Source organism: Pristiophorus japonicus, chromosome 14 (assembly GCF_044704955.1).
Source record: "Pristiophorus japonicus isolate sPriJap1 chromosome 14, sPriJap1.hap1, whole genome shotgun sequence".
In the NCBI taxonomy this organism is placed as follows: domain Eukaryota; kingdom Metazoa; phylum Chordata; class Chondrichthyes; family Pristiophoridae; genus Pristiophorus; species Pristiophorus japonicus.
Genome location: NC_091990.1, coordinates 144,599,403 through 144,743,581, shown reverse-complemented (window position 1 = coordinate 144,743,581; position 144,179 = coordinate 144,599,403).

Below are 144,179 nucleotides of genomic sequence, written 5' to 3'. Positions count from 1 at the left end.
CTATTTCCCTTCTCGTTCTGACTTGCCTATAAATTATTCAAGGTCTACGAAAAAACGAAAAAACGAAAAAACGAAAGAAAGAAAGAAAGAAAGAAAGAAAGAAAGAAAGAAAGAAAGAAAGAAAGAAAGAAAGAAAGAAAGAAAGAAAGAAAGAAAGAAAGAAAGAAAGAAAGAAAGAAAGAAAGAAAGAAAGAAAGAAAGAAAGAAAGAACATTTTCTCAATTACGGCTGAGTTCCATTCATCAATCAGCCTTCAATCCTTAACACGGGCTCCATCAGGCTCTTAAAGGGGTGGTCATTGCATGACTCATTCACTGACCTGTGAAGTCCAGGAAGGAGGTGAAATGGCTGCTGCAAATCTTCCTTCAAGGGAAAGGGCCACCAGATTCAGTGATGTGGCTTTGGAGGCATTGGTGGGGACGCTAGAAACCAGAGGCCTCCCTCTCTCCTGCCTCAGGAAGGCGGTCACTCACAGGTGTTCCGTGCCATGTGGCAAGAGGTGGCCCTGGTGATGTCGGAAAGCACTGAGGTGCAGAGAAGTCTGACTCAGTTCTGCAAGAAATTCAACGACCTATGTCGGGTGATCAAAGTGAGTACAAGCTTCCACACCTCCTCCATACCAGCCCCTCAACCTCTGTCTGCACACAAGGTGCAAAGCAGCACTTCCACACCACTCAACCACCAAGCATCTGCAGACGCTCACACTCATATCCTCATCTCACGCTTTGCCAACATTTACAACTATTCAGCCACGACGGGCATATCTTCCACATACATAACTGGACTCTTACTCACACCAGTTCCTTTCTTTTGCAGGCCAAGATGGCACATAACAGACGGGAGCAGCAAAGGACTGGAGGAGGGGGACCTGACCTGCGACCCCTCTCTGACACTGAGGAGCGAATGCTGCGGCTCATGGGCCTGCAGGTGGTGGATGAGGAAAAAGAGGAAGAGGAAGAGGAGCCGAGCACTGCGTCATTGAATCTCTCACCCACAGGCACCAGCTGAGAGACTGGCACTACCCATTCTTTAGAGGTTATCTTAGTAGAGGACGCTGCACTGGGTGATGCACCGGGGCTTAGCGGGCTGCAGCAAAGCCAAGGGGAAAGTGAACCTCAGGACCCATCTCCCCGGAGGGCGTGTTCGTGCGAGAGTTCTGCACCACAGGACTCAGGTGAGGATCTTGATGGGGAGGCATTCACACTGACATTATAGGTGCAATGGCAAGGGTCGGCAGTGGTACAGAGTGTGTAGGAGTCCATTTCCAACATTGTAGAGGGTTGTCCGCACACCATGGCGCCCATCATTGCAAGTCTGCAGATGATGGTGGACTCCTGGAGACACCGTGTGGATCCAGACCTCATGACGCATGTCATGGCCGATGTTGCAGCTTCTATTGCAACACAGGTGGAGGCAACACAACATCTCAGTGCTATAATGCAGATAATGGTTGGTGGCATGGAAGCTCAAACTGCTCTCATGTACTTTCAGCTTGATATTACACGTGCTCTGACTGCTGGGTCCATCACAGTCGACCAGGGTCTCACTGTGTCGCAGCAGGCCACCAAACTGTTCTCCAGCAGACTGGTGGAGATGCTGAGGTGCTGCCCTGGGGCAGTGGCAGTGGGCCAGTGGAGCAGGAACCTGCTGTCCTCTCTCAGGATGACAGCGTTCCTGATCCCACCACTGCCACTCCGCCATTGCACTTGTCACTGGCCATCACCCAGCCAGAGAGATAAGACGGTCGTGCGCCTCCCTTGCCGCAGCATGAGGGCCTCGCGGCCTCCGTCGCTCATGTTGCAGCTCCTGCTCCTCTTCCCCCACCTCCTGCCCTTCTTCGTCCTCCTCCTCCTCATCCTCAGGTGGTGCGGCTATACCTGGTGGCAATGGCTGCGCCCACATGATGGTCAGGTTGTGCAGCATGCAGCAAATGATGACAAATAGGGATACCCGCTCAGGCGAGTACTGGAGGGCTTCTCCTGATCGGTCAAAGCAGCGAAACCGTTGCTTCAGCACTCCGATGGTCTGCTCAATGATATTCCTGGTGGCTGCATGGCTCTCATTGTATGAGTGTTGGGCAGGAGTGGTGGGGTTGCGGAGGGGAGTCATGAGACAGCTGGATAGCGGATAGCCCTTGTCTCCGAGCAGCCAGCCGCGAGCTTCATTTGGTGGCTGCAACAGAGCTGACACACTGGTCTGGTGCAGGATGAAGGTATCGTGGCTGCTGCCAGGATAGTGGACATTGATGGTGAGTAATCTGCATGTGTGTGGTCGCACACCAACTGCACATTCAGTGAGTGGTCGCCTTTGCAGATACGGAAGATCTGAGGATTGTGATATGGTTGCCCTCAAAGTGTCGTGGGTGCAGTCAATGGCACCTTGCACCATAGGGAGCCTGCTATCCTGACTAAGCCACATGCATGCTCGTGCTGCTTCTCTCTGCTCACGGGGAAGGAAATGTAGTCCCTCCTCTTTCTGTACAGAGCATCTGTGACTTTGCGGATGGAGCAAATGGCTGGCAAACTGGGAGATGGTGGAGATGTCTCCTGTTGCTCCCTGGAAAGAGCCATTGCCGTAGAAATTGAGAATGAAGGTGACCTTCCTGCCACTGAGAGAGCCGTCCTCACCCTGGTCTGAGTCTTGGGGTCTGGTTGCAGGAGATGGCAGAGCTCTGTGAACACGTCCTTGCTGAAACGCAGCCTTCACACACACTGCTCCTCAGTGAAATTGATGTAGGAGAGCTGCTGCCAGAATATCCTGTGAGAGTAAGGCCTCCTGTTGCCAGCCCTGTGGCGCCTTCTTCCTCTAGCGACATTTTGTTGTGGTTGTCCCTGTCCGGCTGCCTGTCTTTGTTTGTGCCTTCGTCTGTACTTTGCTCCCTGTGCCTCTCCCTGTGCCTCTCTACCTGTCCCTCTCCCTGGGCCTCTCCCCAGGTCTCTTCCTGGGCCTCTCCCTGGGCCTCTCCCTGGGCCTCTCCCTGGGCCTCTCACCCTGTCCCTCTCCCTGGGCCTCTCCCTGGGCTGCTCACCGGGCCTCTCCCTCTGCCTCTCCCCGGGCCTTTCCCTGTGCCTCTCCCTGTCCCTCTCACTGTCCCTCTCACTGTCCCTCTCCCTGGACCTCTCCCTGCGCCTCTCCCTGGGCCTCTCCCTCTGCTTCTCCCCGGGCCTTTCCCTGTGCCTCTCCCTGTCCCTCTCACTGTCCTTCTCCTTGGGCCTCTCCCTGCGCCTCTCCCTGGGCCTCTCCCTGCGCCTCTCCCCAGGCTTCTCCCTGTCCCTGGGCCTCTCCCTGGGCCTCTCCCCGGGCCTCTCCCTGCGCCTCTCCCCGGGCCTCTCCCTCTGCCTCTCCCTGCGCCTCTCCCTGTCCCTCTCCCCGGGCCTCTCCCTGTCCCTCTCCCTGTGCCTCTCCCTGTCCCTCTCCCTGGGCCTCTCCCTGGGCCTCTTACTGTCCCTCTCCCTGTGCCTCTCCTTGGGCCTCTCCATGTTCTGCTCCTTCTCTTTTTCTTTCCCTTTCTCTCTCCCTCTCTCTATGCCTTTCTGTCTGTAATTGTCACCGATTTTGTCTTTGCCTAAGCATCCTCTGACAGTGACATCGGAGCAGGAGGTCGAGTGCCAGCACAGCCCCCATGAAGCGAGAGAAATGTTGTAACTTTAAATCTGCCCTGAGTTATACAGGGAAATAGTTCGGAGGCAGAAGTCTCCTATCGGTGCACAAGTCACTCTGCCTATCTGTTGGAAAGCAGATAAAAGTAATGGCCGACAGAAAATAATTTTCAAGATGATGCCTTTAAATAGTGCTGCTCCAGGTAGTTCCCGACTGCATCTCGACAGCTGAAGCTGTTATTGGCATCGGCAGGCGGTCAGTGAGGTTATGCGGGCAACTTAACTTCCGGGGCGGTAACAGGGCGACGTGCACGCCGATGAGGTCACCATCACTGCACTCAGCCGAGTGGGGCACCCGCCAATGGAGGTGCTAACGGCCATCGTTAAAGGGGGCAATTTCGCCCCCTGTTTCTCTCTCCACTGGTGGAAAAACTCCTGCTCCACCTGGCCCACAAGCAGCGCAACAAAGACACTTAGCTCATGGATCTGGACCTTCCCATCTCTTTTTACCTGCCGGGAAACCCCAGGCCCAGAAATCCTAGTCCTCCATATGTTAAAAATAAAAATGTTTTTAAAATGCTGAGTGCTTCCAGTATTTTCTGTTTTTATTTCACATTTCCAGCATCTGCGGTTTTTTGCTTTTAAATAAGTAAGTCAAGTTATAAAATCCTGCTTACTTGAATCCCATTATACTCAATCTATTGTCAAACATCCTTTAGTCTGATTTGAGATATGACATGTACAATGGTTATCTCTATAAGCATTTTTATATAATTGGTGAAGGAAATAAGCTGCTGTCATTTTTATTTATATCATATTTATGCTCAGAAATTAAATTGAAATATAGTTAAGGTAAAAACGACCATCATTGTAAAACTCCAATAAACTCACAGAGCTAGTTCTTTTATGTAGCATTAGAATGTCAGCAACAATAACTGAGTATAAATTATTGTTACAGAATGGAAACAAACAGAATGCATTTTTTTGTTTCAGAATGATTTCACAACATGTCAATCAGCCACGGATTGAAACCCTCATTCATGCCTTTGTTACCTCTAGACTTGACTACTCCAACTCACTCCTGGCCAGCCTCCCACATTCTATACTACGTAAACTTGAGATCATCCAAAACTCAGCAGCCCGTGTACTAACTCACACCAAGTCATGGTCACCCATCACCCCTGTGCTTTCTGACTTACATTGGCTCCTGGTTAAACAACACCTCGATTTCAAAATTCTCATCCTTGGTTACAAATCATTCCATGGACTTGCCTCTCCCTATCTTTGTAATTTTTTTCAGCCTCACAACCGCACAAGGGTGTCTGCTCTCCTCAAATTCTGGCCACTTGAGCATCCCTCATTGTAACTGCTCAACCATCGGTGGCCGTGCCTTCAGCTGCCTGGGTCCTATGCTCTGGGACTCCCTCCCTAAACCTCTCCGCCTCTCTACCTCTCTTTCCTCCTTTAATACACTCCTTAAAGCCTACCTCTTTAAACAAGCTTTTGGTCATCTGCCTTAATTTCTTCTTTTGTGGCTTGGTGTCAAATTTATGTTTTGTCTTGTAACACTGTTGTGAAGTGCCTTGGGATGTTTTACTCCATTAAAGGTGCTATATAAATAAAAGTTGTTATTATAATAAGGGGGATAGAACAGGTCCAGGGTATTATAGACCAGTCAGCTTAACATCAGTGGTCGGAAAAATAACGGAATCCCTACTAAAGGAGAGAATAGAAGAACATCTAGAAATTTAAAATATAATAATGAATAGTCAGCATGGATTTCAAAAGGGAAAGTCTTGCTTGGCCAATCTTATTTAATTTTTTGAAGAGAGAATAGACAATGATAATGCAGCAGATGTAATTTATCTAGAGTTTTAAAAGGCCTTCGATAAGGTACTTCATAATAGACTGATGAATAATGTCAGAGAATGCGGAGTCAGGAGACAAGTAGCAGAATGGATCGTTAGCTGGTTTCAAGACAGAAAGCAGAAAGTGGGACTAAAGGATAGTTATTCACAGTGGTAAAAGGTGGGTAATGGTGTTCCACAAGGATCAGTGCTGGGATCACTGCTGTTCACAATTTACATTAATGATTTAAGGGCCAAAATTGATGAAGGCCAAGGGCTGCCCAAGTACCGCCCAAAGGACTGCCGATAGCCGGCGAGATATCTGATGGTACTTTGGGCAGTAGTTTCGGCAAAAAGGTCCTTGAAAAGAGGAACTGACACCATCAATCTGGGCGGCAGTGGGTGGGAGCTCCCAATCTCGGCGGCAAAGTCTCTTGCCGTCCAAATGCCACTGTGGATGGGGTTGGGCCCATGGAGGGTTGAAGAGCTGAAAAGAAAAATCAATGCAAAAAAAAAAACACCTTCAGGGGACCTCATGCGGGTAAGACGCTGTAAGAAATTAAAAAAAAAAATGTTCACTAACCTTTTTTTGCAGGTTTTCATACTTACCGTCGGGGGTGGACCAGCCTTAACCCAGCCGACTCCCGCCCGCACCAATCTGGCATCTCGGCGGGCGGGAGGTCACTTGCGCCACTTGGCCATCCACTGGGTCAACGGGTGGTTCCTGGCAATTCTCCCCTCCTGCCCGCTCCAGCCCAAGTGCAAACTGGCACAGGGCAGAACCCGAAGAGGAATGTCGGAGGATCTCAGCAGCAGTTGGTGGTAAGGCCTTCAATTTCAGCCCCTTAGACTTTGGAATTAAAGACACAATTTCTAAATTAGCGGATGACGCGAAATTGCGCGGGGGTGTTAGTCAATATTGAGGAGGACAGCAACAAATTACAGGAGGACATGAATAAACTTGCAGAATGGTGAAATAATTGGTAAATGATGTTCAATACAGATAAATGTGAGGTAGTACATTTTGGTAATAAGAATAAGGAGGTCACTTATTACTTGGGGGGGAGTTGCAAGTCTAGGTGGGGTAGAGGAATCATAGAATAGAATCATAGAAAAATTACAACACAGGAAGAGCACATTTGGCACATCATGTCTGTGCTGGTCGAAAAAGATCTACCCAGCCTAATCCCACCTTCCAGCACTAGGTCCGTAGCCCTGTAGGTCACTGCTCTTTAAGTGCACGTCCAAGTACTTTTTAAATGTGATGAGGGTTTCTGCCTCTACCAAACTTTAAGGCAGTGAGTTCCAGACCCCCACCACCCTCTGGGTGAAAATTTGTTTCCTCATCTCCCCGCTAATCCTTCTACCATCTACTTTAAAGCTATGTCCCCTGCTTATTGACCACTCTGCTAAGAGAAATAGGTCCTTCCTATCCATTCTCTCTCGACCCCTCATAATCTTATACACCTCAGTTAAATCTTTCTTCAGTCTCCCCTGTACCAAAGAAAACAACCCCAACCGATTCAGTCTTTCCTCCTAGCTAAAATATTCCAGTCCTGGCATCACCCTCAGAAATCTCCTCTGTACCCTCTCTAGTGCAATCACATCTTTCCTGTAATGTGGTGACCAGAACTGTACACAGTACTTAAGCTGTGGCCTAACTAGTGTTGTATATAGTTCAAGCATAACTTCCCCGCTTTTATATTCTATGCCTTGGCTAATAAAGGAAAGCATTCCATATGCCTTTTTAACTACCTTATCGACCTGACCTGTCCTGCTACCTTTAGGATCTGTGGACATACACTCCAAGGTTCCCCTGTTCCTCCACACCTCTCAGTATCTTCCCATTTATTGTGTACTCCCTTGCCTTGTTGCACCTCTCCAAATGCATTACCTCACACTTGTCTGGATTGAATTCAATTTTCTACTTTACTGCCAAACTGACCAGTCCATCGATACTGTAAAGTCCTGTCCCCTCAGTACAGATTCACACGAGGCATGTAGTGAAGTCAAGGTCTTACGCTGGACCTGCACCTTTATTTCACAGCTCTGGAATGCTGCACTTGCCTGAGACCTGTCCTTATATACCTGTCCCTTGCAAGTGCACCCCTGGTGGTAAGGTATGCTGGTGGTTACAGGTCATATCATATTACAGTCATGTATAGCATGTTAGGATACAGTTATATAATAATAATGTAAGATACATGACATCATCCTCCCCCAAGGTCTTATTGTCTTTATAGGTTCAGTCTCTCAGGTGGTCTACGCTCTCGCGTGGAGTATCTGAGTTGTGATTCAGTTGTTTGCCTTGGTGTCTGTTTTTCTTTGGGTGTGGTTGCTGGTATCTCGCCTGGGCTGTCTGTTTCGATTGGTGTGATTGTTGTTGGCTCATCTGCGCTGTCTGTTGGGATTGCCCTTTCCTCAGGTTGTTCCCTCTGTCTGTCCACCAGGTGTGGTGCGAGTTCCACATTGAAGTCTGCCTCTGGTTCCGCAGTGTTATTGGTAAATCTGCTTTTGACTTGGTCTACATGCCTCTGGCAGGTTTTGCCATTGTCCATTTGTACTACCAGTAGGCTGTTTCCTTCCTTACCTGTTACTGTTCCTGCAAGCCATTTGGGACCCCTGCCACAGTTTAGTACAAACACTTTGTCCCCTATCTCATTCCATCTCCCCCTCGAATTTCTGTCATGGTACTCAGTCAGCTCACGGCGCTTTGCCGCAACGATTTTGTGCATGTCTGGGAGGATTAATGAGAGCCTTGCTTTTAAAGTCCTTTTCATCAACAGTTGCGCGGGGGGATCCCAGTCAATGAATGCGGACGAGATCTGTATGCTAGCAGCAGTCGCGACAGGCGACCCTGCAGCGTGGGACCTTGGATTTTAAGCATGCCTTGATTAATTATTTGCACTGCTCTCTCTGCCTGGCCGTTGGAGGCCGGCTTGAACGGTGCCGTCTTGACCGTGATTTATGCTGTGGTCAATTATAAAGTCTTGGAATTCTGCGCTGGTGAAGAACGGACCATTGTCACTGACCAATATGTCAGGGATTCCGTGCATTGCAAACATGGTTGCGAGGCTCTCCACAGTGGTGGAGGTTGTGCTCGAGTTTAAAATGGTGCATTCGATCCACTTTGAAAATGCATCTACAACTACGAGGAACATTTTGCCCATGAATGGGCCCGCATACTCTGTGTGCACCCGCGACCACGGTTTGGTAGGCCAGGGCCAGTGGCTCAGTGGAGCCTCCCTGGGGGCATTGCTGAGTTGGGCACAAATGGTGCACCTTTGGATGCAGAGCTCCAAGTCCGCGTCAATACCAGGCCACCAGACGTGGGATATGGCTATGGCAATCATGAGAATGATCCCCGGGTGCTCGCGGTGGAGCTCCCGGACAAATGCCTCGCTGCCTCGCAGAGGCATGACTACTCGGCTGCCCCACATCAGACAGTCTGCTTGTAGTGATAGCTCATGCATGCGCCTGTGAAAGGGTTTCAATTCCTCGGGGCAGGCATCGTGAGCCTCTGCCCAGTCAGCGGTTGGGACACATCTTTTTACTAAGGATAACGTGGGGTCGCTGGCCGTCCAGGCTCTGATTTGGCGAGCCGTCATGGGTGAACCTGTGGATTCAAATGCATTGATTGCCATGACTATCTCACAGTCCTGTTCATCAGACCTTTCCGTGGTCGCCAGGGGTAACCTGCTGAGCGCGTCGGCACAGTTGTCTGTGCCTGGTCTGTGCCTTATGGTATAGTCGTAGGACACCAGCATGAGTGCCCACCATTGAATTCGCACCGAGGCGTTGGCGTTTATTGCCTTGCTCTCGGATAGGAGGGACGTGAGGGGCTTGTGGTCGGTTTCTAACGCGAACTTGGCCCCGAAAAGGTATTGTTGCATCTTTTTGACACCATACACGCACGCAAGCGCCTCCTTCTCTACCATTCCGTACCCGCGCTCCGCCCGCGAAAGTGACCTGGAGGCATAAGCTATGGGTTATAATTTGCCCGCACTATTGATATGTTGCAAAACGCACCCAACCCCATACGCTGGCGCATCGCATGTGAGAACTAGCTTTTTACCTGGGTCAAAGAAAGTCAAAACACTGTTGGAACACAGAAGGTTGTGTGCCTTATTGAAGGCGCGTTCCTGGGCGTCCCCCCAAAACCAATTGCACCCCTTCCTGAGTAGCATGTGGAGAGGCTCCAGCAGCGTGCTTAAGTTCTGCATAAAGTTCCGAAAGTAATTGAGTAGCCCAAGAAAGGCGTGCAGTTCTGAGATTCCGGGGCCTGGGTGCCAGGCGAATTGCTTCTGTTTTGGACTCTGTTGGGCGGATTCCATCAGCGGCAATCCTTCTGCCCAAAAATTCAACCTCGGGTGCGAGAATCAGGCACTTGGATTTCTTGACTCGTAGGCCTCCCCGATCCAACTGCTTTAGTACTTCCTCCAAATTACGGAGATGGGAGTCGGTGTCCCTGCCCGTGCTAAGTATGTCGTCTTGAAATACAACCGTCCCCGGGATGGACTTGAGCAGACTCTCCATGTTGCGCTGGAATATGGCAGCTGCCGATCTGATGCCAAATAGGCATCGATTGTACATGAAAAGGCCTCGATGTGTGTTGATGGTGGTGAGTAGCTTGGATTCCTTGGTCAATTCTTGCGTCATATACGCAGATGTGAGGTCTAATTTTGAGAAAAGTTTACCTCCAGCCAATGTGGCAAAAAAGTCCTCCGCTCTGGGCAGAGGGTACTGGTCCTGTAGGGAGATTCTGTTTCTGGTAGATTTGTAGTCCCCACAGATTCGTACGGATCCATCAGGCTTCATGACTGGGATGATGGGACTTGCCCAGTCGCTAAATTCCACAGGTGATATCATGCCTTCCCACAGAAGCCTGTCTAGTTCGTGTTCAATCTTTTCCCTCATCACATAGGGTACAGCTCTGGCCTTGTGATGGACCGGTCTAGAATCCTGCGTGATGTAGATTTTGACTTTGGCCCCTTTGAAAGTGCCCACACCTGGCTGAAAGAGATGTTCAAATCGCTTTATAACTGTTGAGCAGGAGGTCCGTTCCTCTAATGACATGGCATGGACATCATCCCATTTCCAGTTTAGTTTTGCCAGCCAGCTTCTCCCCAGCAGTGCTGGGGGGTCTCCAGGGAAATCCACAGGGGAAGTCGGTTCACTGTCCCTTTGTGTGTGACAGAGAGCATGGCGCTGCCGAGGACTGGTATGATTTCTTTGGTATAGGTCCTTAGTTTGGTGTCGACCCTTGTGAGTTTTGGTCTGTCTCTTTTATGCGGCTACAGTTGTTCAAATTGTTGAGCGCCCATGAGAGATTGAATCGCTCCATATCCAGCTCCATGTTGACAGATATCCCGTTGAGTAGGACCCTCATCATTATAGGAGGCATCCTGTTGTCGGAGCAGCGGCCATTGATCGTGTTGACCCGCTGTACATCGGTGTCCCGGGTACTGTCCCCACCATCTTCTGGTCCGCTTTCCGACCCATCCGATTCATATACCAGCCGAGCTGCCGTTTTTTTGAACATGCTGGTCAAATGCCCTGTATATTCACAATTTCTGCAAACAGCCTGCTGAAATTGACATCCCCTTGACGAGTGCCCACCCCCACACCCCCAGCACAGACCTGTTCCATTGTTCAAAGTTTTCCCAAAGAATGAGCTGCGTCTGGCTGTTCCCTCTTGAGCTTCTCTCAGTTTGTAGTTGATTGCTCGCATTGTGGGTTGATGAGGTGTGAACGGCCGTTCCTGTGTCCCTTGATGGCTTCTGCCTGCTGTTGAGAGCCTGTTCTCCTGGTTTTGTCTGTGTGTGGGGGTAGCAGCTTGTTTAGTGCTGTGAACTTCTTGTTCCGATATTTCTTTAGTTGTCATACCTGCATTGTAAATCAACCTCGTTTCTTCTTCCCCTGCCAAGAATGTCTGTGCAACCAGTGCTACTGCCTCTAAGGTCAGGTTCTTGGTCTCTATGAGCTTTCGGAATATGCCTGCGTGGCCTATTCCTTCAATGAAAAAGTCTCTCAGCATTTCTCTCCTCAGTTCATCGGAGAACTCACATATACTAGCCAACCTCCGAAGTTCCGCCACGAAGTCGGGTATGCTCTGGCCCACACAGCGTCTGTAGTTGTAGAACCTGCGTCTGGCCATGTGTAGGCTGCTCGATGGCTTCAGGTGGTCTCTTACCAGTGTGCTCAATTCTTCAAACGACTTGCTTGCTGGTTTCTCGGGTGCCAACAGATCCTTCATTAAAGCCTATGTTTTCGAGCCACAGCTGATGGGCTCTTCTCTTGTCTGCTTTATCGTAGCCTAACCAGTCTTTGGTTACAAAGCTTTGCTGGAGCCTTTCTATAAAGTCCTCCCAATTGTCTCCTGCATTGTACTTTTCATCTGATCCGTTGTTCGCCATTCTGTGGATTCTGTAATCCCGTAACTCGTCGCCACTGTAAAGTCCTGTCCCCTCAGTACAGATTCACACGAGGCATGTAGTGAAGTCAAGGTCACTCTGGACCTGCACCTTTATTTCACAGCTCTGAATGCTGCACTTGCCTGGGACCTGTCCTTATATACCTGTCTCTTGCAAGTGCACCCCTGGTGGTAAGGTATGCTGGTGGTTACAGGTCATATCTTATTACAGTCATGTATAGCATGTTAGGATACAGTTATATATAATAATGTAAGATACATGACAGATACCTTCCTGCAGTCCAAAGTTTTCCTCCTCACTGTCAACTTCATGTCCAATTTTTGTATCATCTGCAAACTTCTTTATCATGCCCCCTACATTTAATTCTAAATCATTAATATATACTACAAAAAGCAAGGGACCGAGCACTGAGCCCTGTGGAACTCCACTGGTAACTGTCTTCCTGTCGCAAAAACACCTATCAACAATTACCCTTTGCTTCCTGCCACTGAGCCAATTTTGGATCGAATTTGCCACTCTCCCTTGGATCTCATGGGCTTTTACTATTTTGATCAGCCTGCCATGTGGGACTTTGTCAAAAGCCTTGCTAAAATCCATATACACTACATCAAATGCACTGCTCTCATTGACCCTCCTTGTTACCTCCTAAATATATTCAATCAAGTTAGACAGACATGACCTTCCCTTAACAAATCTGTACTGACGGTCCTTGATTAATCTGTGTCTTTTTAAATGAAGATTTATACTGTCCCTCAGCATTGATTCCAATAATGAAGAGTCATCGACCTGAAACGTTAACTCTGATTCTCTCCACAGATGCTGACTGACCCGCTGGGATTTCCAGCATTTTCTGTTTTTACTAAAAGTTGCACCATAGGTTAGCAAGGCCATAAAAAAAGCAAATCAAGCACTAGTGTTTATTTCAAGAGTCTTAGCATTGAAAAGTAGGGAAGTTATGCTCAACCTGTGTCGAACCTTGGTTAGACCACACTTGGAGTACTGCGTGCATTTCTGGTCGCCATATTATAAAAAGGATATAGAGGCACTGGAGAGGGTGCAGAGAAAATTTACAAGGATGAAACCAGAAATGCGAGGGTATACATATCAGGAAAGGGTGAACAGACTGGGTCTTTTTTTGCTTGAAAAAAGAAGGCTGCGGGGTGACCTAATAAGTTCTTTAAAATTATGAAAGGTTTTGATAGAGTAGATACAGAGAGAATGTTTCCACTTGTGGGGCAGAGCATAACTAGAGGCCATCAATATAAGCTAGTCACCAAGAAATCCAATAGGCAATTCAGAAGAAACTTCTTTACCCAGAGAGTAGTGAGAATGTGGAACTCGTTACCACAGGGAGTGGTTGAAGCGAATAGTTTCGGTGCATTTAATGGCAGGCTGGACAAATATATGAGCGAGAAGGGAATAGAGGGTTATACTGATAGATTTAGATGAGCATAGTCGGGAGGAGGCTCGAGTGGAGCATAAATGCCGGCATGGACTGATTGGGCCGAATACTACTGTACCGTATATCCTATGTAATCCTATGAAAGTGAAATAATCGTGATAATTGCTGAAATTGTCTGTCAATCAATTGCCTTAACTCATAATTCCGGGAAGTAAATTCTACTTTATTATTGTTACGTTAACATTTTCCCCCTTATTTAAACATTTTTTCTATCACTCTGTGCAATGCACCAACCTGGACAAGGTGTCAGGCAGGTGACCAATTTCTGAGGCCCTGGATTTGGGCCTTAGAATATGGATGACAGGGTTAACTCATCCTCTAAGTTTCCCTCCTGCATTGTAGAAAAGGTACACCTCTTGGCATAATTTTTCTTCTTAAGAACAGGAACTCATCATGCAGGTAATTGAAGATTCCAGTCCCTGTCCTTCAATTTCCCAATGCACTATGTTGGGTTTTATTCATGAGAAACCTTGGAAAAGGGATGAATCAGAATTTAAAAATATTAAATTTGCTTTTATATAGTGTCTTTCTTTACCTCAGGATATGAGGTACTTTTGAAGTGCAGTCAGTGTTATAATGTACGCAGACACGGTGACCAATTCACACTCAGCAAGTGCCACAAACAAGAATGAGATAAATGACCAGATACTCTGTTTTAGTAATGTTGGTTGGGGGATAAATATTGGCCACAACACGAGGGAGAACTATTCTGCGATTCTTCAAATAGTGCCATGGGATCTTTTATACCCACCTGAGAGGGCAAAGGGAGACTCACTTTAATGTCTCATCTGAGAAACAGCATCTTCAACATGCCGTTTGTATGCCCAAAGTCACTGAATAATGTACTGAAGTGTCAGTCTGGATTCTGTGCTCATGTCTTTGGTGTGGGACTTGAACCCACAACTTCCTGACTTAGAATGGAATATGCTACCAGTGAGCCAAAGCTGACACCTAAACTTACAAGCCTTGGTAATTATCACTCAATATTACAGCAGAGGGAATCAGAATGAGACTAAACAAAAAGTATTTTATGAAATACTGTTGAATATAGAACAATTTCTGCTTGTCTGAACTGTCCTCTGCAATAAATCTTCAGACTTTTGATTAAATGACTCAGCATTGGCAATGCATTTACTCACGAATAACTTATTACTGTGCTGTCTCTGTTCAATCCAAAGATACTTCAGAACTATTCAGCATTTTGCTTTGCACCCTTTGCCACACATAGCCAAGTTTGCTGATGATACAACGATGGGCGGAAAAGCAATGTATGAGGAGGACACAAAAAATCTGCAAAAGGACATAGACAGGCTAAGTGAGTGGGCAAAAATTTGGCAGATGGAGTATAATGTTGGAAAGTGTGAGGTCATGCACTTTGGCAGAAAAAAATCAAAGAGCAAGTTATTATTTAAATGGAGAAAGATTGCAATGTACCGCAGGACAGCGGGACCTGGGGGTAATTGTGCATGAAACACAAAAGGATAGTATGCAGGTACAGCAAGTGATCAGGAAGGCCAATGGTATCTTGGCCTTTATTGCAAAGGGGATGGAGTATAAAAGCAGGGAAGTCTTACAGCTATATAAGGTATTGGTGAGGCCACACCTGGAATACTGCGTGCAGTTTTGGTTTCCATATTTACGAAAGGATATACTTGCTTTGGAGGCAGTTCAGAGAAGGTTCACTAGGTTGATTCCAGGATGAAGGGGTTGACTTATGAGGAAAGGTTGAGTAGGTTGGGCCTCTACTCATTGGAATTCAGAAGAATGAGAGGTGATCTTATCGAAACATATAAGATTATGAGGGGGCTTGACAAGGTGGATGCAGAGAGGATGTTTCCACTGATGGGGGAGACTAGAACTAGAGAGCACGATCTTAGAATAAGGGGCCACCCATTTAAAACGGAGATGAGGAGAAATTTCTTCTCTCAGAGGGTTGTAAATCTGTGGAATTCGTTGCCTCAGAGAGCTGTGGAAACTGGGACATTGAATAAATTTAAGACAGAAATAGACAGTTTCTTAAACGATAAGGGGATAATGGATTATGGGAAAGTGGAGCTGAGTCCATGATCAGATCAGCCATAATCTTACTGAATGGCGGAGCAGGCTCGAGGGGCCATTTGGCCTACTCCTGTTCCTATGTCTTATGTTCTTATGTCATCTGCAACTTAACTTCAGTAGGAAAAACTGAAGCATGCTGGTAGCACTTTAGCAGAAATAGCAGAGGTAATCAATTTCTGAAGGCAATCTTTGAAGTTTCAGTTATGATAGATGAGTACTGCCTTTATTATGTTTTATTATGCTTGACCTGCTATTTTACACAGCACACACAATTAGCAGATTGGGTTGGCTTTTCTGAAATGTTGTACACACAGGAGATATTAATTCTAAAAAAGTACAATCTCTTTGCTGTAGGTGATGAGTATTTGGATTACATTTGTAAGCTAAATTGAAATTGAAATTTTTTTTTCATTTGTGCCTTTAGTTTAAGTACCAATCATAGTTTGGACTGAATCCATTCGTCTAGAAATTGGTTCTAGACCAATGTTTTTTACTACAAACAGCCTCATTTTTACAGACCAATTCAGACAATGGTAATGGTAACGTGAGTTGAAGGAGGGGTGTGGGAAATTGAACATAGAACAGTAATTGTAGTAAAGCTAGAGAAGATGAGGTCAAAGAGGTTTAAGGTTTTGAGGCTTTTGAAGTTGTAGTAGCAAGACTTGCATTTATATAGCACCATTCGCAATCTCAGGGCGTCCCAAAGTGCTTCACAACCAATGAAGTACTTTTTAAAGTGTAATCACTGTCGTAATGTGGAAAATGCAACACAGCAAGCTGCCACACACAGCACCTTGTTCTGTCAGAGAGACAAGTGCAAGGCTTCATGACAACACCCTCGCTCCAAGCACTGGCATCTGCTCGACTACATCATCGTCCGAGCGAGGGACCGCAAGGGCTTGCATCACCCGCGCCATGACAGGAGCTGACGACTGCTGGGCAGACCTCCGCTTAATCCGTTCTGTCATCAACATCAATGTAGCCCCAAAGCAGCGACGGCAACAGAAACAATGCCGCAGGAAAGATCCAGCTAAGAAAGCCCTATTCAGCCAGCGTCTCACTGCAAACCTGGCGACTCCCAGTGACCCAGAGATGCAGAGTGTCCACAGCACCTGGTCTGCCCTCAAAGGCCTCAATAATTAGCACCTGTGAAGAGACGCTCAGTCTCTCGACCAGGAAACACCAGGACTGGTTTGACGAGAATGACATGGAAATCCAGGAGCTAATAAGTCGCAAGCACCAGGCATTTCTGAACTTGAAACAGCAACACAACTCGAGAGTAAGAAAGCAGCTCTACAGACTGCTGAAGACCGAGGTTCAACAGAAAACTCACAACCTAAAGGACCGATGGTGGGTGGAGAAAGCGCAGGAGATCCAGCAGATAGCCGACAACCACGACATGCGTGGATTCTTCAGCAGAGTCAAGACCAGCTATGGCCCAAGCACCCAAGGCCCTACCCCACTGCGGGCCAAGAACGGAGAGGTACTCCTCAAGACAGAGAGGCTGTAAGTGCCCGCTGGAAGGAGTATTTAGAAGCTATCCTTAACCGAGACTCTCTTCGATATGAGTGTCCTTGACTCTATCCCGCAGTATGCTACCCGCCACCATCTCAGTACAACACCAGCCTGGCATGAGGTAGAAAAGGCCATCCGACAGCTGAAGAACAAGGCATCAGGAGCAGATGGAATCCCCACCAAAGCACTAAAACATGGCGGAGAAGCATTATTGGCGTGAATACACAACCTCATTTCTCTTATCTGGAAGGAGGAGAGCATGCCAGGCGGTCTCAGAGTCGCTGTAATCGTGACCATCTTCAAAAAAGGTGACAAGTCCGACTGCGGTACTACAGAAGAGTTTCCCTGCTGTTGGCCACTGGGAAAGTCATCGTAAGAATCCTCTCAATTGTCTTCTCCCAGTGGCTGAAGAGCTCCTCCCAGAGTCGCAATGTGGATTCCACCCACTAAGGGGCGCAACGGACATGATCTTCACCACGTGGCAATTACAAGAGAAATGCAGGGAACAGCACCATCCCTTGTACATAGCCTTCTTTGACCTCACAAAGGCCTTCGACACTGTCAACCGTGAGGGATTATGGAGCGTCCTCCTCCGTTTCAGTTGCCTCAAAAGTTGTCACCATCCTCCGCCTAATTTACGATTACATGCAAGCCATGATCCTGACCAACCGATCCGCCACAGACCCAATTCATGTTCGGACCGAGGTCAAGCATCACACCAATGCTCTTCTCGATCTTCTTTACTACAATGCTCCATCTCATCCTCAGCAAGCTCCCCGCTGGAGTGGAGCTAAATTACAGAACAAACGGGAATCTGTTCAACCTCCATCGCCTCCAGGCCAGATCCAAGGGCGTCCCATCCTCTGTCATTAAATTACAGTACGCAGACGACTAGTTTGAAGACTAGGACCTCAAACCCGGTACCAAGTTCATGGTCTACAGAGCAATAGTGATACCCGCACTCTATGTTTCCGAGACATGGACTATGTATAGCAGGCACCTCAAAACACTGGAGAAGTACCTTGGAGTCAAGAATGACTTACTTCCACAGGCAAGATCCTGCAAATCCATTGGCAGGACAGGTGTACCAACATCAGTGTTCTCGCTCAAACCAACATCCCCAGCATCGAAGCATTGACCACACTCGATGAGCCCCAATGGGTGGGCCACATCATCCACATACCTGACACGGGACTCCCAAAACAAGCGGATTACTCGGAGCTTCGACACGGCAAGTGAGCCCCGGTGGGCAGAGAAAACATTTCAAGGACACCCTCAAAGCCTCCTTGAAAAAGTGCAACATCCCCACCGACACTTGGGAATCCCTGACCCAAGACCGCTCAAAGTGGAGGAAAAGCATCCTGGAAGGCGGCGAATACCTGGAGTCTCATTGCCGAGAGCAAGCTGAAACCAAGCATCGGCAGCAGAAGAAGCGCGCAGCAACCCAAACACCCCACCCACTCGTTCCTTCAACCACCGTTTGTCCCACCTGTGACAGAGACTGCAGGACCCGCATTGGACTCTTCAGTCACCTGAGAACTCATTTTTAGTGTGGACGCAAGTCAACCTTGACTCCAAGGGACTGCCTAAGAAGAAGGAGAAGAAGAGCAGATAATGACCAGAGAATCTGTTTTAGTGATGTTGATTGAGGGATAAATATTGGCCAGGACACTGTGGATAACTCCCCTGCTCTTTTTTGAAATAGTGCCATAAGATCTTTTACGTCTGCCTGAGAGAGCAGATGGGTCCTCGGTTTAACGACTCATCCGAAAAGTGGCACCTCCGACACTGCAACACTCCCTCAGCACTGCACTGGAGTGGCAGCCTAGATTTTTGTTCTGAAGTCTCTGGAGTAAAACTGTATCCATAACCTTCCGACTCAGAGGCAAGAGTGGTACCAACTGAGCCAACATCTCGAATTACAGAGAGTTACAGAGGGATGACTAAAAGATGAATAAATAGATTTATGTCAGAATTTTTTATAACTCAGCAAAAACCCTATACATATACCAATCATCTTCTTCTGATGCTTGACAACATGCGCAAAAAAGGTTATCATTTCAGAAAATGAGGAACTGAATTGTAATGTTCTTTAGGGCCACAACCCCTCCGCCCAAACTCTTCATTCTGCTAACTCTGGCCTCTTCGCATCCTTCACCCCACCATTGGGGTCTGTGCCTTCAGCAGCCGAGGCCTCATTCTCTACAATCCCCTTCTGAAACCCCGCTGCCTCTCTACCTCCCTCTTCACCTGTAAGCCACGTCCTGGGTTCCTGAAATTGACATGCTATGCAGTTTCTTCCCACTGTCTCCTGATTTGATGCCTGGAGGGCTTCCCGCCCTTGAAGGGAAGATGGTGTCTCTCTTGCTGTCCACTGGCTGCACCAGGGACCCCAAGGCAGCATCAGAGAAGCTTGGTTCTCTCTCGCTAGTTGCTTCAGCCATAACTTCAAACAGAACCGTTTCTGTAGCCCTGAAGAGCTGCAGGTTGCTTTTAAGTGGCATCAGAAAAGCCTACAGCCAGTGCAGGATGATACTGATCAGGTAGCACCAATATCACATTCTGGCTCGTCAATAGTAACAGTCACGTGCAGTGTGAACCTAATTCTGGGCATGATCAGGTTTCTAGGTCCTTCTCTCTCTCTTTACCTTCACTTATTAATTCACATGCACTAGCTGCCCTGATCCTTCTAGGTTTGGGAGGTGCTGTCAAAGAAGCCTTAGCGAGTTACTGCAGTATATCTTGTAGATGGTACACACTGCAGCCACGGTGCACCGGTGGTGGAGGGAGTGAATGTTTAAGGTGGTGGATGGGGTGTTAATCAAATGGGCTGCTTTGTCCTCGATGGCATACACACGTATTCATCACTTATTGTTTAATTGCACTACTTCTTAAATAGAGGCAGCAAACAAAACAAATTTCCATTTTAATCTTTTATGCAATATATTAGAATGCTAACCTTGTCACTTAATTGACTTAGGTGTAATGTTTTGTTAATCTGATGAAAAAAGATCAAATACCAGTATGTCATGTTCAGCTTTTAAATGTAGAAATTGCTTTCTCAGTATCCAGATGGCTAATGCAAAGTTATGAAAGAGCCCCATTAATATGTTAGTCTGAAGATATGTTGTATTGCTAACTCACAGCAAACATGGAACATGGAACATGGAACATGGAAGAGATTTAGTTGTACTTTAAATACAAATGCAAGCATATTTAGCATTTTATGGTTACAAAGCTGCATGAGAATGTGTTATTTTACTGTTGCTTCATGTAATCTGCATAAATTTGCAGCTCTTCCATCACTGTTAGGCTGGGAGCATTTAATTTGACAATATTTTGACGGTCAACATTTTGTAGATGGTTTATCCAGCAGTGCAGATATTTTTTTTAAGGTGAAGGGTCTTTAATTGATTAAGTGGTCTAGTTATGGCTATGAAAAATCCAAGGCTGTCATATTTCATTTCCAAGGAACAAAACAATTTTATTTCAAGGGTAATAGACATTTTCTTCTTGTTTTTCAGAGGAGACAGTAATACTGAGATGAAAATAATGAAACAATGAAAGATTTCAGAAACAATTAAAGTTGCAGAAAAATTAATAGTTTGGTTATTGTTTGTGCTAAATATCTTGTTAATAATAAATGACTGGGAAATTGGATTGTTTTTCTTCATTCACGAGATGTGGGCATTGCTGGCGAGGACAGAATTTATTGCCCATCCCTAATTGCTCTTGAGATGGTGGTGGTGAGCTGCTTTCTTGAACCCCTGCAGTTCGTGTGGTGGGGGTACTCCCATGGTGCTGTAATGTAGAGAGTTCTGGGATTTCGACCCAGCAATGATGAAGGAACGCCGATATATTTCCAAGTCAGGATGGTGTGTGTCTTGGAGGGGAAGTTGGAGGTGGTGGTGTTCACATGCACTAGCTGCCCTGGTCCTTCTAGGTGGTAGTGGTCACAGGTTTGGGAGGTGCTGTCAAAGAAGCCTTAGCGAGTTGCTGCAGTATATCTTGTAGATGGTACACACTGCAGCCACGGTGCACCGGTGGTGGAGGGAGTGAATGTTTAAGGTGGTGGATGAGGTGCCTATCAAATGGGCTGCTTTGTCCTGGATGGCATCGGGCTTCGTGAGTGTTGTTGGAGCTGCACTAATCAAGGCTAGTGGAGAGTATTCCATCACACTCATGACTTGTGCCTTGTAGATGTTGGAAAGGCTTTGGGGAGTCAGGAGGTGAAACACTTGCCACAGAATGCCCAGCCTCTGATTTGCTCTTATTGCCACAGTATTTGTGTAGCTGGTTCAATTAAGTTTCTGGTCAATGGTGACCCCCTAGGATGCTGATGGTAGGAGATTCGATGATAGTAATGCTGTTGAATATCATGGGGAGGTGGTTAGATTCTCTCTTGTTGGAGATAGTCATTGCCTGGCACTTGCGTGGCATGAATGTTAGCCCAAGCCTGAATGTTGTCCAGGTTTTGCTGCATGCGGGCACGGAGTGCTTCATTGTCTGTGGAGTTGTGAATGAAGCTGAACACTGTGCAATCATCAAGGAACATCCCCACTTCTGACCTTACGATGGAGGGATGGTCGGACTTAGGAAACTGCCCTGAGGAACTCTTGCAGCGATGTGCTGGGGCTGTGATGATTGGTCTCCAACAACCACAATCATTTTTTTTGCTAGTTATGACTCCAGCCAGTGGAGTGTTGTCCACCTGATTCCCAATGATTTCAATTTTTCTAGAGCTCCTTAATGCCACACTCGATCAAATGCTGCCTTGATGTCAAGGGCAGTCACTGTCACCTCACCTCTGGAATTTATCTCTTCTGTCCATGTTTGGACTAAGGCTGTAATGAGGTCTGGAGTTGAGTGGTCCTGGCAGAACTGAAACTGGGCATCGGTGAGCAGGTTATTGATGAGTAAATGCCGCTTGATAGCACTGGTAACGATAACTTCCATCACTTTGCTGATGATTGAAAGTAGACTGATGGACAGTAATTGGCCGGATTGGATTTGTTCTGCTTTTTGTGGACAGGACGTACCTGGGCAATTTTCCACTATGTCTGGTAGATGCCAGTGTTGTAGCTGTAGTAGAACAGCTTGGCTAGAGGCATGGCTAGTTCTCAAGCACAAGTCATCAGCACGGCAGCCAGGATGGTGTCGGGGCTCATAGCCTTTGCTGTATCCAGTGTGTTCAGCCACTTCTTGATATGATGTGGAGTGAATTGAATTTGACTGCACACTGGTTTCTGTGATGGTGGGGACCTCAGCTGGAGGCCGAGATGGGTCATCCACATGGCACTTCTGGCTGAAGATAGTTACAAATGCTTCACCTTTGTCTTTTGCACTCACATGCTGGGCTCCGGTATCATTGAGGATGGGGATATTCATGGAGCCTTCTCCTCCTGTCAGTTATTTAATGGTCCACCACTATTCATGACTGAATGTGGCAGGGCTGCAGAGCTTTGATCTGATCCATTGGTTGTGGGATTGCTTAGCTCTGTCAATGGAATGCTGCTTCTGCTGTTTAGCATGCATGTAGTCCTGTGTTGCAGCTTCCCCAGGTTGGTACTTCATTTTTAAGTACACTTGGTGCTGCTCCTGGCATGCTCTTCTACACTTCTCATTGAACCAAGGTTGGTCCCCTGGGTTGATGGGAATGTTAGAGTGAAGGATATGCTGGGCCATGAAGCTACAGATTGTGGTGCAATATAATTTTGCTGCTGCTGATTTTCCACAGCGCCTCATGGATGCCCAGTTTTGAGCTGTTATATCTGTTCTAAATCTATCCCATTTAGCGCGGTGGTAATGCCACACAACACAATGGTGTCCTTAGTGTGAAGAAGGGACTGTGGGTTGCCAGTGCTACCAATACTATCATGGGCAGCTGCACCTGCGACAGGTAGATTGGTGAGGACGAGGTCAAGTAGGTTTTTCCCTTGTGTTGATTCTTTCATCACCTGCCGCAGGCCCAGTCTGGCAGCTATATCTTTTTAGGACTTAGTCAGCTCGCTCAGTAGTGGTGCTACTGAGCCACTCTTAGTGATGGGCGTTGAAGTCCCCCACCGAGAGTGCATTCTGTGCCCTTGCTACCCTGAGTGCTTCTTCCAAGTGGTTTTCAACATGGAGGGGTACTGATTCATCAGCTGAGAGGGGGCAGCAGATGGTAATCAGCCAGAGGTTTTCTTGCCCATGTTTGATCTGAAGCCATGTAACTTCATGAGGTCCAGAGTCAATTTTCAGGACTCCCAGGGCCACTCCCTCCTGACTGTATAGCATTGTGCCGCCACCATGGTGATGGAGGTGTCTGTGACATTGGCTTAAAGGTACGATTCTGTGAGTATGACTGTGTCAGGCTGTTGCTTGACTCATCTGTGGGAAAGCTCTCCTAATTTTGGTACATCCTCAGATGTTGGTGAGGAGGACTTTGCTGATTCAACTGGGCTGGGTGTATCTTTGTCGAGTCTGAATCCAGTGCCTCGGTCGATGACGGGTAGTCCATATAGCTTTATTCTTCTTCTTATTTTTTGTTTATTGCTTGGCCCTTTCAGAGGTAAGTTAAGAGTAAATCACATTGCTGTGGGTCTGGAGTCATGCGTTAGACTGAGGAAGGCAGATTCTCTTCTCTAAAGGACATTTCCTTTAAGACAATGGTAATGGTCACTATTACTGATCCTAGCTGTTTATTCCAGATTTTTTTTTATTAATTAAATTGGAATTTCCCAGCTGCCATTTGAACTCCTGTCTCCGGGTCATTAGTCAGGCCTCTGGATTATTCGTCCTGTCATATAACCACTATTCTACCGTACCCTGATGATTTGGATTTTATTTTTAATCTAAGTAATGTTTTTGTTGCTGTAATTGTCAGCAGTTGGTTATTGTGTTAACGTGAAAGATTCTTATGGTGCCATGATTTGAATTCCAAGCAGCCGTCTTCAGAGTAAAAAAAATATATTTTTCAAGGTTGTTGGAAAACTTATTTTGCGCTACTTTTGGTTACGAGAAGTTAGTATTGTCTGCCTATTAGTTTCAGTTTTGGAGGTCCTAAAATTCAGGAAATTCCAAATTCGAAGTCAGAAGCCAACTAAAGGTTTCTGACACAAACGAAAAATACTGCGGATGCTGGAATCGGAAATAAAAACAGAGAATGCTGGAAATCTTAGCGGGTCAGGCAGGATCTGTGGAGAGAAAAACAGAGTTAACGTTTCGGGTTGACAACCTGAAACGTTAACTCTGTTTTTCTCTCTACAGATGCTGACTGACCCGCTGAGATTTCCAGCATTCTCCGTTTTTATTAAAGATTTCTGATGGTTCATTAATGTCCTGCAGGGCTCACTGAATTGATGATATGACCTCCCAGTGCGAGAAGCTCCATGCTGGAAATGAGAATTCAATAATGCTGTCTTGTAGTATTTAATGTTTGTTATGTTCCTTATTTCACTTAAATTGCAATTTTTTTTCTTGCGTTGCATGTTATTTCTCATAACAGAGTGAGGGCAACGGCAACTCCAACAAGGATGGAGATCTTATGAATCTGACCTTGATGGTTGCTGGAGTCACAAAAACAAATTGAATCAGAAGCCAATTTCCCATAGCCTAATGCATACTCACGTTTTGGAAATGATGGCTGTAGTGTATTTCCTTCATGGGTTCTTTGCTTAAGAATTCATAGCTACATATTTGCTGTAAAGAACTGGCTGGTTTATTAGCAAAGGTTTAACAATCAAACTGAACCCTACCAGTTCATCCACCAGGCTCACAACTGTACACCTCATCGTGGAGAACCTGAACTCAATTAACTGGGGTTTTATTGAATCTTGTGAACATCACGTGACTGGCTAAGCCACTCACAGTGCAATAGCTCCACAACTATTTTGAGTTGTACCTGTAAATCAAATGTAATACAAGCGCCCCTTATTAAAGGGGCACTAAACCGACAAATAAACAAATCAAACTTTAGATGTTAATTAAATTAAAATTTGGTTGCCGGGGGTGATGATGCACTCCAGTCCCTCCAGCGCCCACCTCTCGCGGAAGGCCGCGAGCATACCAGTGGACAACACGTGCTCCATTTCCAGGGTCACCCTGGCTCGGATGTAACCACGGAAGAGAGGCAGGCAGTCGGGCTGAACGACTCCCTTGACCGCCACTGCCTGGACCGGTTGATGGCCACCTTAGCCATGCCCAGAAGCAGTCCTACAAGGAGGCTTTCCAACCTGCCTGCTCCCCTCTGCACAGGGTGTCCAAAGATCAGGAGTATGGGACTGAAGTACAACCAGAATTTGAGCAGCAGCCCCTTCAAATAATGGAATAGGGGCTGCAACCTCACACACTACATAAACATGGAACACGGACTTCTCTAGACCGCAAAATTTACAGGCGGCCTGGGAGCCCATGAACCAACTTAAAAATTAATGCACGGGACTGCTCTGTACAACACCCTCCAGGCCAAGTCCCCAATAAATAAAGTGAGGACTCCCGCATAGAGAGCACTCCATTGGGGACTCCCGCCTTCTCCGGATGGCAAGATGGTGTGCAATGGCGTGTCCGGACGGCAGACGAGGATGGCAAGGTGGAGAGTGTGCAAGAGCAGCCCATACAGGAATCCCCTCCACGCAGAACTGAAAGGCACGGAGGGGATTTCCCAGAGGAGGCTCAAGTTGTGAGGCGCCGGCTCCCGAGGGAGGTTTCAGGGCTTGGCGCCGATGAGGAATTCTGTCCAGACGGGGGTCAGTTCGGACGGGGTCGCCCCACATGCTTGAGCATCCTCGACACACCTAACAGAATCAGGGCCCAGTGCTATTTTTAGCGACTTGATGGCATTGGCTGCGCGCCAGACGTCGGCCCAGGATAGGCGCCATGCCAGCTCTTCTGGCGCCAACCAGCCCACTCCTCCACCATTGAGCAGGTCACTAACCCTGGTCACCTTGCCAAACACAGCCCTCTCATCCGCCTGCCACCTAAAACTGCAGTCGTGGAGGTACGGATTCCTGAGCAGTGGTCCTCGAAGGACATCCACTACTCCAGACAGGGGAGAACTGCGCTTGGTGATGACTCTGTTCCAGATCCTGATGAGTTCCTGGTAAAAGGCAGGCAGCCTCCACATGGCGGTCCTGATGCCCCCCCCAGGTTCACAAATAGGAGCTTCGTGTCATAATTGAAGCAGTACTGCTGGCGGAAGAAATACGTCGCCAGCGCACACCATCTAGGAGGGTCCTCGATGTACAGGTATCTCTGCAGGGTCTGAAGACGGAAAGTTGCAGCCTGGGTGCTATCGCCCACCAATGCCTGACCGCCCTCCCTAAGCGGGAGACTCAGAGCTGCAGCAGAGACCCAGTGCTTCCTGTCGTCCACCAGCTTCTTCTGTATCTTGATGACAAACGCAGGGGGAGGGGTCAAAGTGATCAGCCGGTACCACAGCATAGCGGCCACCAGCTGGTTTATGACTAGTGCTCGACCCCTGTAGGACAGCTCTCGGAGCAGTCCTGTCCAGCGCGCTAGGCGAGCGGCGATTTTGGCCTCCAGCTCTTGCCAGTTTCCCGGCCAGGCTTCCTCGTTGGGGCTAAGGCAACAGCTTCACAAGACAGTCGGCATGCTCACAGGTGCATACATTACAATGGTGACTTTGCGTTGGAACTTCTGCATGCAAAGAACAAAATTTTAGATGATAGTTCCAGAGAGAACTCCACAGATAAGAAAAATGGTGAGAAGCTTCACTGGTGATACTTGGGATTGATATACAACATTGCAGAGCAGCTCTTGAAATTTAGACTTGCAATTATTCCTCAGTAACATTAAAAACCATTTATACATAATGAATTACTTTGAAGCATGATGATTGTATAAGCAAAAATGGAAGCCATTTGGTGTAAAGCAAAATCTCACAAATGGCATTGATATTAATGATAGCTCATCTATTTCTGATGATAGGTCACAGACCTGCAACGTTAATTCTGTTTCTCTCCCCACAGATGCTGCCTGACCTGCTGAATATTTTCAGCATTTTCTGTTTATATTTCAGATTTCCAGCAACTGCAGTATTTTACCTTTGAATCTATTTCTTGTGGTGTTGGTTGAAGGAGGCAGCATAGAAGGGGGCCTTTCAGCCCATCATGCCTGTACCCACTCTTTGAAAGAGCTATCCAATTAGTCCCACACCCCTGTTCGTTCCCAATGGCCCTGTAAGATTTTCCTTTTCAAGTATTTATCCAATTTGCTTTTGAAAGTTCGTATTGAATCTGCTTCTAGCATCCTTTCAGGAAGTGCATTCCAGATCATAACAACTCACTGCATAAAAACAATTCCCCTCATCTCCTTCCTGATTCTTTTGTCAATTTTCTTAAATCTGTGTTCTTTGGTTATCAACACTTCTGCCAGTGGAAACAGTTTCTCCCTGTCTACTCCATCAAAACCCTTCTTAATTTTGAACATCTCTTTTAAATCTCCACTTAACCTTTTCTGCTCTATAAAGCCATTCAAGTTTCTCTAGTCTCTCTACATAACTGAAGTCCCTCATCCCTGGTACCAGTTCTGTAAATCACTTCTACACCCTCTCCAAATCCATAACATCCTTCCTAAAGTGTACTCCACAGAATTGGGCACAATACTCCAGCTGAGGCCTAACCAGTGATTTATAAAGATTAGCATAACTTGTCATCACTTTCTAACTTTAGAATATGGTGCAGAAATGTTGTTTGGAGCACTAGGATAACTCCCTGTACTTTTTCCAAAAGTGCCACTTTGGGAACTTTAATGTCCACGTGAGCCACCAGAACAGGGTTTCAATTGTCTCATCTGAAGGACAGCAATTCCAACAATGCAATACTCCCTCAGTACTGCACCAAAATATCAGCCTAGACTATGGGGGATGTTTAATATGGTCCACTTGGCAGGAACCAAGTAGTTAACATGGAGGCTCCATTTCCCACACTGTTTACACTGATTTCTGCTTTTAATGCCATTGGTTTTAGTGGCAGATGAAGCTCCCAGTGGTCTCTTCCAGAAGGCATTTGATAAGGTTCTGCACAAGAGATTATTAGTAAAAATTGAAGTGCATGGAATTGGAAGTAATCTTGTGACATGGGTCAGTAATTAGTTGGAGGTAGGAAACAGACAGTAACAATAAAGTGTACGTTATATGATTGGTGGGATGTGACAAGTGGGATCAGTACTGGGGCTCAGATTTTCAACCTATTGATGAATAATTTGGATAAAGGAATAGTGAGTTGCATATCCAAGTTTGCAGATGACACTAAGTTATGAAGCACAGCGTGTTATATGGATGGGAGGAGGAAGTTACAAATGGACATAAACAGATTATTAGAGCTAGGCCATTTAGGAGAGAATTTCGGAAGCACTTTGTCACACAATGTGTAGTGGATCTCACTTCCCCAAATGGCTGTGGATGATGGGTCAATTGAAATTTTTGAAATTGAGATCAATAGATTATTGTAGGGATATGGAATAAAGGCTGGTAAATGGAGTTGAGGTGTAGATCGGCAATGATCTAATTGAATGGTGGAACAGGCTTGAGGGGCTGACTGCCACCCCAACTTCCTATGTTCCTTTGCTTGTATAGTTTGAGTGTCATTAGCGGAATCGGCCTGGTATGAAGAACACCAAATGCATGCGTATTCTGTTGACACAATCCTTCCCATCTTCGGGTGCCTCCTCAGGACAATCTGTGCTCTCCCAACCTCAATAGTGAAGCAACAACTCTTAAAGGAGCATCCATCAAATGACAAACTTTTAAAATATCTTGTCCTGGGGAAAGTACAGAGATACAAGAAGAACCTCCTCAAATATGGGAGCAGAATTTGAGTCTGGGATAGATATGGGGCTAGATGTTCCACTTTTTTTGCATGCCTAACGCCCACTTAACGTCCATTTTATCGCTGAAATTACGTATAATGCTCATATATCGCCCATTTAGCCAGAAAATGGAAACTGACGGGCATTTTTTGGAAACTTAAGGCTGAGCGTTACTCCATGTGCTTAACGCCGGGAACAAATAATACCGCCCGCCTACTTTTTTTGGGTGGACTCATCAGAATGGGTGAAATCAATGCCCATAATATCGCCCAGCGTTACTTTCCGCACTGATTTAATGCCGAGATTCAATAATACCGCCCGCCCACTTTTTTTGTCGGAAAGATCATATTTGCCAAAACTAGCGGCCATAGATCGCCCAGCATCACTTTCACCACCTCGCACACATATCACCCACAATATCGCTCGCCCAAAAAACACCCGGAAAAAGTGGAATTAACCGGAACTAATCACAGCGTTATGGACGCCATGTTCTACATCACATGTCGCATCCTTTAAAAGGCTGCTGTGCTTCAACCTCGGGGGAATTCGGATGTACTCTGGAGGTCGTTGGAGTTGATGTGAACATCTGTACAAACATCTTTACCATACTGTGACCAATTGGAATTTAATAGGTGTCTGCATCGGGACATTCATTGTTTGTGACCAATCGGTGGGAAACAGAGACCTATTACAATGGGGCCTGTCCTTTCTCACCCTCTCTTGATGATCAATTACATGCTGCAGACTCAAGATGACCAAAGATACGCTCCACAGCATTATGTGGCCAATGTAAGATGTGCTAGCCTGATGCGGAGGACCAGATGTTACACCCCCGCAAGTACAGAGGCAAGTGGTCTTACCTCGACTTGCCCGACACCACCTGCCTTCGGAGACTGCGTTTCCACAAAGAGGCTATCACTGAGATATGCCAGTTCATAAGGGGAGATCTGCAGCCTGCCAGCATCAGCAGTACTGCATTGTCCGTGGAGGTCAAAGTCACTGCGGCACTGTCGTTCTATGCGTCGGGTTCTTTTCAGGACTCAGCTGGCGACATTTCTGCTCGGTCTCAGCATGCCACACATTGCTGCATTAGATAGGTCATTGAAGCCCTGTCTGCATGCAGGAGAAATAGGAGGATAGAGCAGATGAATATGTGGCTGGAGAGATGGTGCAGGCAGGAGGGCTTTAGTTTCCTGAGGCATTGGGACCGCTTCTGGGGGAGCTGGGACCTGGACAAGCCGGATGGGTTGCACTTCAATAGAGCCGGGACCAATATCCTCGCGGGGGGTGGGGGGGTTTGTTCGTGCTGTTGGGGAGGGTTAAAACTAGCTTGGCAGGTTTAAACCCTCCAAACTAGAGGAACTTGAAAATAGATTCAATAGGGAGGGGAATAAAGCTGGAATTAGAAAGCAAAAATAAAGAAAGTGAGTTTGAAGGAGAGAGGAAACAAGCAGGAAAAAAATGGTAAAAAAATAAATTTAAAGGCACTTTGTCTAAATGCACGTAGCATTTGTAACAAAATAGATGAGTTGACGGCACAAATTGAGACAAATGGGTATGATCTGATAGCCATTACAGAGACGTGGTTGCAAGGTGACCAGGACTGGGAATTAAATATTCAGGGGTACTTGACAATCCGGAAAGACAGACAGAAAGGAAAAGGAGGTGGGGTAGCTCTATTGATAAAGGATGGAATCACTGCAATAGTAAGAAACAATATTGACTCAAATGATAAGGATGTTGAAACAGTTTGGGTGGAAAAATAAAGGGAAAAAGTCACTGGTGGGTGTAGTCTATAGGCCTCCTAACAGTAGCAACTCTGTTGGTCGGAGCATAAACCAGGAAATAATTGGGGCTTGTAAAAAGGGAACAGCAATAATCATGGGTGATTTTAACCTCCATATTGATTGGACAAATCAAATTGGTCAGGGTAGCCTTGAGGAGGAGTTCACAGAGTGCATAAGGGACAGGTTCCTTGAGCAGTATGTAATGGAACAAACTGGGGGCAGGTTATCTTACATCTAGTCTTGTGTAATGAGACAGGATTAATAAAGAATCTCCGAGTAAAGGATCCTCTCGGAAAGACTGATCATAGTGTGATTGAATTTCAAATTCAGATGGCGGATGAGAAAGCTAGATCTCTAACCAGCATACTAAGCTTAAATAAAGGAGACGGTGAAGGTATGAGGGCAGAGTTGGGTAAAGTGGACTGGGAAAATAGATTAAAGTGTAGGATGGTTGATGAACAGTGGTGTACATTTAAGGAGATATTTCACAACTCTCAAGAAAAATATATTCCAGTGAGGAGAAAATGATGTAAGAGAAAAGATAGCCATCCATGGCTAACTAAATAAATAAAGGACGGTAGCCAATTAAAAATAAAGGCATACTGGGTGGCCAAAACTACTGGAAGGACAGAAGACTGGGAAGCTTTTAAAAGTCAGCAAAGAACGACTAAAAAAATGATTAAGAAAGGAAAGATAGACTTTGAAAGTAAACTAGCACAAAATATAAAAACAGATAGCAAGAGTTTCTAGAGGTATATAAAAAGGAAAAATGTGGCGAAAGTAAATGTTGGTCCCTTAGAGGACGAGACTGGGGAACTAGTAATAGGGAACATGGAGATGGCAGAAACTCTGAACAAATATTTTGTATCAGTCTTTACGGTAGAGGACATTAACAATATTCCAATAGTGGATAATCAAGGGGCTACGGGGGGGAGGAACTTAACACAATCGCAATCACTAAGGAGGTGATACTCAGTAAGATAATGGGACTAAAGCCAGATATATCCCCTAGACCTGATGGCTTGCATCCTAGGGTCTTAAGAGAAGTAGCGGCAGGAATTGTGGATGCATTGGTTGTAATTTACTAAAGTTCCCTGGATTCTGGGGAGGTCCCAGCAGAATGGAAAACTGCAAATGTAACGCTCCTATTTAAAAAAGGAGACAGACAATAAGCAGGAAACTATAGACCAGTTAGCCTAACACCTGTGGTTGGGAAAATGTTGGAGTCCATTATTAAAGAAGCAGTAGCAGGACATTTGGAAAAGCAAAATTCGGTCAGGCAGAGTCAGCATGAATTTATGAAGGGGAAGTCATGTTTGACAAATTTGCTGGAGTTCTTTGAGGATGCAATGAACAGGGTTGATAAAGGGGAACCAGTGGATGTGGTTTATATGGACTTCCAGAAGGCAGTTGATAAGGTGCCACATAAAAGGTTACAGCACAAGATAAAAGTTCACGGGTTTGGGGGTAATATATTAGCATGGATAGAGGATTGGCTAACTAACAGAGAACAGAGAGTCGGGATAAATGGTTCATTCTGTGGTTGGCAATCAGTAACTAGTGGCGTGCCGCAGGGATCAGTACTGGGACCCCAACTATTTACAATCTATATTAACGACTTGGAAGAAGGGACTGAGTGTTATGTTGCCAAGTTTGCTGACAATAAAAGATGGGAGGAAAAGCAATGTGTGAGGAGGACACAAAAAATTTGCAAAAGGACATAGACAGGCTAAGTGAGTGGGCAAAAATTTGGCAGATGGAGTATAATGTTGGAAAGTGTGGGGTCATGCACATTTGCAGAAAAAATCAAAGAGCAAGTTATTATTTAAATGGAGAAAGATTGCAAAGTGCCCCAGTACAGCGGGATCTGGAGGGAACTTGTGCATGAAACACAAAAGGATAGTATGCAGATACAGCAAGTGATCAGGAAAAGCCAATGGTATCTTGGCCTTTATTGCAAAGGGGATGGAGTATAAAAGCAGGGAAGTCTTGCTACAGCTATACAAGGTATTGGTGAGGCCACATCTGGAATACTGCGTGCAGTTTTGATTTCCATATTTACGAAAGGATATACTTGCTTTGGAGGTAGTTCAGAGAAGCTTCACTAGGTTGATTCTGGAGATAAGGCGGTTGACTTATAAGGAAAGATTGAGGAGGTTGGGCCTCTACTCATTGGAATTCAGAAGAATGAGAGGTGATCTTATCGAAATATATAAGATTATGAGGGGGCTTGACAAGGTGGATGCAGAGAGGATGTTTCCAGTGATGGGGGAGACTAGAACTAGAGGGCATGATCTTAGAATAAGGGGCCGCCCATTTAAAACAAAGATGAGGAGGAATTTCTTCTCTCAGAAGGTTGTAAATCTGTCAAATTTGCTGCCTCAGACAGCTGTGGAAGCTGGGACGTTGACAACATTTAAGACAGAAATAGACAATTTCTTGAACGCTAAAGGGATAAGGGGTTATGGGGAGCGGGTGGGGAAGTGGAGCTGTGTCCATGATCAGATCAGCCATGATCTTATTGAATTATGGAGCAGGCGCGAGGGGCCATATGACCTACTCCTGTTGCTATTTCTTATGTTCTTATGTTCTTATCAGCTTCCCTATGACCAGGGAGGCACAGAGTGAGAGGGCTCTAGGATTCTCCAGAATTGCAAACTTCCCCAAGCTGCAGGGAGCAATAGACTGTATGCACATTGCGATGCGGGCACCTTTTCAGGATGTAGAGGTTTTCAGGAATCACAAGGGTTTCCACTCCCTGAATGTCCACTCGTTGTCGACCACCAGCAAATTATAATGCCATTGAATGCTAAATTTCAGGGCAGCATTCATGGTGCTCACATCCTGCGTGAGTGCACTGTATCTGACTTGTTTAACAATCAGCCACAAGGTCAATGATGGATGGCTGGTGACAAAAGCTATGGCCTCGCCACCTGGCTGATGACCTCCCCTATGTGACACCTACACCGAAGCCGAGAGGCAATACAACAAGAGACACAGAGCCACTCACAATATCGTGGAGAAAACCATTGGAGTGCTTAAGCAGCGCTTTAGATGCCTGGACCACTCAGGATGCGAGCTCCAATACCTCCCTGAGCAGCTAGCGCAATTCGTGGTGGTGTGCTCTTTTATGTCTTTAAACATTGTAACTATGTAAGACTTGCTACCAGAGGGTGCAACTGTTGGAGGTCCAGGTGTCACCTGCACACCTCATGCAAGGGAGTATAAAAGTTTGTCTGCCATACTGCTTAGGCACTATGGAGTTGAATTAAAGAGACTAAGGTCACATCAGTTTTAGCTCACAGTACTCAGTCTTGTGGAGTTCTTTCATACCTAACATGCTCCAAGCTGCATAACTTGGCTATCAGGAGGGGAGAAGAATTGCCTGATAAGTCTGACAGTTCACCTCACCACAGAAAGGAAGAGGAGGACGAGGAGGCGGATGCTGGCATCGGCCCAGACAATCAGGTTGATGCTGAAGCCATGCTCCCGACCCCCTGTAGACCATATGAAAGGGCTCATGATGGCATGATAGCTGCAAGAGCCTTACGTCAGGAGCTCATCAATGAGCGCTTTTCCTGAAAGAACGTTGGTGTTATTTACAAATCTGACACACTGCTGGGTGTGCAGGTCATACATCAATGGTGGGCATCACCTTGGTGACAGTTTAAGTTGATTGAAGTTAAATGTAATTATACCCTTTGATGTTAAGGAATCCCCAGCGTGTAACGGTGCAGCTATCTGAGCCAATGTGCAACAAGGTTTTGTTAAATAAAAAGCATTTACATAGAAACAGAGAAAGTAGGTGCAAGAGTAGGACACTCAGCCCTTCATGAATGCACCATCATTCAATCTGATCATGGCTGATCATGCAACTTCATTACTCCATTCCTGCTTTCTCTCCATACCCTTTGATCCCTTTAGCCGTAAGGGCCACATCTAATTCCCTTTTGAATATATCTAACGACTGGCCTCAACAACTTTCTGTGGTAGAGAATTCCACAGGTTCACAATTCTCTGAGTGAAGAATTTTCTCCTCATCTCGGTCCAAAATTGCTTACCCCCTATCCTTCGCCCTGGTTCTGGACTTCCCCAACATCGGAAACATTCTTCCTGCAACTAACCTGTCCAGTCCCATCAGAATTTTATATGTTTCTATGCGATCCCCTCTCATTCTTCTAAATTTCAGTGAATATAAGCCTAGTCAATCCAGTCTTTCTTCATATGTCAGTCCTGCCATCCCGGGAATCAGTCTGGTGAACCTTCGCTTAACTCCCTCAATAGCATGAATGTCCTTCCTCAGATTAGGAGACCAAAACTGCACACAATACTCAAAGTGTGGTCTCACCAAGGTCCTGTACAACTGTAGTAAGACCTCCCTGCTCCTATACTCAAATCCACTAGCTATGAAGGCCAACATGCCATTTGCTTTCTTTACTGCCTGCTGTACCTGCATGCCTACCTTCAATGACTGATATATCATGACACCCAGGTCTTGTTGCATCGCCCCTTTTACTAATCTGTCACCATTCAGATAATAATCTGCCTTTCTGTTTTTGCCACCAAAGTGGATAACTTCACACTTATCCACATTATACTGCATCTGCTATGCATTTTCCCATGCACCTAACCTGTCCAAGTCCCCCTGCAGCCTCCTAGCATCCTCCTCACAGCTCGCACTGCCACCCAGCTTAGTGTCATCTGCAAACTTGGAGATATTACATTCAATTCCTTCGTCCAAATCATTGTAAATAGCTGAGGTCCCAGCACTGAATCTTGCAGCACCTCAGTAGTCACTGCCTGCCATTCTGAAAAAGACCCATTTATTCCCACTCTTTGCTTCCTGTCTGCCAACCAGTTCTCTATCCACGTCAATACATTACCCCCAATACCATGTGCCTTAATTTTGTACACGAATCTCTTGCATGAGACCTTGTCAAAAGCCTTTTGAAGGTCTAAATGCACCACATCCACTGCTTCTTCCTTATTCACTCTGGCAGTTACATCCTCAAAAAACTCTAGAAGTTTTGTCAAGCATGATTTCCCTTTCATAAATCCATGCTGACTTGGACTGATCCTGTCACTGCTTTCCAAATGCGCTGCTATTACATCTTTAATAATTGATTCCAGCAGTTTCCTCACCACCGATGTCAGGCAAACCGGTCTATAATTCCCTGTTTTCTCTCTCCCTCCTTTTTTAAAAAGTGGTGTTACATTAGCTACCCTCCAATCCATAGGAACTGAACCAGAGTCCATGGAATGTTGGAAAATGACCACCAATGCATGTATTATTTCTAGGGCCACTACCTTATGTACTCTGGGATGCAGACTATCAGGCCCTGGAGATTTATCGGCCTTCAGTCCCTTCAATTTCCCTAACACCATTTTCTGACTAATAAGGATTTCCCTCAGTTCCCCCTTCTCGTTAGACACTCAGTCCCCTAGTATTTTCAGGAGGTTATTCGTGTCTTCCTTAGTGAAGACAGAACCAAAGTATTTGTTCAATTGTTCTGCCATTTCCTTGTTCCCCATTATGAATTCCTCTGATTCTGACTGCAAGGGACCTTCGTTAGTCTTCACTAATCTTTTTCTCTTCACATATCTATGGAAGCTTTTGCAGTCAGTTTTTATGTTTCTAGCAAGCTTCCTCTCATACTCTACTTTCCCCCTCCTAATTAAACCCTTAGTCCTCCTCTGCTGAATTCTAACTTTCTGCCAGTCCTCAGGTTTGCTGCTTTTTCTGGCCAATTTAAACCGAACAGTTGTATGAAATCATAAGTATTTCTGTAAAAAACAATCCTTCCCCCTGCTTCTCCTCTCCATCTCTACCCCTTCCCCTTCCCCTCCTGACTCCAAGCCGCCTGGCCTAGGTGCTTCATGGGGTGGGGTGGGGGGAGGAATGACGGCTGAACCGCTGCTTGGACGGATACGGAAGAGGACGTTCCCGAGGTGGGAAAGTGCTCCGAGCCAGAAGCAAAATGTTGCTCCTGGTTCTCATGTGTGGTTGGCAATGGGAGTGCGGCACCTTGGGATGCAGTGCCGCGCTCCGGGACCACTGGGAGCCCTCTGCCACCAGTGTTCCTGGCTACCAGCTCCAGGGCCACCACCACCCTTTCCATGTTATATGTTATTTGTTGGACAAAAACTCGGTGCCAACTATGTTCTTGGTGCTTGGTAGGCTTTATGCTGCTGGTGAGTCTCCCTCGTGCCTCCCACAACAGCCAAACAAGCACACACCACAGTCACACACACTTTCAGTCTCTCTCAGCTCCCTCTCTCTCTTTCTCCTCTTCTGCGCATGTCATGATGACCCTTGACCTCCTGAATCGCAGGAATCGAGCATTGGCATGCCGTTGCTGAGGACAGTGACACTTTATGGCAGAAGGTCAGCGAGATTTAACACTACCGCCCATTTCATATCGCTCGCGGTAACTCCCAATTTCAAAAATGGAGACTAGATGCTTTGAGAATGGGCGAGAAGCCAGTGATCTGAAAACCCATTTATACCGCGCACGCCGGAAATAACACCCATTTATGGGCGATATGCACAAAAGTGTAAAATCTAGCCCCTGGACTTTATTGAGAGTTAAAACCTCTTGAGAAAAAAAAGAAACTGTTGCATAAATATCATACTTAGTTGGTGGTTAGTATCATTTTTAATATCACAAGACGGGAAGTACTTGTTCAATAGAAAATTTTAAAAGATTTTGATCGCACAAATAAGAATGAAATAAGAAGACACATTGAAATGAATCCAAAGTGAATTTATTTTTCTGTATTTTTACCTGCTGTGTAAAATGAATATCCAATGGGAACTTACAGAATACCAGTTACATTCTGTGGTAGAGGGAGAGCTTGCGAGGGTATCCTTATTCTTGGACTGAACTCAGTATTCCATCGTTGCATGTTGTGTGCATCTAAAATCAAGTTCAGGAAAGCATATTGGCTAGAAAAATAAAAGGATCAATCACTTTGCAAATTGCGATTGCCATCTGTAGCAGGCACACAGCAAAGCAAACATCTCATCTAATAACCATTTTCAGTCCATTTGGCTGCTGCTAGAGTCCAAAACGGCCTAAAATTGTTTCAGTGCATTACAGTAATTGGAACTGTAAATTATGATGTAAAAAACCCTCACTGACGACTAGCTGCACAAGTGTCAACAATTATAATTGCAGTAGGCGTCTTCATCATGTTTTCTGCATTTCTTGAGGCAACTAAGCTTTGCTGTATTCTAGATAGATGAAATATCAAAGTTTCAGGGCATAGAGTACTAAACCTTAATATCATGGAAAGAAAAACTACCAAAATCCAGTTTTACAGTTAATCTACCTGCTACCATCTGGAAAGAACTCTAAATATATTCAAAAACTATTACGCCATATTCCAGACAGAACACTGGAAGGCAGTGGGAGGGGATAGCCCAAGCTGTCAGTGCTACGAGTGTTTTCAACAGGACTGCTAGGAAGTTAATGATCTCATACGAGTGGGCAAGGTGAGTAAATGCATCTTCAAATGCCATATCTCACCATCTGTAGCACCAGCCTCACACACTGCTCAATGCACCACATCCTCATCACTCACCTACCAACAATCTCTAGCCATCACGACACATACCTCACAATCATAGCTTCACTTTACCCTCACACACGTACGACTGCTGCAACCCTCACACACACATCTCACACCTTGCACACACTGCTAGATAGTCAGTCATGATAGGCACATCACTCAAACACATTGCACCACACTCACTGACACACATGCCTTTCTGTTGCAGACCAAGGTGGCTCACCACTCGCCGTGAGCAGCAGTAGACAGGTGGGGATGAAGCAAGTCTGCACATCCTTACTGCTCTGGAGGAGACTGTGCTGGAGATAATTGGAAGGGCTGTCACTGCGGTCAGGATGGTGGGCGAGGTTGGAACCACTGAAAATGACGGTATGCTCATTCCTAATTATTCTTCCCACATTCCACTTCCCCGTCAACCCACAATCTCTTCTCACTTACAAGCTGCTGATGGTGTAACCATGCACATCTTGCCTCATCCTTCCCTCAGCACAACCCGACCCTTGTACCTTTCTCCTTTCAGGTGCCTAAGTGCCGCCAGCAGCCCAGCCAATCCTCGGCCAAGTAGAGGAGGAGAGTGATGGAGATGAAGAGACATCGTCACTCGATCTGACACTCCCAGGCACCAGAAAATGGCACTGCGTGAACTTTAGAGGGTAGTATAGAGGCAGGATCTGTACACGGTGAAGCATCGGGCATGAGTTTGCTGCAGCCAGACCAGGGGGAGAGGGTAGCTCCGAGCCAGCTCCACAGAGGGCGAGTTTGCCCACGGGTTCTGCTGCACAGGACACAGATGTGGCGTTCGATAGAGCGGCCTTTAGAGAAAGGGTGATGAGCAATTGCACAGAAATACTTGGTGCAATGGCAGGCCTACCAGAAAGCCTCTTGTCAGTGTCAAGGAGCATGGAGGAGTCCAGGTCTAACCTTGCACAGGGCTTTGCATGAAGATTGGAGCCCATAATTTAGAAGAACATAAGAACATAAGAAATAGGAACAGGAGTAGGCTATACGGCCCCTTGAGCCTGCTCCGCCATTCAATAAGATCATGGCTGATCTGATCATGGACTCAGATCCACTTCCCTGCCTGCTCTCCATAACCTCTTATCCCCTTATCGTTTAAGAAACTGTCTATTTCTGTCTTAAATTTATTCAATGTCCCAGCTTCCACAGCTCTCTGAGGCAGTGAATGCCACAGAGTTACAACCCTCTGAGAGAAGAAATTTCTCCTCATCTCTATTTTAAATGGGCAGCCCTTTATTCTAAGATCATGCCCTCTAGTTCTAGTCTCCACCATCGGTGGAAACATCCTCACTGCATCCACCTTGTCAAGCCCCCTCATAATCTTAAACATTTCGATAAGATCACCTCTCATTCTTCTGAATTCCAATGTGTAGAGGCCCAACCTACTCAACCTTTCCTCATAAGTCAACCCCCTCATCTCCGGAATCATCCGAGTGAACCTTCTCTGAACTGCCTCCAAAGCAAGTATACCCTGGATGGAGGTGAAGGGCAACTCCATTAGAGCACTGTGGACACAACCATGATGCTGGGTATGATGGGTGTGGTGCAGCTTTCATTGCAGTACAAGGGGACACAACCCAATGTCTCAGTGCTGCAGTGGAAGCTCAGACGACTCTTATGCAGGCTCAGTTTTGTGCAAGCTCAGACTGCTGTCATGTAGTCTCAGCTTGCAGCCATGCAAGCTCAGACTGATGTCATTATGGCTGGGTTTACCAGTGTGGAAAGGGGCTTGCAGGGTATCACAGCATTCCAGCTATCTGTCCTCCAACAGAAGGCTAGGAATGCTGAGGGGCCACCCTAGGGGAGTGGCTGATGACTCTGTGGAGCAAGAACCTGGTGTCCTCTCACAGGATGGCAGCATTCATCCTCCCATCACTGCCACTCCACCAGTGCCCTTGCTGCTGCCTGTCAGCCAGCCAGCCCAGACTGTTGCCACCATGCCGAGGTGGTGCAGTCTTTAGCTGGGACTGAGCTGCTTGAGATGGTCCTGCAGGATCATCTGCAGTGACCCCCATGGAAAGTCAGCAGCTTTTCACCAGTCAAGCTGCAGCCACTGAGTTAGCACTGCATAGGAGCACTAGAATATACAAAGGAATACAAAACTCAGAAACTAGGGGAATGCATAAGGGTGATTAGTTGACTTTGTTATGTCGTATTTGATTGTCGTTTATTTCTAGAGGTGAAGTGAGAGTGACATCAAGGCAGCATTTCAGAGAATCAAAGAATCATAGAATGGTTACAGCACAGAAGGAGGCCATACAGCCCATGCTCATTGACCGAGTGTGGCATCAAGGAGCCGTAGTAAGATTGAACTCAATGAGAGTGAGTGGGAAAACTGCACTGACTGGAGTCATACCTAGCAGAAAGGAAGATGGTTGTGGTTGTTGGAGGTCAATCACCTCAGCCCCACGACATAACTGCAAGAGTTCTTCAGGGCAGTGTCCTAGGCCCAACCATCTTCAGCTGCTTTATCAATAATCTTCCCTCCATCATAAGGTAAGAAGTGGGGATGTTCGCTAAAGTACTAGGTAGGGAAATATCTATAGATGTTATTTATATGGACTTCCAGAAGGCATTTGACAAAGTTCCACATAAGAGATTGCTGACTAAGGTAGAAGGCCATGGAATTGAAGTGAAATTATTGACCTGGTTAGGAAATTGGCTGAGCAGCAAGAGACAAGCAGTAGGGATAATGGGTGGGTGCTCAAATTGGCAGGATATGACTAGTGGTGCCCCACAAGACTTTGTGTTGTGGCCCCAACTAGTTACAGTATTTATTACCGACTTATATAATGGCATAGAAAGTCATATATCCAAATTTGCCAATGGCACAAAGCTAGGCGGCTTTGCAGGCAGTGCAGATGAAAGCATAAAATTACAAAGGGATATCGATAGATTATGTGAATGGGCATAACTGTGGAAAATGGATTTCAATGTAGGCAATTGTGAGATCATCCACTTTGGACCTAAAAGGGATAGAACAGGGTACTTTCGAAATGGTGAAAAGCTAAAAACAATGGATGTCCAAAGAGACTTGGGGGTCGAGGTACATAGATCATTAAATATCATGAACAGGTACAGAAAATAATCAAAATTGGCTAATGGACTGCTGGCCTTTATAGCTAGAGGATTAGAATACAAGGGGGTAGAAGTTATGCTGCAGCTATACAAAGCCCTGGTTAGACTACACCTGGAGCACTGTGAGCAGTTCTGGGCACCACACCTTAGGAAGGATATATTGGCTTTGGAGGGAGTGCAGTGTAGGTTTACCAGAATGATACCCGGACTTCAAGGGTTAAGTTACGAGGAGAGATTACACAAATTAGGGTTTTATTCCCTGGAATATAGAAGGTTGAGGGGTGATCTGATCGAAGTTTTCAAGATATTAAGGGGAACAAATAGGGCAGATTGAGAAAAACTATTTCTACTGTTTGGGTATTCTAGGACTAGGGGCATAGTCTAAACGTTACAGCCAGACCTTTCAGGAGTGAAATTAGGAAACAAAAAGGGTGGTAGAAGTTCGGAACTCTTTTCTGCAAACGGCAATTAATGCTAGATTAATTGTTAATTTTAAATCTGAGATTGATAGCTTTTTGTGAACCAATGGTATCAAGGGATAAAGGCCAAAGGTGGGTTATATGGAGTTAGGTTGCAGATCAGCTATGATCTCATTGAATGGCGGAACAGGCTTGAGGGGTCCTGTTCCTATGTCCCTATGTTCCTATATTCCTAAGTACCTATGATTGATATGTGGCACCCACAAAGCCATGTCTGTGCAGTCAATGATGCCCTGAACAATGGGGATGCCCGATATCCTGACAAAGCCAAATGTGCACTCCTCCAACTTCTCTCTGTTCAGAGAGCAGACAATGAAATCCCTTCTCCGGGAGTACAGTGCCTCTGTGACCTGATGCAGATGTTAGCTATGTCGCTTGCTCCAGACTGGAAGAATCTGGTGTCAAAAAAATTCAGGGCCATGATCATCTTTACAGCCATTGGCAGCACTGTCATCACCCTGCTCTGAAGCTGCAGGTCTTGTTCCAATAGGTGGCAGAGCTCTGCGACCACCTCCTTGCTGAAGTGGAGTCTCCAAATACACCTCATGGCTTAAGTGCAGGTAGGAGAAATGCTCTTCGAAGACCTTGCTCCTGCTGAGAGCCTTCCTGTCCCTCCTCCTCATCCCTCTGTGAGCAGCTTGTCCTTTCCTTTGCTGCCTCTACTCCATCTCCCTGTCATGCTGCAGCTCAAGGGGGGACTGTAAGTAGAGCCCCCATGACTGGGAGCAAGTGAATTCGGAAGGAAGGCCTTCTCCACTTGTTGTGCCACACCCTGTCACCTCACCAACTTTAGATAATGGTAGAAAGCTCCATGCAGTTGTACAAACTTACACAGAGAGCCAGTAGAAATCAAAAAGCAAGTTGACTGAAAGCTGTTGATGATCCTTTAAATACCGCTGGAGTGTGGGGGAGTCCCTCGTGCAGCTGAATGCTCTTTCAGTTGTGTGTGCTTCGGAGAGGGCGTGCAGTCGAGCGGTCCAAAATAGCAGGTCGTGTTCAATTGATAGATTGACGTCGCTATCTGCCTCATTAGCATTCTTCTGGCAAACGCAGGCAATGACCACTTGTCTGGATGAGTGCGGCTCCAAGAACATTCAAGAAACTCGACACCATCCATGACCCTAACCTGTCCTTCTGCCCTGATGTTGCCTTTTTTACATTGTTTAACGTCACACGTTTCTTATTTATCACTCCTTCTGTAATCACTTTAGTTAATTTAGTATTTCTTTCACCTGGACTTTCTATAACAAAGTTTGTGACCTGAACTCTGTTCTTATCCCTTTTTAAAAAATCTTTAAAACATAATTTTTACTATTTTTTGCTGACTGAGCCCTTCCCCTCCCATTTATTAGTTTAAAGTCCCTTTTACCGCATTATTGATCCTTTCTGCTTGGACCTTGGTCCCAGCCCAGTTCAGGTGCAGCCTGTCCCAATGGTACAGCTCCCTCCTGTCCCAGTACTGGTGCCAGTATCCGATGAAATGGAACCTCTCCTTCCCACACTACCCTTTTAGCCATGTGTTCGCCTTCCAGATCTGTTTGTCCCTATGCCAATTAGCGTATGGCTCAGGTAATAATTCTGAGATTACCATCCTTGAGGTCCTGTTTTTTAATTTAGCTCTTTACTCATAGAATGATAGAACAATACCACACAGAACGAGGCTATTCGGCCCATCGACTCCTGATACTTCCTTTGCAGAACCTCCTCCCTTTTCTTCCCTATGTCATTGGTTCCAACATGAACCACAACAACTGCATCTTCCTCCCCTTTTTCCAAATTCCTTTCCAGCAGCATTAAGATATCCCTTACCCTGGCACCAGGTAGGCAACACACTCTCTGGTCCTCTTGATTGTGGCTGCAGAGGATGCTATCTATCCCTTTAATTATTGAATCACCTATAGCTACTACATTTCTATTCTGCTCCTCCAGTCTTCACAGACAACCACTTGTTCAACAGTACCAAGGTCAGCATTGTGGCCTGCAATCTTTCTCCTTATCCTCACAGGTATCAAGCACATTGTACCTGTTGGATAGGGCCAGTGTATCCGGGACCTCCCCCTCTATATCCCCTCGGTTCCCCCTACCCGCTTATAATGTATTTGCTTTGTAGGCTCTTTGCTTAAAAATTCATAGCAACACATTGCTATTAGGAACTAGTTGGTTTATTAGCAAAGGTTTAACAATCACACTACACATTACCAGTTCCATCAGGCTCACAACTACCTGCCTTATTGTGAATCCCCTGAACCCAACTGGCTGGGGTTTTATTGAGTCTTGTGAACATCACGTTATTGGCTAAACCACTCACAACTCAACAGCTCTACAACTATTTTAGTTGCACCTGTAAATCAAATGCCCCCTTATTAAAGGGGCACCAAAAATGGCAAATGAACAAATTAAACATTAGACATTAAACAGATCAAATTAAAATGTGGTTCCCGGGAGTGATGATGCACTCCAGTCCCTCTGGTGCTCACCTCTCACAGAAGGCCATGAGCGTACCGGTGGACACCGCATGCTCCATCTCCAGGGCCACCCTGGCTCGAATGTACCCGCAGAAGAGAGGCAGGCAGTCGGGCTGAATGACCCGCTCGACCGTCCGCTGCCTGGACTGGTTGATGGCCACCTTTGCCATGCCCAGGAGCAGTCAACAGTTCTACAACTATTTTGAGTAGAAACTTTAAATCAAATGCCCGGAACAGCTCCACAATTATTTTTGTGAATCTATAAATTGTTAACAGGGGGGCACTAAAATCGGCAAATTCAAGAAATTAAACTTTAAACTTTATCAAATTAAAATTTGGTTGCCAGGGTGATGATGTACTCCAGTCCCTCCAGTGCCCACCTCTCGCGTTGGGGCTGAACGACCCCCTCAACCACCTGCTGCCTGGACTGGTTGATGGCCACCTTTGCCGTGCCCAGGAGCAGTAAACAGCTCTACAACTATTTTAATTGTGAACATTAAACAAGTGCCCCCTGGCTAAAGCGGGGGCGGGGGGGGGGGGGCCGTCACTAAAACCGGCACAATAAACAAATTAGACTTTACACAAAAAACATCAAATTAAAATTTGGTTGCCGAGGGTGATGATGCAATCCAGTCCCTCCGGCGCCCACCTCTCGTGGAAGGCTGCGAGCGTACCGGTGGACACCGCATGCTCCATCTCCAGGGACACCTTGGCTCAGATGTAACCACGGAAGAGAGGCAGGCAGTCGGGCTGAACGACCCCCTCGACCGCCCGCTGCCTGGACCGGTTGATGGCCAGTTTTGCCATGCCCAGGAGCAGTCAACAGCTCTACAACTCTTTCTGTAGAAAACAAAAATAAACATTAAATCAAGTGCCCCCTTATTAAAAGAGGGGAGGGGGGCACTCCAAACAGTTTTCAAGTGCCCTTTTTTGTTTTTTTTTGTTTTTTGGGAGGGTTTTTTTAGGTGTTTTTTGTGGGGTTTTTTGGGCACTAAATTCACAAATTGGACAATTACCCCCTGGCTAAAAGGGGAGGGGGGCACTAAAACCTGGCACAATAAACCAATTAAACTTTAAAACATATAAAATCAAATTAGAATTTTGTTGCCGGGGGTGATGATGCACTCCAATCCCTCGGCGCCCACCTCTCGCGGAAGGTCGCGAGAGTACCGGTGGACACCGTGTGCTCCATCTCCAGGGACACCCTGGCTCAGATGTAAGCGCGGCCATAATTAAGACTTATCATGCCGTTTAAAGGGTACTTACACTGGAATGGACAAGCCTTATCTTGTTTTGGCATGGTTAATCTGTATCTATGAGGTAAGCACAGGAACTTTATGCTGTTCAGTGTATTTGAATGGTGAATTGGATGGTGACATACCATTATCGTGCAGCTTTTGGAGGAACAGGGCATCTTGGAGAGCAACCTCCTGATTTCTGTGTATAATTGTACTTGTGCGATCGCGGGAAGTTGCTGTCCGATTTCCACATAAATAACAGTGAGCGCAGCATGCCTTACCATTATTTCAACCACTAAATCTGTCCCACAGTATTTGGAGCATTGAATTGCCGACTGCAGTACACTCTGGGAACAAATGAATGGTATGTGCCTTAATGTCAGCTTCTGCACATATGTGCCACAAACCAACCATGTTTTGTGCCCAGCATAGCAGACAAATTAATATTTCAGAGCAGGGATACTCTGCTGAAGTCAGTATTGACTTGTGTGGCTCTCCAATAGGTAGGACAGCCAAATAGAAACATAGGATAATAGGTGCAGGAGCAGGCCATTTGGCCCTTCGAGCCTGCACCGCCATTTAATAAGATCATGGCTGATCATTCAACCTCAGTATCCCTTTCCTGCTTTCTCTCCATACCCCTTGATCCCTTTGGCCGTAAGGGCCATATTTCCTCATGAATATCACCAATGAACTGACATCAACATCTCCCTGCAGTTGGGAATTCCACAGGTTAACCACTCTCTGAGTGAAGAAGTTTTTCCTCATCTCGGTCCTAAATGGCTTACCCCTTATTCTTAGACTGTGACCTCCTGGTTCTGGAACTCCCCAGCAACGGGAACATTCTTCCTGCCTCTAACTTGTCCAATTCAGTCAGAATTTTTTATGTTTCTATGAGATCTCCTCTCATTCTTCTAAACTCAAGTGAATACAAGCCCAGTTGATCCAATCTCTCCTCATATGTCAGTCCTGCCATCCCGGGAATCAGTCTGGTGAACCTTTGCTGTACTCCCTCAATAGCAAGAACGTCCTTCCTCAGATTAGGAGACCAAAACTGAACACAATATTCTAGGTGTGGCCTCACCAAGGCACTGTACAACTGCAGTAAGACCTCTCTGCTCCTATACTCAAATCATCTAGCTATGAAGGCCAATATGCCATTTGCATTCTTCACTGCCTGCTGTACCTGCATGCCAACCTTCAATGACTGATGTACCATGACACCCAGGTCTCGTTGCACCTCCCCTTTTACTAATCTTTCACCATTCAGATAATATACTGTCTTCCTGTTTTTGCCACTAAAGTGGATAACCTCACATTTATCCACATTATACTTCATCTTCCATGCATTTGCCCACTTACCTAACCTGTCTAAGTCACCCTGCAGCCTCTTAGTATCCTCCTCACAGCTCACACCATCACCCAGCTTAGTGTCATCTGCAAACTTGGAGAGATTACATTCAATTCCTTCATCTAAGTCATTGATGTATATTGTAAATATTTGGGGTCCCAGCATTGAACCCTGCGGCATCCAACTGCTCACTGCCTGCCATTCTGAAAAGGACCCGTTTATCCCGACTCTCTGCTTCCTGTCTGCCAACCAGTTTTCTATCCATGTCAATACATTACCCCCAATACCATGTGCTTTAATTTTGCACACCAATCTCTTGTGTGGGACCTTATCAAAAGCCTTTTGAAAGTCCAAATACACCACATCCACTGGTTCTCCCTTGTCCACTCTACTAGTTACATCCCCCCAAAATTCTAGAAGATTTGTCAAGCATGATTTCCCTTTCATAAATCCATGCTGACTTGGATCGATCCTGTCACTGCTTTTCAAATGCGTTGCTATTTCACCTTTAATAATTGATTCCAACATTTTCCCCACCACCGATGTCAGGCTAACCGGTCTATAATTCCGTTTTCTCTCTCCCTCGTTTTTTAAAAAGTGGTGTTACATTAGCTACCCTCCAGTCCATAGGAACTGATCCAGAGTCAATAGAATGTTGGAAAATTATCACCAATGCATCCACTATTTCTAGGGCTACTTCCTTAAGTACTCTGAGGTGCAGACTATCAGGCCCTGGGGATTTATCGGCCTTCAATCCCATCAATTTCCCTAACACAATTTCCTGACTAATAAGGATATCCTTCAGTTCCTCCTTTTCGCTAGACCCTCGAATCCCGAGTATTTCCGGAAGGTTATTTGTGAATTCCTTAGTGAAGACAGATCCAAAGTATTTGTTCAACTGGTCTGCCATTTATAGTCGCATGTGTATATGCGGTAAAGAAAATGCACCAGTACCTGTTTGGCAGGAAATTTAAGCTGGAGACAGATCACAAACCCCTAACGTCCCTTTTGGCCGACAACAAGGCCATAAATGCAAACGCATCGGCCCACATTCAGAGGTGGGCACCGAAAACTGCGCCGATGCACTCAGCAGGCTTCCACTAGCCGCTACTGAGGGGGCTACCGAGCATGCTGCTGAGATGGTCATGGCTGTTGAAGCTTTCGGAAACGAAGGCTCACCCGTCAGATTAAAGTCTGGACAAATAGAGACCCGCTATTGTCTCTAGTCAAGAAATGTGTCCTGAATGGGGATTGGGCAGCCACGTACAGGGCATGCCCTGAGAAATTTAAACCATTTCACAGGCGCAGGGATGAACTCTCGATTCAGGCCCATTGCCTACTGTGGGGAAACCGCGTAGTCATGCCCCAGATGGGCAGAGAGGTGTTCATCAGAGAACTCCACAATGAGCACCCGGGCATTGTCATGATGAAGGCAATTGCCAGGTCACACGTTTGGTGGCCAGGGATAGACGCAGATCTGGAACTTTGTGTTCGCAGGTGCAACACGTGTGCCCAGCTGGGCAATGCACCCAGGGAAGCCACCCTTAGCCCCTGGTCCTGGCCCACCAAGTCTTGGTCACGCATCCATTTGGACTACGCAGGTCCTTTCATGGGAAAAATGTTTTTGGTTGTAGTAGACGCTTACTCCAAATGGATCGAGTGTGAAATTTTAAATTCAAGCACATCCTCTGCCACGGTAGAAAGTCTACGGGCAATGTTCGCCGCCCACGTCTACCGGACATCTTGGTCAGTGACAATGGCCCGTGCCTTACAAGCATTGAATTCCAGGACTACCCGGTCCAGTCTGCATAGCACCTCCTCCAGGTTGTGGAGGTGTTCTTCCGTATCGTAACCCGTGATGAGGATGTTGTCCTGAAAAACCACCGTCCCTGGAATCGACTTGAGGAGGCTTTCCATATTTCGTTGGAAGATCGTGGCGGCCGAGCGAATCCCGAACGGACATCTGTTGTACTCAAACAACCCCTTGTGTATCGTGATGGTAGTCAGCTTCTTCGACTCACTCGCCAGCTCCTGGGTCATGTAAGCAGAGGTCAGGTCCAATTTTGAAAAAAGTTTGCCACCGGATAGCGTCGCAAAGAGTTCCTCCACTCTCGGTAGCGGGTACTGGTCTTGGAGTGACACACGATTGATGGTGGCCTTGTAATCACCACATATCCTGACCGACCCATCCGCCTTGAGCACTGGCAGAATCGGGCTCGCCCAATCACTGAATTCGACTGGTGAGATGATGCCTTCCTTCAGCAGGCGGTTCAATTCACCTTCTATCTTTTCCCGCATCACGTACAGCATTGCCCTGGCCTTGTGGTGTACTGGCCTGGCGTCCGGGTTTATGTGAATCACTACCTTGGCCCCCATGAAAGTGCCAATGTCGGGTTGAAATATTGAATCAAATTTGTCCAGGATCTGTGAGCATGATACTCGGTCCACAGAGGAAATTGCATTGACACCGCCCCATTTTCAGTTCATGACAGCAAGCCAACTCCTCCCCAGTAGTGCGGGACCATCCCCCGGGACAACCCAAAGTGGCAACCTGTTCTCCGAATCTTTGTGGGTCACGACTACCGTGGTGCTGCCTAGCACCGGAATGATCTCCTTTGTGTATATCCGTAGCTGTGCGTCAATTGGCGATAATTTTGGCCTCCTAGCCTTGGACGCCCACAACTTTTTGAACTGTTTGATACCCATTAGGGACTGGCTGGCCCCCGTGTCTAGCTCCATTGATACTGGAATGCCATTGAGGAGCACTTTCATCATTATCGGTGGCGTCCTAGTGTATGAATTGTATACGTGCTCCACATGAACTCGCTGAACTTCAGCTTCCAGCGATTTCCCCCAGCGTTCATTTCTGCAATTACTGCAGGTATTTTGCTCATCTCTGCAAACTCCGGCTGAGTGTGTGCCTCCACACCTCCAACATGAGCTGCTGTTGTAAACAAAAGGTCCCTTGTCAGTCGATCGTCCCTGACTGCCCCTGTTATTGTCCTTGAGTGCGCCATTAACGGGTGTTGATGGCCCCATTACTGGCCGCATTGTCCCTTGCAATGATGTGAATCGCCACTCAGCTTGCCATTGTCTCTGTCGAACTCCCCCTCTGGGTTCGACTACATGTTGGGGCATGCCCAATTGCCCTTGTCTGCCTGGAGAACTGTGTGCTGCTTTAACAATGTTGAATCTCTGTCCCAACCATTCCTTAACACAGTATCTCTCATCTGTTCTGCTAGTGGCCATGCTCGTGTGGTTTAAATCCCAGTTTCTCGTCGCCATTGATACGTCCTTACTATACAGTATAAATGCACACGAGGCCCATGCTTGAGAGAAGGTCAGTCTGTGTCCTTTATTCCTTCGCACTCAAGTGATGAAGTTGGACAGAGCTTCCCCTTTTCTACCTGAAGGTCCAGGTTAGGAGTGTCTCCCACAAGTTCACCACCTAGTGGTCATTGTTCTCACAGTGTACAACTTAGGTCAGATTATACATGGGTTACAATGCTGGTTGAATACATGACATTATCCACGACATCCTCAGCATCTTGCATGCTCCAGAGTGAATCCATCTGCAGCTCCAGTGCCATCATGTAGTCTAAAAGGAACTGCAGCGGGATACACCTCCTGCACACATAGTCGTCAGGGACACTGGGAGCATCTCTGATTTCCCACATGGCACAGGAGGAGCATGACATGGGTCTGGGCTCTCCTGCCATGACTTAACCCTTAAAATAACCTAATTTGGCTACAATGCCAAAGGGTTCTTACTGACAAGATAAGGAAAAAAGAAAAAATACTCACCAATCAACCAGCCAATCACTTACCCTCTTGGCTGTGACGTCACACTTCGTTTTCTTTTCCTTCCAGGTCGGGGAGTCAGCACTGGTGGGGAAAACAGGACAAAGCAACACCTCCCGCTCCCACTTGCCCTTAAAACTCTCCCACTTACCAAACTCTTACCTTTGCACTCTGAGCTCCTGCTACATTCCGTGCAGGTCTGCACAAAGCCCCCTCTTTTTATACTGTTTCTAGCTGACTCACCACTGGCCTGTTTATGGGAACCAGTTTTTACTAGCTGGTCAATTAACTAAGCTAGCTTGCTTGTTTGTCTCTGCTTAAACCTACAAGAATCCTATCTGTTTAATATTTCAGTTTTACTTAAACTTGTAATCTTATTTTACCTTTAGAAGCTACTAGAAATTGTCACTAGTATTTTACACCAACCTTGAAGTGGTTTAAAAGGGTGTGCATCATGCATATAAATGGCATATAGCTCCTGAAATGTTATGAAAGTGAAATACATAACACCATAGTTTCCCTTTGACCTCTTCTCCATGTGTTCCTGTAGTATTGTAGTATTCTTGTGATTTCCATTCCAGACCTGTTGTTTGGCATTTATTACCAACAATAATGCAGTCCTAGTGAGTTCAGATATGTATTGCATTCTTTTGACCTCACTCCCATCAACTGGGTTGAACTGTGTTGATGGCAAGGCTTGGTTCCTCTTTCAAAATGACAAGAGGTTCTGATGCCAGGTCCTTGACCTGAAACGTTAACTCTGTTTCTCTCTCCACAGATGCTTTGTGACCTGCTGAGTATGTGCCTGCATTTTCCAGCATCTGCAGTATTTTTTATTTCATACTGCCTCATTCTCCCAGGTTCTATCAGTAACACCTTTGACCTCGCCAGAGGCCGACCATCCTAATCTGCTCTCAATGGTGCCTCGCAATCATGCCTGCCTTCACTGCTGGTGTGCAGACTTTACGGAATCAGCATCGATCCTTGAGACTTCTTTCTATTTTATCACCACCTTTGAGGCAAGGTCATTATAGTTTTCATTAAATGTTTGAGCTGATGCTGATTACTTGAAAATCATATTGATCTTTTTCTTTTATCTGCTTGGATCTGTAAATGAGAAACAAACATGATGGAATTTCTAAATCCTGACCTTGCTGACGGTTACAACATACTTTTCAGAATAAAATAATTAGTGGGACACAATAGTAAGGAAAAAGGTAAAGAAACAAAAAAGTTACTTCTATCATATCACACCCATGATTCTCAAAGAGCCAAAACTATAAGTTTCTGAGTTACCGGGCCTGACACAAGACAGAAACAATAGCAGTCATGTATCATCATGATTTATCAATGATATTTACTCCATGATCAATTTATTATAGATCACAATTGGATTTGGAGCCAAGTTATTAAGTAGTTTAAATCATTTGTGTCCATCAACTAAAAGACTGTTCCGTTATTAGTAAAATTAGCCTAGCCTAGGAAACCTAATTCAGAATTGTCAGATGTGTAACAAAACTTTCAGTGAGGTCAGCATTAAAATTCAATCATGTCTGTTTCTTTACAGATGAAGATAGATTAAAAAAAATCTAGGTGATTTTCAAGCAATCAACATCAGGTCAAACTGTGGAAGTGATTTGGTGGAAATTTCATGATGGGTACACTGTAAGTGTAGACACTGTTGTAATGTATGAAATGCAACAGTCAATTTGCGCAAAGCAAGGTCCCACAAACAGCAATGACATAATGACCAGATAATCTATTTTAGTGACGTTGGTTGAGGGATAAATGTTGACCATGACACCAGGGAGATCTTGTTTGCTTTTCTTCAATATACAGGGTACTGCCAAGGGATCTTTTACATCCACCTGAGAGGGCAGTTTGTCTCACCCAAAAGACGGCAGTGCAGCACTCCCTCAGTTACCCGTGTGGTGGCTGGTGTGCAATGGCCACCCCACGTTAAAAGAATCCATGCACAGGCATCTTCCACCCTTCAGTATATAGTTCGGAACCTAGATTGTCAGGTCCCTCATTGAAACACCTGTGAACTCAATTTTTTATTGGTTTGGAAGCAGGTCATCCTCGATACAAGGGACTGCCTAATACTATACTATACTCCCTCACTACTGCACTGGAGTGTCAGCATGGATTATGAGCTCAAGTTTCTGAAGTGGGACTTGAACTCACAACCTTATGACTCTGAAATCAATTGAAATAAAAATCGGGAGAGATTTAAAACAGGCCACCAATTTGTTATTGTGCACTGTACACTATCACACAAAGTTAAAATTACCCCCATAGGGTGGGGTTGCATCAGTAAAGGATGGTAAATCAGGTAGTGAGGCTTGCTGGCATGTTCCTGCCATGACCTCTATTATGCTCATAATAAAGGATGAAACTGAGTACTGTATGCAATGAGTAAGTGTGACCTTAGTTCCTTTTATTGAACTCTAGAGTGCTGGTACAGCGTGGGAGGCCTGCTTGTATACAGTGCTCCCAAGGGATTCTGGGATCCCTTGGGACTCCAACAAGTAGGCCCTCTGGTGGTGGTGTGATACAAGTTGCCAAGGGATGCATACATAACATCACTCCCTCGTAAAGTCAATAGTACACTTATTTACAGGGTGAGACGAGCTGGGGCTTTATGCTCCCTTGTCGATCGTCTCGGTACAAATGCGGGTGTGGGTGAGTTGGTTGGTTCTTCACTGTGCTGCTGGGCAGCTGGCCTTGCCGGGCTGCTGGGGATGGTGAGTTCGGCTTCGTGGTCAACCGTGATGTCGGTTGCCACTTGTGTGTGTGTTGTAGGGTTGAAGTTGGCGGTGTCCTCTTCAGGTTGCTCGTAGCTGTTAGTAAAACGCAATTTGGTTTGGTCCAAATGCTTTCTGCACGTTAGTCCATTGGCCAGTTTGACCTGAAACACCCTACTCCCTTCTTTGGCTATGACCGTGCCAGCAAGCTATTTGGGACCATATCCATAATTGAGTACAAACACGGGGTCATTGACCTCAGTATTGCGTGACAAGTTTGCGCAATCATGGTGCATGCTTTGTTGATGCCGCCTGCCCTCAACGTGATCATGGAGATCAGGGTGGACAAAAGAAAGCCTTGTTTTGAGTGCCCTTTTCATGAGCAGCTCGGCTGAGGGAGCCCCGGTGAGCGAGTGGGGTTTGGTGCGGTAGCTGAGCAGGACTCGGGACAGGCGGGTCTGCAGGGAGCCTTCCGACGTGCATTTCAAGCTTTGCTTAATGGTTTGAACTGCCTGTTCTGCCTGGCCGTTGGATGCGGGCTTGAACGGGGCAGATGTAATGTGCTGGATCCCATTGCGGGTCATGAATTCCTTGAATTCAGCACTGGTGAAACACGGCCCATTGTCGCTGACTCTTTATGTTGCAAAATTTGTTTGGTGTTATCGCTAGTGGACATAAATGCCTGGGCTATTGTTATGGCTTTGCTCAGATTCAGTGTTTCAACAGTCAATAGTTTGCGAAGGATAACCTCATGGCCAATGCCAAGCACAAAAAAGTCTTTTAGCATTTGTTCAAGGAATCCATCGAATTCGCAATGTCCTGCAAGGCGCCTTAGTTCGGCGACGTAGCTTGGTACTTCCCGGCCCTCCGACCGTTGATATGTGTAGGATTGATACCTCGCCATCAAAATGCTTTCCTTCGGATTTAGGTGCTCCCAGACCAGCTTACACAATTCTTCACAGGATTTGGTTGTTGGTTTCACCGGAGATAGAAGATTCTTCATGAGGCTATAGGATGTTGCCCCACAGACGGTGAGGAGGATCGCCCTTCGTTTGGTAGTGTTCTCATCCTTTCCAGCTCGTTTGCCACGAAGTATTGGTCAAGTCTCTCCACGAAGGCCTCCCAATCATCCCCTTCTGAGAATTTCTCCAGGATACCAACAGTTCTTTGAATTTTTGCGCGGTTGTTCATTACCTCGTCGCCAATTATTATGCTCATAATAAAGGATGAAACTGAGTACTGCATGCAATGATTAAGTGTGACCTTAGCTCCTTTAATTGAACTCCACAATGCTGGTACAGCGTGGGAGGCCTACGTATATACAGTGCTCCTCAGCGATGCTGATCCCTTGGGAATCCAACAGGTAGGCCCTCTGGTGGTGGTGTGATACAGGTTGCCAAGGGTTATATACACAACAACCTCTATGACCTTTCCCTTGTTCCTGCTGGGATGGCATCTGACTACCACGAGCAAATATCAGCAGGGAGGTGAGGCCTGGCAAGTTGCCAGATTTTCCTGCTTACCAGTGCTGTCTCACCCAACCTCATGAATTTCCAGGAGAAGGGTGTCGGTAATAAAGGCATTATAGAATCCTAGAATGGTTACAGCATGGAAGAAGCCCATTCAGTCCGTCGAGCCTGTGCCGGCTCTCTGCAAGAGCACTTCAGCTATCCCATTCCCCCGCCCTTTCCCCATAGCCCTGCAAATATTCTTCTTTCAGGTATTTATCCAATTCCCTTTGAAAGCAGTGATTGAGTCTGTCTGCACCACACTTTCAGGCAGTGCATTCCAGATCCTAACCACTCGCTGTGTAAAAAAGGTTTTTCTTATGTCACCTTTAGTTCTTTTGCAATCACTTTAAATCTGTGTCCTCTGGTTCTCAACCCTTCTGCCAATAGGAACAGTTTCTCTCTCTCTACTCTGTCGAGACCCCTCATGATTTTGAACACTTCTATCAAATCTCCTCTCCATCTTCTCTGCTCTAAGCAGAACAACCCTAGCTTATCCAGTCTATCCACGTAACTGAAGTCCCTCATCCCTGGAATCATTGTCGGAAATCTTTTCTGCACCCTCTCTAAGGCCTTCACATCCTGTCTAAAATGCAGTGCCCAGACTTGGACATAATACTCCAGTTGAGGGTGAACCAGCGTTTTATACAGGTTCATCATAATGCACACTCCCTGTATGGAGGGAGAAGGCCTAATTGTATCCTCATCTCCCCCTGTATATGTCCCAAACACCTGTCTTTTCAAGCCTAAGGTCCCCAAAAAATGTCTTCTTTCCCATTCGGGGTTTTTCCGCTACCTTTGAATACCGTCACTGCAGTCACGCTAGAGTTTTCTGCATTTGCAACAGTGAGTAGTGATCTTGCCCTACATACCCAATGAACCTCAACTCAGGGTTGGGTCAAAGTGACAGGCAGAGGTTCTGCTCTGCTGTTAACCAGCCAACATCAAGAACAGCCAAACCATACTCTGAAAGATCTACAGGATACTTGTCTTTGAACTAATTGACTTGAGGTGCAACTTGAGACCAAACTATCTTGTTGCACCTGGTTGTTGCTGCAACAAACCTATTGTTACCGGCAACTGCAGTTTAAAACAGATTGGACCAGGCACTCCACCACAGAATTAGCAATTACTTATCAATATATGTCCATATAGACAAACTATGTCCCGAGTAATTATGTATTGAATGGGCTTGCCATTTTCTCTAACTGATCAGGCCTCGATTTTAACTCTGGACAGGATTTTGGGTGAGTGGGTAGCGAGGTGAGTTGCAAACACGGCTGCTCCCTTAGCAATGAGGCCTGGGATATTTTAACTCCTGGGCCTCATTTAAAATCTGCATGTCGACTTCCCACCTAGAATGGGCAGGAACTCAGTAGCAAGTGTAGAAAATCACGAGTTAGTAACCTGGGCCATTTTAACTGCCCACCTGCTCCGTTTACGTTCGGGGTGGAGCGGGGGGGGGGGGGGGATAGGGTTAAAATCAACCATTTCAAAATCCCATATGCATTATGATAAACAAGACAGAAGGCAATAGTTAAATTCTTCATTATTTTGTTATTACAAGAGATAGAAATTTTCTACAGTCATAAAACTGGTGACTTTCATTTTATCTTGCACAAAGACATGAACTGATATGGATTTGAGCAGCACTTTGTCCTCATAGCTGCACAACAGAATTAAGTGGCACTTGTGTAGATTAGGGTAGCTTGTGCAGAAAGAGCACAGTTTGAGGTTTTGGCTAGCAAGCAGTGCCTGAGTTCTTCAAAGTTGTACAGAGCCTTACATCATGAGGCAACTTTTACAAATACCTGTAAATCTACTGGGGCTTGACGCTAAACTATCCAGAATCAAACTGCCTTAAGGGATGGGATAAAAAAAGTACTTTTATTCAAATGTACCAAGATACTGATTTTTTGTGGAGATTCATTAGCACACATAAAGAATTTAGTCCTAGACAGTATTGGAGTCTATTTGCATTAATGTAGCGTGAAATTGGATTGTCATCATTTCTTTCTGTATAATGCATCAGAATCATGCCTCTCTTCTTTATTTTTATGCTTGCTGGATCTTTAACATTCCACATTCATTACATACAGAGAATTTTTTGCAAAATTACAAGCTTAATCACAATTAAGTCAGTCTCTCAGAGGCGTATTTGATAACTGGATATATCTGTTAAAGTCTCTGCCAGCAAGAGTACAAATTAAAGAAAGCATTCATTTCAATTTTCAGGATTCTTTATTCTGAACAAATGAATAACCCCACTGTTAAAATGATCTTAAGAAAAAGAACCTTTATAAAAGCTTACAAATACTCTGGCTTTTCAAAAATCTGCGCATCTGGACTGACAGCTTAGTCAGCTATTCATACCCGAATTTACACAGCTTACTGATGCAAACTGAGCCCTTCTGCTGTGAATTACAGTGTGTTTAGACACAGTAAACTGACAACTGTAATTCTCAGTGCAGAACAACCATTTGACGCATGGTAGAGTCTGGACTCTGATGCTCTGTATAAACCACTGTCATAAGATCAGCCTGACACAATGCATTATGAAGGAATCATTTGATTCCCTGGTACTGGGCTGTTTCCACGGCCATCGATTTAAAATGTTTTCAATGCAAAGCAGAAAGCTTACCCTGGAGATAGAATTTTCTTCACAACAAAGGCATTTGAGATAACTTTGCATTGGTCACGTGAGCATATTCAGTTTCTAACAGATGTTAGTGGGGTGGTGTGCTTGAGAGGGACGGGGGTTTATTTTAGTGTTTGTGTCACCCTTGTCTCCAGATTTAGATGAAGTGGACGAGAACAGTAGGAATTAAAAATTCTATACAACATAGCATATCACAATAAAAACAGAAAATGCTGGAAATATTCAGCAGTTCAAGCTTTTTCAGTGGAGAGAGAAACAGAGTTAACATTTCATATCGATGACCTTTCGGCAGAACTGCAAAAAGCACAACGCCACTACCACTCACATCTTCCCCTTCCCTCCCCTTTCAGCATTCTGAAGGGACCTTTCTTTCCATACACCCTCAATCACCCCAAACACCCACTCCACATCCCAGAGCGCCTTCCTGTGCAAGTGCAGGAGATGCAACACCTGCCCTTTCACCTCCTCCCTTCGCACCATCCAGGGCTCCAAACATTCCTTCCAGATGAAACAGCGATTTACTTGCACATCTTCCTTGCACTATACTGTATTTGTTGCTCATGATGTGGTCTCCTCTACATTGGGTAGATCAAACGTAGATTGGGTGATCGCTTTACTGAGGGGCTCCATTCAGTCCACAAGCGTGACCCTGAGCTTTCGGTTGTTTGCTGTTTTAATTCTCCATCCCACTCCCGCTCCAATCTCTCCATCCTGGGCCTCTTACACTGTTCCAATGAAGCTCAACACAAGCTCGAGGAACAGCACCTCATCTTTCGATTAGGCGCTTTACAACCTTCCGAACTCAGCAATGAGTTCAACAATTTTTGGTCATAACCACTACTCCAATTTATTCAGACAGCAAGTGTTGATAATACATAGAAACATAGAAAATAGATGCAGGAGTAGGCCATTCGGTCCTTCGAACCTGCACCACTATTCAATAAGATCATGGCTGATCATTCACCTCAGTACCCCGTTCCTGTTTTCTCTCCATATCCCTTGATCCCTTTAGCCGTAAGGGCCATATCTAACTCCCTCTTGAATATATCCAATGAACTGGCATCAACAACTCTCTGCGGTAGGGAATTCCACAGGTTACCAACTCTCTGAGTGAAGAAGTTTCTCCTCATCTCAGTCCTAAATGGTTTACCCCTTAACCTTAGACTATGTCCCCTGGTTCTGGACTTCCCCAACATCGGGAGCATTCTTCCTGCATCTAACCTGTCCAGTCCCGTCAGAATTTTATATGTTTCTATGAGATCCCCTCTCATCCTTCTGAACTCCAGTGAATACAGGCCCAGTTGATCCAATCTCTCCTCATATGTCAGTCCAGCCATCCCGGGAATCAGTCTGGTGAACCTTCACTGCACTCCCTCAATAGCCAGAATGTCCTTCCTCAGATTAGGAGACCAAAACTGAACACAATATTCCAGGTGTGGCCTCACCAAGGCCCTGTACAACTGCAGTAAGACCTCCCTGTTCCTATACACAAATCCCCTAGCTATGAAGGCCAACATACCATTTGCCTTCTTCACCGCCTGTTGTACCTGCATGCCAACTGTCAATGAGTGATGTACCATGACACCCAGGTCTCGCTGCACCTCCCCTTTTCCTAATCTGCCGCCATTCAGATAATATTTTGCCTTCTTGTTTTTGCCACCAAAGTGGATAACCTCACATTTATCCACTATATACTACATCTGCCATGCGTTTGCCCACTCACCTAACCTGTCCAAATCACCCTGCAGCCTTTTAGCATCCTCCTCACAGCTCACACTGCATCCCTGCTTAGTGTCATCTGTAAACTTGGAGATATTACACTCAATTCCCTCATCCAAATCATTAATGTATATTGTAAATAGCTGGGCTCCCAGCACTGAGCCCTGCGGCACCCCACTAGTCACTGCCTGCCATTCTGAAAAAGACCCTTTTATCCCGACTCTCTGCTTCCTGTCTGCCAACCAGTTCTCTATCCACGTCAGTACATTACCCCCAATACCATGTGCTTTAATTTTGCACATCCACACTCGTGTGTGGAACTTGTCAAAAGCCTTTAGAAAGTCCAAATACACCACATCCACTGGTTCTCCCTTATCCACTCTATCAGAATCCTCAAAAAATTCTAGAAGATTTGTCAAGCAGAATTTCCCTTTCATAAATCCATGCTGACTTGGACCGATCCTGTCACTGCTTTCCAAATGTGCTACTATTTAATCTTTAATAATTGATTCCAACATTTTCCCCACTACTGATGTCAGGCTAACCGGTCTATAATTACCCGTTTTCTCTCTCCCTCCTTTCTTAAAAAGTGGTGTTACATTAGCTACCCTCCAGTCCATAGGAACCGATCCAGAGTCGATAGACTGTTGGAAAATTATCACCAATGCATCCACTATTTCTAGGGCTACTTCCTTAAATACTCTGGGATGCAGACTATCAGGCCCCGGGGATTTATCTGCCTTCAATCCCTTCAATTTCCCTAACACAATTTCCCACCTAATAAGGATTTCCTTCAGTTCCTCCTTCTCATTAGACCCTCAGTTCCCTAGTATTTCCGGAAGATTATTTGCGTCTTCCTTCGTGAAGACAGAACCAACGTATTTGTTTAACTGGTCTGTCATTTCTTTGTTCCCCATTATAAATTCACCTGAATCTGACTGCAAGGGACCTATGTTTGTTTTCACTAATCTTTTTCTCTTCAAATATCTATAGAAGCTTTTGCAGCCAGTTTTTATTTTGCCAGCAAGCTTCCTCGCATACTCTATTTTCCTCCTCCTAAATAAACCCTTTGTCCTCCTCTGTTGTATTGTAAAATTCTCCCAGTCCTCAGGTTTGCTGCTTTTTGTGGCCAATGTATATGCCTCTTCCTTGGATTTAACACTATCCTTAATTTCCCTTGTTAGCCACGGTTGAGCCACCTTTGCCGCCATTTCTTTGTTCCCCATTATAAATTCACCTGAATCTGACTGCAATAAATCTGCTGATGCCATTTACAGCTCCTCTAGACCCATCTTTTGTTTCTTTACTTGATCCTTTACATGTCCCATTTGCCTTGCACCACCATCCCTTTTCATTTAATCACCTCTGCCTTCCACCTTATCACAGATCTTTCATTTTAAAAGAAATACTTGGATTTATATAGCGCCTTTCATGACCACTGGACGTCTCAAAGTGTTTTACAGCCAATGAAGTACTTTTTGGAGTGTAGTCACCGTTGTAATGTCGGAAACGCGGCAGGCAATTTGCGCACATGCAAGCTCCCACAAACAGCAATGTGACAATGACCAAATAATCTGTTTTTTTGTGAAGTTGATTGAGGGATAAATATTGAGCAGGACACCAGGGATAACTCAAAAGCAAAATACTGTGGATGCTGTAATCTTAAATAAAAACAGAAAACGCTGGAAATCTCAAAGGGTCGAAAAACAGAGTTAACGTTTCAGGTCGATGACCCTCCGTTGGTTTAACATCTCATCCAAAAGATGCCACCTCCGACAGTGCAGCACTCCATCAGCACTGCACTGGAGTGTCAACCCAGATTTTTTGTGGAGCATTTACGTTTTAAGTGTCAACTGGGGCTCAGTTGATAGCACCTTCGCCTTTGAGTCAGAAAGTTGTGGTTTCAAGCCCCATTCTGGAGACTTGGAGAGTGAAATTCAGTTACACCCCATTTGGGGACGGTAACCGAGGCGAGGTGGGACTTCTTGTGCCTGGTGTGCATGTCCCACCCCACCCGTGAAATTCCAGGTACCGCGCCTAACAGAAAGTGAAGCGCAATGTCGCGCGCTCCACTTCTTTCTGGGATGCGTTCGGGGGAGCTACGCCGGCAGGTTTGGGAGTGCTATGCAGCTTCTCTGCGTAGCGCTAATGCGTTTCAAAGCACCTTCCCTTCCGTTACAGGGGATGGATGCTGCGAACTCTGCAGGCCCTTTGAAGGCCTCCACTAGGCCACCAGGGCTACAGGATGCTGTGGCCGCAGCCCAGCACCAAGACGGAATGGCGGGCTGCATGATCACGCCCCGGACCCCGCGAAAGGAGCGGCAAACAGCCCAACTGGTAAGTGTGAGAAAATAAAAGATGGCGGCACGCGGCGCAGCGCACCTCCCCTTTAAGGTTCACAATGTGATGGGAGATCAGCCTAGTTCACGACCCGCCATGGGGTGAAAAGGGGTTGCTGCGCATGGCAATGACGTCATTGCTGGAGGCACAGCAGCCGGGGTGTTACTGGCGGGGGTGCGCCACTACAGTTTTTATGCCTCCTCTAAGTCCCGCGCAATTTCGCGGCAGCCGTTAGCACCCCCCTCCTTTGTGCCCCATTACGGCCCCCCCCAGAGGTGCTACCAGGAGGCGCATAACAGGGGGATTTTGGCTTTGAGCTCAAAAATCTAGGCTGACACTCCAGTGCAATACTGAGGGAGTGCTGCACTGTCAGAGGTGGCATATTTCGGATGGGATGTTAAATCCAAGGCCACCTGCTCTCTCAGGTAGACGTAAAAGATCCCATGGCACTATTTCAAAGAAGAGCAGTGGAGCTATTGCCAGTGGGCTGGCCAATATTTATCCCTCAATCCACATCTAAAACAGATTATTTGATCATTATCACATTGCTGTTTGTGGGAGCTTGCTGTGCTGAAATTGGCTGCCACGTTTCCAACATAACAACAGTGACTGCACTCCAAAAAAAAAGTACTTCATTGGCTGTAAAGCACTTTGGGACGTCTGGTGTCATGAAAGGCTCTATATAAATGCAAGTCTTTCTTTCTTTTGTGTTTTCCTCCCCTACCCCTTTTCCTGCCTCTGCACCTGCTTAAAAACTGTTACATCTCAAACTTTTTCCAGTTCTGATGAAAGGTCACTGACCTGAAACGTTAACTATGGTTCTGTCTCCATAGATATTACCTGTATGGCTGAGTATTTCCAACATGTTCTGCTTTTATTTCAGATTCTCAGCATCTGCAGTACTTTGCTTTTGTTATAACAGGTTCCCCTTGTTTACATTGCAAAGTGTGGTGGAGCAGTTTACAGAGAAGCTTTTTGAATTTTCTGTAACATGCAGATGTCCCACAGGGCTTCTGTCAGTATTTCATAAGTCTTATTCTCTGCTGAGATTTAGATTGTCACCGAGCTCAGATACACGTTTGTCTCCCAGCATTTAGTGGCAAGTATTCACTCTTTCTGAAGTTATCACTGATCATGCAGAGACAGTGCATCAAATGCTTGGCTTAAATTGTTGGCTTAAAAAACTTTCATCAATTAGTTTACATGCATCTGATGAATGGAAGTGCAACTCTGAAGCTATGTCTGAAGAATCTGAAGTTGTCCCTTACTCCTGCAGCTCACTCCTGCCATTATGACACTGTTACTGGAGTTTGTACTGTGATGGACAGCCATGCTTTTGTATAAAAGCATTCAGAAACCTCCAGAAATTGATAAAGTCTTTAAAATTAGATAATATACAGCAATTTGCAGAATACAAAAAGAAACTTCATCCAACATTTACAGTTATTAATAGCTGGGGTCAGTGGCAACATTTGTTAGAGTAAGGACTATCCTTGGTCATCAAGGATGCTTAAGAGGGCAGAATTAGAGGAGTGCAGATATCTCGGCCGGTTGTGGGGTTGCAGGAGATTACAGAGATAGGGGCAGGGAGAGGCTGTGGAGGGATTTGAAAACAAGGATGAGGATTTTGAAATCGAGGCGTTGCTTAACCGGAAACCAATGCAGGTCACCGAGTACAGGGGTGATGGGTGAGTGGGACTTAGTGCGAGTTAGGACACAGGCAGGCAAGATTTGGATGACCTCAAGATTACGTAGAGTAGAATATGGGAGGCCAGCCAGGAGTGTGTTGGAATAGTCAAGTCTAGAGGTAATCAAGGCATGGATGAGAGTTTCAGCAGTGGATGAGCTGAGGCAAGGGTGGAAATGGGTGATGTTATGGAGATGGAAATAGGCGGTCTTAGTTATGCCTCGGATTTGTGGTCGGTAGCTCATTTCAAGGGTCAAATATGCCAACAGGATTGTGAATAGTCTGGTTCAGCTTCAGACAGTTGTTCGGGAGAGGGATGGAGTCAATGGCTGGGAACAGAGTTTATGGCAGGGATCGAAAACTTCCCAATATTTCATTTGAAAAAATTTCTGCTCATGTCGAATAAGCAGTCTGACAATTTAGAAACCATGGAGAGGTCGAGAGAAGTGGTGGTGAAGTAGAGCTGGGTGTCGTCAGCGTACATATGTAAACTGACGCTGTGCTTTCGGATGATGTTGCCAAGGAGCAGCATGAAGATGAAAAATAGGAGGGGGGCCAAGGAAAGATCCTTGGGGGACACCAGAAGTAACGATGCAGGTGATTCTCTGGCTATAATTAGATCGATAAGAATGGAACCAGGCGAATGCAGTCCCACCCAGCTGGACAATGGAGGAGAAGTGTTGAAGAAGGATAGAGTGGTCAACCGTGTCAAAGGCTGCAGACAAGTCAAGAAGAACGAGGAGGATAGTTTACCTTTGTCACAGTCACAAAGGATGCCATTTGTGACTTTGATGAGAGCCGTTTCAGTACTGTGGCAGGGGCGGAAACCTGATTGGAGGGATTCAAACATGGAGTTGATGGAAAGATGGACACGGATCTGGGAGGCGGCAACATGTTCAAGGACTTTGGAGAGGAGAGGAAGATTTGAGGTGGGGCGGTGGTTTGCAAGGATGGAGGGGTTGAGGGTTGGTTTTTTGAGGAGAGGGGTGGTGCTGGCAGATTTGAGGGAGAGGGGGACAGTATCTGAGGAGAGAGAACCGTTAACAATGTCAGCGAACATGGGAGCCAGAAAAGGAATTTGGATGGTCAGCAGTTTGGTGAGAATAGGGTCAAGGGAATGGGAACTCGATCTCTTGGACAAGATGAGTGTGGAGAGGTCATGAGGAGAGAGCGGAGAGAAACTGGAGAAAGATGTGAGCTCAGCGCTAGGGTTATTGGTGGCGAGGATACATAGTTTGTAGAAGGAGCTGAGGATGACTTTGAACTTTCCAATGTTTAGCTGAAGGAAATTGTGACTTCACCAATTGACAACACAGAGGCAGTGGAGAGGTCGAGCGAGGAGGTGAGGTAAATCTTCATAAGCATATATGTGGAAGCTGATCACATGTTTACAGTGATGTTGCCAAAGGGAATCATGTAGTTGAAGAAGAGGAAGGGACCAAGAATAGATCATTGGAGGATTCTGAAGTCAATGGTGCCAAGGTGAGAAGAGATGCAATTGCTGCAGATGCTCTGGCTATGATTGGAATGATAAAGTGGAACAAAGCGAGGGAATTTCCACTGAGGTAGATAATGGTGGAGAGAGACGATACTGGAAGATGGTGTGGTTGTGTCAAAGGATTCAGATAGGTTGGGCAAGACAAGAAGGAATTATAGACCATAGTTCGCACTTCTGATGGTAAGCTACTAAATAATCGGTTTTCGTGATGTTGATAAATGTTAGCCAGGACATCTCCCCTGCTCTTCTTCAAATAACACCATTGGATTTTAAACTTCCATCTGAGAGGGCCGATGGAGCCTCTGATTTGAAAGATTGCATCGCTGATTCTGCAGCGCTCCCTCAGCATTTCACTGAAGTGCCATCCTAGATTATGAGCTTAAATCTTTGGATTAGGGCTTGAACTCACAGCCTTCTGACTGAGCAGAAAGAGTGCTACCATTCTCTAATGCTGCTGTTCATTTGGAATGATTTCTGCCTGTGTATTGCTGATATGTTGGGAGCTGTCAGGATGATTTTATACATCGGCAGTCCCAGCTTTAATCCAACAACAGGAACAAGGGGCGAATGACTGCTTGGTGACAAGGAAGAACCAGTATTCCCATGGTTTGTAATGCCAGTTCTTTGAACCAACAACGCTGCAGAGGAACACTTTGGTGAAGCACATGGTAAGACAAGGATGGGAATTGAGTAAGTCACTGAAGTCCTTAAAGGTGGTTTCTGGTGCTTGGATAGGTCCAGGGTGCCCAAGGCCAGTCTCTCGAATTGTGATAGCATGTTGTCTGCTTCATTACTTTGCTGTCAGGAAAGTGTTGTGTGTGCAATAACACAATAGACTGAATACTGTAAACTCCGTACAGTTACAAACCTGGCTCTACTTTATTAGGGCCCAAAGTGATTATACTTGGGCCGCAAACACGTGCGCACAGCCCAATACCTCCGACAGTGGCAGCACCTGGTGGCTAGTAAACCCAAGCATACATACTTGACAATATGCCCCTTTAAGATTGTCATGTATTTAACTGCATTGCAACCCATGTATAAACTGGCCTAAGTTGTACACTGTGAGAACATTGACCACTAGGTGGTGAACTTGTGGGAAACACTCCTAACCTGGACTTTCAGGTATAAAAGGGAAAGCTCCACCCACCTTCATCACTTCAGTGCTGGCAAATAAAGGTTACTGGTCACAGAGTGACCTTCTCTCAAGTATGGGCCTCGTGTGCATTTATACTGTATAGTAAGGACATATCATTGGCGACGAGAAACTGGGGTTTAAACCACACGAGCATGGCCATTAACAGCACAGATGACAGGTACTGTGTTGGTGATGCTTGGGACAATTTTATTTAGTTTCGTCACTAAGGAATGGCTGGGACAGGATTCGGCCGACAAATGCAGGGCTCATTTCCTGACAGTTTATGGATTCAGGACATACTCCCTGATGAAGGACCTTCTAGCGCCAGAGAAGCCGGCGGACAAGACGTTCGAAGAGCTCAGTAAGTTGATCGGGGAACACTTCAAACCGGCGAGCAGCATGCACATGGCAAGACACTGGTTTCACGCGTACCGGCGGCGAGAAGGGCAAAGCGTTCCAGACTTCGTGGCAGATCTCCGGCGACTGGCGAGCTGATGTAAGTTCCCAGATGCAGAGCGGAGATGCTGCAAAACTTTTTTATTGAGGGCATCGGGCACGCTGGGGTTTTCAGGGAACTGATTGAGATGAAACACTTGACCCTGGAAATGGTGGCTTTGATGGCCCAGACATTTATCTCAGGGGAGGAAGAGACCAGAATGATGTTTGACAAAAATCTTGGTTTAAATGCAGCAAATGGACATAGAGTCAACATTGTTAACGTGGCACACAGTTCTCCAAACAGGGGCAATCGGACATGCCCAAGCATGCAGTTGAACCCAAAGGGGGAATTCAACAGAGACAATGGCTAGCTGAACAGCGATTCATGCCATCGCAAGGGACAAAACGGCCAGTAATGGGGCCATCAACACCTGTCAATGGTGCGCTTAAGGACAGTTACAGAGACAGTCAGAGATGATCGACTGGGAATGGACTTTTGTTTCCAACAACGGCTCATGTTGGAGGTGTGGAGGCAAACACACAGCCAGAGCCTGCAGGTATCAGCAATATACCTGCAGTACCTGCAACATCAGTGGTCACTTGGCGCGTATGTGCAGGAAGCCTGCAGACAGGTTGATGTACAAGGAGGACGGGCCCGATGTAAGACCTAGGAGGCCAAATGGACACTGAGGGAAATCGCTGGAAGCTGAAGTTCAGCGAGTTCATGTGGAGCACGTATACAGTTCATACACCAGGACGCTACTGATAATGATGAAAGTGCTCCTCAATGGCACCCCAGTATCAATGGAGCTAGACACGGGGGCCAGCCAGTACCTGATAAGTATCAAACAGTTTGAAAAGTTGTGGGCGTCCAAGGCCAGGAGGCCAAAATTATTGCCAATTGACGCACAGCTATGGACATATACAAAGAGATCATTCCGGTGCTAGGTCACCTGTGGAGGAGTGAACTCTACATCATGTTCTTTCTCTGCTTCTGGGGAGGAGTTGGGGAGGAGTTGACTGGCTGTTATGAACTGGAAATAGGGCGATGTCAATGCAATTTCTTCTGTGGAGCGAATATCATGTTCACAGATTCTGGACAAATTTGACTCACTATTTCAACCCGGCATTGGCACTTTCATGGGGACCAAGGGAGTGATTCACATAAACCCGGACGCCAGGCCAGTACACCACAAGGCCAGAGTGGTGCCGTACATGATGCGGGAAAAGATAGAAGGCGAATTGGACCGCCTGCTGAGGGAAGGCATCATCTCGCCAGTCGAATTCAGTGACTGGGCGAGCCCGATTGTGCCGGTGCTCAAGGCGGATGGGTCGGTCAGGATATGTGGTGATTACAAGGCCACCATCAATCGGGTGTCACTCCAAGACAAGTACCTGCTGCCGAGAGCAGAGGACCTCTTTGCGACGCTATCCGGTGGCAAACCTTTTTCAAAATTGGACTTGACCTCAGCTGACATGATCCATGAGCTGGCGAGTGAGTCGAAGAAGCTGACCACCATCACGACACACAACGGGTTGTTTGAGTACAACAGATGTCCGTTTGGGATTCGCTCAGCCACCGCCATCTTTCAATGAAATATGGAAAGTCGATTCCAAGGACTGGTTTTTCAAGACGACATCCTCATCACGGCTGTGATACTGAAGAACACCTCCGCAACCTGGAGGAGGTGCTACGCAGACTGGACCGAGTAGGTCTGCGACTGAAAAAGGCGAAGTGCATCTTCCTAGCTCCAGAGGTAGAATTCCTGGGGATGAGGGTAGCAGCAGATGGGATCAGACCTACGGTGTCCAAAACAGAAGCGATCCAGAGAGCACCCAGACCCCGCAACACGATGAGCTGCGTTCGTTCCTGGGGCTCCTGAACTATTTTGGTAACTTTCTTCCCAAATTGAGCATGCTGTTAGAGCCGCTACACATGCTCCTATGCAAAGGTTGTGAATGGGTCTGGAGGGACAGCCAGGAAAGGGTTTTTGAGAGAGCACGAAATTTGTTATGCTCCAACAATCTGTTAACACTATATGACCCATGTAAGAAACTTGTGTTAACATGCAATGCGTCATCCTATAGTGTCGGGTGTGTGTTGCAGCATGTTAATGTCAAGGGTCAGTTACAGCCGGTAGCTTATGCCTCCAGAAGTCTGTCCCAGGCAGAATGGGGCTACGGGATGGTAGAAAAGGGAGCGCTTGTATGTGTATATGCTGTAAAAAAAATGCACCAGTACCTGTTTGGCAGGAAATTTGAGCTGGAGATGGATCACAAACCCCTAACGTCCCTTTTGGCCGAAAACAAGGCCATAAATGCGAATGCATCGGCTCGCATACAGAGGTGGGCACTCACGCTAGCTGCCTATGACTAAACAATTCAGCACAGACCGGGCACTGAAAACTGCACCGATGCACTCAGCAGGCTCCCACTAGCCATCACCGAGGGGGCAACCGAGCATACTACTGAGATGGTCATGGCTGTTGAGCTTTCGAAAGCGAAGGCTCACCCGTGACAGCCCGTCAGATTAAAGTCTGGACAAATAGAGACCCACTACTATCTTTAGTCAAGAAATATGTCCTGAATGGGGACTGGGCAGCCATGTATGGGGCATGCCCTGAGGAATTCAAACTATTTCATAGGCGCAAGGATGAACTCTCGATTCAGGTCGATTGCCTACTATGGGGAAACCGAGTAGTCATGCCCCAGATGGGCAGAGAGATGTTCATCAGAGAACTCCATAATGAGCATCCGGGCATTGTCATGATGAAGGCAATTGCCAGGTCACACGTTTGGTGGCCAGGGATAGATGCAGACCTGGAACTTTGTGTTCGCAGGTGCAACACGTGTGCCCAGCTGGGCAATGCGCCCAGGGAAGCCCTGCTTAGCCCCTGGTCCTGGCCCGCCAAGCATGGTCATGCATCCATGTGGACTACGCAGGTCCTTTCATGGGAAAAATGTTTTTGGTTGTAGTAGATGCCTACTCCAAATGGATCGAGTGTGACATTCTCAATTCAAGCATATCCTCTGCCATGGTAGAAAGTCTATGGGCAATGTTCGCCGCCCATGGTCTATTGGGCGTCTTGGTCAGCGACAATGGCCCGTGCTTTACAAGCATTGAATTCCAGGACTTCATGGCAGGAAATGGTATCAACCATGTGAGAACGGCACCGTTCAAGCCAGCCTCAAACCGCCAGGCAGAACAAGCAGTGCAGATAATCAAACAGAGGATGCTCAGAATCCAAGGGGGTTCCCTACAAAGCCGCTTATCATGCCTCCTGTTGGCCAATAGATCCTGCCCACACTCGCTTACAGGGGACCCACCCACAGAGCTGCTAATGAAAAGGACGCTCAAAACCAGGTTATATAGCCCAACATGAAAGAAATTGTTGAGATCAAGCACCAGTCACAATGTGACTACCATGACAGGAACACGAGGGCGCGATGTATTGATGTCAATGACCCTGTCTTTGTCCTCAACTACACTGCAGGGCCTAAGTGGCTCGCAGGTACTGTGACTGCCAAAGAGGGGAATAGGATTCTGGTAGTTAAACTTACCAGTGGACAAATCTGCCGCAAACACGTGGATCAAACAAAAAGGAGGTTCAGCAACCCCTTAGAAGAAGCAGAGGAAGAACACGATGTAGAGTTCACTCCACCACAGGTGACCGAACACCGGAACCAAGCGGAGGAGAGCCCAGTCACTGTGGGCAGTCCAGACAGGCCTGAGGCACCGCAAACAGCAGACATTCAGGCCAGCGCCCAACAACCGGAGCCTCAGCTCAGGCGTTCTACAAGGGAGCGTAAACTACCAGAGAGACTTAACCTGTGATCCCAATAAGACTTTGAGGGGGAGGTGATGTCATGTATTTAACTGCCATTGCAACCCATGTATAAACTGACCTAAGTTGTACACTGTGAGAACATTGACCACTAGGTGGTGAACTTGTGGGAGACACTCCTAACCTGGACTTTCAGGTATAAAAGGGGAAGCTCCACCCACCTTCATCACTTCAGTGCTGGCAAATAAAGGTTACTGGTCACAGAGTGACCTTCTCTCAAGTATGGGCCTCGTGTGCATTTATACTGTATAGTAAGGACATATCAAAGATATTAGTAACGGTCTTTTTACAAATTGAGCCGGTCCAGGGCTTTCCGTTGGAGTCTGTCCAGTTCGATTTCGACTTTCTCCTTCATGTACGGAACTGCCCGAGCTTTATGATGGACGGGTCTTGCATCCGATTCCACGTGGATCTGCACCTTGGCTCCCGTGAAATTGCCGAAGCCTGGTTCAAACAGTGAGGGTAACTTGCTCAACACTTGAGCACATGGAGTATCCTCCTCCGATGACAACGCTTTGATCTCGTTCCAGTTTCATTTGATTTTTTCTAGCCAGTTTCTGCCGAACAGCGTTGGACCATTGCCTGGAACAATCTATAATGGTAAATCGTGAACCGCACCATCATACGACACCTTGATTACTGCATGCCAATCACCGTTATGAGTTCTTTAGTGGATGTACGCAATTTGGCATTGACTGGACTCAGCTTAGGCCTCACAGCCTTAGTATCCCACAGCCTGTCGAATGTCCTCTGGCTCATTATTGATTGACTCGCACCCGTGTCCAATTCCTTTGATACCAGCACATCATTAAGTTTGAAATTAATCATTATCGGATGGCTCTTTGTTAGGAACGAATACAGTCCATACAGTTTCTCCTCTGGTATCTCGGATTGCACATCCGGATCCACGCTAGACTGTTCATCATCCTCCACGTGGTGTGTTGCAGCACGCTTGCTCAGTTGTGGACACATGCGCTGGAGATGTCCCATTCTCGAACAGTCTTTCCAAATATACTGTTTAAACCAACACTGATGATGCTGATGATTTCTCCCACAACACTAACACAGTGATATCAGATACATTCCCGTTGGCGGACTTTGAGCAGCCACAGGTTTCACATACACAGTCGGTAGGCCCTGCCATATGCAGCTCTGCCAAACGACAATACTATCATGTTTACAGTACTTGCCGAGTTCCGATTTTTCAATGATATCTGCTTTAAGCATTTGTCCGTCATCATGCATGATTGGGCAATTGTGATGGCCTTGGCCAAATCCAGCGTCTCCGCCGCCAGTAGCTTACGCAGGATCACCTCGTGGTTGATGCCGATTACAAAGAAGCCCCACAGCATGTCAGCCAACGCAGTTTCGAACTTATACGGTCCAGCCAGACGTCTTAGGTCGTCAACGAATTCTGATACATCCTGGCTCTCAGATCGACGTGCATATAGAATCGATATCTTGAGATGATGATTCCTTCATCTGATTTGAGATGGTCACGTACCAGAGCACACAATGTTTCATAGTCCTTGTCTATTGGACTTAAGGGCGAGAGGCGATTCTTTGAGTCCATAGATTTTCGGACCGCACACCGTGAGGAGGACCGCCCAGCGCCGAACTACGTCTGCCTCTTTCTCCATTTTGTTGGCCACGAAGTACTGGTTCAAGCAGGCTACAAAGTCTGCCCAATCTTCTCCCTCCACGAATTGCTCCCGAATTCCAATTGTGCTCATTTTTGCATGCGAAGGTTCTTGTTACCTCGTCGCCAAATGTTGTGTATGCAATAGCTCAATAGACTGAATACTGTAAACTCCAAACCTGGCTCTACTTTATTAGGGCCCAAAGTGATTACATTACAAGATGGCTGGCCTTTTATACCTGGGCCGCACACACGTGCGCACAGCCCAATGACCTCCGACAGTGATGCCTCCTGGTGGCTAGTAAACCCAAGCATATATACATGGCAGAAAGGACTGATGGTAGATGTGCCAGAGACTGATGATGTCACTGTTGTTGCTGAAGAACACAAAATAGATACTACTAAATTGGCTACTACAGCTGGAGAGCTTCAGGCCAAAATCACTTGGGGCACCATCACAAATGCACAGAGCACTATTTGTTGGAAGCCTCATCTCAGCAACTCAGCAAACTCTCTATGGTATAAATCTTTGTTCCTTACAGTGAACCATCACATTATAGTCCTGAGCTTTAACATCAGCATGCAACCCATTCCTCCATTCCTGATTGTCCGAAAGACTGGCAAGCAACTAGCAGTCCTTGCATCAGTAATTCCAGTGATTTATTACAACTATTTACAAAGACATGACTTAGTTTCTGCACACCCTTCTAAGAAAGTGGACTCCAGCTCCAGTATAGCCATCTGCCACACATCCTGAGGGAGACTGCTCAGACCTTCCACATAGATTTGTTGCTCTTCTAGCATATTTTGCTTCATGGCAGGACCCCTTAAATCTTCATCCACATGGTCTATAGCCATAGACTGACATTTCCTAAGCCTCCGCTCAGTTACAGCATGCTCCATTTCGAGACCTACATCTTCTGGCTTTGTTGTGTTCTGTGCCTCACCACCATGTGCCAATTTTTGACGTGTTTTGTCTACATTAGTTATAACCTCTGAATGTCTGCCTCTGTGTTACTCAATGCAAGGGATAGGGTGAATGAGACAGTGGATGGGTGAGCCAGAACTACTAGAAGTATAAGGGACTGCAAACCAATTCTATTAGCTTGTGTCTGCATGAGCAACATTCTAGCGTAAACAGCTATTTTGTGGATTTCTTCTCAGTAATCTGGTAACAGGTGGAGAGATTGAAGTTGTATCAGCAAAGGTATATGTGCTCACAAACCCACTGACTCCCTCAACTTCCAGATCAGTTAGTTCCAATGATTGCCAGAGCTTCCTCTTCAAGCTGACTTAATTTGCAGATGTCTGCTGATTCTTGCCAAGTGGGATTATGTGTTGTCTTCTCCTGTTAGAGGAGTGCATTGTGTTAATTGGCTGCAGCAGTGTCCGCATCCTGCAGTCACAAACTGCCAGGATTCATGGAATGCATGATAATCATAGCAGGTAGAAGGGAACATGGACGTAAGAAGTGATAGCATTCATTACAGGATGTGAGGCAATTCACATAAGTGATACCAGATTATAATGCTTCTAGGGCACATCTTGAGTAAGAAGAACATTTGCATTTATACACCATCTTTCACGATCTCACGATGTCCCAAAGCACAAAGCAAAGTACAGTCAATGAAGTACTTTTTGAAGTGTAGTTAATACAGCCAATTTGCACACAGTAAGTTTTCATAAACTGCAATGTGATAATGACCAGATAATCTGTTTTTTCTTTAATGATGTTGAGGGGTACATATTGGCCAGGGGAGAACTCACCTGCTCTTCTTTTAAATAGTGTCATGGGATCCTTTAGGTCCACCTCAGAGGGCAGACGGGACATTGGTTTAACGTCTCATTCAAAAGACGGCACCTCTGACAGTACAGCAGTCTCTCAGTATTACACTGGAGTGCCAGCCTAGATTTTGTGCTCAAGTCTCTGTGAATCTACAACCTTCTGATTCAGAGGAGAGAGTGCTACCAACTGGGCAGTAGTAGGGCAGGGAATACACTCACTTCTCTGTATTACAATACGCTTTGCTGTTATTCAACTGATGACTCATATATTTTTGCTGATCTTACAAGGTCATTACATTTCTTCTAGCACACAGCCATAGTGATCTTCTCTTACATGGTCCAGGTTTTTGCCTTTGCTGACTTCTTCCTACCTATCCCAACAATTATATCCCTCCTTTCTCTGATTTCTGACAGCAGAATTTCAGCAGCAGCCTCAGAAAATGTGATGCTTGCCTTTTTCCTCCCCCTGCAGCCTCCATTCCATTTGTGGTTACCACAGCATTCTCACCCCTTTATAGAGATGCAGCCCTTTAAATGAGCAGGTTGCATCTGTGTGCTGCACGTCCCCCATTCCCTGGTGTATCTGGCCTGATGCTGGTGCTACACACGCCGTTCATTGCCCAACATTATGCAAAGCAGCTGACCCCAGATTGCTGATAGGAAAAGTGTCCTTCGGTTTTGGCAGGCAGAGGTCCCACCCTGCCACATTTCTGCCAGGGGCCCAAGTCTTTTTATGTTAAGTAATTTAAAAATAACAAATAATCTCTGGGAACTTGAAAATCTCATTAGTTTCATTTGATCATGATGGTTGCTGAGAGCACAGAAAGACTTGTAGGATTTTTTTTGGTCACCAATGGGCACACCAGAAATGTCCATCTTTCTCGTGCATGATCCAGTCACAAGCTAGACATTTTCACTTGGCAAGGTAATATGAGATTTATCGGAGATGTTATCATAAAAAAATGACAAAACTGTAGGTTGAGTTTCGATGCAGTTTTATTTCAAAATTGGCATGTCAAGGGATGAAGCCAGTGCCTTTCTATGGTATAATGAACATTTCAGCAATCTTGGTTATTCAATCTTGAAGAAAGATGTGTGGGCAGGAGAACAGTCAATCTCTGCCATAGCCTATTGATGTAATCTTTTCAGCACTGAAGATAACGCTTCATTTGTTATAATCTATGAAGTTCTGTCTACTTCTGCCTGAATTGATTCAGAGTTATCCACTCTGAAGAGGACAGTGTCAACAGTGAAAAGAGCTTCATTTTTACTTCATCATCATCATAGGCAGTCCCTCGAAACAAGGATGACTTGCTTCCATGCTAAAAAAAGAAGAGTTCACAGGTGTTTCAATGAAGGACCTAATATTACAGTCGGGTGGAAGATGCCTGTGCTTGGATTTTTTAACGTGTGGTGGCCGTTGCACATCAGCCACCACACGGGCTTGACAGAGCCAGGCCTTGGTCCAGTGGCAAGGATTGACCAAGACGACTGGAGACCTGCTCTGCTGCACGGACCTAATGCACACACATATCGCAGTGTGGGCTGGCCCATGCTGCCCCTGGGCCCACGCCTCTTCTGGCCCCGAACTCGCGCCTCTCCTGGGCCCTGATCACGTCTCTCTACAGTCTCTCACCGCTCCTTCGCCCCGATCGCGCCGTTCCTGCTGTACCTGCCCACGCTCCAATCACCGACCTGGACCTTGGCTGACGTCCCTCTTCGCTGACATCCCTCTTCGCTGCCGTCCATGATAAAAGCAAAGAATAAACTGGACAAAGCCATTTTAACACAGGGTATTGTAGAGTAGTGGTTACATTACTGGACTAGAATGTATAATTCAAATCCCACCGTGGCAGTTTGAGAATTTGAATTCAGGTTAAAAAAAATGTGGAACTAAAAAGCTGGTACCAGTAAAAAAAAGTGACCATGAAGCTTTCATTAAAAAAACACACTGAAGCACTAAATGTGACTGAATGTGACTTCAGTCACACACCAACATGAAGTGGCCTACCAAAACACACAGTTAGGCAATAAATGCTGACCTTGCCAATGATACCCACATTCCAGGATCCATTAAAAAATAACCCTTGTGGAGTCATATAGGTTGGGAAATGTTGGTGTTCAGAGGGACCTGGGTATCCTTGTACACGAGTCACTGAAAATTAACATGCAGGTACAACAAGCAATTAAGAAAGCAAATGGTATGTTGGCCTTCATTGTAAGAGGATTTGAGTATAAGAGTAAAGGGGGCTGAAATTCAGGGTCCCGGGAAGGACTGTTACTGCAGGTTTTCGGCAGCCATTCTGCAAAATCGATTGGCCACCATGTTCCGGTCGATTGGCCCTCACGACACATATTCAGTGTGGGATGTTATTCAGCGGAGACTTCCGCTGTGGTAAGGGGTTTGCAGCCGTGGTGACGTTATCAGGGTGCGCACCGCTGCTACGCAGCCACGCCACTCATATTCAGGTATAAAAAGTGAGGTTTTTCTTGGACAGTGCCCCTGCCAGTTTTTTGGGTCGGTACACATTGCTGTGTTACTTGACACCGCTGGACGAGGAAAACGGAGGATTCCCGCCATCAGGGTATATTTGGTGCAAACATTTGCTGGTGCTTTTGTGCATTTATTTGAGCTGCTGAGTCGAGTTTATCACTTTTGCAAGAGTTTTCAGGACTTTTAGTTCTGGCTGATTAGTGGAGGTCTGTAGGCCTCATTCTGTGCTCCACAGGGTGCAGCCTTCACACAGAATGGGATCAGTGTTGGCAGGGGAACGCCTTGTATACCTTGTCAGATGCAGGGTGGTACGCAGGAGAAGGCGGCACCATCAGCAACGTATAGAGAGGTAGTGGACAAGGGAGGCAGCAGCCATGGCTGCCCAACATCCAGAAGGGCCTGCAGATGTATGCAGGCCTCCACGTAGAAAGTGTGGCCAGGAGGGAGATAGCATCAGAAGGAGGATCAGATATGCTGACCCTCTGCACCATATACTGGGCAAGGAGCTTTGCCAGCAACAGCCTGCAGAGACTCCTGAACATAAGAAGGAACAGGGAGAAAGCGATCAGTCAGCTGTCATGGGTGTTGGCCAGCACAGATCTGGCGGAAGGAGGCCCTACCGTCAAAGGGTCTATAGCCGTCTGTTCTCTTTCCTGGAGCTCAGTGATGAGCAATGCTTGCAAAGGCTCAGGTTTAGAAAGGACATACTGAGGGAGCTCTGCAATGTCCTGTGCTAAGATCTGGAGCCTCACACAAGATCTGGAGTCTCTGACCATTGAGACCAAGGTAACCATAACTCTGAACCTTTATGCTATGGGGTCTTTCCAGACTGTGACTGCAGACCTTTCCAGACTGTGACAGCCGACATTTCCAACATTTCACAATTCTCTGCCCATTGCTCTATCTGGCAAATTACCGATGCACTTTATAGGAGACAAGTAGACTATATCTCATTCCTGATGACCAGGAGAAGCCGGTGGAGCGGCAGGCCGGATTTGCCCGCACTGCAGGGATTCCACTCCCTGAATGTACACCTGGTGTGTGACCATCAGCGTAGGATCCTGGCAGTTAATGCCAGTTACCCAGACAGCAGCCATGATTCCTTCATTCTGCGCCAGACCAGTGTGCCTGCCCTCTTCACCAGCCCAAATCAGGATTGTGGATGGCTACTTGGTGACAAGGGATAGCCCCTGTCCACTTGGCTGTTGACTCCACTGCGGAACCCCAGGAGAGATGGTACATAGGGTTGCTTAGCCTGCCACCATGCTGCAGCCCGCTAGGCCCCGGTGCAACACCCAGTGCAGACCCCTGTACTACCTCATCTATATCAGACTGCGCACCCCCAGCATCTGAGCTGGCACATGTGGGTGGAAGCAATGACGCGTTGGTGCCATCAGTGTCCTCCTCTTCCTCTTCCTCCTCAGTCGCATCCCCAAATGATGGAGTGCTCAGGATGCTGTCAGCAGGGCTTGCCCCCTCAATGTCCTCACTGCTGTGACTTGAGATGTCTGCGCTTATGTGGAGAGCGGTCTCATGCAGGCCTCCAGCTGGTCTGCAGAGGTCTCTCGTGACTGTCAACTGTGCTGGGTGTGCTGCCACTTGGTCTGTCATCTGCAAGCATAAATGGGAGAAGGGCTGCCCTGAGGGGGAGTTGGGGATTGACACATGGAGCCTGCAAATAGCAGACTTCCAGAAGAAAAGGAGCAGGAGGCGCTGGCGCATTCAAAGAGAGAGCGCATTAAAGGAGGGCCTTCACTTACTCACATCGGCGTCAGCAGTACCCTGGCCCACAGGAAAGGCACCATGTTTGCCCACGAGCGCCTCAACTCTCTCCTCCAAAAGGTGTGAGGATCTTGACGTCTGCCTCACCACCACCAGTCCTCCTTTGCTCAGTTCTATTGTGAGCCAGTTTAGCCTGCAAAACAAAGAATGGTTGGTGAGTACCACTGTGATGATGCATCAGAAATGAATGCACAAGTGTTTGTCCATGACATGCAGCTGGAAGTGTGAGATGAAAGGGAGCCTCCATTGTGAGAACACACACACACACACATATATATATATATAGGCATAAACAATGAAATGCTGCTTCAGTGACTAAACAGTGAAGATGGAAAATCAGAGAATGTTGAAGGAGAGGCTCGCAGATGCAAGGTTAGCAGTTGGTGGAACAGGTACTCACTTTCATAAGACGGATGACATCGTTGAACCGTTTTCTGCACTGCATGGGAATCCTCTCATGAGTGGAGGTACCTGAGACCTCCCCTGCAATCTTCTTCCATGCATTGCTTAAGACCTCCCGACGTGGTCTCCCCACTTCAGGATACAGCAGTCTCCTCCTGCCCTCGACACCCTGCATAAGGGTCTCCAGCTCGGCGTCGCTAAAGCGGCTTGCCCTCCTTGCTCCTTTTGCACCAACCATCCTGAAAGTAAACTCCTGGAATTTTGGTCTTCTTATCTAAGGAAGGATATACTAGCCATAGTAGAGTACAATGAAGGTTCACCAGACTCATTCCTGGAATGGGGGGATTGTCCTATGAGGAGAGATTGAGTAGACTAAGCCTATATTCTCTGGAGTTTAGAAGAATGAGAGGTGATCTCATTGAAACAGACAAAATCCTTACAGAGCTTGACAGGGTAAATGCACGGAGGATGTTTCCTCTGGCTGGGGAGTCTAGAACTAGGGGTCACAGTCTCTGAATAAGGGGTCGGCCATTTAGGATTGAACTGAGAAGAAACTTCTTCACTCAGAGGGTGGTGAATCTTTGGAATTCTCTACCCCCAGAGGGCTGTGGAGGTTCAGTCGTTGAATATATTCAAGACAGAGATCGATAGATTTTTGAATATTAATGGACTCAAGGGTTATGGGGATAGTGCAGGAAAGTGGAGTTGAGGTAGAAGATCAGCCATGATCTTATTGAATGGTGGAGCAGGCTTGAGGGGCTGAATGGCCTACTCCTGCTCCTATTTCTTGTGTTCTTATGTTCTTATATAGATGTTGTGACAAAAGGCAACATGCATTTCAGGGGTTCTATCATTCTTGAATTATAACTGTTTCGCACTCGCGATAAAAAGCTGATATAACTCACTTTCATTGGTGAGTTATTGGGCCATAATTTGCGGCCCCTACGGGCATGTACGAGGTGCACACCTGTCCATAAGGGTCACAAAAGTTCCGGATTTAGGCATACGCTGTGCATGCGCTAAAACCCGGAACTTGCGAATTGCTTTTACCAGCGTAAGAGTTTAAAAAAACATTAAAATAAAATGTTATCACACATTTAAACATTAAAAACCCAGTGCAATAAGATAAGTTTATTTTTAGCCCCGTTAAAACATGATAATTTATTTTTCAAAATAAATAGATTTTTATGTTAAATATTTAATGAATTGCCATTTTAATTAATTTTAAATATGTAATGGTTTATTATTTAATCTTCTGATGTCTCGATGTTTTTTTTGCGGGGCATTCGCATTTTTACTTGCAAACCGATTGCGCACCTGGGAGATGTGGGCCTCTTCACAGGCCTACGCATAGAGGCCTGGGAGCGCAAGTCTCCGTGGACCTTGAGGCAGAAGGTAAGTGCATAGATTTTTTGTTGGTCAGAGGCATCTGCCCCGCAGATTCAGCCCTTATATCTTTAAAACAAGCACTTGAAAAAAAAACTACCAGATTTAATTGTGTGATAATAACTCAGATTGGAATACATTCTTGCTCCCCAATTGCTATTATAAATCTGTTGCCTTCATGCATTTTATGCCATTTCTGCCTGAAAGTGAGGTGTTAAGAGTAGATCATTTTTATGTACAACCACTGCTGTTGAATGTGACAAGATATCCAAGCCTAGAAATTATATTGTGTGATGTTAGTACATGAATTATTAATGCTTTAATATCACACAGAAGTTCATCTGCTATTTTAATGGAAGTGTTGACCCGATGCTAGAGTCTTAAGAACATAAGAACATAAGAAATAGGAACACGAATAGGCCATACAGCCCCTCAAGCCTGCTCCACCATTCAATAAGATCATGGCTGATCTGATCATGGACTCAGCTCCACTTCCCCACCCGCTCCCCACAACCCCTTATCCCCTTATCGTTTAAGAAACTGTCTATTTCTGTCTTAAATGTATTCAATGTCCCACAGCTGTCTGAGGCAGCAAATTCCACAGATTTACAACCCTCTGAGAGAAAAAAGTTCTCCTTATCTCTGTTTTAAATGGGCAGCCCCTTATTCTAAGATCATGCCCTCTAGTTCTAGTCTCCCCTCTCAGTGGAAACATCCTCTCTGCATGCACCTTGTCAAGCTCCCTCATAATCTTATATGTTTCGATAAGATCACCTTTCATTTATCTGAATTCCAATGAGTAGAGGCCCAACCTACTCAATCTTTCCTCATAAGTCAACCCCCTCATCCCCGGAATCAACCGAGTGAACCTTCTCTGAACTGCCTCCAAAGCAAGTATATCCTTTCGTAAATATGGAAACCAAAACTGCACGCAGTATTCCAGGTGTGGCCTCACCAATACCTTATATAGCTGTAGCAAGACTTCCCTGCTTTTATACTCTATTATGTCTGTAATGTACTTATGAATGACTCCACGAGGCAACGTGTTATACTCAAACTGTAGTGACCTTGGTCCTTTATTCCTAACTCCAGAGTGAGGCAGCCGCATGGTGGCTCCCCTTTTATACATTCCCTGCCACGAGGGCAGGAAACTCCGGTCTCCACAAGTTGCACCTTCTAGTGGTGCCAGCATGTATATATACAGTGTAAACCTTATTAATAGTACTTCAGGTAAACAAGTCTCCATCTTATGCAACTATACAGTGGCTACACTATATCTATAGTCTGCATATATAACATACTCCATCCCCATTGCAAAAAAGGCCAAGATACCATTGGCCTTCCTGATCACTTGCTGTACCTGCATACTATCCTTTTGTGTTTCAAGTATCCCAGATCCCGCTGTACTGCGGCACTTTGCAATCTTTCTCCATTTAAATAATAACTTGCTCTTTGATTTTTTTCTGCAAATGTGCATGACCTCACACTTTCCAACATTATACTCCATCTGCCAAATTTTTGCCCACTCACTTAGCCTGTCTATGTCCTTTTGCAGATTTTTTGGGCTAGACTTTCCACTTCTCATCGCCATCTAAGGCCCATCTATGGCCCAAAACAGACTTCTATCGCCCATTTTGAGCAAAAAGTGGAAACTAGGCCCAAAATATCGCCGGAAAAACAGGCCCCTAAGTTTCCACTTTGATCGCCGAGATGATCGCCCAAATGATCGCCCACACAAGGCCCATTCCAAGTTTCAGCACCTAGCATGCACTTCGCTGGGCCAATGCAAGGCCCAAAAGAGTGCTCAAAAATAGTGCTTTTTCAGGGCCTTACAGAGGGAAATGGGCACTACGGAATCCATTTTTAACTTCGGAGGAAGGGTGGAGAATTAGTTCTGAGTTATTTAGAGAGTAAAATTGAAGACGATTGTACTCAGAAATTTTGGACAGGGAATATAAATAGGTATTATCAACTTATTTATGCTAAATAGATCTCATATATTGGAATAATTTAGTAAATAGCTTTTATATAGTGAAGTTATTTAATGATATTGTTGGGGCCTATCAAACTGACTGATACAGAGAGGGCAGACTACAGTGATTAGAGAGTATGGAGTAGAGAGATTATTAAAATTAGTGAAAGTAATTATTGATAGTGATTATGGGGCCTATGCTTTCCCTGCCTTTAATTGCAACTGCTCACACACTGGTTATTGAAAGGATCAATCGAAGAGGTGGCACAGGAATGCATGGATGGAGACGAAGCCAGAGGAGGAGACAGCATAGCCAATGAAGGTACTTGGGGAAGCAATCCTACCTGAACTTATCTTCAAATGCTTGTCTTAGGAGGCTGCGATTCCGGAAGGAGGTCATCGATGAGATATGCCAACTCGTCAAGGATGATCTGCAGCCTTCCAGCACCATCAGAACCGCATTGTCCGTTGAGGTGAAGGTTACTGCTGCCCTAGCCTTTTATGCATCGGGATCTTTTCAGGCTTCAGCTAGCGACATCAGCCATATCTCTCAGCACACTACACACTGCTGCATTCGACAGGTGACTGAAGCCCTTTATGCTCGCAGGATGGACTTCATAAGCTTCCCAATGACCAGGGAGGCACAGACCGAGAGGGCTTTGGGTTTCTCGAGAATAGCAGACTTCCCCAAGGTGCAGGGAGCAATAGACTGCATGCACATTGCCCTGAAAGCACACTTAAAGAACGCAGAGGTGTTTCGTAACAGAAAGGGGTTCCACTCCCTAAATGTGCAGCTTGTTGTCGACCACAATCAAACAATTATGACAGTAAATGCTACATTTCCTGGCAGCATCCATGATGCACACATCTTACGTGAAAGTGCTATCCCTGACCTGTTTGCCAATCAGACAGAAGGTCACGGTTGGATGCTGGGGGATAAAGGATATGGCCTTGCCAGTTGGCTCATGATCCCTCTGCGTAATCCTGTCACTGAAGCACAGAGACGGTATAATGAAAGTCACATAGCGACTCGCAACATCGTTGAAAAGACAATTGGAGTCCTAAAGCAGCGCTTCAGATGCCTGGATCATTCGGGAGGCAGCCTCCAGTACCACCCTGATCAGGTAGCAGAGTTTATTGTGGTGTGTTGCATGCTGCATAACCTAACTCTAAAGAGAGGACAAATAATGCCAGATCATACTGCAGGTTCACCTCCAGAAGGAGATGAGGCAGATGAAGCAGCCGCCGAAGATGAAGAGGAGGAACAGGCGGGAGACGACGTGGGCGAGGACATAGGGGAGCTTAATCAGCCTGGCGATCCAGCACCGGTACCACCTCACCTTTCCCGAAGACCGGTAGCCAGTGGCAGTTACATGGCCGCTAAGCTTTTGCGTCAGCAGCTCATTAATGAACGCTTCACATGAACTATTATTGTTGATATTCAAACGTTCAATTACAGTTACGGTTAATCAAAAGTTTCATTTGCGTGGGAAAACTGAATAAACAAACAATTATGCATGAAAAACTGTACATTGTAAAATTTATGTACCTAAGAGCTAAGGTACAAAAGTTGTAGAAAAATATTTTTTTTATTAACAAACAACATTTTTTTTAAACAACTAATGAACAACACCCTCCCTCCAACCCCCCACCCCCAGCACCAACCCACCCTTCCCTCAAAATCCCCAAAACGTTAAAAGAAGAAATACATTTTAAGGAACAAGTGGCCATTTAAGTAATGATAACAAGTGAACATTTCAGTCATGATAATAAGTGACCATTTCAGACATGCTAACAAGTGAGCAATTAAGTGATGATAACAAGTGACCATTTTAGTCACGCTAATAAGTGACCATTTTAGTCATGCTAATAAGTGACCATTTTAGTCATGCTAATAAGTGACCATTTCAGTCATGTTAATAAGTGGCCATTTCATTCATGACAACAAGTGAACATTTCAGTCATGACAACAAGTGAACATTTAAGAAAGAATGGAAAGTGAACAGTTAAGTAATGATAACAAGTGAACAAGTAAACATTTAACTATTGAATAAGATTGGCTAAATTAGTGGCAATAACAATAACAATAACAAGAGTATAATAACTTGATAACAGCAAGTGAACATTTAAAAACAAGTGAACTACATAGAAAAGAACTCCCCCCTCCCCACCTGCAGCCACGTTTCCCTCCAGATCCTGTCCCACCCCGTGTTCGCACCCTACTTGCCCGTTTTGGTCTACGCAGACCGAAACCAAGACGTCGTGCAGAGTGAGATGTCAGGACTTCCTGCCGTGGTGGAGGTGACGGAGAGGAAGCGGAAGCCTGAGGCTCTACTTCCGAGTCCGGAGGAACTGTGCCCTCCGTACTCGCTTGCGTGCTAGGGGTCTCGCTGCGAGCAGATACGACACCTTGGGGTGCAGCGCCGTGTCCAGACAGCAACGCATGCCATAGGGCATTGGTTGCGGCTGTCTGCTGCCGAATAGCCTCCAAGGTCTCCCTTGCAATCAGTGACTGCTCAGAAGACCAGTTGGAGAAATTCTGGGAGAACTCACTCCAGGATGCTGGAAACTGGCTCCAGTTCACAGAGAATCCCTCGAACCCCTGGATAAGGTCGCGACCAATCGCGACCGTCTCCCTGCACAGGGAAATCAAGCTCTCTGTCTGGCCCTCCAAGGCAGGCGATTGCTCGCCACGCTGACCGGACCTCCGTGGGGTCGGCGTTTGCAATGTGACGCGCCTTGGCGTCTCCACCTGCACACCGCTTGTCCCGGTGCTTCTTCCATCTCAACCGAGATGGCCGCAGGTTGTTCCCCACCCACAAAAAAAACTCTTCTTCTTCCGTCTCCTCTTCCTCCTCCTCCTCCTGCTGAAGCACAGCAGCAGGAGTTTGCAGAGGCTCCTCCTGTTCTTCAGCCTCCTGCGATGTAGGAGATGGTTCAGTGGCAGTCAACTCCCAACGACTCGACGACCACTTGACCTTTAATTTTATAAACAACGATTAACTATTCAATTCATTGCATTACAATTTTTCTCGAAGTCAAAACATTGCAATGCTTTCATTCATCACATATGCACAGGTGATCACAAGCTTTAACATGACCTAACATGACCTCATTCGAACATCTAGAGTACATCACCAATATATATATCAGAATTTATTATATGAGCATAACATTAGATTGTAATTGCATAATATTGCATAACATCAAATTACATTTTAATTGCATAACATTACATGCGTAACTACGATATTTTCAGTATCTACTAATGATTCACACATTGAACAATGCACATTTCTCATTACTCACATGTCTCAAGGGTGGGTTCGGCCACACCATGGGATGTGACCGAACGGCTTTCTGGCCCCACCAAGGCCACCACGAGCTCCTCATAGGGATCTAGAGGCTGCAACATTGCAGAGCCCCCGCCAGTCCTGCGCTGCTCCCGATTATTGATTGATATCTTTTTCTGTAAATGATACGATAACATTGCACGGCATAAGCAAATGGAGCAGGCAACTTAAGACATTGAAGACATTTAAGACTGATAGATTTAAATGTTCAAATGCAAATTAGCATTACGTTGCATATTTCACACTACAACATTTAACTTTATGCTGGGTTGCATAAATTTATTCATAATTTAGTTATGTTTACATGTAACCAAATAACATTGCAGATTCTAGTTACTATTTACATCATTAAACAATACATAAATATAAATGTTAAATTACTCTAGCGGCTACTAATAGACTGTTCCAATGCTTGCGGCACTGGTCCGGTATCCTGGCTTCATTTGATGCCGACGTGACCACGTCGGCAATCTCTGCCCAAATCCTGCGATATGCACAGGGAGGAGGTTTCCCATGCCCACCCCATGTCAGATCCTCCCACCTGGTGCTCACTACATTCACCAGGACTTCATTGGCCTCCTCGCTGAAAGGCTTGGCCCTACGCCTCTCAAGTGATGCCTCCATGTCGATTAATATGAGTTTATTCTGACCACAAAATACTTTCTCCTCTCTCTCTCTCCCCAACCCTCACAGAGCTTCTGAGCATGTGTGATGACCCCTGACCTCCCCAAACGTGGGAAAGAACATCAACCTAAAAAAAAATCAACCTGCACATGCGCAGTAATGCATTGCTAGGGAAGCTTTTTTTTTTCATTCACTTCCGTTTTCTTTGGGTGATCGTGAGATCGCCGAGAAATCACATCGCTCATTTGACATCGCTGGGGTAAGACCGAGTGGAAAATCGCAAAAAAAAAATGGGCCTTGAGCCGGCGATCAGCACGGGCGATAGGTCCCGCATCGCTGGAACAAGGCCCATTTTTTTCGGCCTTAGCCTGAAAGTGGAAAGTCTAGCCCTTTGTGTCCTCTTCACACATTGCTTTTTCTTCCATCTTTGTATCGTCAGCAAACTTGGCTCCGTTACACTCAGTCCCTTCTTCCAAGTCGTCAATATAGATTGTAAATAGTTGGGGTCCAAGCACTGATCCAGTCATGGGACCACTGATCATTGAACAGTTTTGACGAAGGGTCATCGACCTGAAACGTTAATTCTGTTTCTCTCTCCACAGAGGCTGAATATTTCCAGCATTTTCTGTTTTTATTATTGATAATTGAACTGTTTTACTGTCCTCCATGTTTCTGGACCTGAGACCAAAGGTAAAGTTGGTAGGCGATTGTCTTGGCAGATATTTCTTTCTGGCTTTAGAATCTGACTGATTTGTGCTGAGCAAGTCACCATTTATATCATGTCGTTTGCATTGACCAGTTAACAGTGTTGGAGCTTTTCTACAGTTCTACATAACTGCTTTCTACGAATAGGTATAGTAGTGTAACGGTTTGTTGCTGGAGGAATGGATTAATAATCCAGGATACATGATTTCAAATTCCATCATGGCAGTTCCAGAATTTGAATTCAGTTTACAAAAATATGGAATTAAAAAAGATGGTATCAGTAAAAGTGATCTGAAATTTCTCTTTACACTGTTGTAACAGAGGTACTACTATTTTAAATAAGTGGGTGGATGAGAGAGATGAATCTTGGATTAATGTATTAAGCATTAATCCCACAGCATAAGTTCATGGTCATGGATGATAAATATGTGTTATGTTCAGAATAAATTCACAGGACTGTATCGCGAGCTCAAACTGCTGTGACCTTGGTCTCTTTATTCAGACTCCAGCGTGAGGAAGCAGCATGGTGAATCACCTTTTATACCTGCTTGCCCCAGGGTGCACAGGTGACCCTTAGGTCTCCCACAGGTGTGCCCCCTAGTGGCAAGTCTTACATTTGGGTAAGGTCTACATACATAAATAACATCACTCCCTCCCAAAGTCTTATTGTGCAAGTTATTTGCAAGCTGAGGCGATCTGGTGCCCTGCATCCCCGGGTTGACGGCGAAGTTGATCGTGTTAGTGGGTCGCTGGGGGCCAGGTCCTTTCACAATGGTTTCTGGTTATCTGTCATTCACAATTTGGTCTTGTCCAACTGCTTTACTCGTTAGCCCGGTACATGGTTTCACAATCAAACGCTCCGTTTTCATCACATACACTCCATTTCCCCCTTGGTTAATGCGATGCTAGCGAACCAACTGGGGCCCTGAACATGGTCTACATCACTTATTCTGATGTCGCGTGGAGGGGCCGTGCAATTATAGTGCATTCTCTGCTGATGGCATGCGGAAGGCTCGGTTCTTGAGTGATTCCATCTGGTGATTGCATAGCACCCAGGATAGCTGGGTCTGTAGGGAGTCTACTGTGACACGCATGATGCTAGGTTTAGTGATTTGGGCACTGATCCTGAGGTCTGGCAAGCCCAGGATAGCTGCTATGGCCTTGAGACTTTTGGTAGGGAGGCATAGTGGTCCCCGAGAACCTTGGGCCGCAGTATGGGCCCCCGGACCACCGACTGTGTAGCTGCCCTGCCTTGCTTTGCAATGTTCGGATGGGTCTATTGTCTCTGTAGCGAATAGGTTATCACATCCTGTTTAGCACTTCACCTTTGGCAGGCGGTAACATGGGATCCTGGCTGGTCCAGGTTCTAAGCTGGGGGGCCGTTACGGTTGACCCCTTGCTTTCTAGCACTTCCACGACCGCGAGTGGGTCTGCAGGCTGCGCCGTTCCCACCCCAGGGGTGAGCAACGGTGGCCGACTGAGAGCATAGGTGCTGTTCTCTGTGCCTGGCCAATGGCGGATCATGTTTCAGTGCACAGACAGTGTTGGACATTCACGAAACGACGCATCGATAATGGTGCCTCTGCTCGCCCAAGCTTGTGGGATGTGCAGCTTGTTTGACTCGAGCACACATTGGGACATTCTTTGGTAAGTCTCTTCAGTCCCGTGAACACAGGCTGCTGCGTTGTTTAACTTATTTGATACATGTTCAATCGTTTGGGGCTCGCCCGCTACTTTGGCTTGCTGTACAACACACCCGACCCCGTGTGATAACCCATCACTTGTTACAAATACTTTGTCAGATACATATACGACCGGTTGATGTTCGCCCGCTACTTTGGCTTGTTGTAAGGTACCCCCGACCCCATACAATGGTACATAATTGGCCTCAAAAGACCATTCGCAAGGGGTACATGGTGCACAAAATTTATTTGAGCGTAGTGGGTTCCTGGACTTCACCGCGGCCGCCCCTTTACCTTTGCCCAAAACCCGTCTTCCTTGCTGGGTGACACATTCCTCCGTTCCGTTGTGGCGACCTCCCGTGGTTTGGATGCTCTCTCGTCGCGTGGTCTGGACGCTCTCTCATCCCGTGGCCTGGACGCACTCTCGTCCCGTAGTCTGGACACACCTTCGTCCTGTGGTCTGGACGCCTTCTCGTCCCGTGGTCTGGATGCCTTCTCGTCCCGTGGTCCGAGCGCCCTCTCATCCGTGTCCATGATACCGACTGCCGTGATCTTCCTGCCCAAGTATTTTGCCTCTGATGTCAGGAAGACACATTCGGATCATTTCGGCCGGAGTCCCATTCCGCATGGTTGACCTGGAATCTCTTCCATCATTGCGAAACGGTTATCGGCTTCGGGTGGTGGGTACTGTACCTGTACCGCTGCTCGGTTGAGCTTTACCTCCTCATGGTTGTGATGCGCGGCCTGTGCCTCGGGGATCTGCAAATAGATCTGCACTTCGATGCCTGGTTCAGCTGGAAGCGGGGGTTTGCTCGGCTTTTGAGAAAGGAAGGCCTCGTTCACCGGAGAAGGTACGCAGAGGTCTTCACAGTTCCATCGAATCTTCTCCATTCACCACCCGCCAAGCCGCGTTGGCCCATCACCTGAAACAATCCACAGTGGTAAAACTGCTCCCTCATGGAATACATGTGTGTTCCCGCAACCAATAACTGGTATCATTTCCTTGGTGTAGGTGTGCAGCTTTGCCTGAATTGGGATCAGCTCGGTCGTTGTGCTTCGTCGCCCCACAGCCCCTCGAAAACCTTCTGGCTCATAACTCGCCCCAGTGCCTAGTTCCATGGAGACTGGAGTGCCGTTAAGTTCAACTTTTAACATTATCGGAGGGCTTTTGGTGGTGAAGGTGTGTATCCCATATACTTCCTCTTCATCCTCAGGTTCAGTTGCCTCTCCTGCTCGTTCATCGTGATCCTCGCTGGATCAGTCGTCCTCTCCTGACTCTGCCACATGGTGAGTCAGAGATTATTTGCACATTCGCTAGAGGTGCCCCATTGTTCCACAGCCCTTGCACACATAGGGCTTGAATCTACATTGATGAGCTCTATGGCTGCCTCCGCATGGTGCTAATGGATACGTATTCACGCCCCACGGCAGACTCTGAGTCACTCTAGGCCTAGGTCTGGCCTCTGCAATTGGGTGGGCTCTGCCCTGTACTGTTCTACCTGCTGCACACATTATTTTGTGCACGGTGCTTGCTGGTGAGCTCCGATTCTGTGAAGATACCTGTTTCGTGTTATCGCTTGCGGATATGAAGGCTTGGGCTATCGTGATGGCCTTGCTCAGATCTAGGGATTCGGCAGACAACAGTGGCCGATTCCAAGCACGAAAAAGTCCTGCAACATTTCCCCCAAGGATTTGCAAAGTCGCACTATCCCGCAAGGCGTCTTAGGTTGCCGACAAAACTCGCCACGTTCTTGCCTTTGGCGTGACGGTGCGTATAAAAGTGGTACCTGGCCATCAGGATGCTCTCCTTTGGCTTGAGATGTTCCTTAGCCAGTGTACACAGGTCTGGAAAAGATTTGTCAGTTATTTTGACCGGTGCCAGCAAATTTTTAATGAGGCCATATACCGATGATCCACATACGGTGAGGAGAATCGTCCTGCGCTTGGTTGCCGTCTCAGCCTTGTCCAATTCATTGGCCACAAAGTACTGGTCGGCGTGCTCCACAAAGGCTTCCCAATCAGCACCATCAACAAATCTCTCAAGAATACCAATGGCAGCCATTACCGCGTGAAAGTTCATGATCCGTTACTCTTCGCCAATTTGTTATGTTCAGAATAAATTCACAGGACTATATCGCGAGCTCAAACTGTTGTGACCATGGTCTCTTTATTCAGACTCCAGAGTGAGGAAGCAGCATGGTGAATCACCTTTTATACCTGCTTGCCCCAGGGTGCACAGGTGACCCTTAGGTCTCCCACAGGTGTGCCCCCTAGTGGCAAGTCTTACATTTGGGTAAGGTCTACATACATACATAACAATATGATTTGCTTTACAAACATTAGTGACCTTCAGGCTGACCTGTTATATTTAATATGTGTAACGTTGTGACCACCCTGCAATATTGGCTATCTATGAATTCTAGAAATGGAAAATATAATTGTAGTCCTTTTGAGTAGGTCCAAAGTTCAAAAATACCATATTATATTATCTTTTGCATCCTCTCAATTGCTTCTTTCTTCAAAAACCTACCCTACTCTCTCTTGAATGTGCTAATACTATCCACTCCTTTGTCTCCCTGGACAGTCTGCTTCATACTTTCACAAGCTCTGTGTGAAGTACTCAATTCTAAACCATCTAATCATTTGAGCTCTGAGTTCGAGTTCAGGCCCAATTGCAGAATTTGTAATTATGGCAAACAATTTATTAGAGTTTAGTTTCTTTATAATCCTTAGATATTGTAAAGGTTTGCTATATGGTATGATACTGTCATTAAATGCTGGACAATTAGTTAATTACTTATCATTAGCATTGTTCACAGCTGCGAAATAAAATGGTGACATTGCACGGATAGTTGTGATTGTTATTAATACTGTTTCCAGTTCTAGCTCTTTACCTGCATTAGGATATTCAGCTTACTCGTTAAAACACTTGTTGAAGTTTATATCCATTACATTTATGTAGAGTCGTAGCAATATTGTATAATTAGCATTGATTTGCAATGATTAACTCAGTAAATTGAAAAGTGTATTTTAGTTTAGCAAAACTAAACTTCCACAGAATCTTTAATATAACAGCCTATTTTAAGGCATTAATTTGAAAAAGATACCTTAAAATTCATTAGGTCGAAATTCTCCTGATCTGCACCTCCACAAAACTGTTCTTGCCCAGGGGCGGGGTGGCGGGGGAGGGGGGACACTGCCAGCTCCCGCAGAATTGCGCGGGAGTTAGCGGAGGCATGAACGCGGTAGGACGGTATCCCGCTGGAAGCGCCCCGAGCTGCTGCGCCTCCGGCGATTACGTCATCGCTATGCGCGCCGATCCGTTTTCGCCCTGTGACGGCCCGTTTCTGCTCCGCAGTGAAAATTGCACAGTGCCCCATGAGGCCGCCACAGGCGATGCCCGTGCCAGACTCGCGGGTCGCAAACCGGGCCAGTAAACCCATCATGGGGCTAACCTTAAAGGGGAGACGTGCTGCGCAAGCACGCTGCTATCTTTGCTTTTTATCCCCCTTATTGTTCGCCGCTCCTTTCGTGAGGTCCGCGTCGCAATCGTGCAACCCGGTGTTCCATCTCGGTGCTGGACTGCGGCCACGGTACCCCTTAGTCCTGGTGGCCCAATGGAGGCCTTCAAATGGTCTGCAGAGTTTGCATCAATCCTCCCCTTTGACGAAGGCACACAATAGGCAGTGCCGGGCTGCATGATGGCGGCCCGGTCAAAATGAACACCGCCATTGTTGGACCGACGAGAACGTGAGCCGAAAATAAAACATGACAGCCTGGGTCACACGCCCACTCCCTTTTAAGGGGCGCCCCGGGCAGATGTCAGCACTCCGCAAAGCGCGCCAGCTTGGCGTCCTGACGGGCAATTCCCCCCCGTGGGGCGCAAAGGGGTCGGCGGGGGGTGGTGAGGGGTCGGCGCACACAGCAATGGCGTCATCACCCTATGCTGCCCGACCCGGGGCACAAAATGCAGGGCACAGCACTAACTGCCAATCATCCCCAAAATCCTGTGGGCAATTTCAGTCGAGTTGCCACCACCGCCTGCCCCAGGGTGAAAAGGTGCTTGTGCCTATTAGCGCCTACCGACGACACTAATGGGGCACAAAAAAGGACCAATTTTGGTCCCTATGATGTTATGAACATTACTATTAACCTCCAATGTGAGAGATGTCAAATACACCCCACATTTTAAAGCGGAACCAGATCCAATTGGGATATGATAGTGTTAACAACCAGAATATGAAAATGATACTGACCTTCACTGAAAAACTGCTGGCAGAATGTTATAAAAGAAAATGTTAAGAATGAATCAATTTTACATTAATCTAAAAAAGATTATAGTACAGGATAACAAACACTTTACATTATCAGTTTATTAACCAGCAGTCATTATCAGCATCTTGTGATAGAGCACTTGCCATACTTTCTTATGAAGTATTGCTGTGAAAGTTTTGTTTCATTTCCATCTATGTGGCCAAACAAAAGCAATCTGTCTCTTAAACTAAACATACAATAAATGGAACCTGAATAAATAGGAATCGTCAATTTTTTTATGTATTTGGATATTAATTCATCATTGCAATGTACTCTGTTCCAGAACAGGAGTCAAGAAAGAAAGGAATGGAATGAGTTTTAAAAATTCCCTGCGCTGTAATTTTTCAAAACCCACTCCTGGATTGACTTATTGTCAGCTTGCTTGTGTGATTGTCTTGGCAAGTCCTCTTTATCCAAAAATCCTCTTGGCCTTACGAGAGCTTTCTTCCCAATTACTCACAACTACATTTTATGAATATAAAAGATCTGTGGAAGACTGAAGATGAGCAATTATGCAGGAAAAAGAGAACTGTGCCCAAGCCAATTGCCTCAAAACCTGTCTGGAATACAAACAGAATTTTTCTCTTGAAAACCAAATATATATTCTCTTCAGTTTTTGAAGAGAAATAATGAGAAACTTCACAATGGGAATTCTTAAAATGTAGCAGAAATGTGAAGAAGTCTCAAGTTCAACACGTTTTGATTGCCACTGTTTTGCACAGAGTTGTATGGCCTCATCTCATTATACTGCAGGTTGCATAGTTCTCTACCCTAATTGATCCACAGTGTCACTGAGATGTAGAACCTGAAGCAATATATATATAATTGATATAAATGACACATCGGGAATCTTCACTGCATTTTTTATAGTACATACCACTATTTTAGGAATAGACCAAATTATTAGATTCTTTTTAACTGTGGTTCTTGACAGTTTACCATGTTATTGTCCAACGCAAGAGAATGCATAAAGTTCAAATGGGTAGAATTTATCAGCTTAAAACCAGCCCTATGAAATGCCTTGATATACAAAATCAAGATCTTTCTATTACTCGGTGCTGTCAACCAATTGGTAACAGGTGCATAACATTTTCAAACATATCTCAAGTTTATTCATTCTAAATAAGGAAAGATTTCAGTTTCATTAATTCATTAAAAAAAAGATACATTGATTATTTATGCCCGCTGTATTCATTTATAGTGACTGAATAATTCTGTTATCCATTTATAATATTCCATTATAAAGGCCCAATTAAACATTTTGTCCACATTTTCAGCCCAAGCTATAAAAGCCAATTCCAAATTGGGTATCATTCTTTATGTCTGACAAGGTCTAAAAGGACCTGACAGAATAGTATTTTGTTGGCTTGTGTATCAAAGTATTCATCTAATAATATGTTATTCTATGCTTATTAAATAGATGTTCTCATTGGGCATATTTCTGACTAGAAGTTGGTATGCAACCTTTCTGACATTCAGAGCTCTGACCATGCCCACATTTCTAGTGCCAATCCTAATGTAGGCAGCTGCAGCAATGGAGAACACCCATGGATGGTTGTTGGACGGGGATATGAATAGCATTACACTGCAGGATTTCAAAGTCTCACAATAGTTTTAGGAGGCAGACAATCACATTTTACCTACCATGAAGTATGTGGGAATCTCCAGGGATAGCAAAGGGCATTAGGGATAATGATTTCTCCCAAAGATGCTCAGATTGTGGTCATAGTGACCTGGGCTGGCTCTTCTGGCTGCAACAGGTTTGGGGATCGGTTAAAGAGAACCTTACTGGGATCAGTGCTGTCACACTGATCAATGGCTGTGGTGAGGCAGTGTCCGGGAGCAAAGGCTGGAATAGGCATGGATAATGGACTCTCAGTATACCAACACATCTGGACCCACCTGAAAGTTCCCTGACATGTGTATCGAAGTGCTTATAACCTTACATGCCCAGACTGCCCAAACAAAAATGAAGCATGAGCCATCTCACTCATAAAGAGACTCTTATTGACACACAGGAGTCAGTCATGTCACAATGTTTTGCCACTGAGGTGGCACCTAGATAAAGCTTGAGATTGGAGTTAAGGAGTCAAATTTCACACGCAATCACCAATGGAAAGCATCATGACAGAAAACAACACACCCAATATGTTTGGAAATATAAAATATGGCTGTTATTAGTTCAGAGACCATTCTTAGCAAGACTTAGGAACAGTTTAATGAGATGGCATAAACGGCAGATTTGTGGGTTGATACAAAAATGGATGGTACTGTAGGGAAAGACAAATGTGCACGGGGCAAAGGGAAGATGTAAGCAAAAGAGTTAATGCACTGGGCACACTTGCAAGTTCTGAGAAGGTCTTCTGCATAGGAGCTGTGTGAACTTTTCTCATAGCTAGCAAATGATTCTCATCTGTGCCTCTTCACCTTGCACCAGGTCATCTTGCTTGTCTCTTTTCACACAGATGCCTTCCTTTCCTGGGACTTCCATGTGGATATTTCTTTGATGGAGAAGTTGTTTAGCACACAGCAAATAATTACAATCCAAGAAACTCTCCCCAGTTTGTAGAATACCCCAGATTAATCCAAACATCTGAAGTGCATCTTCAGCATGCTAAAAATGTGCTGCATGATAACTTTTGAAAAGGGGTATATCTCTTTATATCTGTGCTACGCTGGTGTCTTGAGATTGCCCAGAGGTGCCATGAGCAATGACTACAGAAGATGGCCTTGATTCCTGTGATATATTCTTTACGACATCACAAACACACACATTGTACAAGATGGCTCCAATCAGGAACTTGTCATCGTGTGTCTTGTCACATGATCCTTTTATTGTATTTACAGCAACAGTTGCATTACCTCAGTAGTCCACTAGGTGGAAAATTCCAGGCCCGCACAGCAGGTTAAACAATATTTTAAAGGGAAAAATAGATTAACATTTTAAGCATAACCATTATTCAAAACTCGATGTTAAAATACTTTTCTGTTTCAAATCCTGCCTGACCTTTTGTACATTTTGTAATATCTTCTTTACAACATCACAAATACACACATCATCATCATAGGCGGTCCCTCAAAGTGAGGATGACTTGCTTCCATGCCAAAAAGGGATGAGTTCACAAGTGTTTCAATGAAGAACCTAATATTCCAGATCCCGAACGACATCTTGGAAGGTGGAAGATGCCTGTGCTTGGATTTTTTTAACCTGTGGCGGCCGTTGCACACCAGCCACCACACGGGCTTGACAGAGCTAGGTCTTGGTCCAGTGGCAAGGATTACCCAAGACTAAGTGGAGACCAGCTCTGCTGCACAGACCAAGCGCGCACACATATCGCAGTGTGGGCTGGCCTGTGCTACCCCTGGGTCCTCGCCTCTTCTGAGCCCCAGATCCACGCCTCTCCTGGTCCCCGGTCACTTCCCTCTATGGACTCTTGCCACTCCTTCGCCCCTCCTGCTGTGCCTGCCTGCACTGCAATCAGTGACCTGGCTTTGTAGCCGTCACCCTCCTGCAGCAGCAAGCACTGCTCCCTACAGTAGTATGCCGCCGCACGCTGCTGCGTCCAATGGGCCCGGCCTGCTGATGGTCTTGCAGGCTGGGACTATGCCGATTTCTGGGCCGGGCCGCCGCATGCTGCTCCCTCCAATGGCCCCGGCCTGGCTTCGTCGCCGTCACCCTCCTGCAGCAGCACGCACATACAAAATGGCTCTACAGGATCTTGTCAGATGACCTTGTCACATGATGCTTTTATTGTATTTATAGCAGCAGTTGCATTACCACAGAAATCCACTAGACTTCTCCCTCCTTAATGAAGAAGTAATCATAACAAAATAATCATTGTACATAACTTCCATGATTATACACAACAAAAGATATGGGCTTATTTTACCATATTTACAAATCAAACTTAACCACTGGTGTTCTGCTTCTAAAGATAACTTTGATAAGGTCCCACATGGCAGACTGGTCACGAAGGTTAAAGACCATGGGATCCAGGGCAAAGTGGCAAGTTGGATCCTAAATTGGCTTAGAGGTAGGAAGCAAAGGATAATGGTTAATGGCTCATTTTGTGACTGAAAGGATCTTTCCAGTGGGGTTCTGAAGGGCTCAGTACTGGGTACCTTGCTTTTTGTGGTATGCATCAATGATCTAGATTTGAATATAGGGAGTATGATTAAGAAGTTTGCAGATGACACTAAAATTGGCTGTGTGGTTGATAATGAAGAGGAAAGTCACGGACTGCAGGAGGATATCAATCTAAAGAGTCAGGTGGGCAGAGCAGTGGCAAATTGAATTTGAGTGTGAGGTAATGCACTTGGGAAGGGCTAATAAGGAAAGGGTATACACATTAAACGGTAGGCCACTTAAAAGTGTAGATGAACAAAGGGACCTGGAGTGCTTGTCCACAGATCCCTGAAATTAGCAAGCCAGATGGATAAGGTGGTTAAGAAGACATACGGAATGCTTGCCTTTATTGGCCGAGGCATAGAATACAAGAGCAGGGAGGTTAATGCTTAAATTGTATAATACACTGGTTAGGCCACAGCTGGAATACTGCGTGCAGTTCTGGTCGCCGTATTATAGGAAGGATGTGATTGCATTGGAGAGGGTGCAGAGGAGATTTACGAGGATGCTGTCTGGAATGAAGAATCTTAGCTATGAGGACAGATTGGATAGGCTGGGTTTGTTCTCCTTGGAACAGAGGAGGCTGAAGGTAGACCTCATTGAGGTGTATAACATTTTGAGGGGCCTGGATATAGTGGATAGCAAAGGCTTATTTCCCTTGGTGGAGGGATCAATTACAAGGGGGCACAGTTTTAAGGTGGTTGGTGGAAGGTTTAGAGGGGATTTCAGGGGAGGCTTCTTCATGCAGAGGGTTGTGGGGGTCTGTAACTGACTGCCTGGAAGGGTGGTGGATGCAGAAACCCTCACCACATTTAAAAGGTACTTGGATGGGCACTTGAAGTGCTATAACTTGCAGGGTTACGGACCTAGAGCTGGTAAGTGGGATTAGACTGGATAACCTCTTGTTGGCTGGTGCAGATACGATGGTAAGTATTGCAGGGAATTGAATACTTCCAGGGTGATCTCCTGGACTAGCTTTGGTCGCCTGGATGGGTCGGAGAGAAATTTTTCCGATTTTCTGCCCCAATTGGTCTGGGTTTTTAATCTTTTTTTTGCTTCTCCCAGGAGATCACATGGCTCCAGTTGGGGTGGAGTGTAAAATGTTGCGGTGTAGGGGGTGTCACAGTTGTGTGGAGCGGACTGGTTGGGCCGGATGCTCTTTACCTTTCTGCCATTGTTCATTGTCCATAGGTTTATATGTAACCTTCAGGCCTGCTGACCGAGGGTCGTGTGGCTCTTTGTCAGCCGGCATGGACACGATGGGCCGAAATGGCCTCCTTCTGTGCTGTAGATTTCTATGTTTCTATGTTTCTAAGAGGATACCTTCGTTCTTGAACAGAATTTCCCAAACTTGGAGTCGAACTTAGATTCACTCCAGGCTGAGCTTGAAGAGAGTTTTCCTCCAAGGGCTGATCTTGATCCCTACAACTTCAGACTGTTTGTCTGCCTGACTCGAACTCAGACTTAAATTCTGACTTTCTCTTGGATGCAGAACTGAAGAGATCGCAAAGTCTCTGTTGAAAGAATGGACTCAGTCGAGAATATTTTGTGGACTTTATGGGTTTTTTCTCTGAAGGTACTTTCCCTGTGATGGGGTCACCCTGTGTAGATACGTGAAAAGGCTGGTTTGTTAAAACTCCAGAGACCGCATGGCAGTTGGCTGTGACAAGGAACTGTCAGTCATCCAGAATGTACGGGTTCGCCTTAGCAAAAGGAAGGAGCTCAGATATCTGAGGCATGCAAACCACTCTAATATACAAAGGTACTTCGCACCTCCATCTCAGAAGAGAAGCAGAACAATGGATCCACTTGCCTGGCCAGACCAAGAGTGGCCAGTTCTTTCCTATACAAAAGTCGAGAGATGTCCCAGACCGAGGGCCATCAGTCCAATGCACATGGGTCTGATGGCCCATCACCGACTAAGCACCGGAGTACTTAGAAGCAAAAGGATTTCAAAGATTGGCGGGAGAGATAAGGGCAGTAGGACTCCTTTAAAAATAGACTCTTTTCCACCATTCTCTAGCATTCTGGAGCGTTCTCCAGCGTTCGAGCGTTCCCCCTCTCTTACTCGCTCCACCAAAACAAACATGACAAGAAGAAAGACCTGCTGAGCGATCGAGACCAACTGGCAAGCATGGTCGTCAGTGTCCCAAGCCGGTAACCAGAGCGCCAGGCGAGCTGTGTGGGGTGTAAAGGGCTCAGAGTTTTCTTGGAAGTGAAGCTTTTTCAGGCTATTCTGGGGAGGGAGCTTCATGCGACTGGATAATTTGCTGGTATTGGGGAGTTAGACTCCACCATAGCATCAAGGAAATTACTGCTTGTCACCGGTCCTCAGTGTTGTACTGTATATTGTTTTAATCTGGATCTTATTCTCCACAAAGACAGTGATTTAGTTTAGTAGTGCATGTTTTAGCCAGTGTATATTAGACCAAATAAATAAGTGCGATTTTTCACTGAAGCATTCCTGTCCGTGACTTATTCTATTTACACTCTGAATAATAATTCCCGGGTATAGAATTCTCGTAAGGCGGGGGCAATTCGAACCGTCCATCTAGCCATTGGGCTAGGAGCAAAACCGCTTACACCTCATGGCAACCACGAAGGGACCTGGGTTAAAAGAGTGTAACTCAGTCATGGACAGCGTTTCTGGTGAAAAATCCCAAATGGAGGAAGGGATTTCTTCATAGGTATTTAAGAAGGTTAACATCACTAAGAAGTGGGTGCTAGGTTTGTTGCATGCTGAGCATCCAGCGGATGCAGTGGCAGAATGGACGGAGGGCAAGGAGCATGGGTGCAGCATTGAAAAGGCGATATGGCTCATCTGTCTACAAAACAAGTCCAACTGCTAGATGAGCAGGTTGGTAAGTTAGAGGCAGAGCTCAGGGAGTCCGAGGCACAGTCAGACGCAATGGCTGTAGTAGGGAGCAGGTTATGCATGCAGCTAAGGGATGAAAAGAGGGGAAGTGTAAGCCAGGAGGAAACCTTCCGTAACCATAAGGAGTTCCTGCAATGCCAGGTAACTGAGGCAAAGGGGAACGAGAGGGCAGTTCAGGAGGAGAACACTCGCTTGTCGAGTGAGGTAAAGGCGTTGGAAGAGCAGTTGAAGGATATTCAGGTGGCATGCAGAGTCGCCAGCACTAGAGGGTTTGATACGGGTAACCATGGTCCTTGCCAGGAGCAGATCTGGAATTTAACCGATGCTCTATCTAAGGCCAAAGGGATGGTCTGCTTGGTAGCTCCGGGAATGGTCCGGGTAGATGAGGAAGAGTAGGGGAAAGATAAGGAGGAATGTGAGGCAGGGGAGGACGCTCGACCACCACCCAAAGTGCCGGGACCAGGACCCATCTACCCTGTCCGGCAGTGGAAATACGGTGCGCCCGTAGGCAGTCAAGAGCAAGGACCATTGCAGAGTGACTTCGTGGTCCCGTATACAACCTCCCAGTTGCAGGCAATGGTCTCTAACCTGACCAAACTGACCAGCAAAGGGGACCCATCTGTCTATTTTCTGGATGTGGAGCAGGTCGGGGAATCAATAATTGTAACGAAGCTGAGTCAGTAAAATTACTTTTGTTTTCTCTGGATAGTAGGTTGTACCAGTCGCTCTCAGCGGGTAGCAAGTGGGGGCAGGGTACGTTAGAGAGGATAAATGATTACATCCTAGAGGCTATGGGATTCAATGATGGAAGTCCCTTCTCCCGAGTGGAAAGGACACTGCAGTTAGCTGGGGAGGCAAGGCTTCGCAGGCTTTGGTCCGTCTCCTGGAGTGCCTGCGCGGGGATGCCCGACTGGGTGCAGCTGCACGGGGAGCCTAGGGCTCACTGGCTGAGGACCCTGGTGGCGAACAGCCTGCCTAGGCTCAAGGCCAAAGCAGAGGGGTGGTTCGCTTCCAGGGATCCTCAGACCACAGAAGAGGCGGTGATCCGGCAGTTAACTCTCTCTTTTAAGAATGGTAGGGGTGAGGCTGACAAACCAAAGGGCAGAATGCACGAGTTAAAGTCTAGTGGAGGCAACGTTAGAAAAGGGTGGCGCCAGGAAGGGGGTAGCTCAGAGAAGAAGCGGGGTTGTTATGGGTGCGGGAGTAAAGGGCACTGGAGGAAAGACTGCAGCTGTGGCGGGAAGCAACACTGATCCATTCACGGTATTAGTGGCTGCTCTCTGCGCAGTCTTTGCGGCAGGGCAGGGTAGGATGGACGTGGCAGCGGGCAGCATACTCCCATCTGCCCCAACCAATCCCGACCCATGACTAGGAGCTTCTCAGCCCGTTTACCTGTGCCCACTAAGTTATGATGCTTGGAAAAGACGGTGCTTGAAGATGGGGGTGGAGAATGTGCAAGGGACTGGAGCTTCAAGCACTATTGTCCATGCGGATAACCCGGCCATATCACCTCTATCGAACGAGGTCCCATATAACTTAGTAGGGTTCACCGGGAACGAACGAACTGGGTCTTTCTCCATCCCATTTGCCATTGATCTGGGGACACTCCATACAGAGTGGAAATGTGACCTGATGCGGTGGGAGCAGGAGGGAATAGGCATTTTGGGGGCAGACTTCAAAATGGTCCACAACATATTGGTGGATTTCCGATAACTGTCTATGAGGGGCAGTATGCACGGGAAAGGAGAAGGAGGTGGTAGTTATACCAGGGAAGCATGGCAAGGGAACCACGTGCACAATGAAGCCCAAGGGTAGTCAAATCAAAAACCAATGCGTATAAGGTGGCCAAGGTTAGTGGGAAACTAGAAGATTGGGAAAATTTTAAACAACAGCAAAGAATGACTAAAAAGCAATAAAGAAAGGAAAGATAGATTACGAAGGTAAACTTGCGCAAAACATAAAAACAGATAGCAAAAGCTTTTTCAGATATATAAAACGGAAAAGAGTGACTAAAGTAAATGTTGGTCCCTTGGAAGATGAAAAGGGGGATTTAATAATGGGAAATGTGGAAATGGCTGAGACTTTAAACAATTATTTTGCTTCGGTCTTCACAGTGGAAGACACAAAAACCATACCAAAAATTGCTGGTCATAGGAATGCGGGAAGGGAGGACCTTGAGATAATCACTATCACGGGGGGTAGTGCTGGACAGGCTAATGGGACTGAAGGTAGACAAGTCTCCTGGTCCTGATGAAATGCATCCCAGGGTATTAAAAGAGATGGCGGAAGTTATAGCAGATGCATTCGTTATAATCTACCAAAATTCTCTGGACTCTGGGGAGGCACCAACGGATCGGAAAGCAGCTAATGTAACGCCTCTGTTTAAAAAAGGGGGCAGACAAAAGGCAGGTAACTATAGGCCGGTTAGTTTAACATCTGTAGTGGGGAAAATGCTTGAAACTATCATTAAAGAAGAAATAGCGGGACATCTAGATAGAAATAGTGCAATCAAGCAGACGCAGCATGGATTCATGAAGGGGAAATCATGTTTAACTAATTTACTGGAATTCTTTGAGGATATAACGAGCATGGTGGATAGAGGTGTACCGATGGATGTGGTGTATTTAGATTTCCAAAAGGCATTCGATAAGGTGCCACACAAAAGGTTACTGTAGAAGATAGAGGTATGCGGAGTCAGAAGAAATGTATTAGCATGGATAGAGAATTGGCTGGCGAACAGAAAGCAGAGAGTCGGGATAAATGGGTCCTTTTCGGATTGGAAATCGGTGGTTAGTGGTGTGCCACAGGGATCGGTGCTGGGACCACAACTGTTTACAATATACATAGATGACCTGGAAGAGGGGGCAGAGTGTAGTGTAACAAATTTTGCAGATGACACAAAGATTAGTGGGAAAGCGGATTGCGTAGAGGACACAGAGAGGCTGCAAAGAGATTTAGATAGGTTAAGCGAATGGGCTAAGGTTTGGCAGATGGAATACAATGTCGGAAAGTGTGAGGTCATCCACCTTGGGAAAAAAAAACAGTAAAAGGGAATATTATTTGAATGGGGAGAAATTACAACATGCTGCGGTGCAGAGGGACCTGGGGGTCCTTGTGCATGAATCCCAAAAAGTTAGTTTGCAGGTGCAGCAGGTAATCAGGAAGGCGAATGGAATGTTGGCCTTCATTGCGAGAGGGATGGAGTACAAAAGCAGGGAGGTCCTGCTGCAACTGTATAGGGTATTGGTAAGGCCGCACCTGGAGTACTGCGTGCAGTTTTGGCCACCTTACTTGAGGAAGGATATACTGGCTATGGAGAGGGTACAGAGACGATTCACTAGGCTGATTCCGGAGATGAGAGGGTTACCTTATGATGATAGATTGAGTAGACTGGGTCTTTACTCGTTGGAGTACAGAAGGATGAGGGATGACCTTATATAAACATTTAAAATAATGAAAGGGATAGACAAGATGGAGGCAGAGAGGTTGTTTCCACTGGTCGGGGAGACTAGAACTAGGGGGCACAGCCTCAAAATACGGGGGAGCCAATTTAAAACTGAGTTGAGAAGGAATTTCTTTTCCCAGAGGGTTGTGAATCTGTGGACTTCTCTGCCCAAGGAAGCAGTTGAGGCTAGCTCATTGAATTTATTCAAATCACAGATAGATAGATTTTTAACCAATAAGGGAATTAAGGGTTACAGGGAGCGGGCGGGTAAGTGGAGCTGAGTCCACGGCCAGATCAGCCATGATCTTATTGAATGGCGGAGCAAGCTCGAGGGGCTAGATGGCCTACTCCTGTTCCTAATTCTTATGTTCTTATGTAGTTATGACCTTGAACTTTTGGTCACTTCTGGAGTACAGAGCGGATGTGCGAGCCAACCTCGCGGCATTTACTACACACAAACACGACTGTGGGAGGGTAGCAGCAGGGGAGGTCAAAGTGGAAGGAGACCCCATGGCCCGACCACAGAAACAGTATGACTTCCCCAGAGAGGTAGAGGCGGATTTCGAGGTGGCATGGTATCACTGGTTGAGCATGGTGTGTTGAGACCCATAGCGACCCATGTGAACTCTCCGATTTGGCCCGTTAGGAAACCGGTCCATTTGTGGAGAGCCACTGTGGACTATCGGGTTCTTAACAAGAACATACCAGCCTGTGCCCCCACCGTCGCAGCCATAGCCGACCTGATCGGGAGTATCCCAGCATCCGCGAAAACATTCACGGTACTGGACATTTCAAACGGATTCTCGTCTATCCCTCTCAAAAGGGAGGACCAGTATAAGTTCGCATTCACTTTCAAGAGTCAGCAGTATACATGGACCTGCCTTCCCCAAGGGTTTCATAACAGTCCTTCTATTTCTCACCAATGTATGGCTAACTGTTTCAAAGGGTTCAGCAGACCACAGCAGCTTGTGCAGTACGTGGACGACCTGCTTTTGTTCTCCGACAAGGGGGAGGAGCATGGTTCACTGCTGGCTGAGCTGCTGAGTCTGTTAAAGGAAGCTAGGTTCAAGGTTAATCCCAGATCGACCAGCAGGAAGTAAAATTCCTCGGGCTGATGGTGCGTGCTGGAGAGAGGGCCATCGATGAGGCAAGGAGGAAGGCAGTACAGGAGCTACCTGTCCAGACCATGGTAACGGGGGTAAGATCCTTCCTGGGACTCACAGGGTACTGCAGGGCTTTCATAGAGGACTATGCTGCTACAGCAGCCCCGCTACTCCGGCTCCTCCACAAGGGAGGGGGCTGGCAGTGGGATGAGGACTGCATGGCAGCTTTTGGTCGTCTGAAGAGAGATCTGCAGACCGCACTGGCTTTAGGAGCAATTGATGGGGGAGAGGAGTTCTTTTTGGAGGTAGCTGCCACAGGGGACAGTTTGAGTGCAGTGCTGTTCCAGGAGTGGCATGGCAAGCTGAGGACTGTGGTATACTCATCAAGAATCCTCACAGATGTAGAGAGGGTGTGAGGTTCAAAATTCCACGGCCGCATTTTCTTTTGGAACACCCGAAGGACAAGAAAACTAATATGGGATCGTCCTATACATTTTAAATGAACATTTTGGGCCAAGTAAAATCCTCAGACCAGGCAGGCTGGGAAACGTGTGGGCGGATACAGACATTGTGGAGTCTGGCTCACAAGCAAGACAGAGGCACTGGCCAATGGGGGAAAAGTGCATTCTGGCAGGCCAATCAGGAGTCGAGTTGGGCCTGAAGCGGGGAAATCCTCAATCAACGGGGACTACCTGGCCCAGTTCGAAAATATGACGCACCCCTAATCGAATTGTGAATGTGGACCATCATCTACCTAATTAATATGGACAGTGGACAATAGTCCTTTGATCACTGCGGTGATGGCACATCAAAGGGGAGGCCCAAACCGATTGACACCCAGGACTGTTACAATGGACCAGCAGACTTTGAGGCACCAATGTGCATTGAAACAATACCCCTGTCCTCACACCTACCTGTACCTGTGACATTTTCTGATTAAATATTCAAAGCTATCTCCCCGCCCAAACTTACACAATGGACCACCAACTGAGTTTGAGCGCGAAAAGGCCAGAACTAAATTGGATACAAATATAGGACCTATGGAGCCACCGAGAGGGGAGAAGCAGCTGGAGCAGTAGGAGAAGGAGTCGAGGAGCAGTAGCAGTCACAGATAGACAGAAACCGAGAGAGAACGGAGATGGACTGTTACCGGCTGGGAAACCTACCATCGAACGGGCCCTGGATTCGACTTGTGTGCAGAATATACAATCCAACTACCGAGAGGCCCAACATCATCTCAAGGAGCCGAGCCGCACACCGAACAACGCTCCGAGGCCAATCAGCTGAAGAACCGGAGACCGAAGTAACTGGGAGAGGCAACATTCACTCCAGCTACCACGTAAACCAACCATCCTAAGACTAAAGAAAAATAACTGTCAAAAGGGATCGTAAGTATTATCCTGGGGTTTCTTTTCCCAACTGTCAGCCTCGGTCAGTCAGGTAAAAAGGGGGGTGGGGGTGGTGTTGAAAATGTCTTGTAAAGATAAAATTGTGTAAGGTTTTTGTTGTGTCCGTTTCTTCCCATAGATTTTCATAGTTTATAAGTGTGTGTCAGACATGTGTTTTGATGAAGTTTGACCTTGTTGGAAACTTACCGTAGTTAATAAATTGGACTTACCCGTTTTTTTCGTTCCAAGGACCACTTGTCTCTGAGTGTTTTGTTTTCCTTTGTGGAAGCTCATAATCCACCAAATTTCTGAGGTTAGAACCAGATAGGGGTGCTAGTGCACTTCGAAACCACCAGTTTAGTGGTCAGCGAGGCATAAGCTGCTGGATCGTCCCATAGAAGGGACAGAGAGGCCCAATACACTAACAGCCACTAAAGACCCCCGTAATTGGGCAGAGCAAAAACCCCCTACAAGGGGGTACTCCAATTGTAAGAGGCCCCTGCTTGCCATACATTGGGCCGTGAAGAGATCACAAATCTTCACGGGGGTGTCCCCGATAACTCTCCTAACCCATCTTACGCTCATTCGGATGCTTCTGGATGGGAGGATAAAGGAAGGCACGGTGAGCAGTGCATAAACCGCTCGCTGGCCTTTATTGCTCTCGCAGATAAATTTGAGCGTGAAAGACCTCTGTAAGTCCAAACTCGGCGCAAATCTGATCTACCCAGGGGTGGCTCACAAATGTTCTGTTGAACGAATATGAGACGTAGACATAGGGTTTCGGACTGGGATCCATCCCACGGACCGCGAGATCTATGTAGATGGGTCCAGTACAGTGGTGGCAGGGGAGCGACTCACTGGATGCGGGATTTTTGACCCAAAGGTAGGCATTGCCAAGGCCATTAAACTCCCGAGCACCATGAGCGCCCAGCATGCTGAACTGTCGGTGGTGGTGTATGTGGTTACCCCACCCGAAGAGTTCCCTACGCTCTACACAATTTGCTCGGACAGCATGTTCACTTGCAATTCATATACAGAATATTTAGTCATTTGGTCTCGTCGTGGGTCCACATCTGCAGATGGGAAACCCCTAGAAACCGAACCATTGTTGCAACAGATCATAACATCGATAGGAACCCAGGGGAATTTCTCTATCCACAAAGTCAAGGCTCATTCTAAGACAGAACCCCATGTGGAGGGCAATCAGTAGGCCGACGTACTGGTTAAGGAAGGTGCTCGAACGGGCATGTTTTGGGATCCTTATGGGTCAAGTCCAGTAGCCGCGATCAGAGACAGAAGTGGGACACAAGGGCGTGCAGGGGCAGCATTGGCCCTGGACCTAAAGATGGTCCAGACACTGGATCCTGTCCTAAAGACTGTTCTGGTGGCGCTGTCTAAGGGAGATAAGGTAGAGGGTCCATATGGAGTGGCAGGCATTATGGTAAAGGAAAGGATGGTTTTCAGAGGGGAACAGTGGGTAGTCCCGCCGCAGCACCAGAGAGAATTCCTTCAGTTGGCCCACGAGGGTCCAGGAGCAAGGCACCCTGGTCCGGTGACCACCTGGCAACGGCTGGAATCGGCAGGTTGGGTTCAGAACCTGACCAGGGCGCCACATCCAGCGGATATGGCAGCCCAGTGGACAGAAGGGCCTACACATAACAAAAGAGTAGAAAAGGCAATTTGGCTGATATGTTTAACTAGGCAGATTCGGGAGTTAGACCTCCAGGTAGGAAAATTACAGGGGGAATTAAAGGATGCTGTTATCACCTCAGCGGCCAGGGGGGCCGCGGGTACTAAGGTCACAGAAAAGTTAATAGAGGAAAGGAATAGTATGGCACGGGTTAGAGGAAACGTTCCGCAACCATCAGGAGTACCTGCAGAGTCAGGTTACGGTGTCACGGGCTACGGAACAGAAGTACAGGGAGCAGAGTGCAGCTTATGCCCAGCAGGTCCAAGAGCTTCACGTCCAATTAAGGGATTTGGACACAGCCTATAAAGTTAACACCGAAGAAGGCAGATCATGCGCCCTGCCATAAGCGGATCCAATCCCTCCTCCAGGCTCTGTCCCAGATAAAGGGGGCAGTCTGTCTGTTGGGGCTCAGGGAGGCCACCAACGAGTCGGGGTATTGGGGAGTGGAAGAGGATCTGGCAGCAGAGGACAGTCGACCGCCTCCTGAGGCACCAGTAGACTGTCCGGCAGACCTTACGGAGGATCAGAGGGTGCAGCCCAAGAAACCCACAGGGCATGGGATCGGCCAGGTCGAGCCGATCCAGCCAAAGGGGTATGGGACACCTTCAGAAAGAGTCGAGTCTGCAGATTTAAATTCAGAGGCAGTTGAGGCTGAGGAAAGCGGGGAGCCAGTGGTGGTGTCTGCCGCGGGACCGATGTGCTCGGCTGTGCAGAGGAAGTACGGTCCCCCACAAGGTGCACAACCCCAAGGACCACTGGACAGCGAGTTTATCATTCCGCATTCAGTTGCTGCATTAAAGGCCATGGTGTCACATATCCCAAAGCTCACTAGACTGGGAGATCCGTATGCTCACTTCCTGGAGATAGCGCAGGCAGTGGACATGAACACATGCGATAATGCGGAAGCAGTTAAAGTGCTCCTTTTTTCCATTGACGGGAAGATCTACCAGGCTCTTCCCCCAGATTGTCGCGGGGGACAAAGCACCCTCGCAGCACTATAAAGGGCTATCCTAGAGGCCATGGGGTGGAATGAAGGGAGTCCCTTTGAAAGGATAGCGAAAACACGCCAGTTAGCAGGAGAGGCCCCACAGATATACGTGGAAAGGTTATGGCTGGTCTACAGCACAGCATGTGGTGACCTGCTTGTCAGAAACAACCTTACAGTGGAACAAAGGGAAGCATGGTTTCGCACCATAATTGCGAACAACCTGCCCTGTGTCAAGGAAAGGGCAGATCTCTGGTTCATCCCGGGAGACCCCAATTTCACCGAAGCCATCGTGATAGACAGACTGGCTGCCACACGGCGGCGGGATGGGGAGGAAGAGGGGAAGCCAGAGAAAACAGTAAAAGGCCGGGTGCATGCGGTGCAACCCAACCAAACCCCCAGGAGAGAGTGGCATCAGGAGGGTGAACATCCTCCCGATAGAAGGGGGGTGTGTTACGGGCGCGGTAAGCCTGGCCACTACCGCAACAACTGCAGGGCCAACCCCTACCGCGTGAAAGAAGTAAAAACACCCACGGAGGTGAAACCGGGTAATGAGAAAGCGGGTGCCACAACAGTGTTTGAAACCACTGTAGAAACCCTCAGGCAGCTGCTGACAGGTCCCGGCCGTATCACTGTAGCGGTGGGTAGAGAGATCCCCACAGCTCCCATACGGCAGGAACCATGACTAGCATCCACCAAGCCTGCCCACCTGTGTCCACTGGACTATGACTCGTGGGGAAGACCGTGGGTGAAAATGGAGGTGGAGGGGAGCCAGGGAACTTACTTGTTGGACACAGGGGCTTCAAGCACCCTTGTCCACACAGAGGACCCGGCCTCTTCGCCCCTGTCCAGCGGTGTGCCCCATGAGCTAGTCGGCTTCATGAGGAATGAAAGAACAGAGTATTTTTCGATCCCACTGACCCTTAAGTTGGGAGCACTGACCACCAAATGGAATTGCGTCCTGATAAGGTGGGAGCAGGCTAACAAAGGTATATTGGGGGCAGACTTCATTATAGCCCACCAGATCCTGGTGGATCTGCGAAATCACTGTTTATGGGTAAACAGTGGACCCAGGTACAAACAACGAGGTCATGCTTATAGAAAGGATACAAGACAAAGGGGTTCTGTGTACTGTGAAGCCAAAAGGGGGTTATGACTTAGAGCTTCTGGTCAGGAACACCCCGGCAGAGTACAGGACCTATGTGCAAGCCAGTCTCGCAGCATTTGCCACCCACAAACACGACTGTGGGAGAGTCACCGGAGTAGAGGTCAGGATAGATGGGGATCCCATGTCCCGACCTCAGAGGCAGTATAACTTCCCGAGAGAGGCAGAAGCCGACTTGGAAGTGGCACTGAGCTGACTGGTGGAGCAGGGTGTGTTGAGACCCATAGCCACGCACGTGAACTCTCCCCTGCGGCCGGTCAGAAAGCCGGACAACTCGTGGAGGGCCGCCGTGGACTACCGGGTGCTCAACAGAAACATCCCGGCTTGTGCTCCTACAGTGGCAGCAGTGGCAGACCTGATCAGGGAAATCCCTGTGTCTGCAACCACCTTCACAGTCCTAGACATTTCAAATGGCTTCTGGTCTATCCCTGTGAGGAGAGAGGACCAGTATAAGTTTGCTTTCACCTTTAAGGAACAGCAATATACTTGGAGCTATCTCCCACAGGGATTTCACAACAGTCCCAGCATCTTCCACCAGTGCATGGCGAACTGTTTAAAGAGCTTCAGCCAGCCGCAACAGTTGGTGCAGTATGTGGACGACCTGCTCCTTTTCACTGACAACAGTAAAGAGTATGGTCCCCTGCTGGCAGAACTGTTGGCTGTGCTTAATGAGGGGGGTTTTAAGGTTAACCCCAAGAAGGCCCAGATAGGGTTAAAGGAAGTAAAATTCCTGGGTCTAACACTCAGAGCAGGGGAACGAGGTATAGATGAGGCCCAAAAGCAAGCCGTGCAGGAACTCCCGGTACCGACCACCGTATCCGGAGTCAGATCTTTTTTAGGGATCACAGGCTATTGTAGAGATTTCATAGAAGATTATGCAGCAACTGCAGCCCCTCTACTCAAGCTCCTACACAAAGGGGTCGAGTGGGAGTGGGATCAAGGCTGCCAAGCTGCATTTCTTCAGTTGAAACAGAACCTGCAGAAGGCACCTGCACTGGGGGCTATTGATGGGGGAAAGGATTTCTATTTAGAAGTAGCAGCCAGCAGGGACAGTCTGAGTGCAGTACTTTTACAGGAAAGGCACGGACAGCTGAGACCGGTGGTGTACTCCTCTAGTGTCCTTGCAGAGGTGGAGAAGCGGTACTCCAACTGTGAAAGGCATCTGTTAGCCACTCACTGGGCTATGAAAAGAGCACAGGTTTTCACAGGAGTATCCCCTATCACACTCCTCACCCATCACACCCCGACCCAGATGTTGTTAGATGGGAGAATAAAGGATGGAACAGTCAGCAGTGCCAGGATCACTCGCTGGACCCTCATCCTCTCCCAAATGGCCATCAGGGTCAGGGGCCTCTGTGAGCCCAGGCTCGCAGCTAACCTCATTTATGCAGGAGAGCCACACAGATGCTCAGTAGAAGGGGTTTGGGACACCGACTTTGGATTTCGGGCAGGGGTACATCCCACAGGCCGCGAGATCTACATCAATGGATCCAGTTCGGTGTCCAAGGCTCACGGGCTATGGAGTTTGGGACCCCGAGGCAGGCATAGCCTTGGCGCTTAAACTCCCCAGCACCCTGAGCGCCCAGCAGGCTGAACTGTCAGTGGTGATGTACGTGGTGACACACCCCGAGGAATTCCCCACCCCGTACACAATTTGTTCGGACAGTATGTTTACTTGCAATTTGTGTACAGAGTATCTGGCTATTTGGTCACGCAGCGGGTACACATCCGCAGATGGGAAGCCCCTGGTAATCAAACCCCTGCTATTAAGGATAGTGGCAGCCCTAGGGAACAATAGGGATGTTTACATCCATAAGGTTAAGGCACAATAAAAGACAGAGCCAGGGCAGAGGGTAACCAGCGGGCGGACCTCCTGACCAGTGAAGGAGCCAAGACAGGTCGCTTCTGGGACCGGTATGAGAAAGGCAGGGTGATAGCAGCTAGAGGCAAGCTAGGGAAACAAGGGAGCGCAGGGGTAGCAGTGGCCTAAGTGGAGGAAAGGCAGAGAGCCCATACAGTGCCGCAGATAGCTGTCAAGGAAGGGATGCTGTTTAAAGGGGATAAGTGGGTGGTTCCAGCACAACACCAGCGGGAGTTCCTACAACTGGCCCATGAGGGTCCAGATGTGGGACACCCCGGGCCAGGGTCCACCTGGCAGAAGGTGGAACAGGCAGCATGGTGGCCAAATCTCCAGAACGACATCCGTGATTTCTGCGCAGCCTGTCTGGTGTGTGCAGCCAATAACCCAGACACCCAGAAGAGAAAGGCATCCATGGGACACATCAGGCAGGTAGAGGGACCATGGCAGTCAATCCAAATCGACTACATAGGCCCCCTACCAACCACCCAGGGGGGTACAAGTACTGTCTAGTGCTGGTGGATATATTCTCCAAATGGGTGGAAGCCTTCCCTTGCCGAACAGCTACTGCATTGGGGACGGCCAAGATCCTGGTCAGGGAAGTGTTCTCAAGGCGGGGTCTGCCGCAGTTAGTGGAGTCCGACCAGGGAAGCCACTTCACCGGCCAGGTAATGCAGGCCATCTTAAAGGTACTGGGGATTAAAGCACGGTGGTATGTGGCGTACAACCCCCAGTCCTCAGGACCTGTAGAGCGTCTCAACCGCACCATCAAAGAAAGGCTCCACAAGGAGACAGGGAATTCACCCAACAGACGGGTAGAGGTCTTGCCACTGGTCCTAATGGGGATCCGAACCAGTCAGTCGAAAAGCACAGAGTATTCACCCCACGAGCTGATAACTGGGAGACCCATGAGGACTCCAGTACACACATTGGTGCCGGGTCTCACCGAAGGACAGCTTCAGGAAGCTAACCGAGATCGTTTTGCTGGGAATCTGCTGGAACAGCTGCAGCAGATTCATTGGCAGGCAGCCACCAACATGGGAAGACAGCACTTTAGCAACAAGCTGCTGCTGGAACCCCGTAGCCACCACGAATGGGAAATAGGCGACCAGGTCATGGTACGCAGCTTCGCTAGGGTGGGGGTGTTCGAGCCACTGTACATGGGGCCCTACAGTATAGTGGACAAGGCAAGTCCTATGGTTTATGCGGTCCAATTACCCCACCGGGTAAAGTGGTACCACATAAACCAATGCAAGCGGTTCGACCCTACCAGGGCAGGAAAAAGGAAGGCTACCACAGGTAAAGAAACCTCACGGGAGGCAGAGGACATTCCGGTGGATGTGGAGGCTGTTACAGAGGTCAACCCCGGTCCCGAAGCCCCACAACCTGGAATAGTCCACTGCCACAGTAGGACCATCACACAGCAGAGTGAAGTGGCACAGCCTGATAGGCAGGAAAGGGACTTAGCACAGGAGAAGGGAGTCCTATGCAGTATAACGACAGGGCAGATAGAGGAAGGGATAGACCAGTTGGAGGACCAAGGGGTGCAGCCCGTAACATGGGACTCTGCGCCCCTGGTTAGGCGTAGTTCCAGAGTGGGGCAGCCTAGGATGCCTTGGTCCCCCGTATACCTTCCCACCCGTCCCAGAGTCAAACGATAAAAGAAGCACAAAAGTGGTAGACTCTGTGTGGTAAAAGGGAAATCACCGAAAGACCCGGGAAAGATCCCAGACGCCGAAGGGCTCACAGAAATGGAAGCAGGACATTTAAAAGAAGTCCTCCTGCAAGCCCTAAAAAAGGGGGCAGTCCGGCTCCTGGGGCAAGGTCAGCAAGAGGGCCGACAAAGCCAAGTCAGTGTCAGAGACTGACCTGGCCACCCGGAGACGGGTGGCATTGTATATAGCCCGGTGTTCTGTATATAGTTTAGGGAGATTTTAAAGTGAGGGGATTGATGTTTTTTATTTTGTGATGTTACTCCAGTCGAGCCTGAAGAAGTCTCAGGCAAGACTGTGTTCAATCTTGTGTTCCAGAAGATGCTCCGGAGCGTCGCGATGTTATTTACCTACCTGGGGACCTGCACCGGACAGAAACTCGACATCGAGATGTCTTTGACATACGGGTGCTCCGGGAGCAGGGCGCCAATCGTGACCACGGGAGAAGGGATCATGGAGGCAGAAGGCCAGGCCACCAACTTCCACAAGGGGAGATGGCCTGGGTGATTGGGTTCGAATTCCACCCGGTATTCAAGCCACGAGAGTTTTACCTATGGGGAGGCCTCCATCCCTTGCCCCGAAATCGAGATGGCCACGTCCCTGGTTAGGGTGACAGAGGGAAGGAGAGTGTGTTTAACGTGTGTTGGGGACATACCTTTGGGACGCTGGTGGTGGCTCAGGAAACTGAGAGCGGACGTCGAGGACAGCAGCTCAGACTGGGAACATCTGAGCAATGACACCTACCGGACGATCACAGGGTCACCGGGGGGGGGGATCACTGTGTGTTGGGAGAAATGGTGGGCCTATGATCAGGGGATCTATACATGCCTATGGTGGTCGGCCCAGGTATGCCCAGCGGGTTTGCCCATTGCCTTTGCCAGATGGTGGAAGGACTCGGGGAAGGGGATGGAATGGGATCGCAGCAGGGAAGATTGTGTGCTCCCACGCTTCCGGGTACCAGCCAACGCCACCGAGCTGCTGGCTCAGGTAAAGAAACCGCTGCCCACGCCAAAGCCCATTGACAGTTATGGATGTCCGCCCACCACTAGGGGACCTGGGAATAGGTTAGTGTTAGTACCGACAGATAAGTTAGTATACCAGGGAATACATTATGCTGTTGCTTCAGTAATTCTAAACCTGACAGAAGTACACCTACCTGCCTTCTGCCCCAGAGAAACCGAGTTGTTGTACCAAGCTCTACTGAAGGAAATGTTCAGGAGCTTCTACGAGCTGGGCTTTGGGATGTCAAGGTGGCGGACCTGTATAGACAAGAAGATATCTTAAAATATTCCAGAAACAAAAGAAGGACAGCCCAGTCTAACACACCAGAATGCCATTTTGTTTCCAGATGGTTTTAAACAAAAGGGAACATTCTGGTTTACCGTAGCACCACGAAAGCCCGTACCTGGAAACTGACTGGCACTGTCAACTACGTAAGCAGTTAAAACTATCCATGACAGAACACAATACGGACTTACTTATCACAGATAGACATTTGTAAATACATCTGTTCGATATGCTGTGATGGCGGAAAAATCTTTCAAGGAACGCAAGTTACATGCGACATGATGTGCTATAATTATGTACTTAACTCTATGTAACGAAAAGCAAAATGGTACCTTGTTTGTAGTTTACCTGAAAAGGAGTGTGGGTAGTGCACAAATTATGGATAGAAACATAGAAATATAGAAACATAGAAAATAGGTGCAGGAGTAGGCCATTCGGCCCTTCGAGCCTGCACCGCCATTCAATGAGTTCATGGCTGAACATGCAACCTCAGTACCCCATTCCTGCTTTCTCGCCATACCCCTTGATCCCCCTAGTAGTACGGACTACATCTAACTCCTTTTTGAATATATTTAGTGAATTGGCCTCAACAACTTTCTGTGGTAGAGAATTCCACAGGTTCACCACTCTCTGGGTGAAGAAGTTTCTATTCATCTCGGTCCTAAATGGCTTACCCCTTATCCTTAGACTGTGACCCCTGGTTCTGGACTTCCCCAACATTGGGAACATTCTTCCTGCATCTAACCTGTCTAAACCGTCAGAATATTAAACGTTTCAATGAGATCCCCTCTCATTCCCCTCTCATAGAAATATTGTTTGTGCACATTGGTTTATGCGGGTCTATAGTTTAGAGTAATTATGGGGATGGCTGACACTTGGAGAGCTCTCGGATTTTCTTGCAAATCTTTTGACACATTCCGTCTATAGCTGGGTGTGTCAAGATGGGGGAGTGTAAGGTTCGAAAATCCATGGCCGCATTTTCTTTTGGAACACCCTAAGGACAAGAAAACTAATGTGGGATCGTCCTATACATTTTAAATGAACATTTTTGGCCAAGTAAAATCCTCAGACTAGGCAGGCTGGGAAACGTGTGGGCGGATACAGACATTGTGGAATCTGGCTCACAAGCGAGATAGAGACACTGGCCAATGGGGGAAAAGTACATTCTGGCAGGCCAATCAGGGGTCGAGTCGGGCCTGAAGCGGGGAAATCCTCAACCAATGGGGACTACCCGGCCCAGTTCAAAAATATGACTCACCCCTAATCAAATTATGAATGTGGACCATCATCTACCTAATTAATATGGACTGTGGACAATAGTCCTGAGATCACTGCGGTGATGGCCCATCAAAGTGGAGGCCCAAACCGATTGACTCCCAGGACTGTTACAATGGACCAGCAGACTTTGAGGCACCAATGTGCACTGAAACAATACCCCTGTCCTCACACCTACTTGTACCTGTGACATCTTCTGATTAAATATTCAAAGCTATCTCCCCACCCAAACTTACACAATGGACCACCAACTGAGTTTGGGCATGAAAAGGCCAGAACTAAATTGGATACAAATATAGGACCTACAGAACCACCGAGAGGGGAGAAGCAGCTGGAGCAGTAGGAGAAGGAGTCGAGGAGCAGTAGCAGTCACAGACAGACAGAAACCAAGAGAGAACGGAGATGGACTGTTACCGGCTGGGAAACCTACCATTGAACGGGCCCTGGATTCGACTTGTGTGCAGAATATACAACCCAACTACCGAGAGGCCCAACATCATCTCAAGGAGCCGAGCCGCACACCGAACAACGCTCTGAGGCCAACCAGCTGAAGAACCGGAGACCGAAGTAACTGGGAGAGGTAACATTCACTCCAGCTACCCCGTAAACCAACCATCCTAAGGCTAAAAAAAATTAACTGTCAAAAGGGATCGTAAGTATTATCCTGGGCTTTTTTTTCCCCAACTGTCAGCCTAGGTCAGTCAGGTAAAAATAGTTTATAAGTGTGTGTCAGACATGTGTTTTGATGAAGTTTGACCTTGTTGGAAACTTACCGTGGTTAATAAATTGGACTTACCCGTTTTTTTCATTCCAAGGACCACTTGTCTCTGAATGTTTTCCCTTGTGGAAGCTCATAATCCACCAAAATTCTGAGGTTAGAACCAGATAGGGGTGCTAGGGCGCTTCGTAACCACCAGTTAGTGGTCAGCGAAGCATAAGCTGCTGGACTGTCCCCTAGAAGGGACAGAGAGTCCCAATACACCAACAGCCACCAAAGACCCCCGTAATTGGGCAGAGCAAAACCCCCCTACAAGGGGGTACTCCAATTGTGAGAGGCCCCTGCTTGCCACACATTGGGCCGTGAAGAGATCACAAATCTTCATGGGGGTGTCCCCGATAACTCTCCTAACCCATCTTACGCCCATTCAGATGCTTCTGGATGGGAGGATAAAGGAAGGCACGGTGAGCAGTGCACACATTGCTCGCTGGCCTTTATTGCTCTCGCAGATGAATTTGAGTGTGAAAGGCCTCTGTAAGTCCAAACTCGCCGCAAATTTGATCTACCCAGGGGTGGTTCACAAATGTTCTGTTGAACGAGTATGGGACGTAGACATAGGGTTTCGGACTGGGATCCATCCCACGGACCGCGAGATCTATGTAGACGGGGCCAGTACAGTGGTGGCAGGGGAGCGACTCACTGGATGCGGGATTTTTGACCCAAAGGCAGGCATTGCCAAGGCCATTAAATTCCCAAGCACCATGAGCGCCCAGCATGCTGAACTGTCGGTGATGGTGTATGTGGTTACCCACCCCGAAGAGTTCGCTACACCCTACACGATTTGCTTGGACAGCATGTTCACTTGCAATTCATATACAGAATATTTAGTCATTTGGTCTCATCATGGGTTCACATCTGCAGACGGGAAACCCCTAGAAACCGAACCATTGTTGCAACAGATCATAACATCGATAGGAACGCAGGGGAATTTCTATATCCACAAAGTCAAGCCCCATTCTAAGACAGAACCCCATGCGGAGGGCAATCAGCAGCCCAGTGTACTGGCCAAGGAAGGTGCTCGAATGGGAACGTTTTGGGATCCAGTCCAGTAGCCGCGATCGAGTCCAGTAGCTGTGATCAGAGACAGAGGTGGGACACAAGGGTGTGCAGGGGCAGCATTGGCCCCGGACCGAAAGATGGTCCAGACACCGGATCCCATCCTAAAGACTGTTCTGGAGACGCTGGCTAAGGGTGATAAGGTAGAGGGTCCATATGGAGTGGCAGGCATTATGGTAAAGGAAAGGATGGTTTTCAGAGGGGAACAGTGGGTAGTCCCGCAGCAGCACCGGAGAGAATTCCTTCAGTTGGCCCACGAGGGTCCAGGAGTGGGACACCCTGGTCCGGTGACCACCAGGCAATGGCTGGAACAGGCAGGGTGGTGGCCACAATTGAGGGAGGACATCCGCGACTTCTGCGCAGATTGCTTGGTGTGCGCTGCAAACAACCCTGACCCCCAGAAAAGGAAGGTATCTATGGGACACACTAGGAGAGTGGAGGGACCATGGCAGTCCATACAGGTCGATTATGTCGGGCCATTGCCCACTGCGCAGGGGGGTTACAAGTACGGCCTGGTCCTGGGAGATGTGTTCTCTAAATGGGTAGAAGCCTACCCTTGCTGAACAGCCACAGCTTTGAGGAGTGTTCTTGAGGCTACCACAGTATGTGGAGTCCGATCAGGGGAGTCACTTCATGGGCAGTCATGCAGGCGACTCTGAAGATGCTAGGTGTACCGGGTAAATGGCACGTCGCCCACAACCCGCAATCATCGGGATTGTGGAACGAATTAATAGGACCATCAAGGAAAGGTTACGAAAGGAAACGGGAGACTCGCCTAGAAAATGGGTGGAGGTCTTGCCGTTAGTTCTGATGGGGGTCCGAGCCAGCCTGTCGAGAAGCACAGGGTATTCCCTGCATGAGCTCGGGACTGGCAGGGTCATGAGAACACCCAGCCATGCACTGGCACCGGTTCTCACGGAAGGTCAGTTGAGAGAGGTGAACCGGGAAAGGTTTGTTAAGAATCTGTTTGAGCGTTTCAAGCAGATCCATTGGCAGGCTGCCAGTAACATGGGGAAGCAATATCATAGAAATCGTTTATTGCATGAGCCTCAGAGGCACCACGAGTGGAAGGTCGGAGATCAAGTAATGGTCAGAAACTTTGCCAGGGTAGGGACTTTTCAACCGCTATACATGGGAACATACAGTATCGTGGATAAGGCAAGTCCGATGGTATATAAGAACATAAGAACATAAGAATTAGGAACAGGAGTAGGCCATCTAGCCCCTCGAGCCTGCTCCGTCATTCAACAAGATCATGGCTGATCTGGCCGTGGACTCAGCTCCACTTACCCGCCCGTAAGCCTTAATTCCCTTATTGGTTAAAAATCTATCTATCTGTGAATTGAATACATTCAATGAGCTAGCCTCAACTGCTTCCTTGGGCAGAGAATTCCACAGATTCACAACCTTCTGGGAGAAGAAATTCCTTCTCAACTCGGTTTTAAATTGGCTCCCCCGTATTTTGAGGCTGTGCCCCCTAGTTCTAGTCTCCCCGACCAGTGGAAACAACCTCTCTGCCTCCATCTTGTCTATCCCTTTCATTATTTTAAATGTTTCTATAAGGTCACCCCTCATCCTTCTGTACTCCAACGAGTAAAGACCCAGTCTACTCAATCTATCATCATAAGGTAACCCCCTCATCTCCGGAATCAGCCCAGTGAATCGTCTCTGTACCCCCTCCAAAGCTAGTATATCCTTCCTTAAGAAAGGTGACCAAAACTGCATGCAGTACTCCAGGTGCGGCCTCACCAATACCTTATACAGTTGCAGAAGGACCTCCCTGCTTTTGTACTCCATCCCTCTCGCAATGAAGGCCAACATTCCATTCGCCTTCCTGATTACCTGCTGCACCTGCAAACTAACTTTTTGGGATTCATGCACAAGGACCCCCAGGTCCCTCTGCACCGCAGCATGTTGTAATTTCTCCCCATTCAAATAATATTCCCTTTTACGGTTTTTTTTTCCAAGGTGGATAACCTAACATTTTCCGACATTGTATTCCATCTGCCAAACCTTAGCCCATTCGCTTAACCTATCTAAATCTCTTTGCAGCCTCTCTGTGTCCTCCACTCAACCCGCTTTCCCACTAATCTTTGTGCCATCTTCAAATTTTGTTACACTACACTCTGTCCCCTCTTCCAGGTCACCTATGTATATTGTAAACAGTTATGGTCCCAGCACCGATCCCTGTAGCACAACACTAACCACCGATTTCCAACCCGAAAAGGACCCATTATCCCGACTCTCTGCTTTCTGTTAGCTAGCCAATTCTCTATCCATGCTAATACATTTCCTCTGACTCCGCGTACTTTTATCTTCTGCAGTAACCTTTTGTGTGGCACCTTATCGAATGCCTTTTGGAAATCTAAATACACCACATCCATCGGTACACCTCTATCCACCATACTCGTTACATTCTCAAAGAATTCCAGTAAATTAGTTAAACATGATTTCCCCTTCATGAATCCATGTTGCGTCTGCTTGATTACACTATTCCTATCTAGATGTCCCGCTATTTCTTCCTTAATGATAGCTTCAAGCATTTTCCCCACTACAGATGTTAAACTAACCGGCCTATAGTTACCTGTCTTTTGTCTGCCCCCTTTTTTAAACAGAGGCATTACATTAGCTGCTTTCCAATCTGCTGTACCTCCCCAGAGTCCAGAGAATTTTGGTAGATTATAATGAATGCATCTGCTACAACTTCCGCCATCTCTTTTAATACCCTGGGATGCATTTCATCAGGACCAGGGGACTTGTCTACCTTGAGTCCCATTAGCCTGTCCAGCACTACCCCCCTAGTGATAGTGATTATCTCAAGATCTTCCCTTCCCACATTCCCGTGACCAGCAATTTTTGGCATGTTTTTGTGTCTTCCACTGTGAAGACCGAAGCAAAATAATTGTTTAAGGTCTCAGCCATTTCCACATTTCCCATTATTAAATCCCCCTTCTCATCTTCTAAGGGACCAACATTTACTTTAGTCACACTTTTCCGTTTTTTATATCGGTAAAAGCTTTTACTATCTGTTTTTATGTTTTGCGCAAGTTTAATTTCGTAATCTATCTTTCCTTTCTTTATTGCTTTCTTAGTCATTCTTTGCTGTCGTTTAAAATGTTCCCAATCTTCTAGTTTCCCACTAACCTTGGCCACCTTATACGCATTGGTTTTTAATTTGATACTCTCCTTTATTTCCTTGGTTATGCACGGCTGGTTATCCCTTCTCTTACCGCCCTTTTTTTTCACTGGAATATATTTTTGTTGAGCACTATGAAAGGGCTCCTTAAAAGTCCTCCACTGTTCCTCAATTGTGCCACCATTTAGTTTGTGTTTCCAGTCTACTTTAGCCAACTCTGCCCTCATCCTACTGTAGTCCCCTTTGTTTAAGCATAGTGCACTTGTTTGAGACACTACATCCTCACCCTCAATCTGTATTAAAAATTCAACCATACTGTGATCACTCATTCCGAGAGGATCTTTTACCTGGAGATCATTTATTATTCCTGTCTCATTACACAGGACCAGATCTAAGATAGCTTGCTCCCTTGTAGGTTCTGTAACATACTGTTCTAAGAAACAATCCCGTATGCATTCTATGAATTCCTCCTCAAGGCCAGCCCGTGCGATTTGATTTGACCAATCGATATGTAGGTTAAAATCCCCCATGATTACTGCCATTCCTTTTTCATATGCCTCCATTATTCCCTTGATTATTGCCTGCCCCACCATGAAGTTATTATTTGGGGGCCTATAAACTACGCCCACCAGTGACTTTTTCCCCTTACTATCTCTAATCTCCACCCACAATGATTCAACATTTTGTTCATTAGAGCCAATATCGTCTCTCACAACTGCCCTGATATCATCCTTTATTAACAGAGCTACCCCACCTCCTTTCCCTTCTTGTTTATATTTCCAAATTGTCAGATACCCCTGTATGTTTAATTCCCAGTCTTGGCCACCCTGCAACCACGTTTCTGTAATGGCCACCAAATCATACCCATTTGTAATGATTTGTGCCGTCAAGTCATTTACTTTATTTCGAATGCTGCGTGCGTTTAGGTAGAGTGTTTTAATACTAGTTTTTAAACCATGATTTTTAGTTTTGACCCCTCCTGCAGCCCCTTTATATTAATACATATTGTCCCTTCCTATCACCTTGTGGTTTACACTTACCCCAGTGCTACTCTGCTCTGTTGCCTCCTGCCTTTTGCATTCTTTCTTGGGGTCCTGTTCATCTCAGCTCTCACCCACTCTAACTAGCTCAGAGCCCTCTCCTGGGTTCCGAATACTCCTTGCACTGAGGCACCGAGCTTTCATGCTTGCCTTTTTATTACACTTTGACCCTTAGAATTTTGCTGTACAGTGGCCCTTTTTGTTTTTTGCCTTGGGTTTCTCTGCCCTCCACTTTTACTCATCTCCTTTCTGTCTTTTGATTTTGTCTCCTTTTTGTTTCCCACTGTCTCCCTGCATTGGTTCCCATCCCCCTGTCATATTAGTTTAACTCCTCCCCAACAGCACTAGCAAACACTCCCCCTGGGACATTGGTTCCGGTCCTGCCCAGGTGCAGACCGTCCGGTTTGTACTGGTCCCACCTCCCCCAGAACCGGTTCCAATGCCCCTGGAATTTGAATCCCTCCCTGCTGCACCACTGCTCAAGCCACATATTCAGCTGCGCTATCCTGCGATTCCTACTCTGACTAGCACGTGGCACTGGTAGCAATCCCGGGACTACTACTTTTGAGGTCCTACATTTTAATTTAGCTCCTAGCTCCTTAAATTCGTTTCGTAGGACCTCATCCCTTTTTTTACCTATGTCATTGGTACCAATGTGCACCACGACAACTGGCTGTTCACCCTCCCTTTTCAGAATGTCTTGCACCCGCTCTGAGACATCCTTGACCCTTGCACCAGGGAGGCAACATACCATCCTGGAGTCTCGGTTGCAGCCGCAGAAAAGCCTATCTATTCCCCTTACAATTGAATCCCCTATCACTATCGCACTCCCATTATTTTTCCTGTGCAGCAGAGCCAGCTGCGGTGCCATGAACTTGGCGGTCAAAATGCCCCGATAGTATATGCGTTCAATCGTGCAAGCTTTTCAATCTGGGGGAAAGAGCTGATAAGAGAAGGAAACAGCAGGGAGTGGTGAAATGTGCTACAGGTGTGGGTTTCCAACCCATAATCTGAGACTGTAAGGAGCCCACAGAGGGTCCAGCCATTCCGCCTGTGGGGGCAGGAGTGAGGAGGTGTGCCAGATCCCACCGCCAAGGGCGCCGTGGACGCCTCCTTACACACCGGTGAATGAAGGAAGCCGGGGTCATAAGAGGCCTAAGGTCAAGGAGACCTAGTATGTGTGTTGGGATAAGTGGTGGGAATCCGAGGAAGGGATTTATGTGTGTATGAGGGGGTCAGAAAAGATCTGCTCAACTGGAGTGTCGATCGCGTTTAGCAGGCGGTGGCAGGACGCCGGGAGTGTGATTGGTTGGGATCGGAGTGTGGACTCCTGTCTGATCCCAAATCCCCTGAACACCATCAACGCCACAGAGCTCATCTCATACACCAGAAAGCCCCCGCCCAGAGCCCCGATGGTACAGACGACTGTAGATAGGTGTCCCACCACCACCAGGGGTCCAGGGAATGGGTTGGTGTTAATCTCCACTGACAAAGTTTTGTTTCAGAACGTGCACTACTCCGTGGCATACGTGACCTTGAACCGGGCTGAAGCCCACCTGCCTGTGTGGTGCCTGAAGAAGATGGAGAAGCTTTATGAAGCTCTGTTAAAAGTAATGTTTCAGGAGTTTTTTGAACTGGACGATGGAAATGTAGATAAAGAACAGCTTTATGATCTGAATATTGGGAATAGTGTGGGGTCCGGGAGGCAGAGAAGTGGGACCTGGAATGTAGCCAAAGCGTTCAGCACAGGAACGGTTCAGTACAGAATAGTATGGATGATGTACAACTCCAGATGCAGATCACTGGGTTAAAGAACCAACTGCGTAAGATTCGAGAGGAAGAGAATACAGTGGTGGGTTCAGAGCTTCATGAGGACCAGGCAATGACCGTTCATTTAAAGGAGGTCATTGCGGAGCTGGAGAGGCACACTAAAACTGCTCATGATTTGATATGGGAGGAGAGGAACGCCTCGGAGCAGGCTGCACGGAATGAGGTGTGTGATTTGTATGGAGCATGGTTGCTGGGCGAGGGCCGCAGCAACCTGGAGGACCTGAGGCAAGGTCGTGTCCCTTCATGGTTAAGCAACAAGCATCTCGCCGCACTACACCCATATAGCAATTCGCTGAGCCCGTGCCAGCTTTGTTTAGCCTCTGAAGCCTACCCTGTCATAAGAACATAAGAACATAAGAATTAGGAACAGGAGTAGGCCATCTAGCCCCTCGAGCCTGCTCTGCCATTCAAAAAGATCATGGCTGATCTGGCCGTGGACTCAGCTCCACTTACCCGCCCGCTCCACATAACCCTTAATTCCCTTATTGGTTAAAAATCTATCGATCTATCCCTATAGATTGTGAGCGGTGCAACCATACAGTCATGGGAATTGTAGTAAGAATGCCAGTAATGGGCGGGTCATCTCAGCCAGCACCGGTATACAGCGGTGAGAATATAGAAACATAGAAATATTGAAAATAGGTGCAGGAGTAGGCCATTCAGCCCTTCGAGCCTGCACCGCCATTTAATGAGTTCATGGCTGAACATGCAACTTCAGTACCCCATTCCTGCTTTCTCGCCATACCTCTTGAACCCCCTAATAGTAAGGACTACATCTAACTCCTTTTTGAATATATTTAGTGAATTGCCCTCAACAACTTTCTGTGGTAGAGAATTTCACAGGTTCACCACTCTCTGGGTGAAGAAGTTTCTCCTCATCTCGGTCCTAAATGGCTTACCCCTTATCCTTAGACTGTGACCCCTGGTTCTGGAGTTCCCCAACATTGGAAACATTCTTCCTGCATCTAAATTGTCTAAACCCGTCAAAATTTTAAACGTTTCTATGAGATCCCCTCTCATTCCTCTGAACTCCAGTGAATACAAGCCCAGTTGACCCAATCTTTCTTGATATGTCAGTCACGCTATCCTGGGGATCAGTCTGGTGAACCTTCGCTGCACTCCCTCAATCGCAAAAATGTCCTTCCTCAAGTTAGGAGACCAAAACTGTACACAATACTCCAGGTGTGGCCTCACCAAGGCCCTGTACAACTGTAGTAACATCTCCCTGCCCCTCTAGTCAAATCCTCTTGCTATGAAGGCTTTCTTAACTGCCTGCTGTACCTGCATGCTAACCTTCAATGTACCATGACACCCAGATCTTGTTGCACCTCCCCTTTTTCTAATCTGTCACCATCCAGATAATAGTCTGTCTCTCTGTTTTTACCACCAAAGTGGATAACCTCACATTTATCCACATTATACTTCATCTGCCATGCATTTGCCCACTCAGCTAACCTATCCAAGTCACTCTGCAGCCTCATAGCATCGTCCTCGCAGCTCACACTGCCACCCAACTTAGTGTCATCCGCAAATTTGGAAATACTACATTTAATCCCGTCGTCCAAATCATTAATGGACAATGTAAACAGCTGGGGCCCCAGCACAGAACCTTGCGGTACCCCACTAGTCACTGCCTGCCATTCTGAAAAGTACCCATTTACTCCTACTCTTTGCTTCCTGTCTGCCAACCAGTTCTCCATCCACGTCAGCACACTACCCCCAATCCCATATGCTTTAACTTGCACATTAATCTCGTGAGTGGGACCTTATCGAAAGCCTTCTGAAAGTCCAAATACACCACATCAACTGGTTCTCCCTTGTCCACTCTACTGGAAACATCCTCAAAAAATTCCAGAAGATTTGTCAAGCATGATTTCCCTTTCACAAATCCATGCTGACTTGGACCTATCATGTCACTTCTTTCCAAATGCGCTGCAATCATATCCTTAATAATTGATTCCATCATTTTACCCACTACCGATGTCAGGCTGACCGGTCTATAATTCGCTGTTTTCTCTCTCCCTCCTTTTTTAAAAAGTGGGGTTACATTGGCTCCCCTCCACTCCAAGGGAACTGATCCAGAGTCTATGGAATGTTGGAAAATGACTGTCAATGCATCCGCTATTTCCAAGGCCACCTCCTTAAGTACTCTGGGATGCAGACCATCTGGCCCTGGGGATTTATCGGCCTTCAGTCCCATCAATTTTCCCAACACAATTTCCTGACTAATAAGGATTTCTCTCAGTTCCTCCTTCTTACTAGACCCTCTGACCCCTTTTATATCCAGAAGGTTGTTTGTGTCCTTCTTAGTGAATACCGAACCAAAGTACTTGTTCAATTGGTCTGCCATTTCTTTGTTCCCCATTATGACGTCCCCTGATTCTGACTGCAGTGGACCTATGTTTGGCTTTACTGACCTTTTTCTCTTTACATATCTATTGAAGCTTTTGCAGTCCGTTTTATTGTTCCCTGCAAGCTTCCTCTCGTACTCTATTTTCCCTGCCCTAATCAAACCCTTTGTCCTCCTCTGCTGAGTTCTAAATTTCTCCCAGTCCCTGGGTTCACTGCTATTTCTGGCCAATTTGTATGCCACTTCCTTGGCTTTAATACTATCCCTGATTTCCCTTGCTAGCCACAGTTGAGCCACCTTCCCTTTTTTATTTTTACGCCAGACAGGGATGTACAATTGTTGTAGTTCATCCATGCGGTCTCTAAATGTCTGCCATTGTCCATCCACTGTCAACCCCTTTAGTATCATTCGCCAATCTATCCTAGCCAATTCATGCCTCATACCTTCAAAGTTACCCTTCTTTAAGTTCTGGACCATGGTCTCTGAATTAACTGTTTCATTCTCCATCCTAATGTAGAATTCCACCATATTATGGTCACTCTTCCCCAAGGGACCTCGCACAATGAGATTGCCAATTAATTCTCTCTCATTACACAACACCCAGTCTAAGATGGCCTCCCCTCTAGTTGGTTCCTCGACATATTGGTCGAGAAAACCACCCCTTATGCACTCCAGGAAATCCTCCTCCACTGTATTGCTTCCAGTTTGGTTAGCCCAATCTATATGCATATTAAAGTCACCCCTGATAACTGCTGCACCTTTATTGCATGCACCCCTAATTTCCTGTTTGATGCCCTCCCCACCATCACTACTACTGTTTGGAGGTCTGTACACAACTCCCACTAATGTTTTTTGCCCTTTGGTGTTCTGCAACTCTACCCATATAGATTCCACATCATCCAAGCTAATGTCCTTCCTAACTATTGCATTAATCTCCTCTTTAACCAGCAATGCTGCCCCATCTCCTTTTCCTTTTATTCTATCCTTCCTGAATGTTGAATACCCTTGGATGTTGAGTTCCCAGCCCTGATCATCCTGGAACCACGTCTCTGTAATCCCAATCACATCATATCTGTTAACATCTATTTGCACAGTTAATTCATCCACCTTATTACGGATACTCCTTGCATTAAAACACAAAGCCTTCAGGCTTGTTTTTTTAACACCCTTTGTCCTTTTAGAATTATGATGTAGTGTGGCCCTTTTTGTTTCTTGCCTTTGTTTACTTGGCCTTCCACTATTGCTTTTTACCTTTCTACCATCTGTTTCTGACTTCATATTACTTCGCCCTTTCTCGCTGCATAGGTTCCCATCCCCCTGCCATATTTGTTTAAACACTCCAGAACTGCATTAGCAAATGTTACCCCTCAGACATCAGTTTCGGTCCTGCCCAAGCGCAGACTGTTCCTTTTGTACAGGTCCCACTTCCCCCAGAACTGGTTCCAATGTCCCAGGAATTTGAATCCCTCCCTCTTGCACCACTGCTCAAGCCACGTATTTATTCCAACTATCCTGCTCCCTCTACTCTGATTAGCACGTGCCACTGGTAGCAATCCAGAGATTACTATCTTTGAGGTCCTACTTTTTAATTTAACTCCTAGCTCCCTAAATTCAGCTTGTAGGACCTCTTCCCACTTCTTACCTATATCGTTGGTACCTCCATGTACCACGACAATTGGCTGTTCACCCTCCCTCTCCACTCCAGAATGCTCTGCAGCCGCTCCGAGACATCCTTGACCCTTGCACCAGGGAGGCAACATGCCATCCTGGAGTCTTGGTTGCAGCCGCAGAAACTCCTATCTATTCCCCTTACAATAGAGTCCCCTATCACTATAGCTCTCCCACTCCTTTTCCCGCCCTTCTGTGCAGCAGAGCCACCCATGGTGCCATGAACCTGGCTGCTGGTGCCTTCCCCTGGTAAGTCATCTCCCCAACAGTATCCAAAACAGTATATCTGTTTTGGAGGGAGATGACCACAGGGGACTCCTGCACTACCTTCCTGCTCGGGGTTATTTGTGGAGGAGTGCATATTCGTTTTAAAGCGGTCCTGCCGTATGTCATAAAGTGGGAGCATGCTATGACAGGCACTGATCTCTCCAGATGCCAGAGCCGGGATGCACATGTAATACTGTGCACCCAGCACTTGAATGCTTTTGCTTGATCAAAATGTGCGTTTGCTTCTGCAGGTGTGGAACCTATCAATTGAACCATGGAAGTGATGGTGCCAGATCACGAACTTCCACAGGTAGCATACGTGGGGAGTGGGACATACTGAGTCACCACAAGTGCGCCCTGCTACCGGTGCAGCCAGGACATGTGGTGTCCGGTGAGCGGCAGCAGTTTTTGTTTCAAACCCAAGGCTGAGGTTCAAGTGGCACAAGAGCGAATTACTCCCATCCCCGAACCCTCGACCATTCACCTCACTGTAAACGACACCTTCACGCATCTCCAGGACTATGTGGAACATTTTGGGTACCCGATTCCTTTTCTGCTGGAACACCTCACTGAGTTAATCAAGGCCATTGAGCTCTCCCAGAAACATTTTTACACTTTCGAGCAAAAGACAGTGGAAGTGGGGGAGGAGATCAAGGGGATTGTCTCGCCACTGTGGTGGGACATTGGTCTGAGTGTAGAGATTCCCCATTGGATCTGCATCTATTCCCGTGCATTAGGCATCATATAATTGTTACTTGTAAGCTATTTGTTGTACACCAGCTGCAGACGACGGAGCCAGATGCTCCGAACACAATGGCAAGGGATGTTAGATCGACCCGGAGAGGTGTAATTGTTGATGATGGTTTCTCCCTGCCAAAACTTGTAATGTACCAAAGTTCTGTATGCAAGTGTATTATATTCTGGTTATAGTTTTACATTCTGTATTGTGCGATGTGCGCTGTTGTAGTTTTTGTAATATGTCACGACCTGTCAATGCTGTACTGTGTGATGTGCGTGGTGATTATTTTTTTTGGTAACATCTTGTGGATCTTTTGTGTGAAGAAGCCGTTTTCTTATGTTTTGACTCTGAAGAAGGGAACTGTGACATGCCGTAAGAAGTATAGTTCTGGGGTTTTAAAACGTAAAATCAGGGGAACCGCTTCACTTGTGCGAGACTTTGGCCTTTGCTCTCTTGTCGAGTGACGGTTTATGGAAAGAAAAAGCATCAAACGGGGGACTGAAGAGATCGCAAAGTCTCTGTTTGAAGAATGGGCTCAGTCGAGAATATTTTGTGGACTTTATGGGGTTTTTTTCTCTGTGGGTACTTTCCCTGTGATAGGTTCACTCTGTGCAGATACGTGAAATGGCTGGTTTGTGAAAACTCCAGAGACCGCATGGCAGTTGGCTTTGACAAAGAACTGTCAGTCATCCAGAATGTACGGGTTCGCCCTAGCAAAAGAGAAGGGGCTCAGATATCTGAGGCATGCATAAACTATTGGAAAACCACTCTAATATGCAAAGGCACTTCTCACCTCCATCTCAGAAGAGAAGCAGAACAATGAACCCACTAGCCTGGTCAGACTAAGAGGGGCCAGTTCTTCCTTACACAAAAGCCGAGAGATGACCCTGACCCAGGGCCATCAGTCCAATACACGTGTGTCTGATTGCCCATCACCGACTAAGCATCGGAGTACTTAGAAGCAAAAGGATTTCAATGATTGGTGGGAGAGATAAGGGCAACAGGACTCCTTTAAAGATAAACCCTTTTCCACCATTCTCGAGCTTTCTCCAGCGTTCGAGCATTCCCCCTCTCTCTCTCGCTCCACCAAGACCGACGTGACAAGAAGAAGGACCAGCTGAGCGATTGAGTGTCCCAAGCCAGTAACCAGAGCGGCAGGCGAGCTGTGTGGGGTGTAAAGGGCTCAGAGTTTTCTTGGAAGTGAAGCTTTTTCGGGCTATTCTGGGGAGGGAGCTTCATGCGACTGGGTAATTTGCAGGTATTGGGGAGTTAGACTCCACCATAGCAACAAGGACATTACTGCATGTCACTGGTCCTCAGTGTTGTACTGTATGTTGTTTTAATCCGGATCTTATTCTCCACAGAGACAGTGACTTTGTTTAGCAGTGCATGTTTTAGCCAGTGTATATTAGACCAAATAAATAAGTGCGATTTTTCACCGAAGCATTCCAGTCCGTGACTTATTCCATTTACACTCTGACTAACAATGCCCAATATAGAATTTTCGTAAGGCTGGGCGATTCGAACCGTCCATCTAGCTATTGGGCTAGGATCAAAACAACTTACAGGATTTGCTACTGGTACTCTAGTTGTAACAAGACTATCTGACTCATCACAAATAATTGAATCATCCCAACTTTGAACGCCTTCCATATCTGTAGATAAAATATGATCAACGTGAACAAACCTAACCTTTCCGTGTTTAAACAACTTGACCAAATATGTGCGAGGACGACATATCTTCATTATTCTTCCTGGTAACCACTTTAACTATTTATGGTGATGATTCTTCACTCTCACCTTCTGATTCAATTTCACATTCTCTCTCTTACTCTACTTCTATCATGATTTCTACTTCAGTCTTAAAATAATTTCTCTTCTACTAATTGTGCCCTAAGTACTCAATTGAGTTTTGAAGTACTCTGTACTTTTCTAGCCATTTGAGCACGTCATTCAATATTTTATTATGGATTTTCCTGTTTGGTGCTGAAATTAGTATGTCATCTAAATAACCCCTTCAATGCCTTACAAAATCTGGTTCATTGCCCCTTGGAATATGGCGGGGGTGGAAGCCTATTAAATTGATATAGGCCTAGATGAGTATTTATAGTCAAGCATGACTTGGACTTGTCATCTAGTTCAAGTTGTAAGTAGGCATTTGTGAGATCTAACTTTGAGAAGATTTGACCACCTGTCAGCGCTGTGAACAAATCGTCTACATTTGTTAATGTATTGGGTAGATTACCCTCTCGAACTTGGTTTACGGTTACTTTACGATCACCACACAGCCTTACCTTACCATCTGACTTAGGTACAACAACAGTGGGTATAGCCCAAATTCATAGATCTATCTTAGAGATAATGTTCTCAGTCTCTAGTCTTTTGTTGAATTCTTGCTCAACTTTCTCCTTGAGTGCATATGGTACGGGACGTGGCTTGCAGTAAACTGGTCTAGCGTCATTCTGTACTCTGACACTCACCTTGAAACCTTGGATCAGACTGCCTGTTTCATGGAACACTATTGGATACTGTTTGATGACATCATCTTTCAATGCAAATCTAATTTCAACACGAAAAATATCATTCCATTCCAATCCAGCTTCAGTGATCCCAACCAATTTCTACCTTTTAAGGCAGGCTTGTCTCCTGACACTACTAAGAGAGGCAAGCTCTGAAATTGATCACTGCATTTCACCAGTACGGTGATATGTCCTACCACAGGGATTTTCTCTCCTGAGTAGCCTCGCAACTCTATCTTTGATTTCTCCATCGGAAAATCACTCAATTTGTCAAGATATAGCGATTCCAGTACTACGCTCACGGATACACCAGTGTCGATTTCTATGGGTATCCTGGTTCCTGCAATGTCTACTCGGATGATGATACTTCACAACGTGCTGTTAGATACTCTTATGCTCCTGATGATGTGTATCTCCAGAACCTCCTCATCCTGTTGCTTCTCTTCAATGTTCTGTAGTCTCTGGCGATTGCTACTTCTAGCATTGAAAGTTGGGTTACTCTTCAGTCAGCATGCCTTTGCAAGATGCCCAGTTTTCTTGCAGAAGAAACACTCCGCCTTCACATATGGACAGCCTTGAGTAATGTGTTGTCCCAGACACCGATCGCACAACTTCAATTTACTGTTACCCTGGCCAGTTGCTGAGCCCTTGGGGCCCAACTCCCTTTTACTTTTATCCTGAAGCCGATTCACCTCGGTTATCTGACGACTGGAAATGGCGTGAAATTCTCGGGGGTATTGGTCGGCCATATCCATGGACATAGCTGTCCGACAAACTTATTCAAAAGTCAAGTTAGGGGGTCAACTTTCTTCTGATGTCTTCATTTTACATTCCACAAACAAAGTCAATGTTCAGTCCTGAAAGTTTCCAAAATGACAGTGAATGGATTTTTTAAAGCTATAATGTACTCACTGATACTCTCTTTAATTAATTGATCTCGTATTCCAAAATTATAACTTTCAGCAATTTCCAGGGGCTCAGGACTGTAGTGCTATTCTAACTTGGTTAGAATCTCCGTCAGTGGCCTGTCCTTTAGCTTGATGGGAACAAGCACATTTTTCAGGGGTTCATACACCTCTGGACCTGCTTCAGTCAGGAAAATAGCCCGTTTTCTTTCTAACACCACCCAGTTAAGGTTTTCATCATCGGGGACGTCGACGATACTATTTGCGGCGAAAAACATTTTTAGCCCCTCCACATATGCTTCGAAAGTTTCTCAGTCATGATTGAACTCACCCAAGTGCCCGATTATTCCCATAGGCATGGCCATCTGGACTCTGATAGTTCAGCCAAGTGTGCTTGTAATTTACCTTGGATTTGTAGCTGTTCTGCAAAATAAAGGACCTTTCAAAGTCTCTCTGTTGGTTGGCAGAAACATCCACCAACAAAAATTTCAGCTAGGAAATCCGATTATCCTATTCCATGTTGCCAGTGTGATATATTCTTTATGACATCACAAACACACACATTGTACAAGATGGCTCCAATCAACTTTTCATCATGTGCCTTGTCACATGACCCTTTTATTGTATTTACAGCAGCAGTTGCATTACCACAGTAGACAACTGGGTGGAGCAGTAGTCCACTAGGTGGAGCTTTATATTACAATTCCCTGAGGAGACACCCTGTAACTTGCATTTCAGGATTAACATGTTGGTGCTCTTTGGACTGCCTTAGAATGAAGAGATCATGACAGCTGCTGGGGAAGTGAGCATTTACTTGCATAATGAAATGCTGATGGTTGCAGACAAGCTGAACATTGAGAGAGTTGAAAACCATTGTGATTCATGTATTGTGTAATGGGCCATGTATGACCACATATAACCCCTGCACCTTTGGGGATCCTGCCACTTGGTAAAATTGCAGAGCCTTCTCAATCTGCTCTCAGTGGCCCATGGGGAACAGCATGAATTGTGATGCTCAAGCAAGCAATACATCTGTGACTTGTTTCCCACATTGATACACAGCTGATTGGCAGATATTTACAATGTCTCAACTAACAGCTTAAAACATGAGCCACATCATTTGAAGCCAGTTGTCACGTTGACAGCCATGGACAATGTTTTGCTGAATGGTGGAGTCTGGCTGCATGTTGGCCTGCAAAGTGTGATAAACACCATGGCAGCTTCCCAGAGGTGTTGAGGCTTCCACAGGCACTGCTCCTCAGACAAATGGACACCTGTACACCTCTGCCTGAATTTCTTGATGTGGGGGCACTATCAAATGAATGCACAGTGCTTAGGCACAGCATTTTCTTCTTCCTCCAAAAAAATAGACATATAAATAAATCCCAGTGACAGAAGTAGAAAATATCAACATCACAGCAGCGATTACAAAGCCGTTGGAAAATCCTCAGTGTCAACAGAAAACAAAACAACAGCAAAACATATGAGAAAGTTTTTACAATGGCCCTGCAGATATCAATGTCACCACTGTTCTGTTTCAATTGATTTACATTTGCAATGTATTGCATTCCTGAATATCCAGTTTGCATAGGCAGATGAATAAAACAGTGTTAAATTGATGGATATGATGGAAAATCCAATGCATTGTGTCATCATTACATAATATTGGATAGTATTTACAGCACAGAAACAGGCCATTTGGCCCAACAGGTCCATGGTGGTGTTTATGCTCTACACGAGCCTCCTCCCACCCGACTTCATCTAACCCCATCAACATATCTTGTTTATTTCTTTCTCCCTCATGTGTTTATCTGGCTTCCCCTTAAATACATGTAAGCTTGTCACTTCAACTACTCCTTGTGGTAACGAATTTCAAATTCTCACCACTCTTTGGGTAAATAAGTTTCTCCTGAATTTCCTATTGCATTTATTCATAACTATCTTATATTTATGGCCTTGGGCCTTATGCAAAACATCCGTAAGACAAACGTCCTCCACGAACCTGACCCTGCTACACAGCACTGCCCCCCAGTCATCAAAATCCATGCGTGGCCTTGGACAACGTGGACCATTTTCCATACCTCGGGAGCCTACTATTAGCAAGGGCAGACATGGATGATGAGGTCCAACACTGCCTCCAATGTCCCAGTGCAGCCATCGGTTGCCTGAGGAAGAGAGTGTTTGAAGACCAGTACCTCAAATCTGGCACCAAGCTTATGCTCTACAGGGCAGTAGTGATACCTGCCCTCCTATATGGCTCAGAGACATGGACCATATTAGGCAGACATCTCAAAGCGCTGGAGAAGTACCACCAATGCTACCTCTGCAAGATCCTGCAAATCCACTGGGAGGATAGATGCATCAATGTCAGTGTTTTCAATTAGGCCAACATCCTAATTTTTTGAGGATGTTTCCAGTAAAGTGGACAAAGGAGAACCAGTTGATGTGGTATATTTGGACTTTCAGAAGGCTTTCGACAAGGTCCCACACAAGAGATTAATGTGCAAAGTTAAAGCACATGGGATTGGGGGTAGTGTGCTGACGTGGATTGAGAACTGGTTGTCAGACAGGAAGCAAAGAGTAGGAGTAAACGGGTACTTTTCAGAATGGCAGGCAGTGACTAGTGGGGTGCCGCAAGGTTCTGTGCTGGGGCCCCAGCTGTTTACATTGTACATTAATGATTTAGACGAGGGGATTAAATGCAGTATCTCCAAATTTGCGGATGACACTAAGTTGGGTGGCAGTGTGAGCTGCGAGGAGGATGCTATTAGGCTGCAGAGTGACTTGGATAGGTTAGGTGAGTGGGCAAATGCATGGCAGATGAAGTATAATGTGGATAAATGTGAGGTTATCCACTTTGGTGGTAAAAACAGAGAGACAGACTATTATCTGAATGGTGACAGATTAGGAAAAGGGAAGGTGCAACGAGACCTGGGTGTCATGGTACATCAGTCATTGAAGGTTAGCATGCAGGTACAGCAGGCGGTTAAGAAAGCAAATGGCAGGTTGGCCTTCATAGCGAGGGGATTTGAATACAGGGGCAGGGAGGTGTTGCTACAGTTGTACAGGGCCTTGGTGAGGCCACACCTGGAGTATTGTGTACAGTTTTGGTCTCCTAACTTGAGGAAGGACATTCTTGCTATTGAGGGAGTGCAGCGAAGATTCACCAGACTGATTCCCGGGATGGCGGGACTGACCTATCAAGAAAAACTGGATCAACTGGGCTTGTATTCACTGGAGTTCAGAAGAATGAGAGGGGACCTCATAGAAACGTTTAAAATTCTGACGGGTTTAGACAAGTTAGATGCAGGAAGAATGTTCCCAATGTTGGGGAAGTCCAGAACCAGGGGTCACAGTCTGAGGATAAGGGGTAAGCCATTTAGGACCGAGATGAGGAGAAACTTCTTCACCCAGAGAGTGGTGAACCAGTAGAATTCTCTACCACAGAAAGTAGTTGAGGCCAATTCACTAAATATTTTCAAAAGGGAGTTAGATGAAGTCCTTACTACTCGGGGGATCAAGGGTTATGGCGAGAAAGCAGGAAGGGGGTACTGAAGTTTCATGTTCAGCCATGAACTCATTGAATGGCGGTGCAGGCTAGAAGGGCTGAATGGCCTGCTCCTGCACCTATTTTCTATGTTTCTATCCCCAGCATCGAAGCACTGACCACGCTCGACCAGCTCCGTTGGGCGGGCCACAGTGTTCACATGTCTGACACGAGACTCCCACAGCAAGCGCTCTACTCAGAACTCCTACACAGCAAGCGAGCCCGAGGTGGGCAGAGGAAACGTTTCAAGGACACCCTCAAAGCCTCCATGATAAAGTGTAACATCCCCACCGGCACCTGACAATCCCTGGCCCAAGATCGGCCAAAATTGAGGAAGGGCATCTGGGAGGGTGCTGAGCAACTCGAGTCTCGTCGCCGCGAGTCTGCAGAAATCAAGCGCAGACAGCGGAAGGAGCGTGCAGCAAACCAGGCTTCACACCCACCCTTTCACGGAGACATGGCTCCAGGGTGACCAAGGCTGGGAACTCAACATCCAGGGGTATTCAACATTTAGGAAGGATAGGCAGAGAGGAAAAGGAGGCGGGGTGGTATTGCTGGTTAAAGAGGAAATTAATGCAATAGTAAGGAGGAACATTAGCCTGGATGATGTGGAATTGGTATGGGTGGAGCTGCAGAATTCCAAAAGGGCAGAAAACGCTAGTGGGAGTTGTTTACAGACCACCAAACAGTAGTAGTAAGTTTGGGGACAGCATCAAACAAGAAATTGGGGATGCATGCAATAAAGGTACAACAGTTATCATGGGTGACTTTAATCTTCATATTGATTGGGCTAACCAAACTGGTAGCAATGTGGTGGAGGAAGATTTCCTTGAGTGTATTAGGGACATTTTCTAGACCAATATGTCGAGGAACCAACTAGAGGGCTGGCCATCCTAGACTGGGTGATGTGTAATGAGAAAGAACTAATTAACAATCTTGTTATGCAAGGCCCTTTGGGGAAGGGTGACCATAATATGGTAGAATTCTTTATTAAGATGGAGAGTGACACAGTTTATTCAGAGACTAGGGTCCTGAACTTAAGGAAAGGTAACTTTGATGGTATGAGACGTGAATTGGCTAGAATAGACTGGCGAGTGATACTTAAAGGGTTGTTGGTGGATAGGCAATGGCAAACATTTAAAGATCACATGGATGAAGTTCAACAATTGCACATCCCTGTCTGGAGTGCAAATAAAACATGGAAAGTGGCTCAACTGTGGCTAACAAGGGAAATTAAGGATAGTGTTAAATCCAAGGAAGGGGCATATAAATTGGCAAGAAAAAGCAGCAAACCTGAGGACAGGGACAATTTTGTAATACAGCAGAGGAGGACAAAGGGTTTAATTAGGAGGGTGGGGGGGAAGAGAGTATGAGAGGAAGCTTGCTGGGAACATAAAAACTGACTGCAAAAGCTTCGATAAATATGTGAAGAGAAAAAGATTAGTGAAAACAAACGTAGGTCCCTTGCAGTCAGACTCAGGTGAATTTATAATGGAGAACAAAGAAATGGTGGACCAGTTAAACAAATACTTTGGTTTCATCTTCACGAAGGAAGACACAAATAACCTTCTGGAAATACGAGGGGACTGAGGGTCCAGTGAGAAGGAGGAACTGAAGGAAATCCTTATTAGGTGGGAAATTGTGTTAGGGAAATTGATGGGATTAAAGGCCGATAAATCCCCGGGGCCTGATAGTCTGCATCCCAGGGTACTTAAGGAAGTAGCCCTAGAAATTGTGGATACATGGGTGATCATTTTCCAACAGTCTATCAACTCTGGATCGGTTCCTGGACTGGAGGGTAGCTAATGTAACACCACTTTTTAAGAAAGGAGGGAGAGAGAAAACGGATATTTATAGATCGGTTAACCTGACATCAGTAGTGGGGAAAATGTTGGAATCAATTATTAAAGATGAAATAGCAGCACATTTGGAAAGCATTGACAGGATCGGTCCAAGTCAGCACGGATTTATGAAAGGGAAATCATGCTTCACAAATCTTCTAGAATTTTTTGAGGATGTAACTAGTAGAGTTGACAAGGGAGAACCAGTGGATGTGGTGTATTTGGACTTTCAAAAGGCTTTTGACAAGGTCCCACACAAGAGATTGGTGTGCAAAATTAAAGCACATGGTATTGGGGGTAATGTACTGACGTGGATAGAGAATTGGTTGGCAGACAGGAAACAGAGAGTCTGGATAAATGGGTGCTTTTCAGAATGGCAGGCAGTGACTAGTGGGGTGCTGCAGGGCTCATTGCTAGGACCCTAGCTATTTACAATATACATTAATGATTTGGATGAGGGAATTGAGTGTAATATCGCCAAGTTTGCAGATGATACTAAGCTGAATGGCAGTGTGAGCTGTGAGGAGGACGCTAAAAGGCTGCAGGGTGACTTGGACAGGTTAGGTGAGTGGGCAAACGCGTGGCAGATGCAGTATAATGTGGATAAATGTGAGGTTATCTACTTTGGTGGCAAAAACAAGAAGACAGAATATTATCTGAATGGTGGCAGATTAGGAAAAGGGGAGGTGCAACGAGACTTGGGTGTCATAGTTCATTAGTCATTGAAAGTTGCCATGCAGGTGCAGTCGTCGGTGAAGAAGGCAAATGGTATGTTGGCCTTCATAGCTAGAGGATTTGAGTATAGGAGCAGGGAAGTCTTACTGCAGTTGTACAGGGCCTTAGTGAGGCCTCACCTGGAATATTGTGTTCAGTTTTGGTCTCCTAATCTGAGGAAGGACGTTCTTGCTACTGACGGAGTGCAGCGAAGGTTCACCAGACTGATTCCCGTGATGGCAGGACTAACATATGCAGAGAGACTGGATCGACTGGGCCTGTATTCACTGGAGTTTAGAAGGATGAGAGGGGATCTCATTGAAACATATAAAATTCTGACGGGACTGGACAGGCTAGATGCAGGAAGAATGTTCCCGATGTTGTGGAAGTCTAGAACCAGGGTACATAGTCTAAGGATAAGGGGTAAGCCATTTAGGACTGAGATGAGGAGAAACTTCTTCACTCAGAGAGTTGTTAACCTGTGGAATTCCCTACCGCAGAGAGATGTTGATGCCAGTTCATTGGCTATATTCAAGAGGGAGTTAGATATGGTCCTTACGGCTAAAGTGATCAAGGGGTTTGGAGAGAAAGCAGGAAAGGGGTACTGAGGTGAATGATCAGCCATGATATTATTGAATGGTGGTGTAAGCTCGAAGGGCTGAATGGCTTAATCCTGCACCTATTTTCTATGTTTCTATGCTTCTATGTTTTCCTTCAACCACTTTCTGCCCCACCTGTGACATAGACTGTAATTCCTGCATTGGACTGTACAGCCAGCTAAGAACTCACTTTTAGAGTGGAAGCAAGTCTTCCTCAATTTCAAGGGACTGCCTATGATGATGATGATGATATAGAAACATAGAAAATAGGAGCAGTAGTTGGCCATTCGGCCCTTCAAGTCTGCAACGCCATTCAATATGATCATGGCTGATCCTCTATCTCAACATCATATTCCCGCTTTTTCCCCATACCTCTTGATGCCTTTTGTTTCTAGAAATCTATATAATCTCCCTCTTAAATATATTCAGTGACTTGGCCTCCACAGTCTTCTGTAGTAGAGAATTCCACAGGTTCACCGCCCTCTGAGTGAAAAAAATTCTCCTTATCTCGGGTTAAATTTCCTACCCCGTATCCTGAAACTGTGGCCCCTTGTTCTAGATTTCCCAGCCAGGGGAAACAACCTCCCCACATCCAGTCTATCCAACCCAGTCAGAATTTTATATGTTTCAATGAGAGGGGGTCCCTCGCTCTCCCCGGATAGGGTAGTGGGCGGGGGAGGGGGCGAGAGGGGGGAACCCTCGCTCTGCCCCTAATTCTGGTCTCCGCCACAAGTGGAAAAATCTTTTCTACATCTACTCTATCAAACTCTTTCCTAATCTTAAAAACCTCTATCAGGTCACCCCTCAGTCTTCTCTTTTCTAAAGTAAAGAGCCCCAGTTTGTTTCACCTTGCCTGATAAGTACAACCTCTCAGTTCTGGTATTAACCTAGTAATTATTTTTTGCACCTTCTCTATTGTCCTTTTTATAATATGGAGATCAGAAGTGTGCACAGTGCTGCAAGTGTGGTCTAACCAGGATCTATACAAGTTTGACATAACTTCTTTGCTTTTCAATTCTATCCCTCTGGAAATGAACCTTGGTGCTTTATTTGCTTTTTTATGGCATTATTAATTTTAGTGATTTTTCTATCTGTACCCCTCTGCTCCTCTATCCCATTTAGACACTTAATTTTACAAGGTGTTTGTGGCCTCGTTATTCTTCCCACCACAGTGTATTAACTCACACTTAACTATATTGAAGTTCATTTGCCAATTACACGCCCATTCTGCAAGTTTATTAATGTCTTCCTGTATTTTGTCGCTGTCCCCCTCTGTATTAACTATATCCCCAAATTTGGTGACATCCACAAATTTGAAATTGTACTTCCGATTCCCAAGTCCAAATCGTTTATGTAAATGGTGAATAATAGTGGTTCCAGCACCAATCCTTGTGTTACAGCACTTCCCACCCTAAGGGGCCAAGTTTCGGCCTGAGTTGCTCCTGATTTTTTGGAACAACTGGTTTAGAATGGAGTAACTTAGAAATTTGAATTCTCGGCATTTAGTTTGCTCCAGTTCTAGTCAGTTAGAACAGTTTCACTTTGGAACAGAATTTATTTTTCAAAAGGGGGCGTGTCCGGCCACTTATGCCTGTTTTCAAAGTTTAGGCAGTGAAAACTTAATCCAAACTAACTTAGAATGGAGTAAGTGAAGATTTTTGTACTTTGTCTACACTTTAGAAAATCAGGCGTAGGTTACAAATTAGGCGTAGGGAAAGGGGGGGGGGGGCGGGGGGCTAGGGTTTAAAGGGAAGTTTACAAACATTAAACACTTCAGTTTTACAAATAAAGAGCCACCATCAATAATAAATGATAAATACATCAATAAATCAACCAATAAATCAATCAAAAAAAATTAATAAAAAATAATTTAAAAAAAAATCAATAAATAAAACATTTTCTACTTACCGACAGCAGCACCGGGAGTCCTCCAACAACGTGTCTCTGTCAGTGTCTCTATCTCTCTGTCTGTCTGTGTGTGTGTCTCTCACTCTGTCTGTCAGTGCCTGTGTTTCTGACAGCGAGGGGAGGGGGAGAAGGTGGGTGGGAGGGGAAGAAGGGGGGTGGGAGTGGGAGAAGGTGGGTGGGAGGGGGAGAAGGGGTGGGGTGGAGGGGGGGAGGAGGAGGGGGGGAGGTGGGGGGAGGTGGGGTGAGATGGGGGGAGGTGGGGGGGTGGGGGGGAGGTGGAGGGGGGGTGAGGTGGGGGGGAGGTGGAGGGAGGTGGGGGGAGAAGGAGGGGGTGGGGGGCAGGAAGATGGGGGTGGGAGGTGGAGGGGGTAGGGGGAGAGGAGGGGGGGAGGGGGGTAAGGGGGAGAGAGGGTGAGAAGGGAGAGAGGATAGAGGGAGGGAGGGAGAGAAGGAGGCTGAATGGCCGGGCCCAAGACTTCGGGCTGGATTTACAGGTAGGTGATGTCGGGTCTGGGGGTCGCGGAGGTCCGGGGGTTGGGGGGGGTGAAGAGTCGCGGAGGTCCGGTGGGGGGGGGGGGGGAGAGTCGCGGAGGTCCGGGGAAGAGTCGCGGAGGTCCGGGGGGGAGTCGCGGGGGGGGTGAAGAGAGAGAGTCGCGGGGGAGGGGGGGCGCGGAGTTCGGGTCGCCGGGGGGGGGGGGGGTGGGAGTGGGTGGGGGGAAGCAGAGGTCGCACATGTAGCGCGCATGTGCAGAGGTCCTGGCACTGTTTTCAGCGCAGGGACCTAGCTCCACCCCCAACAACTCATGCTGTGCTGCGCTCAGCTCCAGAGGGCCTGCAGGGAGCCGGAGAATAGGTAAGTTTTTTTAGGCGCACTTTGTGGCGTGAAAAATGGGCGTCCAGGTCCAGGCTGCGCCGTTTTAGGCACGGCCCGAAACTTGGGCCCTAAGTAACTACCTTTAACCCCGACTCTTTGTTTTCTGTTTTGTCGCCAGCTTGCTATCCATTGTGCTACTTTTCCTGTGACTCCACATGTTCTGATCTTAGTCATTAGTCTACTATTTGGTACCTTATCGAAGGCCTTTTGAAAATGCAATTATATTACTTCTTCAAAGAATTCAACAAGGTTGGTCAAGCATGACCTTCCCTTTTGAAATCCGTGCTGACTATTCTATATTAAATTTTCAATTTCTAGATGTTTTTCTATTACATCTTTGAGTAAGGATTCTATTACTTTTCCTACCACCAGTGTTAAACCTAATTGGTCTATCGTTCCCTGGTCATATTCTATCTCCCTTTTGAAATATGGGAATCACATTAGCTGTCCGCCAGTGCTCTGGTAATAATCTCTTTTCGAATGAATTTTTATATATTTGTAATAGTACCTCTGCGATCTCTTCCATACCTTCTTTAAATATGCTCGGGTGCAATCCATTCGGACTAGGGCCGGGAATTTGCTCACCTCAGTGGGTCTGATGCGGGTGATGTTGGTGCAGGGTCACGAAACTATTGCTGGCTCCATTCCGCTGTCTAAAATGAATTTATGTTGATAGGGCTTGTTAAGGACCAAGGTGAGACAGTAAATGGCACCTGCGCTGATGGAATAGATGGCAGGTGAAGTACAGATAACAGAAACATTCTGTGAATGACGAGAGAGGTAGGGCTAGATTTTCCCCAAGTAGTTTTGTCGGCGCACTGACCTCAAGCGGGCTGACTTTGCGCGCTGGAAACGGCGCCGGCAAAAACTTGCCCCATCCTGGCCGCTGTGTATAGTCCCCGGAGTCCTGGCGTAGCGTCGATGGTGAAGTGGGGGGCGGAGCCAAACGCCCGCGCCGAAAACACTGCCGGCACCTTCGCACATGCGCAGTAGTGTCGGTCCTAACATGCGCGCATGCGCAGTAGAGAGTGAGAGAAAGAAAACTTGGCACTCTGCCATTTTTAAAGAGCATCACAGCTGTAATTGCTGCCTGCCAGGAGAGCTCTGCATCTAACTAGCTGGTGTGCTGAATGAAAGCTACAGTATCCTGCCTGAAATTAACAGTTGCATGCCTGGAGAAGTCTTGGGGATCATTGCAAAAGTGCTGCTAAGTGTCTCAGAGGACTGTATGTTTTAAAAAATCACACTTTCACTAAGTGCAGTGGAAAAGTGTGTCAGAGCATTGCAAAAGTCCTGTTAGTGTCTCGGAGCAGTTGCAGCAATAATGCAGCAACGTCCACCAAGAACAAATAATTTCTTACATGACGAAGTCGAGGCACTAGTTACTGTCATTGAGAACAGACAGCAGCATCTGGATACCAGTAGAGGTCACACAAAAGTGCCACCCAAAGAGATGAAGAAACGCTGGAACGAAGTTGCAGAAGAATTCTGCGAATTGGTGATCAACAAGAGATCTGGAAGGCAGTGTAAAAAGAAGTGGCAGGACCTTGGTCAAGTAGTTAGTGTAAATAATATTTCCATTTGTTCAATGTAATTTCAATTGTAAATGTAACCAGCTGTATAAGTCCCACCCAGCAGAAAGACACCCTCTCTAAAAAGTTGCATTTTAATCTTTGCAGAAGAAACTGGCCCACAACAAAAGGGAAAGAACTAGAACAGGAGGAGGACTGGAAAATCTGCACCCACTGACACCCTTGGAAGAGAGGGTCGCTGCTTTGATGGGTCCTGCCTGGAGAAGAACCATCAGTACTGCACAAGCTGGGCCCACATGTGAGGGAAAGGGTAAGTCATGAAAAGTCACCATGGCCCTTCAAATCAACCTGCTGCCTGGCCTGCTATGTGTGAGCCTACTCATGCCACCCATTTCACTCTTCTGTTCTATGTTGCAGAACTTGAGGACAATCCCCCTGATGATCCAAATCAAGATTCAGATGTGGACAAGCCTGCAGAGGAGAGCAACCCTCCAGAAGAACATGGGCGTGAGGGGCACTTTGAGTGGATGTGGGAGGGGTTCGATGACAGGAGTGTTCTACTGAATCTTGAGGAGGTCAACATATCTCAGTTGCCGGGCTCTTCCATCATTAGTGGTTCGACATTCTATGGTTTCCCACCATCCGAGGTTGCAGGTCCCAGCAGTGGTGGTGGTGTTTTGCTGCAGCATTGCACACCCGTGGCCCCACCATCCGAGGTTGCAGGTTCCAGCAGAGCTGGTGGTGTTTTGCCGCAGCATTGCACACCCGTGGCCCCACCATCCGAGGTTGCAAGTTCCAGCAGAGCTGGTGGTGTTTTGCTGCAGCATTGCACACCCGTGGCCTCACCGTCCAAGGTTGCAGGTCCCAGTGGTGGTGGTGGTGGTGGTGTGGTGCCACAGCATTGCACACCCGTGGCCCCACTGTCCGAGGTTGCAGGTCCCAGCAGTGGTGGTGGTGGTGGTGCTGGTGCAAGTCAGCAGGGAACACCCACGGTCCCAAGGTCCCAGCGTGCGCCTCCCAGTGGGCTGCCATGATCCAGATCCACGGGGAGAGGAAGGAGACATGGACCACGCTCTCCTGAGATGCAGGATGCAACAGATGTGGTTCAGATGATGGCATTAGGTGGGGAGAGTGTTGAGCTTACCCGATCACTCCTGGACACCATAACTGGGGTTAGTGAGGAGGTAGCGGTACTGTCGGGAGAAGTAACAGTAATGGCATGGGAAATAGGAACCATGTCCGCTAACATCAGTGAGGGGATAGTGGCCATGAGGGATGGAATGTCAGAGGTAGTGGAAAGGACGACAGTTGCAATGACCAAGGCCATGAGGGAGGGAATGTCTGAGTTAGCTGCTGCAATAAGGGAACACGCCCAGACCCCGCGCCCAATGACAGAGTCAACTGCCACTCCCACTCCAATTCCCGCACCAAGCTCTGAACAGTCCAAGGCTGCCCCCTTTTTCTATGGTTTCTCCAACTTGCTGCCTGGGGCCTCCAACTTGCCACGTGACGTTGACACCCCCCTCAAAAAGTGCCCAGTGGCCGAGATGTTAGAAAGAAGAATCTTGGTGTGCACTCCAGAAACACTGTGCCACCACCTGTGGGCAGGGGTGGTGGCGAGCCCAAGACCAAGCGCAGCGGGCGGCCTTAGACTAAGGGGGATGAGAGGTGGGTGCAGCCTTTCTTTGCTGCTGTTGTTTTTGTTTTTGTTGTTTATGTCACTTCACTCACTGTTCTA